General features: G+C 43.9%; 8 protein-coding genes and 1 long non-coding RNA gene across 13 annotated transcripts; 5 read left to right on the forward strand and 4 right to left on the reverse strand.

The window, feature by feature from the left end:
• The first annotated feature begins 446 nt into the window (after positions 1-446).
• Positions 447-13984, forward strand: LOC121655406 (tight junction-associated protein 1-like). The gene is given in 9 exon segments (XM_042010016.1): positions 447-726; positions 1288-1361; positions 5065-5085; positions 5087-5140; positions 5142-5174; positions 7215-7298; positions 8154-8828; positions 9141-10267; positions 10708-13984. Coding segments are annotated over 8 exon segments (1878 nt in total). The 3' UTR covers positions 9798-10267; positions 10708-13984.
• Positions 13985-16242: 2258 nt separating this feature from the next.
• Positions 16243-17921, reverse strand: LOC121655543 (2'-deoxynucleoside 5'-phosphate N-hydrolase 1-like). Its single transcript, XM_042010275.1, has 4 exons — positions 17346-17921; positions 16835-16906; positions 16645-16755; positions 16243-16521 (listed from the first exon to the last, which is right to left on the reverse strand). The coding sequence occupies exons 1-4, from the start codon at positions 17479-17481 to the stop codon at positions 16403-16405; spliced, it is 438 nt and encodes a 145-aa protein (XP_041866209.1). The 5' UTR covers positions 17482-17921; the 3' UTR covers positions 16243-16402.
• Positions 17922-18593: 672 nt separating this feature from the next.
• Positions 18594-21533, reverse strand: yipf3 (Yip1 domain family, member 3). The gene is made up of 9 exons (XM_042010274.1): positions 21261-21533; positions 20521-20730; positions 20333-20439; positions 20214-20259; positions 19764-19856; positions 19536-19667; positions 19338-19451; positions 19139-19262; positions 18594-18896 (listed from the first exon to the last, which is right to left on the reverse strand). The coding sequence occupies exons 1-9, from the start codon at positions 21330-21332 to the stop codon at positions 18775-18777; spliced, it is 1020 nt and encodes a 339-aa protein (XP_041866208.1). The 5' UTR covers positions 21333-21533; the 3' UTR covers positions 18594-18774.
• Positions 21534-22967: 1434 nt separating this feature from the next.
• Positions 22968-34986, forward strand: ncoa4 (nuclear receptor coactivator 4). Of its 2 annotated transcripts, none has more exons than XM_042010272.1 (11): positions 22968-23124; positions 27460-27592; positions 31791-31931; positions 32077-32168; positions 32267-32375; positions 32464-32529; positions 32627-32749; positions 32850-33545; positions 33623-33889; positions 33971-34063; positions 34142-34986. In XM_042010272.1, exons 1-11 carry the CDS (start codon positions 23087-23089, stop codon positions 34145-34147), a joined length of 1764 nt encoding a protein of 587 aa, XP_041866206.1. In that variant the 5' UTR covers positions 22968-23086; the 3' UTR covers positions 34148-34986. The 2 variants fall into 2 exon arrangements, with proteins under 2 accessions (XP_041866206.1, XP_041866207.1); XM_042010273.1 differs by lacking the exon at positions 22968-23124 and adding an exon at positions 24219-24389.
• Positions 34987-46943: 11957 nt separating this feature from the next.
• On the forward strand, positions 46944-60064 carry LOC121655876 (zinc finger protein 135). 3 transcript variants are annotated; one of them, XM_042010770.1, is made up of 3 exons: positions 46944-47048; positions 49946-50588; positions 57765-60064. In XM_042010770.1, exons 2-3 carry the CDS (start codon positions 50014-50016, stop codon positions 58612-58614), a joined length of 1425 nt encoding a protein of 474 aa, XP_041866704.1. In that variant the 5' UTR covers positions 46944-47048; positions 49946-50013; the 3' UTR covers positions 58615-60064. The 3 variants fall into 3 exon arrangements, with proteins under 3 accessions (XP_041866704.1, XP_041866703.1, XP_041866705.1); XM_042010769.1 differs by lacking the exon at positions 46944-47048 and adding an exon at positions 48628-48772; XM_042010771.1 differs by lacking the exon at positions 46944-47048 and adding an exon at positions 48812-49140.
• Positions 60065-68672: 8608 nt separating this feature from the next.
• Positions 68673-83030, reverse strand: LOC121656014. The gene is made up of 3 exons (XR_006013361.1): positions 83020-83030; positions 79199-79201; positions 68673-70326 (listed from the first exon to the last, which is right to left on the reverse strand). It is a non-coding gene; the product is annotated as an uncharacterized LOC121656014 (long non-coding RNA).
• LOC121656013 (protein quaking-B-like) lies at positions 70319-78824 on the reverse strand. 2 transcript variants are annotated; one of them, XM_042010969.1, is made up of 6 exons: positions 78479-78824; positions 75870-76006; positions 74642-74758; positions 72433-72576; positions 71830-71917; positions 70319-71611 (listed from the first exon to the last, which is right to left on the reverse strand). In XM_042010969.1, the coding sequence occupies exons 1-6, from the start codon at positions 78618-78620 to the stop codon at positions 71238-71240; spliced, it is 1002 nt and encodes a 333-aa protein (XP_041866903.1). In that variant the 5' UTR covers positions 78621-78824; the 3' UTR covers positions 70319-71237. The 2 variants fall into 2 exon arrangements, with proteins under 2 accessions (XP_041866903.1, XP_041866902.1); XM_042010968.1 differs by having other exon boundaries at positions 70319-71635; positions 78479-78796.
• A 2993-nt stretch (positions 83031-86023) lies between the features above and the next one.
• On the forward strand, positions 86024-101618 carry prkn (parkin RBR E3 ubiquitin protein ligase). The gene is made up of 11 exons (XM_042010717.1): positions 86024-86125; positions 86648-86811; positions 86880-87111; positions 87479-87594; positions 88024-88107; positions 88371-88486; positions 88566-88702; positions 94204-94265; positions 94352-94582; positions 100976-101093; positions 101170-101618. Exons 1-11 carry the CDS (start codon positions 86119-86121, stop codon positions 101271-101273), a joined length of 1371 nt encoding a protein of 456 aa, XP_041866651.1. The 5' UTR covers positions 86024-86118; the 3' UTR covers positions 101274-101618.
• An 87-nt stretch (positions 101619-101705) lies between these two features.
• LOC121655848 (transient receptor potential channel pyrexia) lies at positions 101706-116478 on the forward strand. The gene is made up of 19 exons (XM_042010716.1): positions 101706-102052; positions 102953-103067; positions 103145-103290; positions 103552-103638; positions 105153-105303; positions 105401-105562; positions 105674-105783; positions 105875-105983; positions 106091-106113; positions 107062-107153; positions 107235-107349; positions 107506-107676; positions 110323-110393; positions 111771-111938; positions 114877-114995; positions 115076-115280; positions 115644-115848; positions 115923-115981; positions 116050-116478. Exons 1-19 carry the CDS (start codon positions 101966-101968, stop codon positions 116192-116194), a joined length of 2340 nt encoding a protein of 779 aa, XP_041866650.1. The 5' UTR covers positions 101706-101965; the 3' UTR covers positions 116195-116478.
• The last annotated feature ends 2894 nt before the right edge of the window (positions 116479-119372 follow it).

Genomic DNA, 119372 nt, shown 5'->3' on the forward strand with positions numbered 1-119372 from the left:
TACTGCGTTTTCTTTTTATAGCTGTAGGCCTTCTTTTAAAGGAAAGAGACATTTTGCGCGTAACATTGCGATTATTCTCATGACATGATTAGAGCTAAGGAAAGGAGCTTCGATGCTTCCTTTATCTTATTTTAGGAAACGCCGATGCATCATTTTTGACAGGAGATAATTCCCAGAATTCCTTGTGGCTGGTGATGCTGGATAAGGTGGACTAAGTTGCTGTGGGTCTTTGGACAGTTTGGTAAAAAATATTGAATTTTATTTTCTTTTTTTTTTTTTTTAAGAAAACCAGACTTTCTGTTTGAACTGATATGATCAGGTCTGTTTGTTGCAGAATTATTGATAGTTTTGTAGTTTTAGAACGTCACAGCTGAGAGTCGGCTGCGTTCTGGTTTCTCCTGGTTAGGATTTTCCAGCATCTTCCAGGACAAAGCTCTGGATCCACGATGGTTTTGTGTTTCCCTGAGTCTCTACAGTACAACATGAACATGACCCCAACAGACACATACCAAGGTCCTGGAACAGTGACTTCTGCTCCTAAACCCATCCTGTTCTGTTACCCCAGAATCCTCCAACAGCAGAATGAGGACCTCCGGCGCCGGCTCTCTCTCTCCACACACAAGATGGAAGCCATGGAGGCGGAGTTTGACACCAGCCGTCACTACATGGAGGCAGAGCTCACCCGGACCCGGGATGACCTGGACAAGATGAGAGACAAGTCCGCAGGTGAGGGACGGGCCCACTCGGACCTGGTTATGACTCAGCTGTGTTTTACTTTTTAGTTCAGCTGTGATTCAGCACTGACGGTTCGGTTCTGACCAGGTTCAGCTGCATCTTGGCTGCGACTTGATTCTGACTAAACGCTGATTTGGCTGTCGTGACTCGTCCTGACTCAGCTGCGTCTCAGCTGTTGCTCTGTTCTGACTCAGGACTCAGCTATGATTTGATACTGGTTCTCTGTCCTCTGCTGGGTCTAGGTCCTGACTAATCTTGGCTCTGACTTGGTTATGTCTGGGCTGTGAATTGGTTCTGACTCAGCTGTGTCTTAACTGCAACTTGAGTCTGACTCAGCACTGACTCAGCTCTGATATGGCTCTGACTCTGCTGTGTCTTGGTTGGGACTCCGAGTCTTAGCAGAGTCAGTGCTAAGTCCTCATCTAGTCCACTGTGATGTATTATTTCCTGTTTAAAGACTGGAGGACAGGAAGTAGAAACTCACCATGTAGATTGTAATAGTTTTGTGCTTTGAGGGCGAGCGAGCATACCTAATCACACCTCTCTCCACAGACTCAGAACAGCTACACCGGCATCCTCAGAGAGCCAATCAGGACCTGGAGGAGAAGCTCCATACGCTCTGTAAAGTCCCCCCTACTTCACCTGTTGTAGCTGATTGGCTTTTTAAACCATTGATGACGTGCAGTAAGCAATCAATGACCATGTGTGATTAAGTTTTGTTGTGCTGTGACATAGATGCCTCTGGTGGAACTGATCAATTACTTTTATCAGTTGCCTCAATGGAGACCTCACCCTGACATTTCTGTTACGAAGCTGATTGGTCGTTTGTGTGTGACCTCATTCATAATGAATGGGTCCTGTGTGTGTTCATTGATCTCACTCAGCCAATTGCTGATCGATGTCTAAATGAAAACACACTCCGGGCGCTGTGTATCGATTAACTGTGGAAAAGTTCTGATTGACAGCAGGATGGTCGCCATGGACAACGGCATGAAGTCAGTCACAGGGCAGGAAGCTTATAATGAAAAAATAAAGGAGATGCGGACACTGTTGTCCTGGAAACAGGCATTACTTTGATTAATGTTGTCATGGTGATGCCACTGTGAGTTAACATGGAAGGTGTGACGCAGTGACAAATTCTTGTTGTAGGAAAACCTGAGACAAAACTTTATCTTCCAGCCTCTGAAGTAACACAACTTAAAACTTTAATGAACATCAGTCAAGGAAAATGTACAGACTTGATGGTTTTTTTGTGTATAAAATGGTGACATGATGGAACTGATGAATTAACACTGATGGTGTTTATTTAACCTGATATTGATGAAGCATCAATGGAATCTGGATGTTTGCAGTTGGTGTGTGTGTGTGTTGTGTGTGTGTGTGGTGTGTGTTGGTCAGAAACACCTGAGGAGTCTGAGATTATCCAGCTCACCCTGGTCTCTGACCGTTTACACCAGAAATGTCAGGCATTTTAGTTCAGGGGCCACATACAATGTAATCTGATCTCCAGGGGTCTGGACTAGTAAAATGAAAGCATAGTTACCTATAAATGAAGAAAGGAACTTTTTTCCCTTTATTGTAGTACACAAAAGTACATTACTAGGTTGTTTACGTTTGAACTATCCTTTGTAGAAAATATTATGAACACCTTCAGATTCCTACGGAAAAATAAACAATTTTGCCTGAAAAAATGAGCTCTGCTCTTTATTTTCACGTATTTAACGTTCACTTAGTCCTTATTACTGCATTTTTCAGCAGGTCTTCAAATATTAGTGGATACGATCGAAAAGGCCGACGTTTGCTAGTAAAACTGGCGAGGAAAGGGTTAACATGGCCGACCAGGTGTTTCTGGATGACCTCAGGTGTCTCAGGTGGGATGAGTGTGAGAAGAGCTGATGAAGGTTTCTGTTTCTCTGATTGTCCTTCTTCTTCATCTCTCCTTTCTTTTCTCACGCTGCTCTGATGGACTCATCTTCATCATCACCTTCATCAGGCTGACCGTCAGTCAAACATGGGTTCATGCAGTTGCGTTTCATTCATCTTCCACCCCTTCATCCCTTCATCCCTCCATCCTCTGCCTCAGTTTTCTTCTTCTGTTGTCTGAATGTTTGAACACCAGGTCGTCTCAGTTCCTTCAGCTGCTGCTCGTCTGGAAACACAAAAATCCACAAATCCACAAATTTAAAAGAAGAAACACTTTAAATAAAGTTTCAATCCTGATGCTGATTTCAGTGGCAATTTCTGACACATTTTTTTCAGATATTTTTTTGTGTTTTAGCTGCGTTTTTAAACATTCAGACCTCATGACAAAGCTGTTTGGACCTGGTGTCCAAACGTCTCTATGATCCCAGCTGAAGACCGCGGTTTCACTTCTGCTCCTGCATGGTGAAACTGAGAATGAAAAGTTAAGAAATAACTGCAGCTCGTCGGACAGATCTGGACGCTGTTAATAACGTGAACAAAAACTAGACTGAAGGGAGTCAGGAGGGACAGCAGCCACGGTCCAAACACAGAACCATCCAGAAGAAAACGTCATGATGAATCGGATTCTTCAAGATGTTTTAGGGAAAATATATAAAAGAAAGAAAGAATGTCTCTGTCCTTAGACACTGATGGGTCATCAGTTCAGGAGGTGTTGGGACCTTTGGCCCCTCAGTAGTGTCTGCAGGCTTCTACCGAGCTGCTCAGATCAGCATGCAGGACACAAAGTTTAAAGTTCCCATGAACAAGTTGTTTTTATTAAAGTGTGAGGAGTGATAATCTTCAGGCTTTTGGAGAAACCACACACTAGGCAGTTTTCCACAGACATTTCCAGGATTTAATGGATTAATTAGAACTTTTCTCTGAAAACATATTCTAAATAAACCTTAGTCTGAACAGTCATGTTGCTTTTCATCGGACTTCTATGTCGCTGAGCCCGTATACATGACCATCAAAATCCGATAACTGGCAGTAATTAGATAATTGTAATAACTGGATCTAACAGATGTATGAACACATAAATTATGCAGACATGCATAATTAAAAAAACCCAGTCTGTATTTCTTTCATAGGACACATTGAGATGTTATACTTAAATGTCCTGCTATTTTTTTAAACATCTGGTCCTTGTTGAACTCGGTCTTAGCATTAGCTGCTAATGTGGTAGCTTATACGCTGCAAAATAGACGACATGTAAATGCTTAACTTTGTTATACTCCAGCTTCCTGCTGCTGCACGCCTTTGTGTCTTTCCTTTGTCTTCTGTTCAAGTAATGACAGCATTGTTTCCATCTTTTATCAAAAGGCATTGAAAAGATGGAAACTACAGTTTTTTGCACACGGGCAGATGTAAAAAAACTAGATATACGAGTTTATGTGCACAAAGAAATTGGGGTATTGGGGAGAAATCTAGGTGTGAATATGCTGTTTACATGATCATTTCAGTTATCTGGTAACTCCAGAAAACCAATAATGATCCAACCTTTTTTATGTGGATATAAATGGCAATTTTGTGTCTGAGGAAGCGGGACGTGGCAGATTGTACCATAACTTTGTCAGCTCCCATTACACATTATCAAAAGTTGCTAACGTGTAGCATCCATGTTTAACTCTTAAAACACAGCAGTCTGCATTTCCAGGTCTCCTCAGGGCTTTACAACGGTTCATGTTGGAGTCTGATAGCGGCCTTTAAGTTATAATGTGAACTACGTGAAAAAATCAGCTTTAAAAAAAAAAATAAAAATCAGAATTGAGCATGAAGACCTGCAGTGTGAACGTAGCTGCCGTCAATCGGCTTGGTTCTCGCTGAGCATCACCAGACGTGTTGGGACAGGTTAAAAAGTTTCATGGGGACTTTAAAAGAAACCGGACCTGCCTGGTGGACTCTGTTGACGTGTTGTCGGACGGCAACAGAGCGTCCTGATCTGATGAGGAGCAGCGATGATGAAGAACACCTGCTAGTGCTAGCTTTGTCCACAGCCGCTTTGGCAGAAACTCGATTATTGATCAGATTTTAGCTTTGACGCTTTGATCAAGATCTCATCGATCTAAATGATCTTGTTTGCAGCTTGCTCTCACTGCATCCCATAATGCATCTCTGCAGCGCTGCTGACGAGTGTAGCATTCAAATGATCTGGAAAACTGTAGACTGACTGATTACTGCAGCAGGAGGAGTAAAGTTGGGATAACTGATGTGAATGATGGAGTTTAACCGGTTTGTGTTGCTGAATGAATGTAGATCTGTTCCCACATGATCTGAATGTGACCTGAAGCCCGCCTTTTGTAAGCTCAGGCTCCTGATTGGCTGCCTCATCATTGCTCTAATGTTGTGTTTATGCCCCGCCCACAGCTACGTAAGGTGGAGAGGGACAAAAAAAACAATGGACCAGGAAATCGTGGAGCTCACCAACAAACTGCTGGATGCTAAAAAACACCATCGACCGTCTGGAGGAGCTCAACGTAAGAACCAGCACACCTCCGGATCAGCTGACCAGGTCCCGTCATCAGAACTCCAGACGTCAGCAACAGAACCAGAACAAATCTTTAATGGTTTAATTGGACCAAACTAGACCAGTCAAAACCAAACCAGAATCATGTAATCTGAACGGAAAACATGTAGACCTGACCCCGACTGCAGAACCAGCTCAGACCTGAACCCGACCGCAGAACCAGCTCAGACCTGAACCCGACCGCAGAACCAGCTCAGACCTGACCCCGACCGCAGAACCAGCTCAGACCTGACCCCGACCGCAGAACCAGCTCAGACCTGAACCCGACCGCAGAACCAGCTCAGACCTGACCCCGACCCCAGAACCAGCTCAGACCTGACCCCGACCGCAGAAACCAGCTCAGACCTGACCCCGACCGCAGAACCAGCTCAGACCTGACCCCGACCGCAGAACCAGCTCAGACCTGAACCCGACCGCAGAACCAGCTCAGACCTGACCCCGACCGCAGAACCAGCTCAGACCTGACCCCGACCCCAGAACCAGCTCAGACCTGACCCCGACCGCAGAACCAGCTCAGACCTGACCCCGACCCCAGAACCAGCTCAGACCTGACCCCGACCGCAGAACCAGCTCAGACCTGACCCCGACCGCAGAACCAGCTCAAACCTGACCCCGACCGCAGAACCAGCTCAGACCTGACCCCGACCGCAGAACCAGCTCAGACCTGAACCCGACCGCAGAACCAGACTCAGACCTGACCCCGACCGCAGAACCAGCTCAGACCTGACCCCGACCCCAGAACCAGCTCAGACCTGACCCCGACCGCAGAACCAGCTCAGACCTGACCCCGACCGCAGAACCAGCTCAAACCTGACCCCGACCGCAGAACCAGCTCAGACCTGAACCCGACCGCAGAACCAGCTCAGACCTCATCATATTTCTGAATTCCTGATCTTTTATTCAGAAAATCTGAATACGTAAATCCTGTCCCTAGAAGTGATTCAGGGATTTTAAATCCTGGTTTCTGATTAACTACGTTGGAATTAATTTGGCCTCTTTGCACCGTCTACACTGCCCAGCTCCTCACCAACCCCCATTAACATGACCACATCCTGACTGTCCTGTACTCTCTACTCCTGCTGCCAGTTCACTTTGTTTGTTTTTTGTTCCATCCTTGGCCTTTCACCTCTTTATCTACCTGACGTGCTGACCAACCACCAGCCCAGTAGAGCCCTGCGCTTCTCTGAACACCTGCTGGTAGTCCAACGTCCAGGTGCAAACGGGGCGATCGTGCCTTTACAATAGCAGGGGCGAAACTTTGGAATTCCCTCGCCCTGGAGTTGGGCTCCATCACGGACCCGCCCCTGTTTAAGGCCAGACTGAAAACCTGTTTTTTCAGATCAGCCTTTGACACAATAGTGGTCAGGTAGTCCAGCACTTTGATCAACTAGGGTTGCTGTAAAGTGCTTTATAAATAAAATTTGATTGATTGAATGATTGAACCTGATCTGGTTCCTGATGAGCAGGAGAGTCTCTCCTGGAAAACACTGGAATAGTCCTGAAAATCAGCGCGGCATTCCCAGCAACAGTTAGAGCTGGAAGATGCTTCCCCAGAGCCGTTTTATCCTGGGAACTTTTACTTTGTTGACCTCACAGAAACCATATCTAAATATGGATTAGGAGCAATTGTTGCCCTGAGAAGCGTCTGTCAGGCAGCAATCTGTTTGGCTCTGGCCTTAACTCACCTGTGTTTGATTATAACAGAGACTGAGAATCCTCCACTGATCCGAGACCAGCTGAATTATCCTCTGGTGATGTTTCTCAGAGTCTGGAGGTAATTTCCAGGCTGACTGGTCTCTGTGGTAAACGTATCTCCATCCTGCTGCTGCCTCCTTCCAAGTACGGCAGCTGGTTGGGGAAAACAAGATAGTCCAACTGATGGGCTATCAGGATCATGTGACTCATGCCAGGGCACAGTCCTGCTTTCCGACTGGCTCAGATGTTAAAGCAGGTAGAGGCAGGTGATTGACAGGTGTGCTTCTCTCCACAGGAGCGTTACAGACAGGACTGTAACTTGGCTGTACAGCTGCTCAAATGCAACAAGTCACATTTCAGGAACCACAAGTTTGCTGACGTAAGTACCGTCTGTCTGCGTGTGTGATGTTGTCTTACTCGCTGGAGCTCAGCTCCAAGGAGTGATATAGTGGTTACCGTGGCAACATACTGGCTGCAGATTTGACTTCAGCGTTTACACTAGTTTTAACTGGAGAGGTCATCAACAGGAAGCTATGCGTTTAATGGAGGAAACGGCTGATCCACTAATGGCACCAGGAGTGTGTGTGTGTGTGTGTGTGTGTGATTGATCCTGAGTGTTGATGACTGCATTAAATCCATTAGACTTTGTAGAGACTCAGCATCGCATTCCTGGAAACACTTTTAACACTGTGTGTGAATGTGCTTGTTCTTATATCATTGTGAGGACCACTGTAAGTTTTCAACAATTGAAGTGAGGACACTTTTGCAAAGTGATGACATATTGGCCAGTCATACCTTTTTTTCCTTTTGTAATGACCTCCAGAGGTTATTTATAGGCTTTCCTCAAAGTTTCAGACAGGTTTTAGAAGGGTGATAGAATGAAGGGAAAATGCTGGGTATCTAAGTAGCATATGTACATGTATACTACTACTAATCTCCTTGTTAGAGAACAGCATGTTGAACATGTGTGTTCAGATATTTAGATGACCGGTATTACTTATTAAAAAAAAAAGAAAAAGCTGACTTCTACACCAATATATTCCACTCCACCATAGTGGAGTCTTACTACTTAACTATCAACTTTCAGGACTAAATTTCCAAGCTATGTTTACTTCCTTAAAGTCCTCCCACTTTGGTTAACAGGTGTGAACGCGGGCCGCTTTGTAAGTGTAGCAGGAATGGTGGTTTTCATTCCATAAGTGAATTGACCCAGTCTTGTGTGTGTGTGTTGCAGCTTCCCTCGGAGCTTCAAGACATGCTGAACAAACACATGAAGAGCAGCCTCCCGGAGCGAGGCCCCGCTCCTGGCTCTCAGGACCCAGACACGCTAAGTTTGACACCCGCTGACGTCGTGCCGACCTCCGTCATCGCCCGCGTGCTGGAGAAACCGGAGCCACTGGTTCTAAACTCGGCCCAGTCCAGCAGCTGTGGCCGGCCGGTTGCAGAGGATGTCTTTGTGCACGTGGACATGACGGGCCCCACCGGCGCTGAGGCCCGGGAGAATGGTAGCGGTCAGGAGGCGTCACAGCAGAATGGCTCCTGTCGTAGTCAGAGCAGCCTGGATGAGGAGGCAGGCGGAGCTCCGTCCTTTGAGAAGCTGAACCCCTACCCGGCGCCGCTGCCGCCCCACCCACTGTACCCTGGGCGCAAAGTTATCGAGTTCTCATCTGATGACAAAGTCAAGATCCCTAAAAACTCCCCCCTGCCCAACTGCACCTATGCCACCAGGCAGGCCATCTCTCTGAGCCTTGTTCAGAACGATGACGAGAGACTGGCCCCTGGAAGCCCCGCCCCTTCCTCCTCCTCTGGTGGGGGGAGCGGTGCCAACCAGAGAACGCCCCCATCACAGCGGGACGTCATCAGTGAGCCGCTGTCCAGCCAGTCCAGCCCATTCAGCAGCCCACCACAGGTATAGTGAAGCCCCGCCCACTAACACAACACCTGATCACATAGCCAATCAGAGCAGAGTCAGGTTTTCATCTGTTCTGTGGTTCCTGAAAAATGTTCTTGTATTTCAGTTTAAATAGCATTTTCTCCACATTAACCAAAAGTTCTGGTTCCAATCAGTGGAACCAGGACCTGGTTCGGTTCCTGTTGTGGAAAGGCAGCTTCAGACTGAATGTGTCGTAGTTGCGGTTCTGTTTCTAATCAGAGATCCTGTGTATAAAATCTGTGATGTCATGTGATGTAACGGGTTGTTGCTCCGCCCCCTTTCTTTCAGGCACCCAGCGTCCTGACGAGCTCTGGCAGCTCAGAAGAGGACCTGCTGGCCAACTGGCAGCGGATGTTTGTGGAGAAGATGGCGCCATCTTGTGACGGCTCTGTGGTTCATCGGACCTCCTTCAGCAGCCAGACGGCCCAAGAGCTACAGAGGAGGAGACAGGCGGTGGGGGGCGGGGCCTCCTCTTCTTCAGACCACCACAGGGCAGCATATTCGGACGGTGAAGAAGGCTCATCAGCACGGAGCTGGACGCCGAGCCGCGGCTCCAGTTTGGATACCGACACGGACACAGAGCCACGGTCCAGCAGAAGAGGACAGTATGGCGGCGGGGACGGCTCTGTGGAGGAGGGAGAGAGGCTGCTGATGAACCTGGAGGACGACTGTGGCAGCGCTGACACGGCGGTTACCGTGGCAACCAGCCCCATGGAGGCCAGCAGGAAGGAGGACGACGAGGATGAGGAGAGCTCGGCTGAAGAGCGAGACATTCTTCCTCATGACCTGCCCGTCATCTCACCACGCCTCCTGGACTTTGACCCCACCCTCAACGCTACCGCATCGCAGCGGCCTCAGAAGAGCCCGAAGAGGATGGGTGTGCATCACCTGCACCGCAAAGACAGCCTGACCCGAGCCCAAGAGCAAGGCACGCTGCTGGACTGACAGCCTGCTGTCACCACGGGAACTGGCCTGTCCGTCATCCAGGAAACAGGCCACACCCATCCAGGATATAGCCATACTTTACCGTATGCTGCCGAGTTAACCGCCTGACCTGTGTGTGTGTGTGTGTGTGTGTGTGTGTGTGTTTGTGTGTGTATGTATGCATGGGTATGGGGACCGATCAGTTCTGACAATCAATCACAGTAAATCAGTCAGTTGTTACAGTTACTATTGAACCACAGAAGAAGAAGCAGGGAGGTGACTTAGTTTAAAAAACACTGGCCACAAAGTAAATTTACATGTATAAAACTTGAGTGTAGTTGGGTAAACAGAAGAGGAACCGACAGATGATCATTTGTACCTGTGACAGGTGTAAAAATGTTCTGATCTCACTGGTGGTGAAGCCCTTAGTTTTTGCCATCAAGTGGTCAAGTTGGAAATGGCAACCAGGTGCCACTTCAGATGATTGACAGGTCACAGGGAAAGAGCAAACATCTTTTTCAGACATGCATGGATCACCAGTATCACTACACTAGTTTGAATTAAATTTTAAAGTCGTTTCCTAATTTGCAACCTTTTAAAATATTGACATGTAGGAGAGATTTTGTCCCTGTGCAAATACAACTACTTTGTGTGAGGCTATTAACCTAATGTTAGCACGAAGCTATGTAGCAATGCTAATCTAGTTTTATGCTAGCACTAGATTGGTTTCAAGATGTTGTGGAAGAAAACATGTCATATTTATTTTTCCATGAGTGTATTTAGGGACTACACATCAATTTAGTCAATCATGATTTTCACATTGGAGCTGAAAATAAAGTATAAAGATGCTCAAAGAGAACTTTGGTATCCACAATACTTGGCACTGACGAAGCTAGCTACATGATCTAGTTTCATTTAAACAGTAGGCTAGCAAGGCTGCTAGCTGGGTTTAAAGTAGCTACAGCATGAAAATATGGATAAATTAATTCTGTAACCAGTCTTGTTTGTAAAGGAAGATACAGAGGACACAGATCAGGCCAAGCGAGCTAGCCACACAAGTCACTGTGGTTTGACACAAGGATCCAGTCTACCACCACCATCAGTAGACCAGAACTGATCCCCCTGCTACCACATCAACTCCACATACTGCACCCAAACCAATCAACTTTCCTTCTGTGGGCCATTCTGAACTTAACGTAGTCACCCAGATTGTTAATGTCAAGATGTTTTATTTCTCGTCTCTCTAATGTGACCACAGTCATCACAGCAATGGATGCGAGTGTGCGTTACAGAGACGAACACAATCTTACTAAATGACCCCCCTGATAAATTCTTGGTCACCCCCATGTATAAAAGTCTAATTCCACTACTGATACAGATGCACTGTACAAAACGTATGTCCCTCTTCCAGCTTCACAGGACTCAACTCTGCAATCTGTTTTGACACGAACTAGTAAATTAACTGATGGACAATCAGAACCAGGATCAATGTCAGAAACCCAGTATCGGTCCGGTGTGTGTGTGTGTTGTCAGAGTTTTAGAAACAGAAAGTAAAGACTTTTGATACGTTTTGAAGGTAACAGATGAGACGCCTGGAATAAAATACACGCACACACTCAGACTCTCAGTGCCTCTCACATCCTGTCTGAGGTTGTGAGTACGACGCCGGGCCTGCAGAAGGTCAGTCTTGTCTATTGATGTCCCTGCTAATCATTTCCTGTCATGTGACATTATTTAGTCAGCTGATTGGTCACTTGTGGAATCACCTGAGTGTGACCTTTGACTCGGACTCACCCCTCCCCCACTGGTGACTGTACTTCAGGGGCGGGGCTGGGGGTGGAGCTTCTCCACACCTCACACCTGGAATGTAACCATCAACCTTTGTTGTTGTTTAGTTGTATTTTCACCTTTTTGTTAAATCCCGAGTTTTGATCTGGAGAGTTTAGCTGGATTTTGATTTGTTGTTTGTGTTTTTTTGTTTGCTGTACGGAAGCCTGTTGGTGCCAGAAACAGAACCATTATTGATCCATTGTAATAAATTGGAGGGGTGGATCCACTGAGTCTGCCCTCCTGCAGCGCCCCCTGGTGGAGTGGAGGAACTGCAGCTTTGTTTTTGGCACTTCAGAGCTCCCGTACCACGCCGCTCACTCCGTTCTTCTTTGATGTCGCAGATCGAATGTTGACTTGCTGCCTCCTCACAGCTCCGATTGTGGCTCACCGATCACCCATGATTGATCCTCTATTGATCGATCTGACACTTGCTCTGGTTCTGCTCCTGAGACTTTGTCACTTTGTGCTTCTCAGTCGTGTTTTCACAGAAATTCGTGGAGTCCGGATCAGTGGCCAAGTATTGATCATTGGGCCAAGTCCTGTTCAGCCGTGAACTCCATGATCTAGCTGAAAGTATTGATTAATCATCACTGAATGTTTAGATTAAAGCTGCAATGAATGATTTCATTATTGATTGTTTTGTTTTTGGACTAATTGAGCATTGATCCCTTGTTCAGTCATCTCAGTTTTGTCCAGAAACCAATGTTTCATTTTGGTCAACTCAAAAACTAATGAAAGTATTTCACATTCGTTTTATATGGAATTATTGACTAATTAATTAACAAGATGGTTGGAGCTCATCCATCAAAAACTTTAATCAGCTGAGTCATTTAATTTTTTTAAAGCTGAGACAAGATTATATGATTTATACTCTTGTCTTCTTAACTTCAGATTACTGAAGCTTCATCCAGAACAGACCCAGTCCACCCTGCAGGTTCTGTCAGTCAGAGCTGGAAATGGATTTTGAAACAGCTGCTTGTGAATCCGTCTGAGCTTTTTCAGCTTTTGTGAACAGAGGACAGCTAACAGTGCATGGTGGGGCACAGGAAACAAGCTTTTCACGGTAAAATAAACCAGCTGGAATGTTTCATCAGATCAGTCTTCTTCAGTCGGGCTTAACGGTCTGTTCAGGTGCACTTTTACTGCAGGTAAAACCACAGAATGACCGTTTTAACTGCTTAAACGTCTCAATTTCTCAACAGCTTAGCCCCACACAGACTCTGACACTTAAACGCACCACTCCTCCCCCACCTTCCTCCTCCTCCTCATCAGATGTTAAATTATTCACCTTTTTCCGTCTCACTGATACTGTAGCGTCTGTGAGAGTTTGTTTGATTTTGTTTGTGTTTTTGGAGACCAGTATTTGTCTACCATATAAGGACATGTATGGACATTGTGTCCAGTCCTTACTGAGCTGGCTGTTAGAACCAGATCCTGGTTCAGACTCTGAAAGACTCCTCACAAAAAGACAAAGACCAGAACATTTAATATTTCATTTGAGTCATCAGATGTTCGGAAAGTGTGTGTGTGTGAGAGAGAGAGAGAGAGGAAGAGAGACAGAGAGAGACACACACAAAGAGACGTGCAGCTGGTATAAATAGACTTTACATCCGGACTCGTGCATCTTTAATGGTTCTTCTTGAGTTTAATCTGAGACGCCAAGGTCACCTCCCCCTCCCTCTATTCTTCATGCCGTTTCCTTTTCTCTTCTATATCATTTGTATTCTGCCTCCTCATCATCCTCCTCTTCATCTGAGCTAACACACTGATTGTCATTAACGGGTTCAGTTCAGATGTTCAGCTATTAAAACTTATAAATATAAACAGGACATAGAAGAACATGAGGTCCAGCGTTTGTGTCCCAACATGCATCGCTGCTGTTTCCGGTCTGATCCGGTCTCAATCTGCAGGTGGCGCTGTGACAAGCTGGTGAAGCTTCAGAAAAGGTCCCCCACCTCCATCTTAAAGCTTCTTGTATGTGTATTAATGCTGTTATGTGATCACTGTCGTCATGGAAACCTACAGTCATTACAGTGTTCAGGTTTCTGTCTGACGACGTGAAGTGTTGATGGACGCTCCATGCACACCTGAAGACTAGACCTCACCGGGGAAATGTTTTTCATCCAGCTGGATGTTTCCATGTGACATCCAGGTGATTGTAGCCCCACCCCCTCCTTCACACTTCACCCGCAGGTGCTGTCTCTGAGACCTCTCACCTGGGCCCAGGTGTTTCAGGACTGAACTTTCCTCGTGGCGGCGGGTATTTTTCTTTCACTTCCTGTTGGGGAGAAATCTCTGACTGTTAGAACTCTGATGACTTTATTTTCTCAGTTTGTAAACAATGTATATTTTAAAACAAATAAAATATTTTAACTGTAGCACCGCTTCGCCTTTTATTGCCCTCAGGAAGTCCCCTGTCCCAGTGCATGATGGGATACGCTCCTGCACCTGACCCGGTAACGTGTTCTGCAGGTTGTTTGGCTCGGTTAAACACATGACTGAGTCCTTCAGGTTCTGTCCATCACCCGTTATTCCTCCTGCACATCTCCGTCAACCCTCTATTACATGTGTTATTATACATACATGAGGGAAAAGTCTTTTTTTTCTTCTTTTTATCATTTATTTCATAAACATGTAAAATAACATATAATAAAAGCAAAATAAATATATGTAAAATAAAAAAAGACTGGAATAAAATGAATTTCAATGAAATATATCTGCTCTCTGCTGCCACCTGCTGGAGGTCTGAGGACCTGATCTGAACCTGGACCAGGATCATCCAGGAACCATGAATACAGAGAAACTGGATTAATAATGAGGCTCTCTGATCAGAGCTGTGAAATGAAGCCACTGCTGCGTTCAAGTGCTGCAGGAGATTTTGAATATATGCATGTAGCACCTATGTTGCTGTTAGAGAAATATCTACCAAAACTTAGTTATTTAAGTCGGCAATTTTTAGTGAACACATACACACAAAATAAATACACATAAGACATAAACGTTCACACTGTGCTGAGGTCGGCACCTGTAACACCTTGTTTTACGTGCGGTAAGATCAACCTGCTTTGTTGATCAAATTGTTTTAATGCCAAATGAATCTTTAAGATCGGTCTTTCAATTGAGGTTGGGCTATAACTGAATTTAGACTCAATTTGTTCAGCTTAAATTTTGCTCAAGAGAATTTCTGTTATCTCTCTCTCTCTCTATATATATATATATATATGTGTGTGTGTGTGTGAATAGGCGGAGGGATACTTTAACTATTCGGTTTTAGTTATCAAAAAACTTTCTGTATTCTAAACAGTTTTAAAAGAAAACGATAAACTCTATGAACTGTTGGACTATTCATATTTACCTGTTAATTGTCATAAACTGTTTTTATTATAGGTTAATCTATATGAGGGTCTATGACGTGGGTTACAAGGGCTTCAGGTTTGTTTTTTGTTTTTTTACTTCAGTTTGACATTTAACACAATCTTTTATCCGTCCAAACTCTGGTGTCAGCGTGGAGTTCTGGTTCCACACAGACCCGGTCCAGAAGTCCAGAGTCAATCTAAGAGTTCTCTAAAGAGACGAGTCTTCGGGTTTCTGATACTGTGATGAAGGACTGATGATGATGGTGCAATTCTGTCAGATACCGAAGTCTGAACACATGACTGAGGGTGCCGTGGCAGCCTCTCCAGCCAACACCGAACACACACATTCTTACACCAGTGATGCCAACTCTGGAGGCAAAGAGGGTGAAATGTTTTGTCAAAGGGGGAGCGGAATTTGAACCACCGAAATCCGGTTCATCGGACAACCTGCTCCATTTGAGTCAATGCTGCCCGAATCATCATCAAAAGAATAAGAGTTTTGGAGGAATCTCTGTGTGCATGGGACAAGGCTGAAGGTCAAGCTGGATGCTGGTGATCTTCTGCATTAAAAGCAGACATGATTCTCTACTGGAAACCACTGCATGGACTCAGGAAGACTTCCAGAAACCACTGTCTGTGAACACAGTTCACCCTGAAAACCACAAATGCAGGTTAAAGCTCCATCATGCCGAGAAGAAGCCAGATGTGAACAGGATCCAGAACAAGCTTCTTCTGTCTTCTCTGGACCAAAGCTCATTTAAAATGGTCTGAGGCAAAGTGGAAACCTGGATGAAGATGTGAACTAGTTTGTGGAAAGCATGGACGGCGTGTCCTGCAGACTAAAGAGGAGAGGGAGCATCCAGCTTGTTATCAGTGGACAGGTGAAATATAAATAAATAAAAATATAAAAACAGTAACCAAGTGCTTCCCTGTTTAGCTCCACCAGCTAATGTTACAACAATAAAAACAAATGAAAAGATAAAATAAATAAAAAGACACGGAGGACCACACAACTCACGCGGTGTTAAAAGCCAGAGAATAAAAATGGGTCTTTAGATGAGACTTAAAGCCTCCACGGTGGGAGCAGATCAGACATGGAGGGGCAGGTCCAGAGTCTGGGGCCGACTAGAGAAGGCCCCATCCCCTCCAGCTTTAAGTCTGGGACCGGCCCTCGGACCTCAGAGAGCGCTGGACTGCAAATCTGGAGGCAGTCGGAAAATTTCGGCTTGATGATTTATAAATCCATGAATTCTGTTTTTATTTACATTTTAAGCAACATCCAAACTTTAAAAAAAAGTTTATTTCCTTACAACCCAAACAAAAGACATAAGATTGAAAGAAAGCTCCACCAACATCATGACGTTTCCACGTGGGAGCTTTCCATCTGGGTGATCATCTTCATCACTCAGAGGAAGAGCAGGTGCAGCACTCTGAGATGTCTCAGCTTTGCTTCAGGCTGATGAAGAAATCCTCCAAAACCTTCTCCACCTCGTCCTCAGTGTAGTCTGTCACCACGAACTGCTCGCCATCTGCGGCTCCTCGGATCATGGCGGACAGCGCTGCAGGCAGAAACTGGAAGTTAATGAGTCGATCAACCAATCAGATCAGTAAACTGACCTGATTGTGTGATGAAGCGATAGTACTTCCTGTTTCACCAGGAAGTAAGCAGGAAGTGTCCTCACTGCGTCCTGACGACGGTCTGAACAGACACAGGATCTTCTTCTTCATGTCTACGGCTCGGCCGAGCTCGTAGCCGACGCCCAGAGACGGTTGCGTCACCTCGGCAACGACCACTGACACACACAGGTCAGAGGTTAGAGCTGCAGACAAAGCTATCAGTGATCAATAATCAATCAGTCGGTCAGTTCTCACCATCAGACTGTCGCAGCCAGTCCACGTCCCGGTCATGGATGCCTTTGTCTCCCGCCACTGCACCATTTTCTCCTGTTCAATCACAGCACAGCAGGTCAGTGACATCACACAGGCACCTGACCAATCAGCACCTCCCACTTCACCTGATAACTAATCAATGTCTGATTATTGATAACAAGCAGAATGATTCTGACTTCTTCACTGGAAAATCTTCTTTTAATCACAACCTGCCCTGAACTCTGCTGGAACTGGAACCGGAACTAGAACGGGGATCGGAACCGGGACGGAACCGGTTCTGGTTGCTCAGCACCAACTGACCAATCAGAACCAGAATCTGGAGCCGAATAAAAACCTGATCCAAAGTGAGACCTGAATGTTTCTGATCTGGGGCTCATTAACAATCTGATTACCACACAGTGACGTCAGTGAAACACCGATCTGATGACGTATGATCGCAGCAGGTTCATAGTAAAAGTTTCTCTGTGTGCGCGCGTGTGTTTCTGTGTAAGACCTCTGTCGTTCAACTCCGCGCTGCTCACGTGCTCGGTCAGCACGCTCCCGTAGCTCTGCAGCTTGTGCACGATCCTCTGATACACGTGCACGTCCTGTCTGCCGCCGCGGATGCTGCCGCAGAAGTAAACCTTCATCCTGGTTCTACTGACGGTCCTACTGACCCAGCTCACCTCTGCGTGCCGCTTCCCGCGCTGTCTGCTGCCACGTGACGCCTACGTCACACTTTCGCTGACCTGAGCGAGGACTCGCAGGTGAAAATGTTCCGTCCAGCTTTCTCGCTGGTTCTGGTGGCTGTTCTAATGGAAAATGTTTCAGTGGTTCTGGGGTCGTTTGGGTTTGGGCTCAGGCCCGGTTCTGCTGTGGCCCTTTAGCAGTTGGAATCAGCAGTATTTGAGTCCAGGTCCTGCAGAATCCTCTAAGGTTCTGGGTGGCTAGTTGAAGTAGAAACTGCAGGCCGGACTCTGACTTTGACCTGAAAATGATGAAGATCCGGTATCAGGATGAAGATGTGTTTCTTGGTTTTGGAATCTTCTATTTAGTGCATTTTTCCATTTCTGGGAACTAAGATGGGAAAGTTGTGTCCAGCTGGACTTGAGTTCTGTGGACAACCTCGTGAAGGTCTTCCAGTGTTCTGGGACAGTTCTGATGGTGAGACAGGACATTCCTGCCTACATATTCTGTTGGTTCCAGTTTTCCAACATCCAGCTGTAGTTGCGCTGTGGAACATTTTAATGTTCTCACGTGTTCTGTTTGAGATCTTTTTTAAGACCAGAAGCTTTTCTACAAACGGGTCTGACTGTGAGATTCCGGCTGTTCGCCCTCACATCCTGTTTGTTGTGAGCCAAGCGTTGGGTTCTCATCATGTTCTGGTTCTGAAGTTTTCAGAAAAACGATGTGAACAGAGGTCATGTGCAACAGGATGTTACATGGTCAGAACATAATCTGACCATGTTCTGGTTTTGATGTGTACCACAGTTCTACTCTTCCAGAACCTGTTCCCAGCAGGCAGAGTCTCACCTGGAAGACAATGCTCGGGGCAGTAGACAGTCAAAGGGGGGAAATTTTAAGTAAAGTTTTATTGGGAGGGAAAAAATCTAACTTCCTTTTTATCATTTCAAAATAAAGTGTTAAACTTTGGTTCCATTGATACGAACTGCACCATCAATAACTGATCACACAACCTAACATGCACATGCCCTGAGCACCGTCTGTCAGGTTCTAGCTGACTGCACTGAGGAAGACGAAGTGAAGATTAAGATGTTTATTGTCTCTGTACATAATTAATACATCAAATCAATAAAACTGTACAAACAGACGAATGTATAAACAAACAACAGTCCTGTTTCTGTGATGGTGCTCTCATGGTTCTGACAGCTGGGTTCAAAGTTGGACCTTTGATTTGAAGAGAATGAAGAGAAGGTCGGCCCTCAGCGGGCCCTCAGCAGAATTCCCGGACTCTTTGCTGTATTGTTAAGGATCAGTTCTGGAACATCACGGGCGACCCGTTGCATGGGAACCATGTTGGGTCCTTCAAGAGAGTCCAGCAGCCCTGAAACCACAAAACAACTGCTGTCAGGCAGGTTCTGGTTCTGACCTGGATTATTTTCTGGCTCTGTTTCTGTTCAGTGGTTTTGGTTCTGTTCCCTTTGTCCTGGTTTGGGTTATTTAGTCATTTTGGCTCTATTCTGGTTCTGTTTCTTGTCCTGACACCAACTTGGTTCTGATTCTGTTCTATGGTGAGATTCAATAATCTCGTCCGGTTCTGTTTGACCTTGAGGTTCTGGTTCTGACCTTCCAGGATCTGGTGGTAGCTGAAGTGCAGGTACAGCAGGAAGCTCATGTGCAGCAGAGTCAGCGTTCCGCAGAGCAGCAGCCGAGGCGTCTGACCCACGGTGCGGGAAAGGAGAGCCGCCACCTGTCAGATACGGTACTAGGTGAGCCCAAACAGAAAGTACACCCACAGAGGGGATGATGGGAAATGTGGTCCTACCATACGCAGCGTGGACAGTCCTCCAACCAGCAGCCACAGGCCGTAGAACAGGAAGTGGAAGTGGATGTTGTAAGTGACGAGGAGAACGATGCAATGACCGAACAGGCCGTAACCCTAGCAACAGGACACAAGGAAGTAATATCACGCATCACGGTAGGGGTAGGTGAAGTGTGAAAGGGGTGTAGTACCAGAACTGACCAGCAGGGAGAGCATCTGCAGCATAGTGATCTGAGCGTTGACCAGGTACGCCAGGAAGTAGATGAAGGAGGAAACACCGAGCCAGTAGCCAAAACATGTTCCGATGGCGGTGCCCATCAGAGTGCCCTCCCTCTGCAGCGTGCACATGGAAAGACACACACAAGCACTATGCTTAGTTTACCCTGACGCTACATTCACTGAAGCTGGGATTTAGTCGTGTGTTCTTACAATGACTGTTCCTGACGTCTTCATGCCGTGCAGCAGGATCGCCACCAGAGTGAAGACGAGCATCAGAGGTCCGTACAACTCCCCTGCAATCTTCTACACAGGAAGTACATCCCATCAAAGTAATAAACAGGAAGTACACCCCATCAAAGTAATAAACAGGAAGTACACCCCATCAAAGTAATAAACAGGAAGTACACCCCATCAAAGTAATAAACAGGAAGTACACCTCATCAAAGTAATAAACAGGAAGTACACCTCATCAAAGTAATAAACAGGAAGTACACCCCATCAAAGTAATAAACAGGAAGTACACCTCATCAAAGTAATAAACAGGAAGTACACCCCATCAAAGTAATAAACAGGAAGTACACACCATCCATGCAACAAACAGAAATACACAGAAACATATCCTCTTCAATCTGTTTCTGTGTGCAGGTGAGCCATACGTACCTGAGGAAAGTTAATCATGCGGACAGGTATCAGGGACTCGATCAACCTGAGGACAGATGGCGCAATTAGCAGCAGGAAGTAGGAAGCAGCCAACTGCAAACAGGAAGCAGATGTCTTACCTGCTGCGAACCTGGACCGGCTCTACGTCGAAGTACGGCCTCAGGATGTCGATGTTGGCATATAGGTTGAAGGCTTTGGAGGCCTGCCGTTTCCCCGCCTGCCAAACCTGAATGCATCATACAGGAGAGATAGGTAAGGGTGCAGCCTCTGATTGGTCAGTGTGAACGCAGGGACCGTCAGCACTCACCTCGTCTGCCACCTGTCGACCCAGTTGACCTTTTATGCCCTTCATCCCCAGAAACTCTCCATCATCGCCGACCTCGTCTTCTGTGGCTGCTGCCTCGGCGGTCACCTCCTCCTCCTCCTTCATCCTCTGGTGCATCTCTCCAACATCCTCAAAGCTGGAGCCTGACGTGTCATCCATGTTCTCCATGTCGATGACGGCTGAGCCGCCACCCTGAAAGCAACAAGAAACACAAGAACCAATCAATCAATTATTAATCAATACATAAGTGACTGGGACCACCATGATTCTAATGTCTGACTGACTGATGTTCTAATCCAAATGATGACCAACTGATTGCCTCAGTTCTCAGATTAATCAATAAGTGAATTGATATCTACAAATACACTAAAAACAGTTTAACAGACACCAAAAAATTCAACCCGTCCACTTCAGAACTCTGGATATTTCAGTCAGAACCAACAGGTTCGGTTTCAGCTGCTGGAACGTGCAGCTCAACAGACGCACAGCAGCCTGAGTTAGGTTCCGGTTCCGGTCGGCTGTTCTGGTTAACTGGTAGTTAGCAGGTTAGCACCATGTTAGCATCATGATCTATCAGCTGTTCGTGTGTTTGTTCCAATAAACGGGTCTGATAAACGCAGAGTGACAGCAGGTTGTTTAAACTGTTAACCTGCTAACTAGCAGGTTAGCCAATGTAGTTAGGTATCAGATTAGCACTGTGGTTAGTTATCAGGTTAGCTTACCTGGATGATGTTGTCGTCGAAGCTTCCCCACGGTTCCGTGTTCGTGTTTCTGCTCCCGGAACTCGCAGACATTTTCCCCGCGGTGGCAGCAGCCTTACGCCGGGTTGTGGGTCAAACGGTCTGGTCCTGCTGGTCCCTGGAGGTTCGCTTCGATCACCGACAGGCTTTATATTCCAAACGAACCTCTAACGCTCGATGTTTTGGTGTCTAAAAGCGACATTACAGACAGCTGACTCCGCCTACGTCAAAACTGACGTTATGACCAAGCTAACGTAGTTCCTGAATTATCGCGAGATTTCCGTAGAATTGCTCTCAGTTGTGCAAATCATCACATTGTAGTGTCAGACAAAAGGGTTAAGAGAACTGTGAACATAAACAGAATAAATAATAACAACACAAAGTAAACAACAATATAAACACCAAAACTAAAGAAATAACAAAAACTTGAAAGTTTTCAGGTCTGAAGGAGATACAGGACGAAAAGATCCACCACAAAATAACTTTCTAGTTTCCTCTGTTGGAGAATAGAATGGAAAAACCCTGGAGTCCAGTGTTGATCAGAATATTTTCCCTGTCCTGCGAACTAATCCCAGAACTGTTCTCAGTCCTTGATCTTCTTAGTCCAAGGACTAATTTGGCCAATCTACATTTATCTTCCTGTTTTTAGGATGATGGGAATTCTGTCAGATTTCCAAGACCTTCTGTTGTAGGAGCTGCAGAGGAACTTTGTGGACCAGGAGAAGCTTCGGTGGACAGGTGTGTTTTCAGATCTTTCATTAAATAACATGCATCTGAAACTCCCTGTCCTGTTTCACCTCAGACTTGGATGGTTTTTATACCTGGAGAAACATTCAGGGCTCTAACAGTTTTCTTAACTGACAGAACTTCATGTGTTAAAGTGGCCCATTGTTCTTCCCATTGTTGGGCTCATACCTGACAGATAATGACACGAAGCTGGCCAGCAGGGGTGTGTTAAGTGCATTTTGTGTTTTATCAATAAAGACATGCACAAGAATTAGAACTGTAGGAAACAAACGTTCCAAAGTAAAAACATACAACTTTGATGCAAAGTTATGCACAGGAGAATTGGTCCTGATGGAGGAGTGAGGAAAAGTTTTGTCTGACTCTGATATTTCTGAGTAATCTGCAGACAAATCGTCCTAGTTCGTTATGTGTAAATTTAATCCAAAGATAACAGAACTGGAGTCAATAAAGAACCATGATGTCCACAATAGGTGAAGTTCTCTGATTTTGTTAAATCAAAACCTGCTCTGAAATTATCCAAAAGTGACTGAAACGTGAGCTGAGTTCATTTACTTCACTTACTTCACTTTGTGACCAAAGTTAAAAGTTGAACGAGATATTAATAATTTTAAATATTAGAAAAATTTTACAGAATGAACATGAATATATGTTCTTTTACATATTTTAAATTTCCATATGAATGTGTGAATCCTGTAAAACTCAATAGACAAAAATTAGTCTATTAATCCTTTTCGTGTTCTCATTATTAGTTATTTTTTCTTACTTTAACTAGTTTCTCTATTTTGTCTTACATGTTCAATTTCTCTGATGGAACCTCCCAAACGTATTGATGAAGTTGTCTGAAATAAACGTTCTCTTTGTGGCACCAGGGGGCAGCGTCACTCCGTCACACCCCAACGAGATGTTGCTTCAAGTTCTCGCGAGTTTTCTGTCGGCCATTTGCGTATTCTTTTTCCCTGACGTGACGCGTTCGTGACATTGGGTTAGCAGCTGGTGTGAAACACCGGCATTGAACGGACAGTTTTTAGTCTGACCGCTCACGGAATCAACTCAGGCCATTTATGACATCTAAGTCGAGGTTCCGCAGTAAAGGCACACGGTGAGTTAAGCCACACGTGGCTACTTAACGTTTTTTTAATTCGACATGTTAGCTAACGAGTTAGCACCGTTAGCTCAGTTGACCTGCCGACACAGGCTGACAGCCGTTAACCGAGCTCAGCCGTATGGGCATCGGTATCCTTGGCTCCTTCAGGGAACTTTTCTTCATTTATCTATGTATCTGTTTATATTTATATAAATATACCATTGTATGTCTGTTTAAATATTTTATTGTTTATTTTTTTATTCATAGAGATTTAGCTTTCCTGTTGTTAGATTACAATAATGTTCTTCCTGTGTGTATTTGAGTATTGTGATGAACAAAGTGAGCTACCACACACTGCAACACCTGGTCAATAAAAAGAAAGAACTAAAATAAGTACAGTTCGAGATTATAATTGCGTTTATTTAACTATCAAAAATTTGGACTCAACCTCAAGATTTTTTATGAACAACACAAGCACCTCTTACTGTTAGTACGCAGAGCCGAATCTCCGTAAATATGTTAAAGTTTTAACTTCATCGTCTCATCTACCAGGTTTTATTCTTTGTCTATGTAGTTTTTCGTTGTAGTCTATTGTTTTAGATGCCATTCAGTTAATCGGCGTGCTCCAAACAAGCCGACCAAAAGTCACAAATAAACAAAATGTCAGCATTTAAACTGCTTTGTTCTTTCGGGTTGCCCTTAAATTAATGGCTGTTGTGGCAGAGAGATCAGTGCTCTGCTGACACAAGTTGACAGTTTAACTGATCACAATGCTGCTGGGTGCATTCTCTGCATGCCAAGTGAAGGTAGAGACCTTTGGCATTTGGAGAAAGGGAGAATTTATTGTTTTAAGTGAGCAGCCTGTTGGCTAAACTGTCCGCAAACAAACATGCGACGTTTTCCTACAGCGTAACATTAAGACGGCTGCGTGTCACATTTATTTCTGGGTAATAAATGGCATACATCAGCTCTAAAAGTTTTGTATGATTGACAAGCAATCGATGTGATGTATGTGTTATGTCTGAATGGAGGAAGAATCTTCTCGGTACTCTCCAGGCCCCAGAACATCGCCCATCCCCTCCTGGCCTGCTCCCTCCCCCTTGGTGCGTACGTGCGGGCCTGCAGGCTGTCATGGCGGACGCACAGAGCAGAGTTTCCTCATTCCTCTGAGTTCCGTCCGCACGGGATGAAACAGTAGAAAAGCGCAGTTTGTGTTCGTGTATATGCGGCAGAACCCGGAGCTGTTTGCAGTGTTTTTCGTCCCTGAACAGCAACATGAGGTATGACCACCGTTTACCGTTTCTTCAACATGTGGGCTGCCGGCGAGTCTCCACATGGATGAAACTGTTTGATGCAGAAATATTTCCGCTAAACCCGCAGTTGCAGCGTTGTTAATCCCCAGATTATTTTCAGTGAATAATGTCTTTGTTTGCTCCATAAAATATAGTTTAAAAAATTCAATGCACACTAAATAAAGTCAGCAGAACTTTGTGAAAACCAACAGCTGAATTAATCCTGAGTCAGACTGGGTTGATGCCCCCACCCCCCAAACCAAAAGTTTTTCTCATTAATTTGACTTGAAAATGTTAATCAGATTTTCATTTAGAGTAAAATGTCTCTATTCTAACACAAACAGAGTTCTATTGTTCAGATGTGGAGCTCTGTGAGGAGTCTTATTATTATTATTATTTTTATTATTATTAAGTAAACCAGAACCTGTGGTAATTTCTTCATTAGATCAATAATGTCTCGTCATGTCTTCTGAGATCAGATAATTTAGTGCGATTGGTTCCTCTGATATACCAGACAATTAATCCTCTGATCTGAAACAGGATTATTTTTCCTTGTCTAAAACAGCGTGCTCATACTCCAGCTGTCTTCACACCGTTGTCATCATTCGTTAACTAAATAATTCAGTGTTCCAGCTGATTAGAGTTGGACCAGGTCCATCACTGCTTGTGTGCCAACACAAAGGCTGCCGTCCGGAGATCAATAATCCACGTTTCAGTTATAAAAATGTGCCATTGCTGTTTTCATTTGGAATATCGTGCAGCTGATCATCACAGTAACAGCTGTGTGGGATCAGAGATATAGCTCAAAAACTTTATCAGGTTTGCTGAGTCGTCAGCTGATCGGCTGTTTCCAGCTGATATGGAGCTGCAGCCGCTCCCTGAGGCCACGCCCACTCTGCATACTCGGAGGACTTCACTCTGCAGGCGTGTGGGTTACAGCTATATTTGACAACCATGTTTTTATTTTTATATCATTGTGTGTGACTGGTTTAATCCCAGTGGTCAGCGGTAACCCGTCGACTCTAACCAATCCCACAGCACATTGCAGTGGTGTGCACATACAGTGTGCATGTGCACTGAGTCAGCTCAGCAGCTGCTTTGAATCAGCTTTATTGTCATTGTTCCAGACAACAGAGTCAAACCAGACAGTCCAACATCAGGATTTTCAGCTCTGTTTCTGATCCAGATCAAGTGGTCATCCTCAGTCTGACTCACAGAAGCTGCATCCACAGTTCGTCTAGGAGCTCAGTGTCAAGTTAGAGCTTTGTTTTTTTTCTACTTTGAAGTACGGCTGCAACTAATGACTATTCTGGTGGTCGATTAGTCACCGACTATTAAAACGACTAGTCGACCAATCGGATTATGTATCTCATGATTATTATAAATGGATCTTATTTCACTTTGAAATCTTGCATGAGGTTGTTAAGTAAGTCCGACGTGCCTCCTCTTTAAATGTTCGAGCATTGCAGACGTACTTCCGTGGTACACAAGGTCCGCTTTACAAATCTCACATGTATTTAATTTATTTTGTAAGTTTAACGTGAAGTTATCCCAGACTTTTAACGTTCTCCGCCGCCGTTTTCTTCCCTAGTCCGCCACCACATTTTTCCCCTGGCGAACTTCACTGTGCATGTGCAACTCTCAGCAGAGATTAAAGAAGAAGACGATGTCTCACTCTGTAGTTTTTTTCTTTTTTTTTGCCGACAATAGTCAACGGCTAAATTCGTTGTCGACTATTTTTATTGTCGACAACGTCGACTAATCGTTGCAGCCCTACTTTGAAGATAACAAGAGCTTACACACTCTCACTAATGACAATAAAGTTCTATTCTAAGAGACATCTGTCTGTCTTTATCTATGTAGCTCCTTTTCAAGCGAAATGCAAATCAAGGTTCTCAACAGAGCAAATAAAAACACAGGAGGAAATAAAAAGAAGTGGAATATTTAAAATCGTTAATAACTTAAACAAACCCATGAGGATCAGTTTTAATATATCTTGCGATTAGAAAGCTGCCCGATGGAAAAACATCCGAGACACCATCCTGTTTGATATCGCTGAAGATGTAGTCCCCGTTTACACCTGACCATATTCACAACTTTATTTTTACCCTCCATGAGGAACATTTAGACTTAAACCATGTTTATATAATGAAACTACAGTATTTTGGGAAATTACTCAAAAAGGGCAATTTTTAATTCATTTTCTGTTTGAAGTCACACAGTGAAAAATGAAGCTAAGATAAAGGTTCCCAAACCTTTTAAGCAACAAACTCAACAAGTACATACGCTGGTGTTTGCAACCCAAAACTTATTCCTCCTGGATTCTGGATTAAACAGCTGAGGGACCCGATGCTTTTTCATCTTTGTGTTGAGGAAAGATCCGCTTTGGATCGGTCGTCTATTTCCTTGTTTTGGTGCCACATCACGGGTCTGTTGGAAAAACTGAAGTGGAGGTTTTTTTTTCTTCTGGATACAAATCCAGAACAAACCGGATATGACCGAAACGTGGAGTGATTGTATTTTGTGATTGAACTGAAAGTTTTCTTTTTGTTTTCAGAATGCCTGGAAGGAGCTGAACTGAATTAAGTTGTACGTCAGGCATTTTTTCTTTTTGTAAACAAACTTATTACAATATTTGGGGCTGACTTTTGAGTTGAGATTGACCCAAACGGTTTCGTTTGTTTGTTTGCTTTGGGTTTGTTTTTTTTTTTTTTGTTTTTTTTTTTTTTATATGTTTCCACATAAAATTGGTGTTGGGTTTACTTTTGATCTGCTGTCAGGGTGTTTTGAGTGTTCTGCTGAAAATAAATAACATCTTTTTTGTCCCCAAGTTGAAAATAAAACACCTGAAACACCTGAATTAAACCGTCACATAAAAAAGTGTCACCCAGATGGGATCAAAGCTTGTGTTTAGTGTCACTTTTAACTGAAATAAATAGATTTTTTTCTGTAAATTATTCTTAAGAAATAAACTACTACTTCACCCTTCAAACGGATGGATGGACATTTCTGCATGTTTTATTTTGACAGTGCAATTTCTGCTTCCTGTTTTCTCCAGGATGCCACTGATGGAGGCGGAGGTGGTGCCAGCCAGCGGGCTGAACCAGTGCCAGCAGGCCCAGGATCAGCTGGAGAACGCCATCAACGGCGTTATGAAGGCCGAGCAGCAGCTCAGAGAGAATGCCAGAGAGGTCAGAGCCTTCATCCTCCTCCTCTTCCTCCATGTCTGTCTGGTTCTGCCTTATAACTGACACACACACACACACACGGTCAGAAACCTAAGAAAAAACCCAACCGGAACAGTCCAGCAACGCAGCTCAGCTGTGATCTGAAAGTCAGACCAACAGAATTGTGAGTTTCCTGCTTCCCGTGAACTGCTGAGCGTGCACATAGGAGCATGCACGTCTGCTGATAAGAAACTGAGACACAGCAGCTTCAAGAAGGTTCAGTTTATTCCTGTTCTGTGAATCATCAGCCTGAAAGAAGAACTGCAGCGGTCCGACCCGCTGATCCATGATCAGCTGCAGAGCATTCGTCTTTTCTCTGACCAGAGATGAGCAGCTTCATCCATACACACCACATCATCATCATCACCACCACAGTCCTGATTCATCAGTCCTGACTCACAAAAACACCTGAACCACTTGCCTTTGTTGGCTCAGTAGTTTCTATGGAAAAACCTGCTCAGTCCTGCAGGTGTGTGTTTGTAACGTAACGTGACCTGATAGGGAGCTGGGCGAGTCAGCATATAAAAGACTGGAGAGAGCGAGAGAACAGAAGGCGTGGTGAAGTGGTAGCATAAGAGCGTGGAGGAGAGAGGACAGAGACAGTTACAGCTGTTGGACTCGCCTGGACCTGCAGACGTGTTTTCTGTTGTCTTCAGATCAGCTGCAGGTAAAGTTCAGTTTGTTTAAGATCGGCTGCTGCTGACGAAGCAGATGTTTGTTTACAGGCTGTTGTCAGCATTTCAGGCGATTGACTCGTTGATCTTTCCAGATATGTTTCTGAGTTGGTTGCAGGATTTTGTTGTTTCCAGGTCATTGTTTACAGCTTTTTTTTCCAGAGGGGTATTACACGAAACCAAGATAAGGGATTAAGCCGGGATATGTTGGTTATCCTGGCTGAATTTAGCCCTAAGTCGGTTGCATGAAAGCAGCTCAAACTAAACCCGGCCAAGTTACTGTGGTGATTTATCCGCTGCAGCTAGCCTGCTCCAGACCAGGCTAACTGCTCAGGCTAAGATTAATCCTAGCGAGTCACCTGCATGTCCAACGTCAATTCTGTGAGGAATTAATGTGTTTTACAGCATGTCCATGGTCTTCCTAAGTATGGCGCGTCATTTTAATCATACAGTATTAAAATATTACATATACAGTCACTGTACATTTAATCCAAATCTGTTCGTAATCGCAACAGCCTTTTTATATGGATTCGAGTTGTAGTATTATTATTCTATTCTATTCTACAGTCATTTAGCAGACGCTTTTATCCAAAGCGACTTACATTTGAGAGTAAGAACAACACAAGCATGAATTCAAACAAGATGGGACGTCATAATTAAGTGTTAGTCAGACCGCTTTTGAGTCCAGTTGGACCCAGGTGCTGTCGTGTAGTGCTAGTGCAGTGCATATAATTATTTTTTTTTTAGTCATTTTATTTAAATACAGGATCACGATTTCATCACACAATATCAACTTGGTCATAAGTGCATGATTTCATCAGGCCAAGTGTTATATTGCTATGCTAATGAAGACTGCTCGTCAAATTGCTGTCAGAGGTTTTATAAATATGTGTTTTATTGCATTAATTGAGATTACAAAACACAGCGGATGAGGTTACAAAGGTGTATTCAAAGAAATCCGTGACGAAGACAATGTAGAATATTCAGGTTCAACTCCCCTTCACCTGTTCCCTCTTCATAATGGCTTGCCCTTTTTCGGAGGATGTGCTGGACGAGGAAGCCCGCATCCTCAGAAGAGCATTCAGACGTGAACGAGTCTTCAGGGACAGCTCACATCCCCTGGCCTTTGGAGATGACTATGTCATTGAGAGATACAGATTTTCGGTTACTGGATTTCCAGGTCCAGTTTTCTGAGTGTCCGGCGTTTAATCTCAAGATCCAGCTCCATTCCTTGGAGCTTGCTCTTTTTGAGTCAGCTTTTAACATCTGCCAGCTCTCTCTCTCTCTCCAGGTGCCCTGAATAAAGCGTTCTGACAGTTTGTGAAGTCTGTAAAGGAAACGTCAGTTAGCACAGCAGGATTTGTGCATAACGTAGATTTACTTTAGCCAATACTCACAATGTTACCAGGCCGCTTAGGAGACTGTGCAGCATCCGGGTCCTGCTACACATTTTCTATTAGCACCACATCACTGACTTCATATCCTTCATGGAATAAATAAGCAGGCCAATCCCATAAAACTGACATGCCTCAAGCCTTCTGGACTCCACCGACACAGTCTCCTCATCTGCAGACGTGCATTCTGCAGCTGCAGATGTGCCTTCCCCCTGCTGTATACATGCAGCGAGAGGACTCGGATTAAGATTTCACAGAACATACTAAGCCTGTGATTTGGAGACACTGTACTAACCGGATCATCTTCTGGTGGCTCCAAAAGTGTAATTGTGTTCCCAGACACTGCAAGGTTATCCAAAGTCAGACACTATATTATATTTGATTGTGTTCCATGTGCAGTAGAATTGCAGTACTTTGTGTACCTTGTATGAAGCGGACAGTTTCTGTGGCTGGGACAGAGTCAGTTATTGTCCCTCCCTGGATCCCCTCCATCACTGGCCTCCCTTTATTTAAATGGAGGCCAGTTCCTCTGCTGGAGTCACATCCTGGCTTGGTGGGCCGCCCCCTGTGCCAGTTTATAGGCCTTTTTTTAACTGCTACAATCATACAGACATTGAACATGTCAGCAGACACCTCATCTATTCACCTCATTTGTTCACGGTTATCTACTTTGGAGTCACTTACCAGCCTGCAAAATGTTCTTATATTTAATTTTTACTTGCTGCCAGGTCCTTTTATGGCCAGACAGGTTTGTCCTTTATGAAGGACAGAAAGATAAAATAGATAAAAACGTTACATGAGGAAAATAGATTAAATGACACATTGTGGATAATTGTTTGCACCTAATCATACTCTACATTTCCTGAGTAACATGCACCTGCTTGTCACTCTTAAAGTATACAACAGTTAGTGGATTTGAAAAGTAATCCTTTAATTGTAGCCTAATTATGACAGTTCCAGTGGAGCACTGTTTATTAATTGTACAGTTTTTGACTACTTACGCATTGAGCCGGTCGGCTATTGTCTGCCAGGCTCTCTCGCGTTCTTTACTTATGGCATTGGTTTTGCCTTTTTTCCTTATAATATCCTTAACTTCGTCAGAGAACTCCGTCAGGAGCTGTTGTTCAGCAGCCGTGACGTAGGACGCGCGACTTTTATCCATTTCCCCATCGGTGATTCTGTGAGCGATCGCGAGGTCTGCTTCAGTATGCCGTGCACACGCACTTATCCCAACTATCTTCACCTGGCTTAACCTAGCCGCACCTTCTCATCCTGGCTCAGCAAACGTGCAACCAATTAAGCCAGGATAGGTCGCGCAAGCTAGGTCAAGCTGGGCTTGTTTATTTATCCTGGATTTCTTTATTCTGGTTTCGTGCAATACCCCTCTGGTAATAAGTTATTGTTTACAGGTTTTGACAGGTATTTACAGGTGATTGTTTTTTACAGGTTTTTGTGTGTATTTACAGATGTTTGTTTATAAGTGTTTTATTTAGACTTCTGTAGGCGTTTTCAGGTGATTGTTTACAGATGTTTCTTTATAGGTTTTCCAGGTGTTCGTAGGTTACTTGTTGGAGATATTGAGGAAATTATGCAGGAAATGTTTTGACAGCAGAAAAGATTTGTTTCTCTGGTCCTGGTTTAAATTGGTCCTGGGACCAGGTTGGAGTTCTGCTGTTTAAACACATGTAAAGCAGAGTTTACACAGAGCTGCAGACTCGTTGGTTTGTTCAAGGCCAGATAAGTCTGTCCCTGCAGGGAATTGTGGGTAACAGCGAGGATACAGGATGTCCAGCTGAGGCAGATCAGGCATGAGTGTCTCAGAAGTTGCAGCTGCTGTAGCTCGGACTTGGATGAGAAAGTCCTGTGTTAGTCCAGCAGCTCCACCCTCTAATAGCTCACTAGCCTTCTGCACATGTTGCCATAGTAACAGCACAGTTTGTTGCTTTAAAGTTCTGCAGAATAAAACATAGAAAAGTTTCACCAGTAGACTCTTTACATTACATCTGAATAATTTTTATTATTTATTTTTTTAAATGGAGTTGAAACAAATCAACTAATAAGCATCAACCTTCTCACCTGTCTCTTTGCTCTCAGGTGCGCTCGGAGCTGCAGAGCTGCGTGAGCCGCCAGCAGGAGGCGCTGCGCTGCAGGGAGGTGTGGCTGCTCGGACAGATTGAGCTGCTGGAACAAGTTAAGACGGAAACTTTGCAACAGCAGCTGCACCAGCTTCACCGGGTAACTGGACCCAGTTCATCACCAGCCCCAAATATGACGATGTAGATTTAAATAACCTGGTTCAAAAGGTTTTATTGATCCAGGGAGGAAGTGATTGATTAATAACTTCCTGCTTGTTTACCGGCTGTTTGTGCTTGTTTTCCAGCTCAGAGGTCAGTTTGACGTCATCTCCCATCAGCTGCAGAGCTCTAACAGCAGCAACGACCTGAACAACCAGCTGACCAGTTGCATGGAGAAGTAAGTCCAGCCACACTGATGTCATCTCACCTGAACACACCTGAGAGGATGGCGATATAACTTCAGGGTGCGTTTGTTTTCTCCACCTGTCCGTTCAGGTTGTCCTCTCTGAACCTGACACCCGAAGAAACACCTGAGATGAGTTTCCATGCCGACACTCGCTCTCTGAGGCAGGCCATCACCTCGTTCGGCAGCATCACTGCGCAGGTAACACACCTGAGTTTTAACTCGAAACACTCTGGACATCCTGGCTCAGGTGTCCTGGTTCTAAACCGGTATCTGTCCTTTTTTGTAGCTAGTGGAGGGCGTGTCCTGTCAGAGCCCCACCTTTCAGAGTTGTCCCATCGCAGACAACAAGCAGGTGAGTTGAAGGCGGAGCTTGGACCCTCTGATCTGTTTCTGAGTTCATGTTTTGGTCCATGGTACTGATTCTGGTGTTGGTTCTGTGTCTGTTGAAGAATGAGATGGCGGTTCTGGGCGACTGGCTGCTGGGAACCCGTCCAACAAGCAGCAGCACTCCTATTAGTTACCAGTCTAGCAAGAACCCTCAGGATTGGCTGCTGTCTCACAAGGAGAGCAAGGTGAGTACCCAGGTGTTGGACCAGATCAATAGAACTGAGTCTGATGAATGTGATCCTGTTAGTCCAGGACCTGATTTGACTTCCTCTGTGTGTCTGTCAGACTTCCTGTCCCGTCCTGGCCTCGATGGACTTCTTGCAGGCCTGGGGCCAGCTCAGAGACCTAGAGGCTTGGCTCCTTCAGGACCAGAACCAGAACCCTGTCATCAGGGAGAGGACCAACAGCAGCAGCAGCAGCTCCTCCATCTCCATCGAGAAGATTGACGAATCAGAATTCATCATTCCGTTTGAGGAAGAGGAGGAAGAGCTAAGTGACTGGCTCATTACCCCGCCCACTGTTGCCGTGGAGACCAGGTCAGATGCAGAGCGGTGGCGGCGCGTGCTGAAGCCCTTCGAGGACGGCTGGTCATCCAGCGAGTGGCTGGTGGAGCCGCCCCGGCAGGAGTGCTCCTCCTGCTGTCAGACCAGCAGCGCCATTGAGATTGAGAACCTGGGCCAGCTCAAGTGCCTGAAGACCCCTCCCATATCAACCCCCACCTCTCCTACCACCGCCCCCGCTGCCTCCCTGGAGGCGTGGCTGCAGACAGTGGTGCCGGTGAAGCAGAACTGCAGAGCCAATGAGCCGTGCTCTACCTACGGCGACTGCGTCTGCGAGGAAAACTGCGGGAAGGAGGCGCTGAGCCGCTGGCTGCTGCAGCAAGAGGGGCGGGACAAGAACGGAGTCCCTGTGGCCAAGAATGCCCCGCCCACTGCCAAGAACATCCCGCCCACCATGTTCCACAGAGAGCAGGAGCAAAAGGTAACAACCAATCAGAGACTCGTTTCTAGTCAGGGCTGTAATTGGTCAGTTTGAGGTAAACTCCAACTTCTCTGCAGGTTCAGGCCATCCTGGAGGCCTGGCTCCACCCCAGCACCACCTCCTCCTGTAGAACCTCCCCTCCTACCGCCTGGGTGACTCCTGAGGAGAACACCAAGATGGTCCACAGCTCCCAGTTCCAGCCTTCCTCCTCTTCTCCGTTCCAGCATCCTCTGGATCCGAACCTCTGGGTGCTGCCAGGGAAAACTTCTGCTCCGGAATCAGGAGGTCCGGCCTGTCCAGCTGAGGAGGACAAGTGGCTGCTGAAGAAGAGGAGTCAGGCTCAGGTAACCCAATCGTGGTCCGCTTCAGACCACCTCGGACTTGTAGAGTCCACTTCCTGTACTTACCTTCTGTTTCCTGTTCAGGAGCGCTTGGTTCTGCCCACAGTCTGTGACCTGTTCTCCTGCATGAAGGTGGGCGGAGACAAAGACAAATGGCTGCACAGGGGTCCCGTACAGGTGAGTTACCTGCTGAACGCACAGACTCACGTGCAAACACAAATACGGTTTCCTGTCTGAACTGTGTGTCGCCTCCAGATGTGACGACGACGATGATGAGGATTTGGATTTTTCTACTTCTTGGAGTCACTTTATTGCTGATAATCGCACACGCATCAGTCTAACGCCATCGCCTTCTTCTTCTTCTTCCTCCTCCTGTGACACAACCACCCTGATCTGCCAACCACCAGTCCAGGATCCAGAACAGCTGATCAATAGACTGTGTAATGAAGATGAACCGATTTATTTTTATCTTCAGTTCAACCTAAATGTGGTGGAAAATGAGTCGTCCTCAATATTAATCAGTGATCAATAACCTGCTTCTAATCAGGAAGTGATCTGAACGTTTTAGCCCAAAGGTTCTTCTTCTTTGGAAGGGTTTTAAGACCAGAGGAGCTAGGGTCTGGGAGTAAAGCGTGCAAACATGGGGTTATATACAAGTGGGCGGGGTTATGTACAAGTGGGCGGGGTTAGTTTTTAGATAAACAGGAGTTTTTATCTGAATGATGCCGTTTGAGAGAAACTGATCTGAGTGCAGTTTGAATGGAAGTTTCCTTCTTTCGTTTTTCTCTGCTGACATCAGAAACTCTTGTCCTTTCCGGACTGCAGCCTCACACCTGTTCTCTGCTCTGAGCCGTCAGCTCACCTGGCAGACGCAGCTCAGGGCAGAAGACAACGCTGGTCTGAGAGGATTTACCATTTCCCAGAATGCCTTGAGAGCAGGCAGCCAGTGTGGTCACATGCCTGTGGTCAGCAGACATTGGTGCTTTTAATGATGCTGTGCTCTGGTTTTTGTTGGGGGTGGAGCTTAAACATGTAAAGCTGTGATGTCATCAGTTATCTTCTGCTGTGATTCTCTACAGTAATAAAATATTCTGACATCATCACTGTGACGTTGTCTCTTGTCTGTGAGATCATAAAATTATCTTTCAAGAAATCTGACACCCACACACTTCCTACACACCTCTGCATCCACAGGTGTCCCAGATCCAGTTGGGTGGGCGTACTCTGGGCCTGATGAAGCCCCGCCCACTCTCTTCCCCCATGTCTGCCAACAGCGAGCTGCAAATTTACTTTTCTCCACGTGTCAGCAGTTTGTTAAATGTGGCTGAGTTGGAAAAAATTATCTATGTTTGATGTTGCACCACGAAGAGTTTCAGATCTCTCCGCATCGACCCGAACCAAGAGATGACACGACCTTACCAGCCTCAGATTATTCCAATTCTTTTCCCAATAACAAACTTTATTAACCAGGTGGGTCGCGATTACTTACACAATGAAAATGCCATAATGAATTAATCCTAAATATCTTGACTTTCTAGAAAAGATGATGTCTGAGCCGTGACGGCAGATCAGTGCTCGCAGTGCAAACTTAAACAGCTGCATGTTCAGCTTGTCCTGCTTTGTTTTCGTTCCATGTTGGAGCGAACATACAGCAGAGGAGGAGCCACTCCCTCTGAACAGCCATCTTTATTCAACATTGTTCACCTGTGGAATAAACCAAAGAGGCCAGTTTCCCAGAATCTGATCTGAAGTGAGCCGGACCAATAAAATACCAGCATAACAATAAATGATGAAAACTCCACGTTTGTTGATATTTTATGAGGAAATAAATTTATAGACAAAGGTTTATAATTTATTGAAAAATAAATTTAAAATACATTTTAACTATATTTTAAATTGATCTTTTAATATATATATATATATATATATATATATATATATATATATATATATATATATATATATATATATATATATATACACTCCCTCCCTCTCTTTAAATGTCTTCTAAAAACTCACCTGGTCAAACTCGCCTACAACCTTTAACCTTTTTTCTGTTCATCTAGCTGCGTATTTCTACTGCGTTTTAACTGCTATTCTACTCTTTCGGTTTTATTGCACTTGGACTGATTTGCTGGGTTCTTGAAAGATTGCTTTAACCTCCTGAGACCCGGGAGAAAAAAAGTTTTTCTTTTTTAATCTTTTTATGACAATTCAACTATTGTGGTCACAAGAAACATGTTGCAACATTTTTTTTTTCAAAAACAATGTTTATTATGTCTTGCTTAATACACATTGTAATGGTGCAGTTATAATAGTGTATTATTATTTGTATGGATTTTTAAAAACATCCTTTCATTTAATGACCACTTAACAAGATTAAGACAGTAAACGAAGAAACATGAAAAACGTGAAAATTGAAATTCCCTCCATTTTGAAAAGACACTGCATGTGCTGTGTTGGCCACACCCCCACAACAGGGGCATCAGAAGAGAGTTCAAGATGTTTTCTTAAAGGAAAAGTATTAATCACATACATACTATAAACAATGCTTGACTTAGAGGTCTGAAACTCATGTCCTTCACAGAGGACAAAAATGAATTGTCGGGTCTCAGGAGGTTAAATAAAATATTTATATTTTATAGTTTTATATAAATTTATTTTTTGAGTTTTCATTTAATTTATTTTATATATTTACTCATTTGCACATTTATTACAACTCAGAGATCATAAAGGATCTACTAAATCCCAAAATACTGAACCCCAGGTATCTGGAGCTGAAATGTTTATTGTTTATTTATTGTTTATTGTTGAGATGAGCTGGAGCTCGGAAAGAAAAGAACCCGCAGCCTTTTCTCTGGACGGTTTACACAGAATCAGACTGTTGCAAGGAGGTGAAGTGTTCAGAGACTCACCCATCACAGTAAAAAAATCCTTTCAGTGCTGCAGCGCAGCTGCTCAGGGGATGATTCATCCCTCTGTTGTTTCAGAGGACAGCGGCGCAGTGTGGACCATCTAAAGGTCTCCTTTCTGATCCGATCTGAAGGCATGGGGGGATGGAGACTCTTCAGGGTGCTGGATGCAGCTCTGGCCGAGCATCAAGATGCATGTTTTGCTGTTGGAGATGAGCTGGTTCTCAGGGCTGCGACTGCACCTGAATCCATCACCATCGTCGTATGGAAGGAAACGGGAGCATTGTGACAGAATGAAGACCTGGAGTTATGGGAGGATTTTGGTTCCTTTGAAGGCCACACAGACCTGAACAGTGCTGACACTCAAAAACACAACGAATGTTGACCAGTGTACACAGTAGAGATCAACAACAGAATGCATGACGTTGGATTTATTGCTGGGGAGATGGCGGTGGTACCTCAGCCTGAGGTGAAACCTCTGGCACGCAGCCCAGACTGTTGTATAAAGGTCTGTGAAGGAGTCTCTGAAAGGCCTGAACTAGTCTCCTATTTCTGGAAGATGGGAGACAGAGAGTGGGCATAGTCAGAAATGAACATCACCATCACCAATGACCCACCAACACCAGGTTTCCAGATGTTTTCCTGCAAAATGAAGAACCCAGTCGGCGAGAAAGAAAGCAAACCCGAAGAGCCATCCCACCACCAAGCAAGCTGCCGTCCCGCCACCAAGCAAGCTGCCGTCCCGCCACCAAGCAAGCTGCCGTCCCGCCACCAAGCAAGCTGCCGTCCCGCCACCAAGCAAGCTGCCGTTCCACCGTCCCACCACCAAGCAAGCTGCCGTCCCGCCACCAAGCAAGCTGGTGAGTTGCTGGGATGGTAGTAGTTTTATATATGACATACAGAACAAGAAGGCAAGATGCAGGAGCATCATCTTAAAGAGAGAATGAAAACTCTCCAGGAGACACAGGATGGAGCCCAGAAGTTCGAGGAGACCAGTTAAACCAGGGGTGTCCAAGTTCAGTCCTCGAGATCTACCATCCTGCAACTTTCAGATGCAACCCTTCTCCAACACGCTTGAATCAGATGTCATCTGCATGTCATTCAGCTCTGCAGAGGCCTGGTAACCAGCCAGTCATTTGATTCAGGTGTGTTGGAGAAGGGTTGCATCTAAAGGTTGCAGGACGGTAGATCTCGAGGACCGGACTCGGGCACCCCTGAGTTAAACAGTGGATCTGGTCATCCTCCATACATGTCCGATTGTTACTGGTTTGTTGGCTTCCAGCTGCACGTCTTCATTAACCATCTTATTCTGTGGAGAAGAGCATCAAAGGGTGACTCGAGGTCAGATTATTTTTCACTACATGCACCCGAGAGACCAGAGCCTTTTAAATCAGTTTTCCTTAATAAAGACTCATTACTGAACAGGAACTGCTGTGGAGTGAGACGAGGTTAAACCAGCTGCTTGTTGCTCCTGGCTTGCTGTGTGTAGAAGAAGAAGCCTTCATTCGATCTGAAACGTGGGACATTATGAAAGATACTGTCCGTCTCTCAGTTTAATTTCTAATAACAGAAACCATCTAATAGTTTCCCCTCGTGTCTGAAAAAGTTTCAGCTTGTTAAAGTCCAACCAGGTGGAGGCAAAAATGTGGAAATATTTTTCCTGCCTCCGTGAAATCTGAACATCCGTGTTGATGAGGTGCTTGTGTTTACTGTTGCTGTTTCTAACCTTGATTCTGCTTTGTGACTAATAAAACTTTAAAGCACGTTAAGCAGAGACGGCTCCACGTCTAATGTTTGCTGTTTTTCATGGATATGGGAACAAATGATGTGTTTGTGACAGGCTGCTAGTAAAAAGAGCCTATAGATCCAGTTTAAACTGGTTCTTTGCTGTTATGTGTCCACATGATGTTGTTCCCTTCAGTTAGGAGCCTCTTTTCTGCCTGAATGATTCATAAGTCAGTTATAGAAAAGTTTCTTAAATGGGGGCACGTGTACTCCTTGGAGTACTTGGAGACACTCCAGGGGTTAAACAATGAAATAATAAAAGGGAGATAACTTCTATTTTCCATCTTTCTGACTTATTAGACCTGACTTCAGTTTGTATAATGAGGTGAGTCAGTCCAGGTGGCCAGGATTACTACACACATTACTCCGATCATCATGTGATAGCCTGGATCTTTCAGTCCCAGATACCTGGAATTAAATGTTTGTGATTTTAAAGATTCAGAGTGATCCGGAAGTTGCAATGAATGTGTAAATGAGTAAATGTGTTAATATGTAAAAAAGAATAAGATTAGAATAAAGAAAATAATACATATAAAAATGTAGCATAGAAATATAAAATACATTTAATATAAAGTTAATACATTTTTCAAGGGATCTTGCCCAACCAGGTATCTGTTATCAGAAACGATTGGACGACGTTGCGGCGTGAGCGTCACACGTTATCCCGCTTATACCGCAGTCACTTACAAAAGAAATGAATATTAAATCAATTATTAATATGTTAATGATGTTTTTACTGTTTAAATCGTACATTTTTCACAAGAAGCAGCTGAGTGGACTGTTTAATACCTGACGCGTTGCCAAGGTAACCGGCTCTGACAAGGCAAATTTAATTGTATAGCACATTTCATGTACCACACAATTCAAAGTTCTTTACATAAAACATTACAGCAGAGTGCAGAAAACAATATAAGTGCATTAAAAAAAAACAAAAATTAAAAGAAATAAAATTAATTAACAAAAACAGAAAGAAAAGGCTAAAATAAAAGAAAGACAATATTAAAACAAGATCAGGTTTAAAACTTCAAGCTTAAAAGAACCAGATGCAGATCTGGACTCTAAATAAAAACTATTGAAATGCAGCTCGTTCGGCAGCAGCTGTTGTATTAGAGCTGATCAGTGGAGGGAAGGGAGATGACGGCTTAACATCGTCACGTGACACAAAGATCATTTCAGAGGGCGGGAGCAGCTCTTACAGCTTGTGTGTGTCCAGAGGATGATGCCACATTTTGTTTCAGTTAAAGTCCACAGATCGTTTCCTACATCGTTTTTATTACGAGAAATATTATCCACCATTCACTCTGATCATTAAATGTGTATCAAGCAAGCAATTAAGTAAGCTTCTGTTGCCACGGTTACCACGGTAACAATTTACATCAATAAGGCTATTTGACCGGAACTTTATAGGTGTCCTAAAAAAAAAGAATAAAAAACATTTATATATATATATATATATATATATATATTTATATATATATATATATATATATAGTAAGAACTCTTCCTCATCTGTCTTTCTTTATGTTTCTGTTCATGTAGAAGAACATTTTCCAGCTGTGCTCTCTGATTGGATAGTTGGTTTGATTACATCATCAGAAGCGTGTGTGTTCAGCTTTGAGTTGTTGACAGCTGTTCACATTTTGCTGCCAGTGTTTACAGTTTTGCAACAGGAGTGTATCAAACGTGTTCAGTGACTGAGAATGTGTTCAAGGTTTCGCATAAAGAGCAGTTTTTCAAATTGTGTCCAAGAACCTGAACAGGGTTAAAGATTTAACCAATTTAGCTTCTGCTTTTAGGCCACTGAGAATTTGGTTCAGATAATTGGGTTTAGTGTTTCAGCAAGTTAGCAAAACTGTATTTTAGAAGCAAGTTAAATGATTTTATCTCTTGTATTCTTGTAGAGCTTTCTCAGCCAAGAGCAGAAGGGCCAAAGCAGCACAACTTGAGGTTTTCCCTGGGACTTTTCAGGGAGACAGAAGATGAAGTTTTAACCATTATTTGTTTTCTTTAAAATGGTCTGAATATTCTCAAGCCAAAGACTCCGCCCACTGCGTTGTGTGAGGGCACTTTTAATCAAGGCTTGCATGAGAAACGCCATCAGCAATGAGCACCTCGGCTACTTGGGTGTCAAGAATATTTACTCAAAATGAGCAAAAGTGTCAATATTGATATTTTTGTGGATGTTTTTGCTACAAAGCACAGCAACAGGAAACAATAAATACTGAAATAATTGTTGAAACAGTTTGAAATGTGTCTTTTTTCTGAGATGTTTGTGTTTCTCAAACTCGAGTTAAATGTGCTGAACTCTACCGGAGCGACTGGCATCATCTGGCCACCCGTATGAACATCTTCTGGGACGCCACTGCACAGGGAGACAGAGTTAAAAAGACTTTGGACACCACAGATCTAGACCAGTTTTTAAATTTCTTCTTCGGATGTTTTGAAGCAGGCACATATCAGCTGGTGACTAGAATCTAACAGGAAGTTGTTTCTGTGGGAGGAAGTGAAGCAGGACGGATTTTACCGTGGAATTCCCTGCAGAGTTTTCTACAACCAGGTGAACCAGCTGAGCAGCAGCTGACGGACCAGAGCCACCACCACATGTCAAAAATGTCTGTTCGCTCTGAATTCACAGAAACTTTATCAGTGAACCACACACACGCCGATAACTGTCCTGTTAATGAGGCCACATCTGATAAGCGTGACATCACTGTGACATCACTGCGGCAGCTTCTGAGAACTTAACCTTTAGTCCTGTAACTCTGTGACGGGGTCTCCCAGGCTCAGCAGCAGGGCCTGATATTTGTGCTGTCAGCTGATTTTGAATCGGGTCTCAGGTCTCTGATCAGGACTGGTAAACATGTTGATGTGAGTTTGGAGCTGATCCATCATTGCGACCTCTGACCTCTCAGGGTCGATGGACGGCTCTGAAGTGACCTCTGACCTTCAGTTTGTCAGCTGAGTCAGCACAGCTGTGTGTCCTTCGGGCTCATCAGGAAAACACAGCGCCGAGAGCAGCTGTGTTTGAACAGGGAGATACTTCTTATCTCAGTCTGATTGTACATCCCTTTCTCCTCTTCCTCCCACCTGCACTGAGGATGGAAGGATGAATCAGAAGGGGAGGAATCAAGGGAAGTCCCCTCAGATTTCCACTTCCTGTCTGTAGTTTGGGAGTTTTTGTGGAGCTGCAGGTGTTTCCTGAGTAAAAGTTTCAGGGTTTTATTTTCAGCTTCACATCTGTTTGTTTTTTTTAGGTTTGCGGTCTCTGTTTTAGATATCTGATCAGCTGATCAGTCAGCTGATGGATGATGTAACAGCAGAGTGAATGATGGATGAAGACTTGATGAAGTCTTTTTTCCTGAAGAACCAGCTAATCAGAGCTCACTGAGCACCCCCTGCTGGATGACCTCACTCACTGCAGCGCTGCAGAAGTCAGTCCTGGCGTCACCTCCCAGCTGATTCTTCTCAGATACCAGCAAGTCTAACCATCAGTGTCCTCCGTGAAGACTGTCTGATCTCTGGAACTCTCCAGTTTGGCCTCAACTCTTCCAGCTCTCTATTCACACTCATTCAGACACCCTCCAGGCCTCAAGGGCTGCATTCCTGCAGGCTTTAGATGTCTCCCTGATCCAAACGGCTCTCCTCAACAGCTTGTTGTCAAGTTCTGCCAAAACATGTTGACCCATCAATCTGATTCAGGTGCTGCAGCAGGAAACATCTAAAACCTGCAGGACAGCAGCCCTCAAGGACCGACTTTGGACACTCCTGCATTATTAGGACCACTTCTGATCCACCAATTCTTGCTGTGGCCCATGTCCAGACCAACAACTGACATCTGGATCATATGTGGCCCACAGGAGATTTGCCATAATCCAAGTCAGGCTGCCAACTAACATCTGGTCCACATCTGGCCCACACAACACTTGCCAGTGCCTTAACTGAGCCATAAGTGCCAAAAGTAGCCCGGATTTAGTCTAAACATGTCTGTTGTCTGGGTACACACTTGTAGATTTGGTTTGTTCCTGTACTTTACAGTTTCAAATATGGAAATAGAGGTTACTCAACGAATGTAGAAATAGCCATTTAAACATTGTGTCTAAGCTCAGGTTGAAATTTTGCTTCTATTTCAGAAACAGAGGCTGTTTCAGTGTGTGAGGATGTATCTACCACCTTTCTGCTTCTTCTTCATCATGGTGATGTGCTTGACATGAGGGCTTCAAACAAACACCTGCACTCTTTAATGTGTATCACTGTGCTTTGAGGTTCATAAACGGTTGCAATTTCCTAACTCACCACTGTGATTTGTAGCAAGAGCTGGTGGCCATCTTTAAATTACTGCAGGGAAACACACTGGCTGACTTTGGCTTACAAAGCTCTTTTTGGACTGGTTCCTTCATACATAGGAAAATATCTTTAAAGGACTGGAAGCTGCTATGTCTCTTGTTATTTTTATAATTTGACTGACCTTGTGTGTGCACAGAGCTGGGAAATAGGCTGTGAGTTTTGCCACTCCATCAGCATGGAACAGACTACAAAAAATGACTTAAAGGAGTCCAAAGTTATTTTTCTTAAAGCTTTCTGCTTGATCTTAAATGACAAACAATGTGTGGGCATTAGGCAGTGCTTGTGTTTTAACTTCTTTTCTTTTTTTTTTTACTTGTTTTGTCTGCTGGTTGTTAATGTCTGGGCATCAAACAGAAATTTTGCGTTACGATTTTGTTTTGATGTGTGTCTGACCTCTTGGCCATGTCACCCTTGTGAAAGAGATCGGCTTCAGGAAAAACACTATTACAAAGATATGACCCGGCTGGTGTTACACCAAAATCTGTGACCCATAGAATCAGTGACCACAGGGGGGCAATAGCTACATTTCTTTGCATGTACGTCTTAGAAAACGAACAAATTCTTGAAAACACTTTTACTGAAGTCTGAGTTTATTATAATGCAGGTACAGTAAATTCACACATTCTGATGGCTATCAGAAATGGTGACATCTGTGATCCTGGCTATGTGAGAGGTGACCAATATCACCCCTTTAGTCTGGACTCTTCTAACATAATGTGACCCTCACATAGCCAGGATCACAGACGTCACCATTTCTGAGAATTTGTGAATTTACTGTACCTGCATTATAAAAAACTCAGACTTCAATACAAGTGTTTTTGAGACTTTGCTTTCAAGACTTTTTGAAGAACTTGATTTTTTTTAAATAAAAGAATAATAAAATAAAATCCTATATTTTGACTGACAGATGAGATGGTGTATTTATATTCAATCTTTTATCCAGAACATAACCTGCTCTAAAGCATGTTCTCCATTCAGTGTACATTACCACGGTGATTTACCCTAAGAAGTGAACCAATGCTGTAGTACAGAAAACTCCGTGTTAACCCTGAAGTCACTTCAATAAGAGAAATATTATATATATTTATATTTATTTATATTTATATATTTATACTGCATCCTCGCTGATGGTTTTATTTATTATATTTTATTATTCATCCATCAATCCATCCATCTTCTGCCGTTTATCCGGAGTCGGGTCGCGGGGGCAGCTGCCCAAGCAGGGAAACACAGACTCCCCTCTCCCCGGCCACATTCACCAGCTCATCTGGAGGGATCCCGAGGCGTTCCCAGGCCAGCCGAGAGATGTAGTCCGTTCAGTGTGTCCTGGGTCTTCCCCAGGGCCTCTTTCCGGTGGGATGTGCCCGGACCACCTCACCAGCTCATCTGGAGGGATCCCGAGGCGTTCCCAGGCCAGCCGAGAGATGTAGTCCGTTCAGTGTGTCCTGGGTCTTCCCCAGGGCCTCTTTCCGGTGGGATGTGCCCGGACCACCTCACCAGGGAGGCGTCCAGGAGGCATCCTAACCAGATGCCCGACCCACCTCATCTGGCTCCTCTCAATGTGGAGGAGCAGCAGCTTTACTCTGAGCCCCTCCCGGACCACCAAGCTTCTCACCCTATCTCTAAGGGAGAGCCCGGACACCCTGCGGAGAAAACTCATTTCGGCCGCTTGTGTTCGCCATCTTCACTACCCGCAGCTTGTGACCATAGGTGAGGGTAGGAACGTAGATCGACCGGTAAATCGAGAGCTTTGCCTTTTGGCTCAGCTCCTTCTTTACTATGACAGACCGATGCAGAGTCTGCATCACTGCAGACGCCGCACCGATCCGCCTGTTGATCTCCCGCTCCATCCTTTCCTCACTCGTGAACACGACCCCGAGATACGTGAACTCCTCCACTTGGGGCAGGATCCTATTGTAGACCCAAAAAAAGCATTTCACCCCATTTCCAGCTAAGGACCATGGTCTCGCATTTGGAGGTGCTGATTCTCATCCCAGCCGCTTCACACTCGGCTGTGAATTGCTCCAGTGAGAGCTGAAGATCACGGCCCGATGAAGCCAACAGAACCACATCATCCACAAAGAGCAGAGACCCAATCCTGAGGCCACCGAACCGGATCCCCTCAACACCTCGGCTGCACCTAGAAATTCTGTCCATAAAAGTCATGAACAGAATTGGTGACAAAGGGCAGCCTTGGCGGAGTCCAACCCTCACTGGAAACGATTCTGATTTACTGCCGGCAATGCGGACCAAGCTCTGACACCGGTCGTACAGGGACCGGACAGCTCGTACAAGCGGGTCCAGCACTCCATACTCCCGGAGTAAACCCCACAGGAGTCCCCGGGGAACACGGTCAAATGCCTTCTTCAAGTCCACAAAGCACATGTAAATGGGTTGGGCAAACTCCCATGCCCCCTCAAAGACCCCAAAGAGGGTATAGAGCTGGTCCACTGTTCCACGACGGGGACGAAAACCACACTGCTCCTCCTCAATCCGAGGTTTGACTATCCAACGGACCCTCCTCTCAAGCAGCCCTGAATAGACCTTACCAGGGGACTATTCTTTAGTTTTTATTCTTAGTGCTTATCTAAACTGTTTGTTGTGGCCAAAATGAATAGTAATCTTGTTCTTCAATGCATCTATGATGTTATGTTGAATGACAATAAAGGAATCTATCTATCTATCTATCTAAAATCCAGCTTTGTAGTACAGGCCTCAGGTAGTTCAGGAGGACAAAACTTGGTCTACATCATTAATTATAATCTGACGTTTTAACCTGACCTTCACATAATATTGTACAGACCAAACAAAAACATTTTGTTTGGTACAGATCCCTGCAACAGTTGATCATAATAGTTTTAATATGTTTTCCAGTTAAAATGGAAAAACTCCAGAAAAACTCTCTTTTGACAGGAAGAAAAACCATCAGAACCAGAAAGGAGAAGCTAGAGAAGTACAAGTTAATGAAATGATAAATGGTCTGTACGTATATAGCACTTTTACCCAAAGCTCTTTACATGTACATCACATTCACACATTCACACACACATTGACGCACTGGTGGCGGAAGCTGCCATGTGCTCAACGACCCATCAGGAGCAATTAGGGTTTCGCTGTCGTGTTAAGGGACAACTCGACATGAACTCGACGGGCCAGGATCAATCCGGAAACCCTTGGACTACAGGACGACCACTCTGCCCACTGAGCCACGCCACACCTGACAACAATAATAATGATAACATTGGTTAATACATGGAGAATAATGATGAAGAAGTTATCCCCTGCAGTCATCATCCTCTCTGACACATCCAGCTTCATCTTTGTGATGAAGAGGAAGGAATGTCCCATGAGTCCCAGTAAAATAATAAAACAACACTAGCAGTATCATTGTGACTTCTGATATGCAACCATAACATGACACAGACGATGGCAGGGTTTCACACATCATTTTATTGCCTAAAACTCTCAGAAGTGAAAACAAATAGCGCTTTGTATGAACACAGTATCTCCGTATTTTAAAAAAAAGTATCAATTCTGGCAGATATAGAAGTATCAGCTCCAGAGTATCGATTTATCCATCCCAGTTAGAAGTAACAGTAAACCAGAACATGTACTAACCAAAAAATGCTTATTTCATAAAGTAGTTAATCTAACCCGACAAAATGCTGGTTTAATTATTGATTCTTTATTGAAAACTCGCAACTGATCAATATTAATAATACAAACAAAACCTAACTTCAAAATAGTTTTAAAATCGTTAAATTAATCAATAACAATTTCAGCAGGTCGTCACTGGCGGGAAGGTTTCACGACACTTCGCGACAGTTGGAGGCAGAGTTTCAGCTTTCAGTTCTCGGGCCAATCAGACAGAGGCTGCGCAGGACCTTGACCAATCACGGAGAGGAGAGGGATCGTGCGGTCGGCCGCTTGCCGCCTCTGTGCCGCATCGGCTCATTCACACAAGCTGGAGACGTGCCGCTTCGTATCGCTCCTTACCGCAGCCGCGTCGTTAGCTGCTGCCGCTCTCCGGCTTGGATGTGACAGAGGTGCGGCAAAGACCATTGACACAAAACGTCGTCCAGGACCGAACCGAGAGAAGAAGGATTGTACTGGGTTGAATCGTAAGTGTCTATCTACAACATGAGCCCCGTGATATGACGGTAATGAACGGATAAAGAAGCGTGTGGGTGACGGCGCGGTGGGGCGTTCGGATGCGTCGTACATTGTGTGTGTTGATGTCCGGATGAAAGAACAGACATCCAGCTGGAGCCTCAGCGGGACTTTCGAGAGCTCCATCCGGCTGGAAATGAACTAAAACACAGTTTGATACTAGCTGAGAGTTCGGTACCGAGAGCAGCGGCGACGCCGCTGCAGCGGCAGAACACACTGCAGGCCTGGATATTTACCGCTCAGCGTCTCCTCTTTCACCACCACCTCCTCATTATCCTCTCTTCTTCCTGCTCTTCCGCCTCTCTTCACCCCTCTTCTTCCTCTCATTCTGTCATCCTCCTTCTCTTCGTCTTTTCTTTTTCAATATTTTCTCTTTCATTCAGTCATTCTCCCCTCTTCCACCCATTCATCGTCTTTTTAATCCTCTCGTCATTCTGTCTTCCTCATCCTCTCATCTTTTCTTCATCCTCTCTTCTACCTTCGCTTAGTCTTTCTTCCTCGTCTTCCTCTTCTGATCATTTTCCTCATCCTCATATCTTTTTTTCTCCTCTTCTTCCTCATCATCTGTAGTCAGACATGAAATGAGACAAACATGATGATGATGGTGATGATGGTGCTTCTAGGTGAAGTTCGGGGACAGGATGTCAAATATTCTGATGCACATGAGATGTGACAGGTGTATCACGTGGCAACAGCTTTATCACGATATCCTGACGATTTGATTGGTTGTCACAGAACAGGTAACGACAAGAACAAAGTGCAGCCTGAAAAGTCAGATAAACGTCAATTGAGTTTTGTTTCTGAATGAGTTTTACAGGAAGTTTGTTTTTAGATTGGATTACATTCAGAGATATTAGATTCAACAAATAGCGTTCAAATTGAATTATGATAAGAGTTAATGTTATTGAAGACATTATTTTAATCCCCCTGAGAATGAAAGACAGAAACCTGTATAGCTTATTAAATTTAAAATGGAAGATGAATCGTTTAGTATCATAAAATTCTTTGCTTTAGTTTTAATTTTATTAGAGTATCATATATATATATATATATATATATATATATATATATATATATATATATATATATATTCATTCTCTGTACCGCTTTGTCTATCATGGGTCTCGAGTAAGCACCCTGGACAGGTAACCAGTCCATTGCAGATATATATAATTTGCCTTTTGTTCAGAATTTTGGTAAAGTTCATGTCACCATATATATTTTAATATGTTGATTTATATCATTGAAGACATCCTCTTATTTTTAGTTAAAATGTTGCATCTGGTGAGCTTATTGGATTTTATCTTTTGGTAATTTTGTTCTTTTCATACAGATTTCTGGTTAATTTATGATTTAATTGCTTATTTGTTGAATATAATTTGTATGTATTTTTTTCTGTAATTTATGTTCAACTTCACTTTATGTTCCTTTAAAAAATATTATTATTATATTATTATTATTAATATTAATATTAATAATAATAATCATAATAATAACATTATTTTAGCGTATGCTCTTATTTTGAAGGACAATCCGCTACTTTTCCGGTCCTCGCGACCGTTTAATCCTTTTTTCCCACAATGCTTTGTGTTCACGTCGGCTGCTTCCTGTTTATTGTGATCGCGTCCACCGGTGAATTTGACGGTAAACGCCGCTGTGCCGCTTCAGAATCTCGGTGAGTAACCGAATCCCGAGTGCTCCGGAGATCCGGCCTTGTCCGGTTAGCGCCTTTTCAGTTCACTGGCCGCTCTTCACTGGTGACAGTTACCCTTCAGGGAAGAGAACTCCCCCTGCTTCCTCATCACTGACAGCCAGCCCGGCCGAGCCCCGGAATCCCACTAAGAAAAACACCGTTTTACACCTTCACGTTTCACGACAAAGAGAAAAACATTTGCCGACAGTTTAAGACATTTTTCTAAATATATTGATCTTACGATCCCTTCGGCTTTCAGATATCGTTGGTTTGAGCAGGTAATGACGGTGAATATCATCTTTACTAACGGATGGCCAGCTTGCAGCCTCCTCCCGCGGGCTGTTTTAGTGGTAAATAACCGCTCAGATAATAAGGAAAACTTGATAATAATGTTGTTGTTTACTGTAAAATTAAAGCATATTGTTATATTTGATGAAGAATAGATGTTCTGGCTGGTTTAAGTAAAATCAGTCCGTCCGCTGCGCCTGTACGGGTCCGGACTTGCTGCCAGACGTTAAATCGACACATTTGTGAACCGAGCTCTGCACGGAGGTGTGGTTGTGATAAAGCGGAGAAGGTGACAGGTTTTATGTTTTTAATTTAAAATGACAGAGATAACGTGACAAGATGAAGCACAAAGCCCGATAAGAGGTCATAGGTTATCAGTATCTGTCCATTGCAGTGACGTCACTGAGCGATGTCCTTATATGGGCGTGTGTCGTCAGGCTTTTTACCCGCAGACCTGCTCTTTGTGGAGAAATAAATAAATGAGTGCAGTTACACAGTAAGCAGAGCTGCCATGGCAAGACCCCGCCATACTCTTGAGGAGCTCTAAAGGGACCCGACCTAATCGCTTAGGGTCTAATTGATAAATTCTTTATAAACAATTTTTTTTCAATATAAACCAGTCAAACTGGATCAGGACCTGGACTCCTGATTTGATTAAATGAACTGATCAATAATCTGCAGCTGTTTATGGCATGATTATTGGTAATCTGTTAATCAGACATGGATCTGTTCCAGAATCAGTGTCCAGCTTCGTGTCAGACTGAACAGAATCTCATCACTTTGATTGATGTTTTGGAGCAGCAGCTGAGGTGAACAGTTTTTTATGTCATAGTAATGATCATGTTATCGATCTGTGTGTTTCCTCAGGTCTGTAGGTGCTCCTCTGACGCTCTTCCTCGCCTCTTCCTGAGTTCTGCTGACTACGGCGGTTCAGGATGGAGGACTCGGAGACAGAGCTGGCGGTCTCGGAATCGGACGCACTGGGTGCAGACTTCATCACTGTGGAGCTCGACACGCAGCCCATTGAGTACGTGGTGAAGTGGGCCGAGGTCGGCTCCAAGTTCACCATCTCCTGCGTGAAGAAGGACTCGGACGACCCCTCAGACCTGACGGCCGACCAGCTGAAGATCGAGACAGACGAGGCGTTCTTTGCTCCATACGAGGAGGTGTATCCCTGCGAGGTGACGGAGCAGAGTGTGGAGATAAAGACAGACTTTGACGAGGAAGAAGAGGACGGTGAGGAGGACCACGAGGTTCTGGTGGAGGCGGGGAGCAGCCATCTGGATGGCGAGGCCGATTTGGACCCTGCTGACTACGAGCCTGACGGGCGTCAGTTTCGCTGCAGCTACTGTGGGAAGTGCTACAGCCACGCCTCCAGCCTGTACCGCCACCAGCAGACCCACACGGGGAAGACCGGGGCGGTGCCGCCTATCAAGAGGGCACTGGAGCCCACCCACCAGGATGCACGCTACTCCTGCCCCCACTGCGGCATGAGCTTCAAAGGCAGCAGGTGTGTAAACTGTGTGTGTGTCAGCTGACTTAGTGTGGATGTGGGTGGAGTCTGCACATCACTTAACCCTTAATTTTTACAGTTCTTCTTCTTTTTAGTAAATTTTTTGTAAATCCAGTGTCTTATGTTTTGGTGGCCCCTGGTGGTCCCACAGCTCCATTGAGAATGCGCATGTGTCATCACCGGGACTTTGTCTACCATATTGGGGGAACTTGACTACTATTTCCATCATTACTTTCAAGTTTCTCACTTGTAAACTTTGTTAATGTTTCTAAAAACACGTTAGAGAAGCATTCGCCCCACCATCAGCTGACAGGAGGAGCGAACTCAGTGAGGTTCAGGTTTCCACCTGTTTCTGTCGCAGACGTCGGTGTTTACCTGGTGTTTGGTGGAAGTTCCCACACCTGTCCTGAATTTACAAACTATTGATCATTAAATGTTCATGCAGCCATTTTACAAATGGATAAATGAAAACTTGCGAGTCTACAATCGGCTGCAACTTCACTATGATACGGATTATTTAATGTTAAATAAATATTTATTCTAATTTTTTAAATTAAATCCAGTTTCTCTTTATCCGTGTTGATTAATTTCTGATAAGTGAATATATTCTGGGATTTATGGAAGGAAAAAGCAGATGTCTAAATATACAGGCTATGGATGGATGGATATCTAAGTACTTTATTACTCCTGAGAGGACATTTTTCTGTTACAGCAGCAGCCATTAGATTAAAATACATAAAGAACAGCTATATAAGAAAAAATGTACACATATAGAAAATAGAAAATAAACTAAACATACACAATATATACAGCGGAAGCCTGAAAAAACACAAGTAAATAAAATAGCTCTACACACTGACTGTCGAACTATGATGATGGGTTGGTGGGTGTGTTTGGGTAAATGCTGAGATGATGATCACCTCTCACACATGGAGGAGTTATTGATCAGATTGATTGTGAAAGGAAGGAATGATTTCCTGAACCTCTTCATGAAGCGGAGCTGCAGCATCTGTTAGAGACAGAGCTCCGCTGTTCCTCCAGTTTACTGTGTGGTGGATGTGAGGAATTCTCCATGATGGGGGCCAGTTACTTCAGAGACCTCCTGTCTCTGACTGTTTCCAGGTTGTGTCCAATGATCTTACCAGCCTCATGGATCAGTTTATTGATCCTGCTGCGTCGCTGGAGCTGATGCTGCTCCCCCAGCACACCACAGCATACACGGTGGCACTGGCCACCACAGACTGGAAGAACATCTCCAGCAGTTCGCTGCAGACATTAAAGGATCTGAGCTCCCTCAGGAAGAAGAGTCTGCTCATCCGCTTCCTGTACATAGCATCCAGTCTGCTGTCCAAGTGCAGACTCAAGCATTTATAGCTGCCCACAACCTCCACCGCCTCACCAGGATCCTGATGGGTTGGTGTGCAGGTTTCCTCCTCCTAAAATCAAAACCCATCTCCTTCGTCGTCTTCACATTCAGAAGGAGCTGGTTCCTGCTGCTCCAGCCCACAAAGTTGTTCACCAACTCCCTGTATCCCTCCTCCTGTCCATCTCTGATGCATCCAACCACCGCAGTCATCAGTGTTTCTGCAGGCGGTACGAGTCAGAGATGTATTTAAAGTCAGGTGTACAGGGTGAAGAGGAGTGGTGACAGGACCGTCCCGAGGTGCTCCCGGGTCACCGACCACCACATCAGACAGGAAGTCCCCAGCCGGACAAACTGAGGCCTGTCTGTCAGAGTCGGTCGTCCAGGAGACGGTGGACGTGGTAACGCCCCGTTGCAGCAGCTTCCCACTCAGTGAGATGGTTGGATGGTACTGAAGGAAGTGGAAAAATCCAGAATATGATTCTCACACCGCCTGCAGTACCATCCAGATGTGAGTGAGCACGCTGCAGCCGGTAGGCGACAGCATCCTCCACACCGACATGGGGCTGATACGCAAACTGAAGAGGGTCCTGCATGGAGTCCAGCTGTGGTCTCAGCTGGACCAGGACCAGTCTAAATCATTCATTTCAGGAGCAGTAAAAAACAAAAGCATGCAAAAATATGAGGAAGATTTTTTTATTTATCACAAGGAAAATAAAATATACCAAAATGCTTTACTGAATCTGATGTCGGTTCCGGTCTGAAACCAGAGAAACCAGGAAAGAATCCTGAATGTTGTAACTAAATGTTTGACAGAACAACACCGGGACTCAGTAGTACACTGCTGACACTCATTTCATTGCATTTTTTGTTGGAATGACAATAAAGTTCTGTTCTAATCTGGTGCTGAACTGTAAGAACATTTAGAGTAGGGTTGTCACAATACTAAAATTTCAAATACCGAAACTAAGAATGGTGCTGATACTATAGAGGGGAAAAATGTATTATTCTTTAAATTAAAGTCAGAACACCACAAAAACAACAATACAATCCAAACAATACTACAAAAATATATTAATGATAAGAAAAGTCATTAACACTTTAAAATAAATGCAATTTTTTTAAGCTATATTAGTTTGTGCAGAAATATCTTCATATTGTCTCTGACAGCGTTTTCAGACTTTACTTTCCCCATGTTAAAAAGACCAACTTCACAGCAGAAATAAACATGTTTAAAGCCTGGTACAAAAATCCATTTTAGGATTAAAAGGTCAAGTTTACCTTCATGACAACTGTGAGGGGGATTTTTTTCTAACTCATCCATTTGGATGCTATTTAATCTTGAAATTTGGCATAATTAGGGGCGTGTTCTTTTGATTGATAGGTATCCAATTTCCGCAGCAAGAAGGGAGAGTGCAGCACGAACGTGGATTTTAGCCGGCTAACAGCGCTCCTTAGCTTTAGCCCACCTACCTCCGTTAGCTGGTTAGCTACCGTTAGCGCCAAGTTAGCTTGGTTAGCGCTTAGCAGTTTGGAGTTTGATGGGTGTCAATCATCCACCCCCAACTCCACAGCCCCCCTCTCAGCTCCACCTCTTTACCCATTTTTGGATTTTCCGGGAATCACAACACGCGTGACGCTGCCAAGATGGCGATGGTGGGAACGCCCAACGAGCTGCAGTTCTGCTCAGAAACCTATGGGTGACATCACGGAGGCTCCGCCCATCTTTTATATAGAGTCTGTGGCCAGGGCGTGACCAGCCAGCAGCTGGACTCTAGCCAATCAGAGCGTGAGCTGACTGGGGAACAGGAAGAACATAAAGTCGTGTTCACGCCGTCTCCAGTCTGTTATTTTTTTTTTCAGTTCTGGATTTTTCTGTTAATAATAGTCGCAGGACCACCATAATTTCTTCATCATGTCCTCTTCCACGATGGGTGTCGTGTTTTCCCGTTGTTGGCATAGTTTTTTTTCTTCGTTGTTCCGGTTGTTGCTGTGTTTCTTCTTCTTTGTTTTTGTTAGATCATGTCTGAACACACATGATTTCTGGCTCGGAGGAAAAGATTGTGGATCGGTGTTGTTCTGTGCTGAGATTATCTACCACACAGTACGATCAGAACTCTTAAATGCCTGATTTTTTATCTTCATGTGTTGGGTCTCTAACAGAAAAAAATCTCTTCAGATTTAGAAAATCCTTATGTGTGTACCAGTCTTAAGTTGGCAACACTGCAAACAATGGGTCCTCCAGGAAGCTGCTGTAGGCACGGGGCTGCCCGGTGCAGTGCCTACTAAAAACCGGTAGAGGCGGTGTTACACCAAAATCTGTGACCCATCAGAATCTGTGACCACAGGGGTACTACAGTGTACATTTCTCTGCATGTACATCTTAAAAGACGAGCTATGTCTTGAAAACACTTTGAGTTCATTATAATACAGGTACAGTAAAGTCACACATTCTGATGGCTATCAGAAATGGTGACCTCTGGCATCCTGGCTGTGTGAGGGGTGATGTAGGTCACCATTTCCCATCAATAGTCAAAGCCAACACTGCATAAAGTTATTATACTGTACCTATTACACAGTGGTAACCGTTGAACCTTTAAACCATGTAACTCTGGAATCTGATGTCCCAAAGCAAACACACATTTACACACTGCTGTCAGAGGGCGGAGCTTACTCACCATTAGAGGGTGTAGCTTACACACATCAGAGGGTGGAGCTTAGTCACCGCCAGAGGGTGGAGCTTAGTCACTGTCAGAGGGTGGAGCTTAGTCACCGTCAGAGGATGGAGCTTAGTCACCGCCAGAGGGTGGAGCTTAGTCACTGTCAGAGGGTGGAGCTTAGTCACAGTCAAAGGGTGGAGCTTAGTCACCGTCAGAGGGTGGAGCTTAGTCACCGTCAGAGGGTGGAGCTTAGTCACCGTCAGAGGGTGGAGCTTACTCACCAGTTGAACACCCATTATGTTGTTCTGGTTAATTTATTATAATTGAAAACTGCATTTTCTTTTGGTTCATTAAAAATAATAACGTCACACATTGTGATGCTATCAGAATGTGTACCTGCATTAAAATAAATTTAGATTTAAATACAAGTTTTCAAGACTTCACTGACACGTACATTCAGAGAAATGCACGCTATCGCCCCCCTCTGGTCAGATTCTGATGGGTCACAGATTTTGGTGTAACAGCTGCTGTTTTTTTCTTCTGTGAACCAGGAGACGCCAAGTGGCATTTAAGTATCGACACCCCTGCTAAATAATATCTAACTAGGTACTAAATTTGTAGAATCAATTAGTATCTGAGGATTGCTTTTTTTTTTTTTTTTTTTTCTTGACAACTCTAATTTAGGGAGACGCCACTCAATGAAATCAATTTATCAGGACATTTAAAAAGTTTTTTTTTTTTTTTTTTTTTTTTTTTATTAAATCAACGCCTTTCAGTCTTTTATGGTCCATGATGATGTTTGTAAATGTGACTTGACTTTACAGCTGATAGCTGTCAAATTATGTTTAAACAAGGCTATGTGTTGATAATTATCTTACCTCAACTGGTTTTATCAAAGGAATTGCTTGGCTAGAATAATTTATGGTGAGAAGCCACTAATGAAAACATAAAACCAAGCATTGTTTCAACACTGGGTGGGCGGGGGTCCACAGCTGTTTGGTATTTGTATGAAGGGGGTCTTCAGAAAAATAGGTTAGGAACTGTTGCTCTTGCTGACACCTTGTAAATGAAGCCATCTTTACTTCTGCTCACATAAATCCCAAACTGACCTTTATATCCACCCACAGTGGGACAGAGTAGTTTCTGCAGCAGTCTGCTGTTCTTTGGGATGTGCTGCCTCCAAGATGGAAATGGAGGATGGAAATTTGTGGATTTATTCAGTTTTTCTATGCTGATCACAATCTGCTGCTGCGGTCGAGTGCATAACTTGGTTCAAAGCTAAAATGATTAAATATTGATCAGAAATTCTGAATAAGATAAAGATTAAAAAGATGACGCCACTGCTGAAAACCAGGGCCTCGAGGGCTGCTGTCCTGCAGATTTTTCCATGTTCCAACACACCGACTCAAATTAAATGGATCCAACAGCTTTTAAAGTTCTGCTGCACAATGATTCATTAGTTTGAGTCAGGTGCGTTGGAGTAGGGAAACATTGAAAAGCTGCAGTATTGAGGCCCTTGAGGGCCGAAGCTGGAAACCCCCATTTATAAATAGAACACTGGTTCCCCAACATGGAGGACCAGTCCCACATTTCTGTGTGTTGGCGACGTTGGTGCACATTCTCCATTTCCTGCATCTGCCTAAAACGGGAAAACAGTCGAATCTGGTGGAATCCAGTAAACATCTTCAAAATGAAATCTGACAACAAAAAATGAATCGTGACTGTGAGATTAAACTATTTATTTTCAATGGAAGTCAATTGAGCATTCTTGGCCACAAAGGTCAGCAGAGGGAGTTTCTGGCACAACATAAAAATAATAATACAGTAAAAAGGATTTTGATGCTAATCTTTGACGTATCCAAGACTCTAATTACCATCAAAGACCTTTCCTCCAGATATTTATTATATAGAAGCAAATTCATATATATATATATATATATCTATATATATATATTATAAATCATTATTTCAATACCTAACCAACATTTATCGGGTTAAAAGACTTAAATAAATGTTTGGTAGTTTTAAGCAGGTCTGAATTTGTTCAACTGATTTATGAAAATAAAAGCTGAAAAAATATTGACGGATGATTTTCTCGTAGTTTGTTTCCTAAATTTGAAGAGGCACAAAGGTTAAACATCAGGTGGTGTCTTCCCTCCTGGATCACAAACAGGCTCAAATAGCAGCCGAAAGCAAAGTGTTAACTGGACCAGAGAGGAAATGACAGGTTGAAGCTTAACCCCTTACAGCAGGAATGTCAAACTCCTTTTAGTTCAGGGGCCACATTCAGCGCAATTTGATCTCAAGTGGGCAGGACCAGTAAAATGGAGCGACAGCGTTGTTGTGGTGACTCGTGTCATATGTCACTTCCTCGCTTTGGTTCCCTATATAGTCTGTTAGCTTTCCCTGTGCCAGTGCACCGGACCAGAGTGGACCAAGACGCCCGTTTTCAAGCAGACCAGAGATCACTTCTTTGGTCCACATGCGCGTTCACACTGCTCTGAATGGACTGGACTGTCCATGGAAGCGGATCAGGTTCGCTTAAAGCAGACCAACCTGTGTGAATGTGCCCAAAAGCCACTTTTCCACCCACGTTTCCACATGCGAAAACTGGGAGGGTACTCTTAATATCCTACCCATGTTATTTTTTCGGGACCCTTCTGTTGGGGTACCAATCTAATTGGTGCCCCCCTCCCCACCCTCCAGGACATGTAAAACACACGTCAGGCCCTCAAAACACTCCATATGGCTGGCGACTCCCCAAACCTTTACATCAGTCTCCTGCCATCTAGGAGGAGAATGAGGAGACTTCAGGGGAGGACTAGAAGTTTGAAGAAAAGCTCCACTCAGGATGCTGAACTCTAGGCCTATTTTCTGTTACCAGCCACTAGAAACCAACCTGAGGTCATCATTTGATTGACACAAGTGTGTAACCATGACAACATGAATGTGTGATTTGTTCCTGCAGCGCTCATTGGACCAAAATCTTTCAAGTGAGAAACTGATGTGTGATGTCATAAATACATCAGTCTAAAATATAAACAGGAAATGAAGCTGATTTTCTTTGTTCTTTAGCTAAACTTTTTTTTTTGACTGATCTGTGAGTGTTTCTGATGTTTAATCTGTTTGTTTTATTTGTTTGCCTGTCAGGATGCTGGGGAGTCACCTGCGGCTGCATGGGAAGCGGCGAATCCATCCCTGCAACATCTGTGGGAAGGAGTTCAACCACAGCTCCAGCCTGTCGCGCCACCGCCTCATCCACAAGAAAGGAAAAGGGATTCCCAAAGACGTTGCCCTCGGCCCCAACATGGCCGCCCTGCGCCACTCGTTGAAGCTGGGTGGCAAAAACAAGAAGAACAAGAGGCAGCAGCAGCACGTGGCGACCGCCATCATCCAGAGTCAGGGCGCTGACAAGTTTTACGCCTGCCCGCAGTGCGACATGAGCTTTAGGACGTCCACGCAGCTGTCCAAACATCAGGTGACCCACGTCAAGGAGCTGCTGGACAGCTACACACCCGGTAAGGAGAACCTGGGCGAAAGCTCGTCTGACCTCAAGATCCGCCTCAAGCTTTGCTCTCGTGACAAGCCCAACTTTTACACCCTCTGCAAGAAGAACCGGCGCCGCCGGGGAGGCCGGGCCGGCAAACGGGGCCCCGCTGCCTCTGAGGAGGACGAAGAGAGCAGAGGAGGACGCCACGGCTGCAGCCACTGTGGGAAGCGTTTCAGCCGCGCCTCCAGTCTGGTACGGCACCAGCAGACCCACCAGATGGGAGACGGCGGTGGGCGGGGTAAGCTGCAGCAGAACCAGAAAACTGGACTCCCCACCAAGACCAAGACCTACACATGTGCAGCCTGCAACAAGACCTTCATGCACTCGTCCAGCTTCTCGCGCCACAAGAAGGCCCACATGGAGGAGGAGCAGCGGGTCCACGCCTCCGGCAAGCACCAGAAGAGACCCGTGCTGGACGAGACTGCTCCGCTTGAGTCCGACTCAGAGTGATGCCGCCTGGCTGTGGACTGGGGTTGTACTGGTTCTGGACCTGTTCTGGGTTGGTTCTGAATCGGTGCTGACTAGTTCTGGACTGGTTTGGGACCAGTTCTACAAAAAAATTGAATTCAGAAATTATCTGGACCAGTTGTGGACTCTGGTTGTCCGGATTTCAGAAACTGGTTGATTCTTCTCTGGTGTAGATAGCAGCAGGACATCCATATATGGCCGTATGGTGGGGTGGGGGTCTCCACCTGCGGGCATATCCATATATGGTCAGAAGTGACGTTAGCTATTTGCTCTAAAGAATGGGATTTGATTTAAATAGCCCCACCTCCTGCACCTGTCTGAGGTGCCTCGTAATCACACTCATCCCTCCTCCACCTTCCCTCAACTGCTCAGCACCAGGACCCAAAAGCATCATGGGAAACTTGAGTCCCAACATCAGGCTGCTGATCAGCTCTGATGTCCCACTTTTTACAAACAAACTCAGCTTGTCAGCAGCTGATTAATCATCAATTCCTTGTTTTGATTATTTTAGCTAAAACATTTTCCAGTCAGTCTGATTAAAGAGTAATCCAAAATAAATCAGTTGCCGATCAATAACTAATTAGAACCTTCCATTATTATTTAAACTTCATCCCTTGTTTCGTGGTTACATTGTCGGTAAACTGATCTCAATGGCCCCGCCTTCTTGCTTTTCTTACCTCTTCCCATTCCACAGCACTGCCTTCGTTCCTTTGAGCGATTTCATTGGCTGAAGGTGTGATTATGAAAGCATTCTGATGAGTCGGCTGTGTTGTAGCCTTGACATAAAAAAAGTGAAATCAGAGCTGGTCCGTCAAGCTTACGGCTGGGTGGCCATGTTTGTAGTTTTCTGGTGACCAGCAGCAGGTTGGTTGCCGTGGAAATCGCACTTCTTACGAAGTGCGTTGTATTATATGAATATAAATGATATTTAAATGTCACAAAAAGAAGAAAAAGAAAAAAAATACATGGGGAGAAGCTGCTCCGCTCTCCTGGGCAGCCGTACCATAGCAACTCCATCACCACGTTCATCACCTGACAGCGTACAGGAAGAGATGCCCAGTTTTCAAAGTAAAAGAAAAGAGGCTCACTTCACCACCAGCTGATTCAAGCAGGTCAGTCACATGACTCACAACAAACGAACTGTTTAATTAACGAAGTTGGCATCACAGAACGTGATCTAAACCAACGGACGTCCATCTAAGGAACCACGGGATCGGATCTTTGTCTCTGCGAAGGTTTGGCTCTGATGGACACGGAGACAGATGAGTTCGGATTGGTTGGACGTCTCGGTCCGATAATGGACCAGAGAAATTAAAAGTTTTGGACGGAATAAAGTTCTGTAAACGCTGACAAACCTGGATGCCCCCCCACCTCATCTCACCCCCCCATATACACTTTTTGTTTCCTGCTTGTCGACACTTTGAGTTTGTGGGAAAAACTTTTTCTGTGTGAATTGGATCGGAGTTAATTTAATGGTGACCTATTTATAAATGTGAGACGTCTGAGCGTCTACGACCCCCCCCCCCCCCCATGTAGAAGACAAAAAGCTTTCGGTGACGCCCCCCCGACTCCTCTTTCATTTGTTCTGGTTTCTGTTTCTGTTCCTGTTCTTGTTCCTCCACTGCAGTTTAGATCCATGATGTGTTGGTTTGTTTTGGTTTTGTCGGTGGCCTGGCGAAGCTTCACGCTGCAGGTAGAAGGTTGTCATTGTATCGTGTTTGCCAATAGAATAAACCCAGTTCTGACATGTCTTGCCTTTTGTAATAAACATTGAAAGAAACTGGTGTGTCCCAGTGTTTTTCCTCTGTGCTGATCTCCACACGTCCACCAGAGGGCACCAAACAGCAGCCGGCTCACACTGATGAGTTTCAGCTGAGCAGCTACGGCCAACATTCATCAGAACTCCTGCTGGAGCTGCTCCGGCAGAGGAAGATGAGGATGAAGAGGATTTTTAGAGGTTAGTGACACTGTTGGGCCAAGTTTCCTTCCAGTAATTAATCAGTCTTAAAACACGTTCTGTTCCAGCTGCTTTCGAGCATGTTAAGCATGTTGTCCTGATCCAACCAGCATTTTTAACTTTCAGCACATATCAAAACTCATTTTATCCCAGGGTCTAGAGTACGGGTGTCAAACATATGGCCCAGGTGCCAAATCTGGCCCGTTGAATTTATTTGGTAAATGAAAACAGAAAGCATGAACTGTAATTTTTTTTAATAGAAACAACTAATTCCCAATTTTTCTGCAGCATGTTTTACTTTTTATGTTTAAATCTAATAGATTTACAAGGCAGGGCAAAAACATCTTATACAGACCTGACTTCAGTTTGTATGAAGACATGAGTCGTGGTCAGGATTACTGCACAATGTTGAAATGTATGTACATTTATTTTGACAAGTTAACGCAATGTTTGAGTTATCACACAGTTTCCCCCCAGTTCCAGGCACCTGTGGTTAAATGTTTTATGATTTTGTAAATGTATTGTGATCTTTAATTCATAGTTAACAAAATGAGGCAAAATATAGTTGAAGTTGCGCTTATTCTGGTTATTTGCACTGAATGTGGAAACTGAAAGGGAAAATTTTGCGGTTTTTATTATTTATAGGTTTTCATCATTTTATTTTACTGGTCTGACCCACAAGATCAAATTGTGTCGTATGCGGCACCTGAACTAAATTTAGTTTAACACCCCTGTTCTAAAGTAAATAGTCTTCCTGCAAGTCCACTTTTCTTTCAGATGAAAATAGGATTTGAGACCTTTAAGTCTGGTTTTAAACCTTACTATAGCACAGAAACAGTGCTTTTACAATTTATAAATGATTTGTTGTTACACATTAATTCTGTTACTGCTGCCATTTAATAACATTTAGATCCGAGTCTCTCCTTTGAAACTGTGAACCACAATATTTGACTTTCTCAGAGAAACTGGGTGTTTTAGGGACTGTTGTTGACTGTCTTGTTTGACAAGTAAAACTTTTTTAGTCAGCTAATGTGGCTAATGGTGCTTGCTGGCTAATGTTTTTCTGCCACATCTCCTGTGTCGTGGGATTTCTCAAGAGGCCATTCTCGGTCCATGTTACGTCCCGTATCAAGGGGTATGTTTGGGCGTAACAAAAGATAAAAACGTTGAGGACAGGTGGTAAAGGAAGCACAATTTTATTGACATCCCATGAGACAACGAATAAAACCTGTAAGGAAAATACACAATAAAACAAGTGTTGGGGTTCGAGGACCTGCTGAAAGAAATATATAAAACAAAAGAATGACCGTACAGAACTCGGTGAAACAAAAAAGACAAAAGGGCAGCAGATCCATAAACTAAAGTGACCGTAGTCACAACAAAACCAAACACTAATCTAGCCCAACACCAAACTAAACACAAAACTCCCACTATGACAGAACAAAATAAAGGTGTAGCAAAGCTTAAACGAAACTGAGTGTAGAACGGTGAATCCAAACTAAAACAGAACCATAACCGAGTCCCCATACCGGACTCCACAAAATGGTCTGCAACTAAACGGATCACCCACACAAAGCACAGTGAACACTCAGTAAGCCCTACTACCAAAACTCCTGTCAAAATCAGGATGAGACCACCTGCGCCAACCAGTCCCACCCTGATGCCACACACACACACACACACACACACACAGTGCACAACATGAGGGGAAAGCGGCCTGAGCCATTCCGGCTTCCCCCTCCTGACTGGCTGCTGCAGCCACCTTTTCCAATCATGGCTTCTAGTAAGCTGCAGCCTGGTTGGTCTGACAATTAGCCAGTCAGAAGGGAGGAGACTGAGGTGTGTTAAATCCAGCCACTCCAGAAAGAGAGCCTCCAAACCAGGTAATCAACGGCAGGAATGAGCTGCAGCTGCCAGCAATAGGCAGTGGCCGTAACAGTCCACTTTTGTTCTTTTAATACAAGTTACTTTTGATAAATGTTTTTAACAGATATATTTTCTACAATTTTTAAGGCGATGATACCTAAATCTACCTTCCAAAGAATTTTGGTCACTAGGGGCCACTGTTCATTCACGTTGCTTGGCATTTGAATTCATTGCTATGCCCATCTCTACCACTAGATATCAGTAATTCTTATCAAATAAAACACACAAGCTAAAAGGACATGGAGTCCAACCCCTCACCTCTGCTGTGACCCTACTCTAAAATAAACGGTCTCCAACTAAAAAATAACAGTATAAACAAACATTTGTTTTGGCACCAGGTGAGGAAATGATATCCTAGGGGTCCATCCACACCAAGAGCCAAACTAATCCGCGACCACAAAGGCCGTCACCAAGGGAATGATCCAGATCAGGGCAGACCGGGCCCGCACCATAGCCATAAGGCAGCAGTGCAGGGCCCTGACTACCCAATCTAAAGGTAAATAGGTAAATAAATAAAATACAAAGTGTAATAACAAAGTAAAAGGTAAAGACAGATTAATTTAAAAATATATAAATGAAGGAAAACTGGCTATAAGCTAAGCTAAAAAGGTAGGTCTTGAGCCTCTTTTTAAAACTTCAATAGTCTCTGCAGCCCTGAGGCCCTCAGACAGGCTGTACCATAGACAAGGACCGTAGAGGTGGAACGAGGCCTCGCCGTTAGTTTTTAGCACTTACTTTAGGAACAATTAACAGGCCAATACCAGAGGACCTTAGGGTCTGCAAGGGTTTATAATTTAAAAACAGGCCCAAGACCATTAAACATTTATAAAGAACTAAAAGAATCTTAAAATCGTTCCTGAAACGCTTGGGAAGCCAACACAGCGATTTAAAACTGGTGTAATATGTTCCTGCCCTCTGGTCCTCCTCAGAACACATGCAGCTCTGGAGTAACCACTCTTGTTAGGAAGACCAGAGAGCAGGGCTTTGCAATAATCTATTCTACTAGAAATAAAGGCATGCATCAGCACCTCTGTGTTGACATGGGAGAGAAATAGACTGACTCAGTTTTTAAGATGATAAAATCCTGTTTTTGTTACATTTTTAATGTATGGAATAAAATCCATCTTAGAGTTAAAAAGGACACCCACTGAGAAGGTTTAAAATTCTGCAGTTTGGATGAAATGATCTCTTGTCTTCAGGAAGGATCATTAAAACTTCAGTTTTGTCCTGGTTGAACTGTAAGAAATTTTAAGAGGACATTAACTGGCTCCAGGTCATCAGGAGATTGTGATGTAAAGCCGCATATCATCAGCATGGCTGTGAAAATCAACGTTGTGTCTCCTGATGACATCCCCAAGTGGCAACATGTACAGATTAAAGTACTGAGCCTAAAATTGATCCTTGGGGAACCCCACATTTTATATAATGGATTCTTGAGAAGCAGGTATCCATACTTACTAGGGTTGTCAAAAATACTGATACTTCAAAAAGTATTGATACTCAAACGCCATATCTGGATACAAAACTAATTTACAGTTCAGTGCGGCAGGCCGGCCAGGCAGACAGACAGCGTCCGACCGGCTGGCAGAGAGCCCTCGCTACAACCCGGCTTGTTGCTGTACATGCACTTTTTATTTCTACTTTTACAATATGGCCAGTGCGGCTGCAGGAAGGCCAGACCAGCCAGACCTGATCAAAAATGATAAAGGCAAAAGCCTGTGTGGCAGTATGAGGTAAGTGCTTACAGTATCAACCAATCAGCGGCAGGGGGCGACGTATTTAAGCAGGCGAGGGGCCAGCTTTGGGCTATGTTCGTCTGGTTGACAGGTCGCCTGACTTCCGGCTGTCGTGGAGATTGTTATTGCTGCGTGTGGTACTGGCTCTCACACCAAGACTGCTGTGGGAAACCCGTGCGTTGTGCTGCCTCTCGCACCAGAACGACTTCTTTGTGTGACGAACCCCTGTCATCCGGGGGGATTTATTCGACGGTATTTTTAACGATGCAACAGCGATTGCGGTGGCGTGTGGTGCTGGAGGAACTACAGCCATCCCCACGCCTACAGAACACTGTTCCGCTTTGCTGCTGTTGCTTTGCTTTTACAAAATCAGAACTTTCAAGAGAAAGGGAGCTAAAAACATACCCCCCCCCAAAAAAACAATAAAAAAAATAATGAACGCTTGTCTCAGCCTACACAAAGTAAATCCTGCCAACAACGCCAAGTTTGTGCCAAGCTCGGGGGAGTCAGGGAATAAAATAGGTAGACTTACGGGCTACAAGCCAGTAAATAATATTGTTAAGTTGCAGACAACGCCACCCTGGGACTTTCGCCGCAGGGAATAACAACAGAAACTCCAGCAAGGCAACCAGGTCCGTTATACTAAGGAGGCGTGAGACCAGCGTCCAATGAATTAAACACTCTTTATTATTGAAAATAAACAAAACAAAACAAGACCAAAACCCACGGTTCAACAATAAAAGATGGCTGAAGCTTACCAGGAGGGAGGTGGGCGAAACAAGGTGAGGGGATCCGAACCAAAGCCACCCCAAACACATGTGTAAAACAAACACACTTCACACCGCACTTCAGTTCCACAGCACAGGCAAACGTGATCAGCATGCAGATGAGGGGAGGATCCAACTAGGAAGGGGACCCACACCGCAGAAGCACCACCAGCTCCAAGCTTTCAGGCCACTAAAAGAATAAAAGAAAATACAGTTATAAAAAAACCCGTGAGGTTAGTCACAATAAAAAAACAGGAACATACATATTTACTCAGCTCAATGGCAAGAACAAGATCTGGGTAGTTAACAGCTAAACCCTGCCAGTGATCAGATACCCTGCTGGGATAATAAGCTGGCCAAAGGAGGAAGTTCAGACCACAGATGTTAAAACCTGGAAGTTGTTCACCAACCATGTGAGTGCGATTTGTTGGAATATTAATTCTCCACCATGGTGACATGAGTTGTGTGCTCCTTAAATTCGTAGTTCTGTAGTTCTGCCATGTTTGAGCATTTTTATTAACCTTATTATTATATAAAAGGTTAAATTATTATTTCAGATACAAAGTGGAGCTAAACGGACTTGGGAACAAGTCCAGAACAAGTATAAAAACATTCTTCAAAGCAGTCTGTGATGAGGCTTTATTTCTTCATCAAAAAGATGCATCTATCCCAAAAACTCTCTCTTAAACGCTCCTCTCACAATCAGCGCACCAAATCTTCTAAGAAAGACGTTTTCCAAGACAAATGGTTGGTCAGGAAGTGGTGCTTTTAAACTTGTTGATCTCTAATCAAGAAAATACTTGCTCTGGAGCAGGTTAGCTGTTCAGTTACCATGATGCTTGACCCCAGTAAGAAGTGGACCAGCTTTGTCAGGGTTAACCCTGAAGGTACCTGGATAAGAGAAAATCTAGCTTCGTCGTGCAGGCGAGGTGAGCTCATAAATCCATGGTAGAACGGGTCAAAAAACCCAGAGCAGCATCACCAGGTCGTTCTGCTTTCATCAGCTGTAGTCATTTTTTAATGACAGACCTTTGTTTTCCTATGTGTATCCAGTCACGTTGATGTTAGGTGTGTGTGTTATGTTGACTAATGCTGAGAGGGACGGATGCAGACTAGAAACACCTAAAACAACTGAGCAAGACGCTTTAATAGGCGGTGCTCGCTCTTGGATCATCCCTTTTTTGTAAGTTAACACAAAACTATTGTGTGCTAACGCAAAAGAAAGAAATAATCCGTGTCCCCTGGGGGGCTTCACAGGTTTTCATTAGTTTCCATGTAAAAGCTGATTTTAATAGTGGCTGGACCTTTCTAAAGTTAGGACTGTCCCCTGTTCAAGATATTTTTGGGCAGCTATCTTTCTGCAGAGGATGCTACTGCACTTACAGACAGTAACTGGTCAGAAATTAAGATTTTATACTATTAGCTGTGTGGTGTGATGTGTTTGGAGCCTCTTACTTTAAAGTCTTCACCACAGATGAATGCAGCCATCACGCCTCAAAGATGAAGACAATGAGGAAGTTTTTAGAGTGTAATACAAGTAATGACCACCAGGGGCTGCTGCAGGACATCTCTGCTTCCAACAGACTTCTGCCAAAAAAACATGTCTACTTTTCTCATGAAAAACCTCTTCAGCACACAAGGACATTAGGAGAGAGGAGGCAAGGATGGATACTAGGGGAGGGGAGGCAAGGATGGATACTAGGAGAGAGGAGGCAAGGATGGATACTAGGGGAGGGGAGGCAAGGATGGATACTAGAAGAGAGGAGGAAAGGATGGATACTAGGGGAGGGGAGGTAAGGATGGATACTAGGAGAGAGGAGGCAAGGATGGATACTAGGGGAGGGGAGGCAAGGATGGATACCAGGGGAGGGGAGGCAAGGATGGATACTAGGAGAGAGGAGGCAAGGATGGATACTAGGGGAGGGGAGGCAAGGATGGATACTAGGAGAGAGGAGGCAAGGATGGCTACTAGGGGAGGGGAGGCAAGGATGGATACTAGAAGAGAGGAGGAAAGGATGGATACTAGGGGAGGGGAGGTAAGGATGGATACTAGGAGAGAGGAGGCAAGGATGGATACTAGGGGAGGGGAGGCAAGGATGGATACCAGGGGAGGGGAGGCAAGGATGGATACTAGGAGAGAGGAGGCAAGGATGGATACTAGGGGAGGGGAGGCAAGGATGGATACTAGGAGAGAGGAGGCAAGGATGGATACTAGGGGAGGGGAGGCAAGGATGGATACTAGGAGAGAGGAGGCAAGGATGGATACTAGGGGAGGGGAGGCAAGGATGGATACTAGGGGAGGGGAGGCAAGGATGGACACTAGGGGAGGGGAGGCAAGGATGGATACCAGGGGAGGGGAGGCAAGGATGGATACTAGGAGAGAGGAGGCAAGGATGGATACTAGGGGAGGGGAGGCAAGGATGGATACTAGGAGAGAGGAGGCAAGGATGGATACTAGGGGAGGGGAGGCAAGGATGGATACTAGAAGAGAGGAGGAAAGGATGGATACTAGGGGAGGGGAGGTAAGGATGGATACTAGGAGAGGGGAGGCAAGGATGGATACTAGGGGAGGGGAGGCAAGGATGGACACTAGGGGAGGGGAGGCAAGGATGGATACTAGGAGAGAGGAGGCAAGGATGGATACTAGGAGAGAGGAGGCAAGGATGGATACTAGGGGAGGGGAGGCAAGGATGGATACTAGGAGAGAGGAGGCAAGGATGGATACTAGGGGAGGGGAGGCAAGGATGGATACTAGGGGAGGGGAGGCAAGGATGGACACTAGGGGAGGGGAGGCAAGGATGGATACTAGGAGAGAGGAGGCAAGGATGGATACTAGGAGAGAGGAGACTGGGAGGGTTACTAGGAGAGAGAAGGTGACAGTGGACGAGGATGGTCATTAGAAAAGAAGAGGGGAGAATGGACACTAGGAGAGAGGAGGTGAGGATGGACACTAGGAGAGAGGAGGTGAGGATGGACACTAGGAGAGTGGAGACTGGGAGGGTTAAGGTGACAGTGGACGAGGATGGACACTAGGAGAGGAAAGTACTGTAGCTCTGGATCAGGAGGTGAAACCATTCTGTAGGTTCATAGTTTGATTCCTGGCTTCTCTTATCCACATGTTGGAGGGTTTTTGAGCAGGCCAGATGATGTTTAGTGTTGACGTTCTTTGCGGACTTTCCACCAGGTCTCCTTTGTATTTGACCACATCATTGTTTCATCTCTGCTCCTGTTGGTCTCTATGTTTTTTAATTTTTATGTTTTATTGAGTTCCTGCAGCTGATTAGAAGTAACCAAGAGGATAAAAAACACCAGACCACACAGTCCTTAATAATAGCTTTTATTGTCTTCAGACACATTTCTATTTACAACAAACATGAAAATCTATTGTGATGCTACCGTTTCCTTCAGGAATTCCAGTCCTTAAGACACTAATCTTCACAGCAACTGAGACCAAAGCCAGCAATATGAATTCTGGAGCACATTCAGAGCACCTAAATCTTTCAGCCATCCATTTTCCACACACACTTAATCCAATCTGTAGAAAAAGTATCCCATCAAGTGAAAGGCAGGTGCACCTATACCAAACCACCCACAATAATTCCTCAGTTTAGAACCAGTTAACCTAACATGCCTGGACTGTGGGAGGAGAACCTGGAGAGAATCCACACATGCAAACTCCTTCCTTGGAGAAGACGGAGCTGAGCATCACACCATCCTGGACCAGTTTGATTTGAACTTGTTTACACGCAGAAGGATGGACAATGTCTGTTTATTCTGCCATCAGTGGCTTCATGATAATTGTTCTTGGGTTTATTTATTACTTTTACTGAGATGAATTTTTATATTTTTTAACCAGATGGAGTCTTTCTGAGAGATTGGAAAGTTTGTTTTTTCTCAGTCTGCGTCTCCTCTTTTCACTGTTCAGTTAATTTAAAAAAATCTATTACTTGATGAAGAAAAACAAATGCCTTCTTTAGCACACTGATAAATATTAAAAATGTTATAAAAGTTTAAAACTTTGTTTGCCTCTCCAGATACACGTCATCATAGTCAGCTTCACTCCCTAAATCATTTAAACTTTATTTACAAGAGTTAAAATTGGCTGAAACATAAAAAAAGAAAAGAAAAAAAAACAGGAAACTTTTTCAGATTTAGCTTAGCTTAGCATTGACGTGAGGGTAACATTTCTTTTGCTGGATCACTATTGGAGCTGGTACACTGACTTATAGTTCAGTTTTATACATAAACTGAAATATTAATCTGTGTTAATAAAGAAAAAATACTTGTTTTCTCCAATGACAATAAAGATTTGACTGAAGAGCCATAGCATCAGCTAGCCAGAGATCGTAACTTATTCAGGAGCTAATGTCCACAGGAAAATCTAGAATGAGCGTCCTGCTAAGCTAGGCTAAATACTGAAGGACAGGAGGATTCATTTATCTGGAGTGTTACACTCTTTATTGACAAGGAACTTATTAAAAACTAGCTTGTAAATACAATTTATCTTAAATATTCCTGCTGTCCTTTTTTTTTCATCTATTCTAATAAAAACACGATAGTGTGACGTTTTCTGCAATAAGTGGCTTTACTCTGTTTAGGTTTGTTTGTTTTACTAAAATGAACATTGACCTCTTTTAACCAGATGAAGCCTTATCTGTCTTGGGGATGAAAATTTTTCTTTTAAGTCTATGTTTCCTTGATTTACTGACCAGTATGGAAAAAGAAAATCCTTTTAATAGAGAAGAAAACCACGTTTTCCTTTTAGCACACACATAAATGTTGTAAAAAACTGAAAAATGTCATAACATAGTCAGCTTCACTCACTCAACCATTTAAACTTTATTTACTGAACAAGAGTTAAAATAAAACCTCAAAAACAGGATTAATTAGCTTAACTTCGTTTAGCTTAGCCTAGCTTAGCATTGACAGTAGAGGTGGCATTTTATTTGTTGGATCGCTATTGAAGCTGCTGAACTGACTTGCAATTCAGTTAATTTATAAATAAACTGAAATCTTGATCCAACTTTTCAACAGTATCAATGCAAATTGACCTGAAGAAGCTTAGCCTCACCTAGCCAGAGAAAATCATTTATTCAGCAGCTACTCCCCACCTGAAAGGCCAAACAGAGGAGCTTTACACTAAGCTAGGCTAAACACTGAAGGATAAGAGGAGGATTAATTTATCTGGAGTGGTAAACTCTTTATCAACATCTAACTGATAAAAACTAGCTTGTAAATATTATAAATCTTAAATATTTCTGCTTTAATTTATTTATTTGTTTAATGAAAACATGCTGACATTTTCTGTCTCTTTTACTAATGTTTACATTTTAACCAGATGAAGATCTGTCTGTGGGGAAACGCTTTCAGGATTAGCTAGCTTAGCTTACCTTTCTTTAGCTTAGCCTAGCTGACCATTGAGACTGGAGATTGAACTGAAGAGGCGTAGCCTGTGCTAGCCAGAGAAATTCATTTATTTAGCAGCTAATGTCTATGAGGAAGTCCAGACCTAGGAGCTTTGCGCTAAGCTAGGCTAAACCCTGAAAGAGACCACGGGGTTAATTTACCTGAAGTGTTAAGTTTATTTTGCTGATAAAATCTAATTTCTTTAAGCAGAGTCAAATATTCTTGGATCCTTAAAGTCTTCAAAATAACACAGCAGGTAACTAACGCTTAAAGGTTACTCATCAGGACTGCGTTTCGCAGAAGCCACTTGCTCGGTCACCTCACCTCCAGTAAAAATCAAAGTTTTCGGACTCAAACGTCACTAACTTAGACAGCAGGGTGAATCAGATAGCTGTGATGTGAAGTCTGAGTATCTGGACTTCAGCAGCTGTACCAAAATCATCACGGAAGATGGGGAGACACCTGTTAAGCATCATACAGCAAGTATGCACAGGTAGGCTACGTTATGACATCACAGTCATTCAAAGAAAATCATTAGAAACATGTTAAGGCACGAACTGGGTCAATTTCCGGTTCCAGGTGAGTTCTGAGAAGCTTTCAAGAGAACAACAAAGAAATCCGAGCTGTGACGTCACCATGGCAAGCTTTGTTAACAGCAGTATGATTGGCTGCAGCCACTCAGATCACAGGGTGGAGTCGGACCTTGTTCATAGCTGACATCAGAATGATGTTGCAGCGCTTCCCTGTGGACAGGTTGGAAATGACTAAATGTGAAGGCCGCAGTTTGTTTGTAAAGGAGCGCTTGTTCTCGTCTCAGGAAGCATGTCTGAGCAGCAACGTGGGGGTTGGGCTCCACTGGCCGTGGGGGTGGTGGTGGGGAGTGGGGGAGCAGTCACAGGAGCAGGGTGGGGCTGGTTTACTTAACGCCCCTCCGGAATCTAGTGGGTATTCCAAGATGGACGCTGGCGCTGTCAGGGCGTACTGGTAATCATACGGTGTTGTGTAGATGAAACCTGTCTCTGGCCCCACTCCCGGCATCAAAGCCGGCGTTCCATTGGGCAACACTGTCTGCACTTGACGAATCAGAGGAACAAAGGCAGGGCCTGTAGGCGCAGGTGTTCGCAGGACAGTGGGAGGGGCCATGACGGGGGCAGAGCCAGAGAGAACACGAGGAGTCTGATTGGACGCTGCAAGAGAGAAAGAAAGGGAGTCTGGGGGAGGAGATACAAAAACTCAGTATGATTGATCAATGTCTGACTAGTATTAGCTTGATCACAATCTGATCAGTGTTTGATAGATCAGTTTGTGACTGATTGTTTTATCAGTGTTGTTGAATTGATCAATATGTGACTGATCAGTATCTGATTAATCAGCATCTGATCGGTGTGATTGATTGGTCTCTTACAGGGTTTGATGTTGGCGTCTCTGTAGGTCCCGTTCAGGATGGCTAACTCCATCAGCTGGATCTTCTTCAGACTGTCCTCTCCCTCCGCCTGGAAGACAAAACAACTATCGACATGTCCATCGATGGTTCCAACCTCTTCACTCTTCTGCCCCTATAAATTTGTTTCTGTCTTATGCCGCTTCACTCTGTGAAGGATGTGATCTCACAGCCGATCAAGCACCGAACTGCTGTGGCAGCAGCTCCGATCCTGTTTTACATTTTGCACTAAGAGATTTTTCTCTCTTCGTGTTTCTGACAATTTTTAAAAGTTGTTTCAACTAGAATTGTTTAAAAATGAGAGCAGGCAAACACAGGTAAACTCAGGTAGACTCAGGTTAACTCATATTTACACAGGTACGCTCCGGTAGACTCACGTAGACTCAGGTTAACTCATATTTACACAGGTACGCTCCGGTAGACTCACGTAGACTCAGGTTAACTCATATTTACACAGGTACGCTCAGGTAGACTCAGGTAGACTCATGTAAGCACAGGTAAACTCAAGTAAACGCAAATAAACTCAGGTAGTCTCCGGTAAACACAGGTAAATTCAGGTAAACTCACGGCAGGAACCAGCAGCTTGGTGACTTCGTCCACCGCTCGTTTGAGTTTGATGTCGGCGCGGTTCTGAGTGTCCTCCACCGTGATGAGGACATGAAGCTCCTCACCAAGGTGCTCCCAGTTCGGCTTCCCCCGGTTCTGTTCCTCCTGTTCAAATGAGTAAAGACAGATGGGTGGAGATAAATGAGTGGAATCAGGTGGAGGCAGAAAGATGGAGACAGGTGGGTGGAGACAGACAGATGGAGACAAACAAGGAAGACACGTGTGGGGATAGATAGGTGGAAAAAGACGAGTGGAGACAAACAAATGAGACAAAAGGAGACAGACAAGTAGAGACACAAATAGATGAAGACAGACGGATGGAGGCAGGTAAGTGGAGACACATGGGTGGAGATAAAAGAGGGCGACAGAGGAGTGGAGACAGACGGGTGGAGATTAACAGGGAGATAGCAGGTGGAGACAGACAAGTTGAGACAGATGGAGACAAACAGGTAAAGGTGAACAGGTAGAGACAAATCGGGAGGACATACAGGTGGAGACAAATACACATTGGTTATGGACCAGACTGAAAGCTACCAGGAGGTCAAACATGCTACCAGGTGGTGTCTCTTAGGGGTTCCATAGTCTACATGGTCTGGATCTGGAGGACATGGTTTCCAGCGTGGTGGGGGAACCACTCTGATGCAGTTTTTAAGTCTCCGAAACCAAACAGCCGCGTTAGCAGGTTAGTAGGTGTGAATACCTGTTTTGACTAAAGTGGTTCCAGTTCTGGTCCATTTAGGCCCAGTCTTACCTGGATAGTTTCATAGATACCAGGACTTGTCTCAGTCCAGTTTATTTGGTTATATTTACCAAATACTAATTCATAAGATCTTCACTTCAACCCACCATCCTGAGGCAGCGGGCCACAGTTCCAGTTCCTAGAACCAGTTCTCTGTGTTTCAAGACTAATAACTGTCTCCAGATCAGCACTGATGTGGTCTACATCTAGAACCATAGACTCATGGTCTACATCTAGAACCTCTTTCATTACAATCTGGGGGAGGAGTTCAGGTGACCGCCATGTTAAAAGCCAGAACAAGACGTGAAGTCTGAGCTGCAACACAGAGATGATCTGTGATAATAAATCACTGGTGCTCCAGCAGGACGTCAGCACAGAAACAACAAACCCCAGCAGAACCTCCTCTTCTTCCATCTGGGTCGTGTTGGTCTCCTGCTGCTCCTTCTGTCTCATGTGTCTCTGTTAGCGTAGCAGGTGGCTAACCTCGTTAGCATGGCCCTCAGAAACGAAAACATTCAGTTGTTTTTGCAGCAGTTTGACCTGAAATGTCTGACATTCTTCCTCCTCTTCAGCATTTTCCCTGGTTTCGTTTTCACACATAACAACAGCAGAGAGTCCGTGGATCCAACCTTTCTACTGGATCGTCATTCTGTCCGATGTTAATCCCATGTTTCAAGGATGATTTGAGCTACTAAAGAAAAATGATCATATTTATTTAGGTTCATTTAGCAGCACATAGCTTTTCTTCCTGAAAGTTTCTGGACCTGGACAGAAATGTTATGCAGAAAGGTTAGATGCAACCTTCAGCGAATGTTGACAGAACATTTAGAAAATAATGCTTAGCGTCACAGCTAACGTTGCTACAGCGAACATTGGCATAATGTTCGGGGAATGTTTCCTGAGGGTTAGGTGTAATCTTTCCCAGTTGACATAGAGGCAATGCTTGCAGAGCGTCGCAGCCATGTTTCAGGAACCATCGAAGGAATCTTCTCTGAAAGCAAGGTGTGACCTTCATCGAATGTTCACAGAATGTTTAAAAAAACCTTTAAATGTCAACACTTGAGCATCACAGCTGATGTTGCATAGACCCTCAACCAACAATCAGGGAACATCCTGGAACATTCCTTTGTTTGGTGGGAACTGCAGAAGCTTGGTTACAGGTCCATCGTTGTTTCAATAAAACTTTATTTGTTCTTTCTGTCAGTTTATTCTGTAAACAACAGTTTCTGACCATTATTGCTTCCAAATCTGGCTACTTAAGGTATTTTTGGATGTTAATGATCATCAACGAGGGTGGAATGTGGAATTTATCATCAGCTGAGTTCAGAAGTCTTTCTATGAACAGCTGATAATGAGAGTCTGTGATATGATGTGACCTAACAGCAGCTCAGATAGGCTTTCTGGTTCTGTGTGGTTCTGTGTGTGCGTTACCTTCTTCCTGTCTCTCATGGAGCCCCGCCCCCTCACCATGATCTTACATCCAGTTTCAGCCTCCAGCTGCTTCGCCGTCAGACCGCGAGGGCCCAGAATCCTCCCCACAAAGTTAAACTGACACACAGAGAGAAATCTGTTACCATGACAACCAGCCACACAGTCGGTTGTACAAGTTAACGTTTGAAAACGCCGGAATGTGGAGAAAGAGGAGGAGTCTCCTGCAGCGTCTCTGATCCGTCAGCGAGGTGTTGATTGGGTTTTAGGATTTTACAGTTTTCTGCTGTGACTTAATGATTGCAGTGACATCACTACACCTAAACAACAAGACACACACTTCTTTTCCTTATGGCGTCCGTCGTGTCCGTGATGACAATCCTGCCTCTATTTGGGAGTCTTGCTCTGCCTGTAAAGTCCAATCTGTGATCCACACTGAGAACAGGTGAATTCACAGACTGGGGCTGTGGTACTCGCTTCAAGACACACACACACACACACACACAGTACAGACTGGGCCATAAATCAGTTCCACACAGCCGGGTAGTCTTCTACTTATAAAAACATGTCCAGCTCATTTTGAAATGCTACATAAAAAGCATGGTTTCTATGGTAACATGGTGCTCATCCTCTGTTGTTTTACTACAACTCAAAGCTTCTTCAGTAGAACAACGAGGGTTCGACAGATGTTTATGTGATGAATCAGGATCAGTTCAACTCTGAGTTCTGTTGCGAACATCTGATTTAAAGTTCAGATTATAATTCGCATTGGATTAAATATTGTAGATGAGTTTAACGTCAGTTACCGTGGCAATGAATTCAGCATTAGTTACCATGGTGTCAAGTTCATTGTCAGCTGCTATGGTGATGATGTCAGTGTGAGTTTCCCTGGTGATAAGTTCATCAACAGTTACTATGGTAATGAGTTCATCAACAGTTACCGTGGTGACGAGTTCAGCACCAGTTACTAAGGTGACGAGTTTATCAGTAGTTACCATGGTAATTATTTCAACACTACTCACCATGGTAACGGGTTCATCAACAGTTACTGTGGTGACGAGTTCAGCACCAGTTACCATGGTAATCTAACAGGTTAAATCAGACACCTTTTATCGTAGGTGTATCTCTGCAGAACTGCAGGTGTTCTTACACTGGTGGTCGCTCTCTCTCTGAGGTGTGTGATTCTATCTTTGTGAGGACCCCAACAGTAACAACACACACTGAGACGTACGTCAGGATGTTCCTTCACGGGAACGAAGAGTTTCTCCTGCAGCTGGACGGCCGGACCAACAGCATCCGGAAGCTCGCTGCTCCTCTCTGAGCCACTCAGTGTGTCAAAGTACATGTCCTTCCTCACCCGGCTGATCTCTGAAACACACACACAGGTTAATGAGGAAGACCATCATGATGTGAGAGTTTCTGAACAGCACCAGCTCCATCATCAGTACCAGTGATGTTTTAACCAGCTGCTCTGGTTAAGCTCGCAGCAATAAATCCCACCAGTGATCTGTTCCAAACTGAAACGTTTTACATCTCTCAAAGTCACAACAGATCCAACATGACCCAAATAAAACATATTACCAACAGAACTTCAGACAGAACCCCAACTCAGTGTTGCATTAGTGCCACAGCTCAGTTAAATCCACAGTAAGGTCACAGCAGAACCTCAGTCCAAAGTGAACAGAAGCAGAACTCTATTCAAAGATGGTTCTTCCAGTTAAAATCGTCCCTAAAACCATCCATCTGCTCTTTCAGAACATCTCAGCTTGTGTTTGGGTGTTTTGTCCTTTGGGTGAAGGAGCTCCTGTGTGATTTCCCACTGAGTGATTTCCCACTGGGCGTGTGAACGCCCAGTTTGGATTTCCACAGGTTTAAATTGTTTTCTTGTGCTTGTGTTCCTTAAGTTTTCCCTTCAGTCTCTTAATTTTCAGACCAATGTCAACGAGGTGGTTGGATGATGTGTTTTGCACCAAAATGGTGAGATGGACGTTGGGATGTCCTGATCATGGATTGTTGGCTTTGTGTATACGGACCTGAACTGTTCAGTCAGAAAGGAGAGTTTGTACACTGCTCAAAAAACAAAGAAAGAAAGAAAAAATAATAAATAAATAAATAAAGGGAACTCATAATCATTACCATGTAAGGTCAGTCCCACTTCTGGGATATCTGTCTGTCCAGTTAGGAAGTAATGCTGATTGTGAATCAATTTAAGCTGCTGTTGTACAACTGGAACAAACAACAGGTGGAAATGAGGCAGTTAGCCCTATGAAGGAGTGTTCCTGCAGGAGGCCACAGACCATTTCCCTGTCTTCATCCTTTCTGGCAGATTTTTGGTCACATTTCCATTTTACCAGCGTCCTCACCATTAGAGGTAACATGAAGCTGTGCCTGAAACTGCGCTGTGGCAAGAAGGTTTGCTGTGTCTCCCAGCACAGTGTAGCGAGCATAGAGGAGATACCAGGAGACAGGCCCATATACCAAGAGATACGGAGGGGGCCGTAGGATGGCACGGAGGCCGGTGGACTGCAACCCAGCAGCAAGACCGCTATCTGCTCCTATGTGCAAGAGCTCTGTCAGAGCCCTACAAACTGACCTCCAGCAGCCACTATTGTGCATGTTTCTGCACAAACTGTCAGAGACAGACTCCATGAGGGTGTCATGAGGGCCCCACATCCACCAGCGGGGCCTGTGCTCACAGCCCAACACCATGCAGCCTGATTGGCATTTTCCAGAGAACACCAGGATTGGCTGATTGGTTGATTGGTCATAGGCTCCCTATGCTCTTCATGAAAGCAGGTTCACAGTGTGTACATGTGACAGACGTGAGACAGTCTGGAGATGCTGTGGAGAACATTCTGCTGCCTGCAACATCCTCCAACGTGAGCAGGTTGGCAGTGGATCAGTGATGGTCTGGAGAGGCAGATCCTTGGAGGGCCACACAGACCTCCATGTGCTAGCCAGAGGTACCCTGACTGCCATTAGGTACCGGGATGAGATCCCCAGACCCAATGTAAGACCAGATGCAGTGGGACCTGGTTGCTTCTGATGCAGGACAATGCTCGGCCTCATGTGACTGGAATGAGTCAGCGGTTCCTGCATGACGAAGGTATCGATGCTGTGGACTGGCCTACCCATTCATCAGACCTGAATCCAGTCTTGTTCATCCACCGGCACCATGTTGCACCACAGACCGTCCAGGCATTGAGTCCAGGTATTGTAGGGAGTGTATACAAGCACGTGGATAGTGAACACATTTCACTATGCAATGAATGAAGATTTTCAGTGCTTCTGTTCGTGTTTTCTGCTTGTGTGTGCAGACAGACACTGGTAGGCGTAGTGCATGGTGCACGAGCAGCAGCTCTGTTTCAGATTTCAGATCTTTTCAGCTAAATCAACACAAACACGTTTTGTTTAAAATATGAAACAAACTTTCTGGAGGCTTTTTTTTTCATTTATTTTTTACTGAGTTGACACCTCCTCTCAGATTTAAACGGCTCCACAGGTGTTTCCAGAACCACATCATCACAACAACCAAGAACCACATGTTCTGGTTCTGAACAGATATCTTCCTCCTCCTCTCCCTCCTCCTCCTCCTCCTCCTCTACAGATTCTGAATCTCCTTCAGTGATTTAATGATCAGATGCTGAAACTGAGATGAAGTTAAAATTAATTGTTCATTAAATGTAATGAATATTTTTACTTTGATGAAAGTGCAGTCCATCCGGACCGGATCCAGAACTTTCCTTCTTTAAATTATGTATTTCTTTTAATGTTATTTATTTGTTTATTTATTTCCTAATAGGACACAGAAGTGGACCGACAGGCGGTCCGGTGTCTCACCCTCGTCCAGAAGTCTCTCCAGATGCTGGAAGATGCCGCAGAAGTTCGGCAGGCTGCTCATCAGCTTCTTGTCGTTAATGAGCTGCAACAGATAATCCGGACCGGGTCTGGGTTTCTCCTTCCCCTCCATCTCCTCCACCATGATCCGCCAAACACAACGAACTGCAGCGGCAAAGTGGACCTGAACGCAGATCCAGACCCGGTCCTGGGGCTGCTTGCAGTGATCCGAATCAGAGGAACAAGGGGGCTCTGTTCCACAACTCCCCGGCGCTCAGTGGCTCTCTGTCGGCCAACAGCGGCTCCGTCTCTCCGCACGCACGCACGCGCGCAGATAAAGGCACGGACTTTAAGAACAAAAGCACCAGAGTCTTTCCAGAACCAGAGCACAGCTTCCGGTCTCAGTCTGCAAGATGACGTCCTGTTGGGGTGATGGAAGAGGAAAACAGAGACATTACCTCCACAGGTCACCTGTTAGATACGCGCACGCGCGCACACACACTCAGCTTGGATGGTTTTTACAGTTTGCTGCTGCTCTGTGTGTAATGAGCAGGACATCAAACTCCAAATAACTGCAGCAGTCATGTTTGATGAGTCAGCAAACCAGACTGAAGAAAGGCAGCAGAGTCCACATACAGTCCGAATATGGTCCAAATATGGTCCAATAAGTCCAAAAACGGTCTACATAGAGCAAAAACAGGCCAAATACAGTCCAAAGAGAACAAACTCAGTCCAGATAGTCCTCGTGTTGTCCAAAATCTGTCCAAATAAAGTCAACAGTCCAAAGTGTTCAAGTTCACTCCAGAGTCCACATGTAGTCCAAAAAGTCAGAATAGTCCGAATACAGTCCAAGAAACACAAGTCCAGTCCAGCTGGGCTCAGCTAAAGAGCAAAAAACCGGAAACAGGCAGGACCTCAACCCATCTGTCAGTCTGTCCATCATTTTTCATCATATTGTTTCATTACTCCATCTACTCCATCATTCATTAATCCATCAATCATCCCACCACCTCAAAGTCCCCTGCCCTCATGTGAAGTTTAAACTATTAACGTTTCATTTTTATTGCTGTCATCTCACTGCTCCGTTACTCCTGGTCCACATGAAGGACACAGCCAAGACCCAGAGTCCAGAACCTGCTGGCTCTGCTGGTGGTTTCTGAACAAGCTCAAATCAAAGACAACCCTGCAACAGGCGCAGTGGACAGGTGTGTTCCACCTGCCAGACAAGACTGAGGACAAATTAACACAACTCCTGTCAGCTGACAGGGTCACGTGACCAGAGACCAGCCTGATTGTTACCAGTAAAACAATGACCTCTCTGATACAACACAAGTGTGTGTGTGTGTGTGTGTGTGTGTGTGTGTGTGTGTGTGTGTGTGTGTGTGTGTGTGTGTGTGTGTGATTAGAACAGAGTTCAGTTGTTTCTCTGACAACTGACATGACTTTCATCTCCTGAGCTTCATCAGTTTGGATCTGATCAAACAATCAATCTCTAACTGATCAATCAATATAAACACGTCCTCACATCTGCAGCTAGACGGAGAACACGAGTTAAACCTTCAGGTCGTCCACCAGGACCAGCAAGGTCTGAGGAGCATTCCAGAAGAACCCTAGGTGGTCCAGAGGAGTCCTGAAGGTCAGTTTGTGTTCATGGAGGAATTTGTGGAACTATTAAAATCTGTGGATCTCTCTTCCCACTCCGTGTTCTGATTGGTGGGAACAAAGGACAGAACTGTTCCCTGAGTCATGTGACCTTCTCTCAGAAGGTCACATTAACATTGAGCAGCAGCTGATCTCAGATCAGGTCCTCAGAGGTTTCAGACTGAGCTCCTCCTCAGTTTGTTTAACTGGGTTTGTTTATTTGTTTGTTTTCATGTTTACATGATAATTTTTTGTTTGTTTGGTCTTTCTTGGAAAATTGGAATCTCTGAGATCTTTTAAATCTAATGGAGTGTGGCAACTATTAGGCTTATATGTTAGGGGAATAATTTTAAAATCTGTTCTGGTTTTGACAGGGAGTCAAATGAGAGAAGGGAAAACTGGAGAAATATCAGAACCTTCGCTGCAGCATTTTGGATCAGATGGAGAATTTTCAGAACATTTCTGGGACAGAACAATAATCAGGAATTACAGTCGTCCAATCTGGAAGAAACACATCCATGGGCTAGTTTTCAGCATCATTCTGAGACAGGATGCTCCTCATTTTAGGAATATTATGTAGGTGGAAGAAGGTGCTCCGAGAAACCTGCTTGATATGTGAGTCAGAGGACAGATCCTGGCCCAGAAAAATTCTAAGGTTTTTCACTGTAGCTGCCAAGTTTATTCCATCCAGAGTAATTACGTAGCTAGACAATTTTGCCCTGAGTTTTTCTGGTCCAGACAACAATCTCAGCATTATCTGAATGTAAAAGAAGTAAATTCAGAGTCATCCAGGTCTTTTTGTCTTTAAATCTGATCAACTGATTGGTTTCGCTCAGTCTCATCTGCATAGCAATGAAAGTTTTTACCATCATGCTGTCTAATGATATTACCTAGGGGAAGCATGTATAATGTGAAAAGTATGGATTCAAGTACAGAACCCTGAAGAACTCCATGACTTACTCTGGTGTGTGAGGAAGACTCATCATTTACATGAACAAAAAGAATCTATCAGATAAATAAACCAGCCTGATTCCAAGTAAAATCAAAGGTCAAAAATATTATGTATCGTTAAAAACTGTCTTTTTATTGGAATAATTTCTTCCCTAAAATACGTTTTTATTTTCTTAGAATGAGCCATTTATATCTGCCTGCTGTGGGTCTACATACATGGCAACTGCCATATTTGTGCCACCATTTTTACTACGGTATCTCTGAATGGACAAACAACTGAATGTGAAGCTTTAAAACTGCAGCACCAGTTTAGTTTGATAGGAGTTTGATTGGGATAAGTTGCGCCTCAAAAGGACCATAGAAGAAGACAGCACACATGGAGACAATGTTGAAGTAAGGCAAGGTAAGGGAAAGGCAGTTTATTTGTATAGCACATTTCATGTACAGGACAATTCAAAGTGCTTTACATAAAACAAAGATATTACAGATATTTAGAAATAGTAAAAGGCATCAACACATAATCACAATAAAATAATAAATTACATTAAAATGATTAAAAGCAAGATAAGTTAAAAAAGTTACCGTGCAGATTTCATGCATAGGCACATGAGAAAAGAAATGTTTTTAACCTGGATTTAAAAATGTCTACATTTGGTGAAAGTTTAATCTCCACTGGCAGTTTGTTCCATTTGTTTGCAGCATAACAGCTAAATGCTGCTTCTCCATGTTTAGTCTGGACTCAGGTCTGGACTAGTTGAACAGAGTCTTTGGATCTAAGAGCTCTGCTAGGTTTATATTCTCTGAACATATCACAGATGTATTCTGGGCCTAAACCATTCTGGGATTTGTAAACAAGCAGAAGGGTTTTAAAATCTATTCTGTGACTGACTGGAAACCAGTGTAAAGATGTTAAACTGGTGTGATGTGTTCAGATCTCTTAGTCCTGGTTAAAACTCTAGCAGCAGCGTTCTGGATGAGCTGCAGATGTTTAATGCTCTTTTTAGGAAGTCCTTTTAAAAGACCATTACAGTAATCCAAGTAAAAGTAAAAGTAGTCACCTGTGGTGCAGTCATCGCTCCACCTGAGGCCACTGGATCCACTCACACATGAAAACATGGTTATGTCTGGAAGAGAGCACAATGACTCGATAATTTGAGTCAGGTGTGTTGGAGCAGGGAAGCATTGAAAACCTGCAGGACTGCAGCCTTTGTGGGACTGAATTGAGTAGCATTGTTATATCACTAGGTGCGTTTCCATTACCCCTAGAATTGCACAAAACCTAAATATCGCAATAAAAAACCAGCAATGGAAACGCCTACATTTCGCAAAACCTCTCAAATGTCGTTAAAAAGTTTTTACACTCTCATGAGGTGGTTTTTCAGATGTGTCGATATAAAAGTGTATTGCAGAAGTGCAACAGAAAGACTTTTGTCACATTTACACGTCCCAAAACATGACGTAAGGGGTCACATGACCAGTTCATTTTTAAATGAAGATGGCGTAGTATGAGTAGCCGCAGGATGAGATGGAAGTCTTCTTACAAACAAAGAAAAAATAAAACTGATAGCAAACAACAACAAAATGCTGAGTTTTACATAAAATTTGAAATCTCCTTCCTCCTCAAAGTGAAGTCGCGCGGGATGAGATTTTACGAGAATAACGGCTAATGCGCTGAACTCCATTCAATGGAAACACCTACAAATCGCAATTGCATTATGTCGTAATTTTAGAAATATCGCTTTTATTTTGCAAAATACTGTAATGGAAACACAGCTACTCTAATTCCCAAGAATCTTAGCTTTCCAATAGTGTATAACACGTGTATAACACGTGTATAACATGTGTATAACACGTGTATAAGATGTGTATAACACGTGTATAACACGTGTTATACATGTGTTGTATAACATGTGTATAACACGTGTATAACATGTGTATAACACGTGTATAACATGTGTATAACACGTGTATAAGATGTGTATAACACGTGTAGGTACTTGGAAGGGAGACAGAGTAAAACATTTATTTACCATGTCCCACCCGCGGGATGTCTGGTACCAACGGGTTAAACTAGGAAGCCTCTTCTGACTGATTACAACATTGTTTAGTGTTGCTCACAATGAAGCCGTTGCTCCGTCAACAAGATGACCAACCTGTGTGAGTAAAGCTCAGGTAGCTGCTCTCTACGGCAGAAAACAGAGATTAAATTTTATAAATCTGGTTAAAGATGCATTTCGTGACTTCCTGGCCGTAGCTACTCATGTAGTATGAACTGACCAGACAAAAGCTAAAATCTTCTGTACATCAGAACAAGATCAAGAGGACTCTGATGGACGGAGTTATCCCTGGAAACGGTGCAACCTCGGAGTTTGTCTCAATGTGGTCTGACATGGTTTGGTCTACAGAACCAGTTTTTATTAGAAGACTATTCCACCCAAAGTGTCCACTGATCTCGGGTCCGTTTGAAGGAAGATGGGTCGTCCTGAATCAGTTCTTTCTGCTGCAGTTTTCTCCCGTTTCAAACTTTCTCCCACAGTCCCGTCTTTCAGGGGTTCTGGATCAGCTCTGGGTGTTTTGGGTCGAGTCCAGACCTCCATGTTGTGTAAAAGAGGAGGTCAGGCTGCTCCCCCGCCTCCTCTCGGTGTCTTTGTCTCTGTGCTCAGCAGCCTCGGAGTCCTCGGAGCGTCTTTCAGGAGGAAGAATGGGAGATTGTCTTCATTAAGGAGGACAGCTTGTTTCAGGAAGTCCAGGTGGGGGGGTTGGGGGTGAAGCAGACTGTCAAAGTGAGAGAGGCTTTTGTGTCGGGTGTTTTCCGCCCGGCAGCAGCTGATTCATATTCTAATGGAGCCTCTGAATGGTCACACACACTGAAACCAAAAGTTAACTCTCACCTTGCCATTTAAATGAGCAGGTTATGAGGTTCTGACATCATATTTCACACGACTGACAACATGTTACCTGCACACCGCGTTCAGTTCTGATCAGATTTAGTGACAAGTGTTTTCCTTCTGACTTCCAGACAGAACCGGATTCCTCCCTGTGAGCATCGTCTGTACCTCGACCCAGCTGGATCAGCTTGGTGAGCCTCTTCACACCAGAATGACCAACACAACCAGCTGGTTGACCTTCAGCAACTCCTGGATGAGGACTGAGATGATATCCCACTGCTAAATGTGACCAGACTGGTCACCAGCATGGGGAGGAGGTACCAGTGGTTGCGTATGGGAACGGATCTCCTCTTACTTCTTACTGTGGGAGAATTAAATCACACTCAAGGAACTCAAAAGTAAACATCAACAAGAGAACATTTCAGAGGATTTTAGAATAATTTATGTGGAACCACCTACATGTTTAAGTGTGTTGCTCATTCCACAGAAGCTTTTGCTAAAACAGACTGGAAAAAATAGAAAAAAAGAAGCTTTAAATCTGATATGAGCAACCCCACCCTGTGACACAGCCACGCCAGGACCGGATCTGATCCACAATCAAATGTGAACCTGCACCACACATCAAAGTGATGAAATTGAAAATATGTCATTCGTCCGAAGTTTTTCTCAGATCAAAATCAGTGTCCACACAGCCAGAAATAAAAGAGCGGGCTGTGTAGCCTCTGAACAATCAACAAGAAAACAATTTTTTACTGATGTTTGGTTAAAAAAAACCGCTGAATCCAGGACTCGTGGTTAAATCTGACGAGTCCCCCAGGTGCCACCCCAAGTATAGACGGTCAGATTTTAACAAATATCCAGTGTTAACTGACTTTGCTTGGGTAAAACTTGGATGTCCAAGTACAAGTGAATGCAGCATGTATTATACTTCGGTGTCGCTCTACATCAATACTACCATGTTTTGTTTTATCATAATGCAGCATTTATCCAGTATCATTTCACCAACTGCCTGCATGGTGATGTTTGTCTGTTCAGACTGTTTACATTTTATAAAGAGGACTTAAAAGCCATAAAACCACCAGATGTGTCGACTGTGCAAGGTTAAAGGGCCAATAATGCTGACAAAACATTGAATCATTTATTTATTTGGTTCAAAAGAAGTTTTTCTCATTGTCAATGGCTTGTAAGTGGGTGCAGCAGCGATTAAAGCCTGACAATGCAGGATCATCCGAACTAAACAACTGATGGAAAAAAAGTATTAGCCATTTGCTTTTAAAAGTTTTGGTTTTAAATTATGACCACTTTGGTGTAATATTCAATTAAAATTTTCCTAGAAATTTATACTTTTTTCTTTTAATTTGTCATTTGCATGTGCAACCCTTTCCCTGGTCTGTGCCCCCCATTACATATGTTTTAGACCTGCCTCTGCACATAAGGAATCCCCACCCCCACCTGATACTCACCAAAATGAACCTGAAAATAAATAACAACTTGTTTAATTTGTGTATTCTTTTATTTTATTGGTCCTTTTCTTCCTCACAGCAGCGTCAAGCCAGATATTTTCATTTTAATATGACTTTCATACTTACATTCAGTTCAGAGACAGTTATTAGTGATGGGAGCTCATGTTTATACAGAATTTGGTATGGGTGGGTGGAGGGAGTGTACGTCCACTTTGTTTGTATGTGTGTGAGTTTGTGTGTGATTGTGTGTGTACTACTATGGGGTGTGCCTTTTTATTTTCTGTTATATTCTTTGATGTGTGAAGGCTTTTAAATTTTGTTTTTAATATGATTAATTTGTTTTTATTATGTACAACTCTTTGTGTTGCTTTGTGCATGAAAAGTGCTCCATAAATAACATTTTTTTTATTTAAATCCTATTTATTTGTTTATTTATTTGTTATGGTTGTTACTGTTTCCTTTTGTGTCCTGTGTTAGTGTTCTGTTTTTTCCATTTGGAGTTCGAGCTGGGGACAAAAAAACGGAGGAAGCCGGAAACTGGCCGGCTTCACCTTTACTTCCGGGATTGGTCTGTGACATCATCACGCTCCGTAGTTCGGCTGGCCAACGACTGAAACGTACCAAACACGCAGCGGGACTACAGCTCCCAGAGTGCATCGCGGTAACAGCTTGTAAACACACATGAAGGACGAGGAGACAGATGATCGGTGAGTTCTGGATCGATTCTGATGTTAAAGTAACGTCCGGTCCAAACTGTGAGCTGATAGAGAATCCACAATATGATCAATCAGTCTGTGATTAGCCATTCTGATCATTTCAGCCCTGTTCGGTAACGTTGGGTCAGTTTACTCCGGTTCAAAACAAACTCATTTCTCTTTTCAAATCCATAGTTCAAGTTCAAGTTGTCCGGAGGCTACAAGCGTAGTTTTTTCTTCTTAACCAACCGAAATCCGTGCCGGAAGTCCAGTTGGTTTGTTTTAAGGTTTTATTTTATTGCGTTTCAGAGTTCTGCTTTTTGTTTTCATTTGTCTTCTGCTGTAACTCCACATTTTGGTCAGTTGTGATAAAAACAAACCAATAAAACTGCTGCTGCAACAACCTAAAACTCAAACACAATCAATCAATCAATCAATCAATCAATCAATCAATCAATCAATCAGTTTATTGAATACAATTGGCTGAAAAGTCTGAGCAGCTCAACACGGTGGCCCTCTCATGTGTGTCCTCAGTGTTTGTGCGGTACAACCTGGGCCCTGGTGTAGCCGTGGAGCTGCAGGAGGAGGCGAGTGTGGCTGAGCTGAAGGAGGTGGTGGGGAGTCAGCAGGGAGTCCGTCCAGAGCAGCTCCGGGTTCTGTTTGCTGGGCGGGAGCTGCAGAACTCCTCCTCTCTGCAGGTGAGCTCCTCACTGGTAAATCTTACCTGATGTCTATATCCTCCTCTCACTCCTCCTCCTCCTCTCAGGGCTGTGACCTCCCGGAGCAGAGCACCGTCCATGTGGTCCTCCCTCCTTCAGGGTCCTCCTCCTCCCAGCTCCTTCTCCTGCAGGAGCGTCTGGCTCGAGGCACAGAGGAGCGGGACAGTCTGACCAGGCTGGACCTCAGCTCCTCCCGTCTCCTCACCACCTCCTCTGGACTTGCCGTGATCCTGGATGAAGGAGGAAGAGGAGTAGAGGAGGCGGCAGCAGCTCAGAATGGTCATTGTTTCACCTCAGTCCTTTATTTATTTTTTCTTTAAACTGGTTCTTTACTAAATTATGTGCTGACGCAACTCTGGCTCATCCCTTGAGTTAGGAGCCTTTTTTCTGCTTGAAAGATTCATTGGTCAGAGTTAAGCTCCTCTGAAAATGGTCCAGTATCAGGACTAGACTGGAACTGGTCCGGTACTATAAAAAATGTCCAAATAAAACACCTTCAGAAAGATGGAGAACTGTTGATCAAGATTTTAAAAGATTATAACCAGGTCAGAGACGAAGACATGAGGACTGGTCTGGATCAGGACGTTAAACTGAGTGTACCTGCTGTATGTCAGTACTGTGTATATTTTGTGCTTTGTGTGTACAGGTGTGCGTACCCGCAGTACTTTCTTTGTGTACTGTAAGAGATGCAGGTCGATACAATCTGGAAAACTACGAGTTCGTTGTCGAAGCTGCAAACAGACGACGCTGACGCTCAGCAGGGTGAGAGCAGTACTTTATGTTTAATTTATGCCAAATTTATATTTAAAATTTGTACTTTGTACTTCATGTGCACTTCCTGATATTTCATATGTACTCCATGTGTACTTAATATGTAGTTCATTTGTACTTTTTATTTACTTCTTGTGTATATTGTTTCCTTCATGTTTACTTCATGTGTGCTTTGTTTTAACTTTGCTTACTTTATGTGTGCTTAATTTTACTTTGTGTTTACTACATGTTATTATCAGTAAACATAAATACATAAAGTACACTTCATGTTTACCTCACGTGTACTTTACATTTACTTTCTGTGTACTTTAAGTGTACTTAAGTGTTGGAGTATGTAGCAGCGGTGGTGCTGTAATGACTGTGTGCTGCCAGCGGTGGCGCTGTTCATCATGGTGGACTGAAGTCTTCTGTATCTCTCAGGGGCCGTCCTGCTGGGACGATGTCCTTCAGCCTGGACGTATCCATGGTATCTGTCAATCTGATGGTTGTCATGGCAAAGAAGCGGTAAGTGGACGGACTATAATGTTTAGTAACCAATCAGAGGAAAGAGTCACACTTGACATCACTGCGTACTCCAGGAACTTCATATTATTTTTGGTCTTTCTGTTGGAAAATTAGTGATCAGGTCATTTCACCAATAATTAGCAAAATAATTATTGATTACTAGAACAATCTTTGTAAGTTTTGATGTCAGAGAAACCTGTGCATGTGACGCACATACCTGTGTTTATCAGAGAAACCTGATGTGTGTGTGTGTGTTTGTGGAGGAGTTCTACATGAAGTGTGCGTCTCATCCGACATCAGACGACGACGTCTCCGTGGCTCTCGACCTCATTATGACCAACAGCAGAGACGTGCCCTGCATCGCCTGCACCGACATCATGTAACACACACACATGCAGATGAAGAAGATGATGACATCACACTCAGGTGTACTGAGGTGTCTTCTCCCCCATTTTCAGGGACATGATCCTGGTCTTCCAGTGTTCAGAGCGTCATGTGATCTGTCTGGACTGTTTCCATCGTTACTGCCAGACACGCCTGAATGAGCGACAGTTTGTTCATCACCCCGTGGTCGGGTACTCGCTGCCGTGTGCAGGTGAGAGGACAGAGACAGGTGTCCCTCAGCAGCCCAGACGGTCACACGCTGAAACACATTTACTTACAGACTCACTTTCATTTCCTTGATGATGTCATCATGTTTGGCATTTGATGATGTTATCACGATGTTTTGTCATGTTTTTGATTGATTGGTTTATTCCAGACATGTCCACATCATCGTACCAAACATAATACATACATAGATTTTGAAACTATGTGTACATATATACTTATGGTAAATGGTAAATGGTCCGTATTTATATAGCGCTTTACTGTACCTGGGATGATACCCAAAGCGCTTTACATTATACATCACATTCACCCACTGATGGCGGAAGCTGCCATGCAAGGCGCTCGACCACGACCCATCAGGAGCAATTAGGGATTCGGTGTCTTGCCCAAGGACACCTCGACATGAACCTGACTTGGCCGAGGATCGAACCGGCAACCCTGGGGTTACGAGACGACCGCTCTACCTTTCTGAGCCACGCCGCCCCTTTTTATGCACAAAATGAATTTATAGTCTATGAATAAATCTCTACTCACCATGCATACACCCATCATACATGCACGTCTACACAGATGAACCATTCTGATGGCTGTTTTCTGAAGTGTGCACAGTGGCCACAGTGATCCTTGGCTGCAAAAGCTAGCTCTAGGGACATGGAATGTCACATCTCTGACAGGGAAGGAGCCTGAGCTGGTGCGCGAGGCTGAGCGGTTCCGGCTAGATATAGTTGGACTCACTCCTTCCGGGGACTCCCTTGTTCTGCTGGCGGACTTTAATGCTCACGTGGGCAATGACAGCGAGACTTGGAGGGGTGTGATTGGGAGGAACGGCCCTGATCTGAATCCAAGTGGTGTTTTGTTGCTGGACTTCTGTGCTCGTCATGGATTGTCCACAACGAACACCTTGTTCAGGCATAGGAGTGTCCACATGTGCGCTTGGCACCAGGACACTCTAGGCTGAAGTTCGATGATCGACTTTGTAGTCATATTGTCGGACTTGTGGCTGCATGTTCTGGACACTCGGGTGAAGAGAGGGGCGGAGCTATCAACTGATCACCACCTGGTGGTGGGTTGGCTCAGATGGTGGGGGAGGATGCCAGTCAGGCCTGGCAGGCCCAAGCGTGTTGTGAGGGTCTGCTGGGAATGTCTGGCAGAGTCCCCTGTCAGAAAGAGTTTCAACTCCCATCTCCGGCAGAGCTTCAACCATGTGCCAGGTGAGGCGGGGGACATTGAGTCCGAGTGGGCTGTGTTTCGTGCCTCTATTGTCGAGGCGGCCAGCCGCAGCTGTGGCCATGAGGTTGTTGGTGCCTGTTGTGGCGGTAACCCCCGAACTTGTTGATGGACACCGGCAGTAAGAGATGCCGTCAAGCTGAAGAAGGAGTCCTATCGGGCCTTTTTGGCCTGTGGGACTCCAGAGGCAGCTGATGGGTATCGGCGAGCTAGGCGGAGCGCAGCTTCGGCGGTCGCTAAGGCAAAAACTCGGGCATGGGAGGAGTGTGGAGAGGCCATGGAGAATGACTTCCGGACGACTTCAAGGAGATTCTGGTCCACCATCTGGCAGCTCAGGAGGGGAAAGCAGTGCTCCATCAACACTGTGTACAGTGGGGATGGGGGGCTGCTGACTCGGGACGTTGTGAGGTGGTGGAGGGCATACTTCAAAGACCTTCTCAATCTCACCAACATGCCTTTTGATGAGGAAGCAGAGTCTGGGGAGCTGGTGCTGGCTCTCCCATCTCTGGGGCTGAGGTCGTTAAAAAGCTCCTTGGTGGCAAGGCCCCGGGGGTGGTGAGGTCCGCCCAGAGTACCTTAAGGCTCTGGATGCTGTAGGGCTGTCTTGGCTGACACGCCTCTGCAGCATCACGTGGACATCGAGGACAATTCCCCAGGACTGGCAGACTGGGGTGGTGGTCCCCCTCCTGGGGTACTCCGGGAGTATGGAGTACCGGACCCGCTTGTATGAACTCCCAAAAAGGGTGGAGTACTCTTTCCGGGTCTGCAATAGGGTCCTGCCCCAAGTGGAGGAGTTCACGTATCTTGGGGTCTTGTTCATGAGTGGGGGAAGGATGGAGCGGGAGATCAACAGGCGGATCGGTGCGGCGTCTGCAGTGATGCGGACTCTGCATCGGTCTGTCATGGTGAAGAAGGAGCGGAGCCAAAAGGCAAAGCTCTCGATTTACAAGTTGATCTACGTTTCCACCCTCACCTATGGTCACGAGTAGTGACCGAAAGAACAAGATCGCGAATACAAGCGGCGGAAATGGGTTTTCTCAGCAGGTTGGCCGGGCTCTCCCTTAGAGATAGGGTGAGTAGCTTGGTGATCCACGAGGGGCTCAGAGTAGAGTCGCTGCTCCTCCGCATCGAGAGGAGCCAGATAAGGTGGCTCGAGCATCTGGTTAGGATGCCTCCTGGACACCTCCCTGGTGAGGTGGTCCGGGCACGTCCCACCGGAAAGAGGCCCCAGGGGAGACCCAGGATACGCTGGAAGGAGTACATCTCTCGGCTGGCCTGGAAACACCTCGGGATCCCTCCGGATGAGCTGGTGAATGTGGCCAGGGAGAGGGAAGTCTGGATTTCCCTTCTTAGGCAGCTGCCCCCACGACCCGACTTCGGATAAGCCGCAGAAAATGGATGGATGGCATATCGAATGTGCAGTTTCCAGCAGATCAGTTAGTCAATCATCTCTCCCAGAAACTTAATTTCTTTAAATCTCTCCACCTTTACACCCTCTATCACCCCTTTTATTTTATTGTTCCTCTTACGATTCTCAAACAACAGAAACTTTGTTTTGTCCAAATTTAATGTGGCTTTATTCATATCAAACCACCTTTTTAATGGATTAAATTCTGAGGTGATTTCTTCCATGAGCTGTTGAAAGTTCTCACCTGCACAGAAAATATTGGTGTCATCAGCAAACAAAACAACCTGTAGTAAATTTCATAATCTAAACATCACATTACGTCACAATGGTCGAACATCACAAACTTCACGTGCTGATGTCACAATGTTTTTTAGTGTTTAATGTTTGAACCTTACAATGTTTGAACTTCACAATGTTTGAATTTTACGATGCTTAAACTTTACGATGTTTGAACTTCAGGCATTAACATCAAAGTGTTTGAGCATCAAAATATTTGTCATAATGTTAGAACATAACGATGTTTCAACATAACAACGTTGAAATAAGACGTTAGAAAATAACGACGTTGGAATAACACGTTATAACATAATGACGTTGGAATAAGATGTTAGAACATAACGACGTTGGAATAAAGACGTTAGAACATAACGACTTTGGAACGTAATGACGTTGGAATAACAACCGTGGAACATAACAACGCTGGTATAACGACGTTGGAACATAACGACGTTGGAATAACGACGGTGGAACATAACGTTGGAACATAACGACTTTGGAATAACGACGTTAGAACATAACGACGTTGGAACGTAATGACGTTGGAATAACAACCGTGGAACATAACAACGCTGGTATAACGACGTTGGAACATAACGACGTTGGAATAACGACGTTGGAACATAACGTTGGAACATAACGACTTTGGAATAACGACGGTGGAACATAACGATGCTGGAATAATGACATTGGAACATAATAATGTTGGAATAATGACGTTGGAACATAACAACGGTGGAACATAACGACGGTGGAACATAACGACGGTGGAACATAACGATGGTGGAATAATAATGTTGGAATAATGACGTTGGAACGTAACAATGGTGGAACATAACGACGGTGGAACATAACAATGGTGGAACATAACGACGGTGGAACATAACGATGGTGGAACATAATGATGGTGGAACATAACGTTGGAATATAACGCCGTTGGAATAGCAACTTTGAAACATAACGACGGTGGAACATAACGACGATGGAACATAACGACGGTGGAACATAACGATGGTGGAACATAACGACGGTGGAACATAACGACGGTGGAACATAACGATGGTGGAACATAACGACGGTGGAACATAACGATGGTGGAACATAACAACGTTGGAATATAACGCCGTTGGAATAGCAACTTTGAAACATAACGATGGTGGAACATAACGACGGTGGAACATAACGACGGTGGAACATAACGATGGTGGAACATAACGACGGTGGAACATAACGACGGTGGAACATAACGATGGTGGAATATAACGACGGTGGAACATAACGATGGTGGAACATAACGATGTTGGAATAATAATGTTGGAATAATGACGTTGGAACGTAACGACGGTGGAACATAACGACGGTGGAACATAACGACGGTGGAACATAACGACGGTGGAACATAACGATGGTGGAACATAACAACGTTGGAATATAACGCCGTTGGAATAGCAACTTTGAAACATAACGATGGTGGAACATAACAACGGTGGAACATAACGACGGTGGAACATAACGATGGTGGAACATAACGACGGTGGAACATAACGACGGTGGAACATAACGTTGGAATATAACGCCGTTGGAATAGCAACTTTGAAACATAACGATGGTGGAACATAACGACGGTGGAACATAACGACGGTGGAACATAACGATGGTGGAACATAACGACGGTGGAACATAACGATGGTGGAACATAACAACGTTGGAATATAACGCCGTTGGAATAGCAACTTTGAAACATAACGATGGTGGAACATAACAACGTTGGAACATAACGATGGCGGAACATAACAACGGTGGAATAACAATGTTGGAACATAACGACGAACACTAGACGTTTCAACATAATGTTGAAATAAAACGACGTTGGAACATAACGACGACATTGGAATAACGATGTTGGAACATAACCCCACCTGTACCTCTATGTTGCATCCAACGCCAGCACAGGATCCTCCTCTGATGGGCTGAACATGAATTAGAAAGCAGATTATTTAATTATTTTAAGGTATATGACCCTCCTACATGCTGCCTCCTATTGTCTACCTCAGTTGATAACAGAAAAGCACCATCAGCACAAACGTTCACGTGTCTTTGCATTTCTCCCCCATACCTATTGGTATGAAGTGCAATTTAAAACACTAGTAAAACGGGTTTTAAATATGCAAATATATCTTCACTGAATTAGTATCATAAAAGCACTTTACATCATATACAGCTGTTCTCATTGGTATTTACACTGATACAGTTCATATTTGCCAACAGGAAACTGATTATACTTTGATATCATGGTTTAAAGCATGAAATGCAGTAAGGAAGAGGCTAAAACACAGGGATACAGAAAACATTTTATTAAACTATTCCTCTCTTGCCACCTCCTCTTCTCCACAGCATCCTAGCTCCAGGCGGTACTTTCACTGCACTGCATTTTTTGCTGAAATTTCAGTGTCAGCGCACTCTGCACTTAAACATAGTGTTTGAAGTATAGAAGTGCACAGATTGAGACACACCCACTGAGTGTGTTAATGTAATCATGAATGTATAATAATGTGTGTGTGTGTGTGTGTCTGCAGTCGGCTGTGACGACTCTCTGATCAAAGAGTTGCATCACTTCAGGATTCTGGGAGAAGATCAGGTGATTTCAGTTCAGTTTTCATCCATTTGTTCAGGACCACACAGATTACCCATAATCCCCCCCTCTTCCCCGTCTCCCTGTCTTAGTATGGGCGGTACCAACAGTATGGGGCAGAAGAGTGTCTGATGGCCATTGGAGGACTGATGTGTCCATCACCTGGCTGTGGGGCGGGGCTTGTCCCACCAGATGGCAGCAGGAAGGTGGAGTGTGACCGACAGCTGGGCTGTGGCTTCGTTTTCTGCAGGGACTGCAGGAGCGTCTTCCACGAGGGTGCATGTGAGGCAGTGCTGACTCCACCCTCAGAAGACGCCTCTCAGGTGGGTGACGGCGTCGGACAGCGGCGGTCTGTGAGCAGGGTTTTATGACACGTTCTTTAATCATTGTTCTACGTGCCTCATCAGGTTTATTTTTTACATCTGTGGAACATGGTCAGCAGTAATGACTCTCCTAAACCTGGCCATCTTCTCTCTTCTTCTGATGTTTTTATCACTAATCATCCAGACATCACCTGCCTGAGTTTCCAGACTTTAAAGTGATGGCTTCCAGGAGCTTTTTTGTCTTGACAGAGACCCCACAGTGACCGGTAAATCAGTTGGTGGGGTTTCATGGCTGTAAAAGAGCCATTGAGCTCCTGTTTGAATCTCTGAAATTTAGTTTAGTAGTATCAGTTTTTTTTTTTTTCATTCACTTCTTTATTGAGTTTTCAAAAAGCAAAAAAAAATAAAAAAAAATAAAAATAAAATAAAATAAAAAAATAAAAAGACAAAAATAATACATAACAATACTCTGGTACACTTGTGTTACACAGACTGTGGGCTATTACAACCAGCACCCAGATACCTAATGTTTTAAAATTTTGACCGTTCATATTCGGTAGTAATGAAAGTTTAGGTACCAAGAATATTAAAAGACAGTTTAAACTTATAATCAATAAACATTTATAACAATGTAGCTTAGAACAAGGGTGTCTAACCTCCGTCATACTTTCCATTAGGGATACATATGCGATCGGAAATAAGACTAGGATTTCACATATACACCATCCATCTCCACAAATGATACCACATGATCTGGGGGTAAGTAATACTATTCCTATCCCAAATCCCCTCTTAGTTGTTTCACATATTGTAGCCATCCTTCCCAAACGGCATTGAGTTTGTCCAGTTCCAATCTAAGAGAAAAAGTTAGTTTCTCCATTTGGTAAATGTTCATCATTATTTCAACCCAGTCATCTCCCCTAGGTGCTACCCCACTTCGCCACCTCCTGGTGATTGTCTTTTTACTGGCCACCAACATGATCCTCAACAATTTGTAATCTTCAGGTTTCTTTAGGTTAAGCTTGTTCGTCCTTCCTAAAAACATATCTTCAAAGGTGAGAGGGATATTTGTTTTCAGCACCTTATCAACACTTTTTTTAATCTCACCCCAATATTGACCTATTACTGGACATCCCCAAAAGATGTGATAGTGATCCGCTCTGGCTTCTCCACATAGTCTCCAACACGATGCATCTACATATTTTCTTTGTGCGGGTGTCACAAAAAACCTTATTATGTTCTTCCATCCATGCTCCCTCCAAAGTGTGGAGCTGGTGGTCTTCCATTGTATTTCGTTTATTTCTTCCCAGTCTTCCCTTGGTATCTCAATATTTGCTTCCCTCTCCCACTTTCCTTTTATATAATCTGTGGTGTCAGTTTTCAATTCCTCTAGAGCCATGTACAGTTTGGAGACAATTTTTTGAACCAACTTTGATTTACATGCTTCAACCATTATTTTGATTATCGTTGGTTGGGAGACATCTAGATCCTCTTTTTTTATTTCCTGCCCTACATAGTGTCGCAACTGGAGATATCTGTGGAAATCTTGATTGTTTAGAACATATCGATCCTTTAGTTCCTGGAAACTCATCATTACCTTATCTTTAATAACTTCCCAATACATCTTTGGCCCCCTTTCCCATTTTTTAAATGTATTATCTAACTTATTGGGTATGAAATCCGTATCATACGCAATCCATCTCAGTGATCTACACTTACCCATCAAATTGTATTTAGTCACAATGACAGTCCATATCCTAAGAGGTACCTCAAGCCATGGGTTTGTTCCTTCTTTTAGATAGGATCTTAGTTTACTGTCACATATAGTCGCCTGTACTGGAACTTTTTCTATTAAATTTTCATCTATGTCCTTCCATTTTGCAAGATAATCGGGGTCACATAGGTGCAACAACACTTTGAGCTGTGCGGCATAGTAATAGCTCTTCAGACACGGCAATGCCAGTCCTCCCTTTCCCTTTGATAACTGCATTGTTCTATATTTGATTCTTGGCCTCATGCCTTGCCAGACATATCTGGAAATCATTTTATCCCATTCTTTAAATTCTGTCTCCGTCACTTCAACTGGAAGAGTCTGAAATACATATAGCAGCCGGGGAAGAACATTCATTTTAATTATCTCTACTCTTGATGTTAGACTTAAAAAAGGGATTAAGCTCCATTTTCCCAAATCGGCTTTTATTTTCGATATTAACTGAGTATAATTAGATGATTTCAACTGTCCCAAATCTTGTGTTAGGTTTATACCTAAATACTTCATTGATTTCTGTCCCCACTTAATTTTATAATTCTGTTCAATAGCCTGATTTGGTTCGTAATTAAAGGTGATGACTTGAGTTTTTTGTATGTTAATTTTATACCCAGATAGCCTCCCAAATTCCGCAAAGACGGTCATAAGTGTAGGTAACGATGCGTTGGGTTTTTCAAGATAAATGAAGATGTCGTCCGCAAACAAGGCTATTTTATGCTCTTGTCCCGCAATAACTATACCTTTTATAACCTCATGCTGTTTTATCCACTGGCTCAAGGGTTCCAGGAAGATGGCAAAAAGTAATGGGCTAACCGAACACCCTTGTCGGCAGCCTCGTTCTAGTGTGATTGCGTTGGACAAACTTCCATTGACTTTAATCCTTGCTGTAGGATTTGCATATAAGGCCTGCAATAACTTAATACTAGTTTCATGGAAATTAAACTTCTTCATAACCCTATATAAGAATTCCCACCTAACTGAGTCAAAAGCTTTTTCTGCATCAATCCCCATTATCAGTGCTTCTAACTTATTATTTGATATATACTGCATTATATGTAAGGTCCGGCGGATATTATCATGTGTCTGGCGACGTTTGATAAAGCCTGTTTGATCCAAACTTATGATATCTGGCAAAATTTTCTCTATTCGCCTTGCTAAGATTGCTGTGAAGAGTCTATAGTCTATGTTGAGTACACTTATAGGTCTATAGTTGGAACAATTGGTTTCATCCTTTCCTTCCTTCGCAATTACAGAAATAATTCCCTCTTTCCATGAATTAGGAATCCCTCCTCCTTGTAGTATCCAATTAAAAGTCCTATGTAGTAATGGTAATAGTTTGTGTCTGTAGATCTTATACCATTCCGAGATGTATCCATCAGCTCCAGGGCTCTTATTATTCTTGAGTTTAGAAATTGCCGTATTTATTTCTTCCATAGTTATCTCCGATATTAGAGCAGCATTTTGTTCTTCTGTTACCTGTGGTAAATTTAGCCTTTCCAAAAAACTATCTATCTGTAATTCATTATCATGGTTCATTTTAGCATACAATTGTCTATAATAGAGTTCAAAACATTTATGAATTTCTCCTGTTTTATACACCAATTTCTTCGTTTGTGGGTCTCTCATTTTGTAAACGTTTCTCGTTGCTTGTTGTTTTTTAAGCCTATATGCTAACAGTTTCGCAGATTTACTTCCGGCCTCATAATTTCTTTGTTTGGAGAAGATCAGTTTATTCTGAATTTCTTGTGTTAAGATGTCATTTATCTCTGCCCTTTTCTTTTTAATCTCGGTACATTTTTCCTTATCTAATGTATTTTTATGTTCCCTTTCAATCTTTTCTAAATCAGCCTGCAATGATTTCAACTTTTCCTGTCTTTTCTTTTTCAAGTATGAAGATCTAGCTATTAGTTTCCCTCTCATTACCGCCTTACAAGCATCCCACAGAACGGATGGGCACACCTCCCCATTATCATTGTCATCCACGTACTCCTGAATTTCTTTCTCAATTTCTTCCCTCATGCGACCATTTAATAAGTTTGAGTTAAGTCTCCATAATGTAGTTTTCTTTTCGTTCTCCAGGTGCATTTTTAAATACACCGGACTATGATCGGACAAGTCCCTTACTCCAAACTCGCAACTTACCACCCTGTATCGATCTCTATTATAAATCAAGAAATAATCAATTCTTGAGTACAGAACATGGGGCGCAGAAAAATATGTGTAGTCTTTTCCAGTAGGATTAAGTTCTCTCCATATATCTAAAATTCCAAGCTCAGACATCATTTTACAGATTTTTTTCCCCGTGACACTTTTTTGCACATTTTTCCCAGAAGAGTCTAATTGTGGATTAAGTCTTTGGTTGAGGTCTCCTCCCCCAATGAAAATACCCTCTACCTCTGTTGCCATTAAGTTAAACAATTGCTTAAAGAAATCCCAGTCTGATCCCGGAGGCGCATAAACGTTAAGTAGTGTGACTAGTTCTCCTTCCAATCGACCCGTCACTAGAATGTATCTACCTTCTTTGTCTTTTACCACTCTCAGTCTCTCAAAACAGAGTTTATTTGATATCAATATAGCCACCCCTCTTCTATGTCCAGATTTATATGAGGCTGAAAACTCCTGGTTATAACCATTCCTTTTTAATTTGTCATGCTCTTTGTCAGTTAAATGGGTCTCCTGTAAAAAGAGCACTTCTACCTTCTCCTTCTTCATTTTACTAATTATCTTGCTCCTTTTTATCGGGTTGAGTACTCCGTTGACATTATATGAGGCAATTTTAATAGTAGTCATTTTCTATATTTTAACTTATCTATTCCCTCCTACTTGTCCTTCCACCCCATTTGCTACAACACTTAAACATTAAGAACGAGAACAATGAAATAAACAATCGAACCTTATCAATAACAACTTCCAAACAAGAGGTCCAAAACTTGACCTTTTCTGAGCCAACTCCTAGCTCTAAGGGATAGACCCTGGACCATGAAGGCCAGGGGCCCTTTTGGCCTACTTTGGCCCTGTTCATTTGTCCAATATTTTCAAGAAAATTAACATAAAAGAAAAACAGTCCCGACATGACCATTACTTAAAAGGAAGGGAACTCTCAGTTATTTATCAAAAGTGCTAGCTGGGCGCATCAGGTTACCTTGATCGCCCTATATGCCACCTTTCACCTGGCTTTATGCATTGTTCTTCACTGTTCCTTCTCACTGTTTCTTCGGAAAACCTGCAGTTTTTGTTTGTATCCCATTGATGTCGTCCCGTCCGGTTTATCCGCTGCTTCAGCTCGACGCCACATCTGTCTCCGTATCCTCTCCATCGGGTCGTCTGCTGGTTTGATGACTCTCACCTGAAATCCTCTCTCTACCATGTCCTTGGTTGCCTCCGTCGCCGTGTTATAAGTCCGTGTGTCACCCTCATAGAAGACACGGAGCTTCGCCGGAAATGGAGTCTGAAAACGAATCTTTTTCTCTTTCAGGATCTTCTTTGCCTCGATATATTCCTTACGCCTCTTCATAATCTCGGGAGCATAATCATGATCCACAATAACCCGCCGCCCTTCGTACAAAAACCCTTTCTTTTCCCAAGCCAGCTTGATGATTTCTTCTTTGCATCTGTAACTCAGCAGTTTAACAACAATCGACCGCGGAGGGGCATCACTTGGAGGGCGTGCTGACAGCGCTCTGTGAGCCCTCTCGATATTGAGTGCGAATGACTGTGGCAATTCTAGTTGTTCCCTCAGCAGGTTTTTTACAAAGTCAGCCATTGACTCCGTGTTGTCCTCAGCCCCCTCTTTAACCCCGTGCAGTCTTATATTTTCTCTCCTGGCACGCCCTTCTTGGTCTATCAGCTTCTCCTCAAATCTCTTTTGAAGTTTAAGCAGCTCCAGTGTAGCTTCCTCCACGCTCTGAACACGGTCTTCCGCTTCGACTATGCGCCTTTCTGCCTCGTCAAGTCTGCCATTCGTTTTCGTGATTTCTTCTCTTATGTCTTTAAGACTAGCTGCATTTTCCCGGCGAAACTCTCTTATCTCCCGCAACACCGTATCTAAGTCCGCCATGCTTTCAGCCACTTGCCCCGGTGTCTCCCGATGCGCCTCCGCCAGCACGGGGATAGCTTCAGCTGCTAAGTTTGCTAGCTCCGATGTTAGCTTATCGTGTTTGCTGTCGTCTTTCGCGTTCTTCCCCGCTTCGTATGTCGTCTTTTTTGGTCTTCCTTTAGTCATAATCCCTGCCCCCGGTAATTTATTCACTCGTTGTCCTTGAAACACTCACATTTAAACCGTACGGGGCATTATTACTGCATAATGTCGGGGAGCTGTGTTCCTATGCTGTCGCCATGTTCATGGTTCCGACCGGAAGCCCAGAAAGCAGTAGTATCAGTTTTATCTGAAGAATAAACAATGAGTCTTATCATCTGTTAATTAGACAATACAGAGAGATCAGAAACAAGTTAAACAGAGCTTTGGAGGGCTGAACTCTGCTAAAGGAACAGAGGTCAGACCGTGTAAAATTCTGGTAACTGTTTTTCCCAAATGAGAGGGTCTTAAATCAGCTGCAGTCAGAGGGATTTTTACTGTAACTGCTTGATTTGATGATGAACAGGTCCACTGTTACCCTCCTCCTCAGGGTTTTGTCGTGGAGGAGGAGGCATCTCTGCGGGGGAGGTGGGATCAGGCGTCCCGGCTGTTCATCCAGGAGTCAACCAAACGCTGCCCTCAGTGTTCAGTTCCAGTGGAGAGAAACGGTGAGCATCACACACACACTCACACACACACACACGCATAATGAGATTTAAACTGTGCTGCTGTCTCCCCCTGCAGGCGGATGTATGCACATGCAGTGTTCCCTGTGCAAAGCCGAGTGGTGTTGGCTCTGCAGGGTCCCCTGGAACAGAGAGTGTATGGGAGACCACTGGTTCGGATAAACAGGCCTGGAAGACACGATCACATGGGCAACCACTCGCAGAAGTAATCACATGACCAGACATGTTGATTACAAAATGTAATCCAAACCTTTGATGAAAACTATGTATTTGCACATGTAAATATAATTTATGAGGAAAGCATGTAAAATCTGAACCTGACGGCTGTTTGAAGTTCCTGGACATGAGGTCAGAGAAGCAGAAGCAACGACTGATATTTGATTAATTTGTCTGATGATACATGAAGTCTGATGTATGTGGAATGTGAGATTTACGGTTTCTGATGCTTCCTGCTCTCTGTGACAAACAGAAACTGAGTCCTGTTAATAAATGAGGTGTTTATTCAGATTCCTCCTGTTTAGTTCTTTCTGTCATAAACTAGCGCCAGACCCTGGACCTGGACCATCCCATCTCCACCCACTGATAAGACACATCGTAAACCTTTGAGCAGTCAGCAGGCAGATAAATGTCAGCTGATTTTACTGGTTTGTTTTTACTGAATCACTAATGCAGCACAGATCTAGATCAGCTCAGTCCTTTTAAACCACGAGGTTCTGACTGAGACAGGTCCTACTCAGGCTGTTATTACTTAGTCCTCCAGGTTAGACTGTAGTCAGGGAATCCAGGTCCTGAAGGTTCAAAAGTGTGAAGCTGTGGAACTCTGTCCTCGTGGACGGAGGCTTGATAGAACCAGGATGAAAAAGGGGATTCAGGTCAACCAGGTAGGTTTCCTGAACCCTGGACTGGAGTTGGAGATGACGGAAAGAAGCAGCATGGCACAGGTGAGTCTGACAGTTTTGTCCTGGGAGACGAAGGAGAACTGACTCCATCATGAAGTCATCTCAGTATAAAAACCAGTTCTAGGAGCGTCATTTCGGACAAGGAGTTCTTTTCATGAATTGGACTGATTACCTGTCCACCACCGCTGACTGCTAAGAAAGGCCCTGCCCCCTAAAACTCTTAGAACTCTTCATGACATGAGAAGGTGATGAATGGATGGATGGATGGATGGATGGATGGACGGATAGATGGATAGATGGTTGGATTGATGGATGGATGGATGGGTGGATGGATGGATGGATGGAAAATAAATTAAACAAAGTTAACCCAAAAACAGGTTTATAAAGACTGAAGGAGAAAAGCATAATCTGTTTTCTGAACTAAAAACACAAAAAAACTAATCAGGAGACCTAAAAAACACTTGTTGACTTCTTTTCATTTGTTACTTAGGTGTCCTCAGGTCTCTGTGTGTTTTCAGGTCTCTGTGTGTCTTCAGGTCTCTCTGTGTGTCCTCAGGTCTCTGTGTGTTTTCAGGTCTCTGTGTGTCTTCAGGTCTCTCTGTGTGTCCTCAGGTCTCTGTGTGTTTTCAGGTCTCTGTGTGTCTTCAGGTCTCTCTGTGTGTCCTCAGGTCTCTGTGTGTTTTCAGGTCTCTGTGTGTCTTCAGGTCTCTCTGTGTGTCCTCAGGTCTCTGTGTGTTTTCAGGTCTCTGTGTGTTTTCAGGTCTCTGTGGGTCTTCAGGTCTCTATGTGTCTTCAGGTCTCTGTGTGTCTTCAGGTCTCTGTGTGTCTTCAGGTCTCTCTGTGTGTCCTCAGGTCTCTGTGTGTTTTCAGGTCTCTTTGTGTCTTCAGGCCTCTGTGTGTCCTCAGGTCTCTGTGTGTCTTCAGGTCTCTGTGTGTCTTCAGGTGTTGGAGAGTCCTACAAAGTCCAGGTCATCTGTGACTGCAGCTGTAAAGACTGCAGCTCGGTGGGCGTCGTACTCCAGAGGCCGCTGGAAGCAGAGAAGAAGAAAACTGGCTGGTGTGTTCAGGTGGTTTTTGACAGTCCATCCTAAAGATCTGATTAGTTTGTCCTTTAAGTCATTTACACGTTTTCAGGGGTTCAGCCGGAGCTGAAGTACAAAGGTCTTGCTGAGGATGATGTAGGTGATGAAACCGACACCATAAACAAAAACCAGAATCTGAATAAAAAACTTCTGGACCATTTCAGACAGCTGGCTGCAACCAACGAGGACACAGACCAGGTAAGATAGACCAGGATGCAGACCGGGTCTCTTATGAACCATGGCCACATGTCATACAGCCATTTCCATGCTGATAAAGAAAAGAAAGAAACAGAAAACTTTAATAGATGAAACTGAGGCAGTTTAACAACACCTGAACTCAGTTTAAATCATTTAAGATTAAACTGATCAGGATCTGGTGCACATCTGGATGTTTAAAGGTATACATGCTTTTCAGGGTTTGTCCTGTATCTGTTGGTTTGAACATGTGTGTGTGTTCAGGTGGACCTTCAGTTCCTGGACGAGGTGATCTCAGATGGAGCCGATCCAAACAGCTCAGACAGATATGGACAAACCGTCCTGCACGAGGTCACATGATTTCATTTGTGTTCAGCTGGTATTCACTGCAATGATTTATACTTCAGTGTATGTTCTAATAGGTCACATGGACACAATTCCCATGATTCTAACAAGTCACATGACTCAAACAGGTCATGTGACTAAAGGTCCATTCCTGCTTCTTTACCTCATAGGTACATCTGTTTTAAACGTTATCATGTGTCACATGAATTGCTTCATTTGATCCACAAGGCCCCCGAAAACGGACAAAATTATGCACACAAACAACGCAGCAGATGGACGAAAGTGTCCATCCATCTGCTAACCATCTTCTGCATTGAGCATAAATGTGCCTTAACAGGTAACATGACTCTAACTAGCTGGTCACACGATTCTAACAAGTCACATGACTATAACAGGCAACAAGACTAATGGTTCACATGATTCTAACAAGTATGTGATTTGACTCTACAGATCCCGTTACTCTAACAGGTCAAATGATCCTTTTTTTCCAACTTTGTTTATTGAATATTTTTAAACATTTATGAATATCGACATACAGCGACCAAAATATACAAAGATGACATAATTGAAGAGTAAAGGACTGTATGCAACACCCCAAAACAGCCATCCAACCTCCCTTTAAACCAGCCGTCTGCAACACACTCACACATACATACCTGCACATTCTCAACCCACCTCCCTCCCCTTAGATAAAGTAAATAAAAAACAAAGAAAAAACACAGAAGGGAAAGCATAACTAAATTAAACAAGTAGTAAAAAAAAAAAAAAAATTTTAGGACAGGATTCTCTCTACTCAACCTCTAATCTGTGGGTGTAATCAAGAACCTCTGCATGCTGTGTAAAGGGATCCCAGGTGGCATAACACAATTTCACAGAGCCCTAAACAGGAACCTGAGGTCTCAAGTTTCAGATTGTACATAACTCCTTTGACGCAGCAGGTATGTGAAGGAGGACGAGCAAGTTTCCAGGTAAGCAAATTCAACATGCAAAAGAGTCGTAAACAAGACAACATGCTTCAGCACCTTGGGAAGGTCCATATTGGCCGTGCTTAAGGTAGCAAAGCCATCAGACCAGAATGACATCAGTTTAGAACATGACCAAAACATGTACATGATCGGCCGGAGATGGGTGACATCTGCCACAGGCCCCACCAATGGAAGGGTACATTTTTACTAATCTAGCATTCGTGAAGTGGATCCTACAAAAAACTTTGCTCTGGATCAGTCTGTGATGGGTGCATATAGAAGACAAATGAAGCAGGGATAACGCGGAGGTCACACAATTTTAAAAGGTCACATGGCTCTGAAAGGTCCCATGACTCTAACAGGTTCACGATTTGACTATAACAGGTCAAAAACTGGACAAAAACACTGCATGTTTGTGAACTCTGGCAGAAACAGTTGTTTATTTGTATGTGTTTGTGTGTGTGTGTGTGTGTGTGTGTGTGTGTGTGTGTGTGTGTGTGTGTGTGTGTGTGTGTGTGTGTGTGTGTGTGTGTACGTGTATGTTTGTGTGTGCAGATATCCCGGGCATGGAGTGTGGATGTGATGCGGTTCTTTCTGGACCGGGGCTCGGACCTCCTGCGCTCAGATGATTTTGGAGTCACTGCGCTGCATGTGGCCTCAGCACTGGACTACCAGGACATGGTCCAGTTCCTGCTGGACTGTGATGGTGTGTATGTTTGAACACACTGCTGCTGGTGGGCAGTGTATTGGACGTGTGATGTCAAAAGGAAGGTTTCAGGCTCAGGTGTTCTTGTATCTGTCAGCGGATCCAGGTGCTTGCACTCATCAGGACCAGCAGACCCCGCTTCACTATGCTGCCAAGAACGATGCTGTGGGCTCCATCAGGCTGCTGCTGCAGGCTGGAGCCTCCATCAGCTGCACCGATTACAAACAGCGGACACCACTGCAGCTCGCTGCAAACATGGGTACTGCTGACATCATCACCAGTTAGACCAGTGAATGAAGCAGTAAATGAATGCAGCATGTTGCTATAGTCATCATCAGTGACATCATCAGTGACATCACTGTGCTTTCAGAGCGCAGCGAAGCAGCTCGCGTCCTGCTGGAGCACGGGGCCGAGGCAGGACTGAAAGACTCTGACGGACAGCTGTGTATAACTGCACTGATTGGTCGGATGAGTCCTGTGGTAACAAAGCCCCACCCACAGTCAGATAGCAGCGCTGTAACTGGTACAAATATATTATATGCGGTAACATGTGGTTGTGTGTTGTTTTCAGGCCCAGCTAGCGCTGAGTCAGTTTCAAGTGACAGACAGGATGACCAGGCAGCAGTACTTCTACCTGAACCTGCTGGAACCAGATCCACACTCACCTGAAGGCCTCCAAGGTAACTCAGCTCAGGTACAGGTTTACTGCAGACTGCTGCTGAGCTCTGATTGGTCGGCTTGTCAAAGTACCACTCTGCTGTCATCACTGTCTGTCCTTGTGTTATAGGAGCAGTGGAGCCCACATCTCCAGTAAGTTAAAGCTGGTGTTAGAGATTACAGAGGGTAGGCTACAGAGGAAGAGATAACAAATGTAAAGGGCAGATTACAGATAAAATGACAGATTATACAGGGAATATTATACATTACAGATTACACAGGGAAGATTATAAATGAAAGATTTCAGATTACAGATAAAGAAATAGATTACAAAGGGCAGATTACAGATTACAGAAGATTTATTATAGATACTGCAGGTCAGATTAGAGATTACACATGGAGAATTATATATTAAAGACTACAGATTACAAAGCACAGATTACAAATTAAAGAGGAGAGATTATAGATTACACAGGACAGATTACAGAGCACAGATTATAAATTATAGAGAAGAGATTATAGATTACACAGGACAGATTACAGAGCACAGATTACAAATTATACAGGAGAGATTATAGATTACACAGGACAGATTACAGAGTACAGATTACAAATTATACAGGAGAGATTATAGATTACACAGGACAGATTACAGAGTACAGATTACAAATTATAGAGGAGAGATTACAGATTACAGAACACAGATTACAAATTATAGAGGAGAGATTACAGATTACAGAACACAGATTACAAATTATAGAGGAGAGATTACAGATTACAGAACACAGATTACAAATTATAGAGGAGAGATTACAGATTACACAGGACAGATTATAGAGCACAGATTACAAATTATAGAGGAGAGATTACAGATTACAGAACACAGATTACAAATTATAGAGGAGAGATTACAGATTACACAGGACAGATTATAGAACACAGATTACAAATTATAGAGGAGAGATTACAGATTACAGAACACAGATTACAAATTATAGAGGAGAGATTACAGATTACAGAACACAGATTACAAATTATAGAGGAGAGATTACAGATTACAGAGCACAGGTTCTGTTCTGTTCAAATGTTTCTGTTCATCAGCTGCAGGTTGTTGTTCGGGAGGGGAAATTGGACCTCATAATGAATCCAGTGTTTCTCAAACTGATTCAAGTGAAATGGAAACTCTATGGAAGGTAAACTCTCTTTGATTGGTTGGATTTGTTTGACATTATCACTGTTGTACTTTACTGACTGTCCATCTTTGTCTCTGACAGGTTGGGGGCGTGGCTCCTCCTCATTCTCAACTTGCTCTTCAACATTTCCTGGACAACTGTAGCCATCTCTGCTTCTGTCCACCGAGACTCACCTAATCGCTACATCCTTCCTCAGGTGTTTTCTCTGTATCTTTCCTGTATATGTCTTACCTGTCTGTCTCTGGATTTATGTGTGACACCTGTCTAACATGCTGGTATCACAGCTTTCTCTATGTACCGTTGTTTCACCGGTCTGTCTTACCTGTCTCACCTGTCTGTAACTGTGTCGTAGGACTGGTGGCGTGTCCTTTTGGTGGTTCTGGCTCTCCTCATTACACTGGAGGAGGTATTAAGGGAGGTACAGGACATCCTGCATTCGAGGAGAAAGCTCCGCCTCTGGCAGGAGTGGGCTGAGCAACGTCTCCAAGATGACTTGCGCTACTCACATCCCATGTGGCCTCAGGTAGGGAATACGATGACATCATCAAGGTATCTGTTAAACAACACATACAGCGTGAGTACAGCTAGAAGTATCAATGGTAGTATAAGTTCTGATCCACAGACATGTTGGTTTTGAAGATGTTCTGAATCGGCAGATTAGCCGTCATTGGACAATCTTACACACCCCTGGACTGGTTAAAATGATATCTTTCTAGACATACTCACTTATTTACATTCTAACCATTCCCCTTTCTTTCTGGTGTACCCCAAGTTTCCCTGCTGGACATTTCCCGTTCATCATCTACCTCCTCTGTCTTGGCGATATTGTCAAAAATATGACATTCAGTTCCATTGGTATTTGGATGACACCCAGTTTTACCTGTTCACCAACTCTGACAAGTCCAACCATAAACTGCATCTGGTTCAAAACTCTGCTGCCCAAATTATTTCCAGAACCCCCTCCTTCAGCCACATTACACCCCGTTACACAATGGAGTGCAGCAACTCCATTGGCTTCCTATTAAATTCCACATCATTGACAAAATCTTACTTCTCACTTTCAAGGCTGTCAACAACCTCAGCCTTCTGTATTTTATGGCAATTTCTCACTAGTACCCGCTTAGCCCTACCCTAATTCAGCCGACACCACACCACACCACCCCAGTTCCAATTGTTCCCATTACAGAAGAGGCCAACTGAGTTCAGTGTGGGCGGGGTCATCTTAGCAAGGTGGCTAGTAAGTATCATGAAGTAATTTGTTTGCGACACACATGGAACAACAACAACGTGAGCTGCCATTAACTCCGCCAATTGCTGAAAAACCTTCTCATTACGAGTTTTGTTGGCCAACAAGCACAAAAAGATCTTCACCTCTGTGTTGGACCGTGGTGATTCTTTATGAAACGCCAACTCTGCCAATGTTGTTATCCACAGTCATGGCTTCAGGGTTTAAAAGGTGGCAGGGTCGTTGTCATGACTCATTCCATGATGTCAAATTCTGGCCAGTAGTGGCCTCATATCTCGACATGTCAGGATTTTCAGCCCGGCTCCACACCTTCAGAACTCAGACGGCGTAGGTGCTAAAAATGTATCTACTCGCCCTGGGAAACTCCTTGATGGGAACACCTACAAATCAGGAGGGGTGGTGTCGGGCTGGGCTTAGTGGGTACCAGAAAGGGTCATTATTGTTTGTCTTTACACTAAAGTCCTATTTCCACCAACAGGTCTGAGTCAGTACGAGATGGGTAGGTGTGCATTTTTTTAATGTTTCTACAAGCAAACACTGGGATGGCTGCCACAATATCCAACCCGTCCTCCTTTTAGGGACCCTTCTGTTAGGGCACAAATCTTATAGATCTAATCCAAAAGGGGGGAACTTGGCATACAGGAATCAATTGGTTGGTTGAATCAATGAAAGGACTGCAATCTTCATCCATCCATTTCCCTCGGCCACCTCATTCGAGGGGAACCCTGAGGTGTTCCCAGGCCAGCCAAGAGATGTAGTCCCTCCAGTATTTCTTGGGTCTTGCCCAGAACACCTCCACAGGGAGGCATCCAGGAAGCATCCAGACCAGATACCTTAGCCACCTCATCTGGTTCCTCTAAAGGAGCACCGGCTCTACTCTGAGCCCCTCCTGATACCCGAACTTCACTTTCTGTCAGTAATGGAGACAAATGGATACGGATGCTGGATCCCCCGCTTAATTTTTCCCTTACTCATGAGCAAGACCCCAAGATACTTGAACTCCTTTTTCCTGACCCATGCCACCCTTTTCTGACTGAGGACCATGGTCTTGGATTTAGAGGTGCCGATCCTCATACAAGCTGCTTCAACTTTTGTGACTCTTATCCAGTGAGAGATGGAAATCACGACCTGATGAAGCAAATGAAACCACATCATCTGCTAAAAGCAGAAACCCAGCCCAGAGTTTACCAAACCAGACCCCTTAAAACCCGACTTCCCCTTGAAATTCTGTCTGTAAAAGTTATGAACAGAATCTGTCAAAGGGCAGTCCAGCATTTACTGGAATCTGATCTGATTTGCTCCCAGAAAAGTGGACAATCCAATCAGGAGCAGCTTAAAATCAACCAGTGAGCAGAAAGTTCTATGTGTGTGTGAAAAGAAGAAAAATAATGCTCCTCTATGGCTGGAATAAAGCCAAGAAGACGTTTCTGATGCACGGTGGCGCCACAAAGCAGCTGAGCTGGAGTTGGTTTAGTGAGGATAGCAGGTAAATAGTAGCAGGAATAACTGGAAATGAGGAAAAAGTGGAAACATGGAAATAGTTTCTGTTGTGTGTTTGTTTCAATAACAATATTTTTTCTCCTGAAAGCCAAGACTTGAGAGAACGATGAGATGAGAAAAGGTTTGGTCACTGTTGATCTGTGTGTTATTTCTACAAAGTTCTGTTAGTAATAAATTCTGCTTTCTTCTTCTGGTCGACCTTTATGCTGCTACATCTATTCATACATTCATTTTACATTATTTTACCTCCCAATCTGACAGCTGAGGCTGGAAACATCATGTCTGACGCTGACTGGTTTATACTCGGTTTAAAAGCTTCAGTTGCTGCATGAATTTTTACATTTAAAAACCCAGGTGAAAAAATATATGTATCAGAAAATGGCTTGGAGTTTTAAGGGTTAATGTGTTTGTGTTTCTGCGCAGGAGAGGCGTTTCCTTCTGGACCAGATCGCACAGATCCACAGGATAAGGGGAAGCTACAGCCAGGATCTGTGGTACTAACACACCTGAACTGAAGCCAGACTTATAAAATGATGAGATGAACTCCACCAAAATCTTTTACTGTGCAGAAAATGACACACACACACACACACACACACACACACACACACACACACACACACACACACACACACACACACACACACACACACACACACACACAAAACAAAAACCAAAAAAACAGAACAAAGACAAGGAAAAGACAAAAACAAGAACTTTAAACTCTATTTTCACCATCCTGGATCAAACGGCTGTTCTTCAAGCTGATTTGTATTTAAATGTACAGTTTGTTCCTTCTTTTAAACTGGTAGATGTTTTTACTTTGCTTTAATTTATCTGATAAAATTCCATAGTTTTACCCCTGGTACTGAAACGTTTTAAACTGATGCATTTTTATATTTATTTCCCTCTTTAATTGTACCCCCTTTTCATTCTGAAAACAGCAGAGAATTATTTCTTGATCTAAATATTATTTGTGATGTTTTAAACTGAATCAAATCTGGAAATTTCAGAGCTCGGATTCTTAAGAAGAAGAGTTCATTTGTGTGATTATTTTTTGTTACTTGGGCTCTGGAACCACTGTCCTTGAGAGGGGCTGGACCCTCTCCTGTTGCTTCTGGTGAGAGGCGCTGAGCAGGTGTGGGCATGCTCATTGCTTGGCGCCTGTATGTCGGGGTTTTCCTCAGTGGATGAAAGGGTAGCCTCTCTCAGCCTTCAGGTGGGCGGACAGGTCCTGACTGTTGTTTGTGCTTATGTACCAAACGACCACCCTTTTTGGAGTCCTTGGAAGGGGTGTTGGAGAGCACTCCTTTGTATTTACAAAATGCAGTTAAATAAAGTACAAAATGCAGTTAAATAAAGTAAGTGATGTATAGAAGGAAAAAATGTTACTGGTTACAAGAAAAGAAAGGAGGCAGAGGAGGATGTTGCACCAACATGAACCTTGTCTCTGTCTTTACTTGGATGCTTGGAAAGTGCTCCCTCTTGTGGCAGTTATGGCAAACTGCATCTATGAATCTGCAATCAGATTGTCCGTCATTTCTTCCGCATCAGTCTTGATCCAGATGACGGCTGGTCTGCGGCCACCATCTGAACATGGTGACCCGGTGCCTCCATCCTGACTATGCTTCATCCTCAGCTGATGTTTCCATGGTGCTGCTAGCGTTATTGCTCTCATCACCATCAGCTTTTCATGTTTCTAATGATGAATATGTTGAATATAGTTATTACCGTCTTATATGTCTTCTTTTCTGACTTTTGAATGAAGCTGGGGTATCCTCGCCTGTCTGAACAAACACCTGCTTCATAACTTGAAGATAACATCCGGAAGAGAGAGCTTGTGTTTTACTGGTATCTCCGTGTGCTGTCAGGAATGTCTTTGATTGGCTGGCTTACTCTCTGCTGACGGCGTCCTTCAGTGTCCACATGGCCGACGTGTTTCATCCATCCGTCACTCTTCAGACCATCAGTCTGCGATTCTTCTCCATCACCATCATCTTCCTGTGGCTGCGTCTCATGAAACACGTCAGAGCCTTCAGGTACAACATACACACACATATTACACTGTTAAGGTTTTTACTTTATTTCTGATGGCAGCTGAACCCTCTGACCGCTCTATTTGGTATCACTGAGGAGGGGGCGTCCCTGTCTCCAGATAAATGTTGCACCCTGTCCTTCACTTCCCTCTTGGCTGGATGTGTCATTTTACTTAAACAGAGGGATGTTGACCCACCTACTCACAAACACTGGCTAGCAGACATTATATTACCACCAAATCCATATTATTCTGCTTGTTCATGAAGATTCTGAGTTTTCAAGCCTCACATTTAGCACAGCCTTTCTCAAACTGGGGGTCAGTTAATTTCAGAGGGGTCACCAGATCACTGAAAGAAAAAAAGAAGAAAAGAATAGGTATATCCTACATTTCTCAAATAAATTTTGAGATTTTTTCAGGGCTGACAAAATTAACACATTAATGCAAAGAGATTAATCTGAGAAATTAATGCATTAGTGTTTTTGATGACATTAGTGCATAAACAAGCTTATGCCATGTAAAAGAATCTGAACATGGCTTTATGTTGGTGAGAGAAGTTGATTTTGGGCATGTTTGTGAACCAAATTAATCAAAATCTACTTTGTTCTCCTGAAGTTTCTGATGTTTTTCAAGCCTTGAATTTTGTATTTATATCAACAGCTGTCCAGAAAGGCAAGGCAAATTTATTTGTATAGCACATTTCATGTACAAGACCATTCAAAGTGCTTTACACAAAACATAAAAACATTACAGCAAGGTGCAGAAAAAATACAAGTGTATTAGGAAAATGAAGATTAAAAAAAATTAAATTGATTACATGAAAACAGAAAGAAAAAAAAAAGCTCAGATAAAGTAAGAAAGTTAAGATTTCAGCTTAAAAGAACCAGCTGCAGATTTGGACCCTTACAGATATTAAGAAATAGTAAAAGGCAGCAACACATAGCAAGAATCACAATAAAATCATAAATTACATTAAAATGATTAAAAGCAAGATAAGTTAAAAAGTTTCCATGCAGATTTCATGTAGGCGCATGAGAAAAGAAATGTTTTAAACCTGGATTTAAAAGTTTCTACATTTGGTAAAAGTTTAATCTCCACTGGCAGTTTGTTCCACTTGTTTGCAGCATAACATGTTTAGTCTGGACTCTGGTTTGGACTCTGGTTTGGACTCTGGTTTGGACTCTGGTGTGGACTAGTGGACCAGAGTCTTTGGATCTAAGAGCTCTGCTGGGTTTATATTCTCTGAACATATAACAATTAAAATCTATTCTGTGACTGACTGGAAACCGGTATAAACTGGAAACCAGTGTAAAGATGTTAAACTGGTGTGATGTGTTCAGATCTCTTAGTCCTGGTTAAAACTCCAGCAGCAGCGTTTTAGATGAGCTGCAGATGTTTAATGCTCTTTTTAGGAAGTCCTGTTAAAAGACCATTACAGTAATCCAGTCTACTGGAGATGAATGCATGGATGAGTTTCTCTTGGTCTTTCTGGGAGACTAAACTTTTAATTCTGTTGATGTTTCTGAGCTGGTAAAAAGCTTCTTAGTGAAGCTTTGATGTGGCTGCTGAAAGTCAGGTCTGAGTCTATCAACACTCCCAGGTTACGAACTTGGTTGGTGATTTTAAGAGCCCGAGTCTCCAGGTGTTTACCAATGCTGACCCTCTTCTCTTTGCTACCAAACAGAATAATCTCAGTTTTGTCTTCATTTAATTGTAGAAAATTCTCCTTCATCCAGGTGTTTATTTGCTCCAGACACTGACACAGTAAATCTATTGGGCTGCAGTCATCTGGTGACAGAGACACATAAAGTTGTGTATCATCTGCATAACTTTGATAATTAATGCTAAAGTTCTCTAATATTTGACCCAAAGGGAGCATATACAAGTTGAACAGAAGAGGTCCAAGAACTGACCCCTGGGGGACTCCACAAGTCACGGCCACTCGCTCAGATTCATAGCTGAAACACAGTTTTTACAGGCTTACGGGGGTTTTTACCAACGTATGTTGGCGTTCACCGACTGATGTATCTTGGGGGTTGTGGCTCATAAAGTTTGAGAACCACTGATTTGGAGGTCGACCGCAGGATGGCCCATCTGATATATCACATAATGAATCGGTCAGTAGTCACATCTGACATTCAGGTCCACACTCCTTACCAGTGAACTGTAACAGGATTTAGTAGTACTCATATCAGAGTATTTGTCTGTGTACTGGTTTTGAAAAATTGTGGTGTGGTTCCATCCCTACTTACAAAAATTATGCTTGATTAACTTAAACTTCCTTTTTCTTTCTATTTTTTCTTTACATATGACCAAATCATATATATTTTTCAAATCAATAAACATATTTGGGGGGAAAATTTCCTATCTAAGGAAATCAACAGATTGTATCAAATCTTTTTAATTCATTCCTCCATCCTGAGCTGCCCGAGAAGACACTGGAGAGGAAAAACTTTTAGCAGGAAGGAAAACCTCCATCAGGACCAGAACCAGGAAGGAAAACCTCCATCAGGACCAGAACCAGGAAGGAAAACCTCCATTAGGACCAGAACCAGGAAGGAAAACCTCCATCAGGACCAGAACCAGGAAGGAAAACCTCCATCAGGACCAGAACCAGGAAGGAAAACCTCCATTAGGACCAGAACCAGGAAGGAAAACCTCCATCAGGACCAGAACCAGGAAGGAAAATCTCCATCAGAACTGGAACCAGGAAGGACGGTTATGTTCCGGCACTGGTTGTGGATGGAGAGGACAGGAAAGCGGTCAACCAGCAGCAGAATTCCAGGCCTTCCTGCTGAGAAAGAAGAAGAGAAACATGAATGAATGAACAACGTCAGATGTTCCTATGTGGAGAGCAACGAGAACAGAGAGGAGCCTGACAGGCAGCTGATCATCATTCCAGTTGATCAATACAGCTGATCATGTATTGGTTTGTGTTTCAGATTAATGGGACCGTTCATCGTCATGCTGGGCAGCATCATTGGAGATGTGATGCGTTTCCTGTTCCTGTACGCAGAGATCTTCATCCCCTACGCCTGCAGCTTCTGGATCATGTTTGGAGGTCGGAGTGACTGTGTTCGTTGTATTGCTGCCTTTGTGAGGACAGTGACGTTACTGATGATGTCACTTACATCTTCCCAGGATCATCATCAGTTCCCAGCATGCGGTCTGTTTCCAGTCTGCTCTACAGTCTGTACAGGATCACTCTGGTGGACGAGTATGAGTACGCTGCCATGGTAACAGTGGACGAAGTCATGGCGCCTCTGCTGTGTGGGACCTTTCTGGCTGCGTCCTCCATCCTGTGTGTCAACCTGCTGATCGCCCTGCTAACAGACACCTTCCAGAGGTCAGAGGTCAACCCTGGACCCAGACCTAAACCCAGACCTGGACCCAGACCTGGACCTGGACTACCAGCTGGACTCAGATCTGGGGCCCAGACCTGGATCTGGACCCGGACTGATACCTGGATCCAGATCTGGACATAGACCTGAACTACCATGTGGAACCAGATCTGGACTAACACAATAACACATCTTGACTAACCTGTTCATTTATTTTACTGGTCCTGCTTATATTCCCTCTGTGTGTGTGTGTGTGTGTGTGTGTGTGTGTGTGTGTGTGTGTGTGTGTGTGTGTGTGTGTGTGTGTGTGTGTGTGTGTGTGTGTGTGTGTGTTTGTGTGTGCGTGTGTGCGTGTGTGCATGCATTAGGGTGCACGATAACTCACAGGCTAACGCTGTGATGCAGCAGGCAGCCGTCATCCTACAGGTGGAGGAGTCCATGCCCCTGCTTCGTCGTTTCTATGACAACCAGTACCTGTCCAAACACTGCTCTCCTCTCATTGATTCCTGCAATGACATCACACCAGACTCCACCTTCCATCATCAGAGTGGACAAATCACAGTGCAGATCAAAGTGTGTATCATCAGAACATCATGTTTCCCTTTGAAATCTCCTTGATCAGAACACGATGTCGGTTTGTTCTGCAGGAGACCCTGGACCAGTTCCTAGTTCTACAGAGGGACATGGAGACATTCAGAAGTTCCAGGTGAGATCACCATGACATAAAAAACAAGTTTGTTGCTGAGCAGGTCTAACACAGACCCTCTCTACCAGAGTCCAAACAGTACAGGATCTACAGAACCGGGAGCTTCAGGACCAAGATCAGCAGAACCGGGAGCTTCAGGTCATCCGAGCAGAGTTGAAGGAACTTCGGGCCCTGGTCCAGCAGCTGGTTCAGAACAGGACTGACTTTGTCTGACAGGACTAAGATCAGAACCAGGATTTAAACCACTAGGAAGACTCCTTAATAGCACTAAAAGTTTTTAGCTTCCCTCTTAGAACCTTTTCACAAAGCTGCTGAGAGTAACTTTTACTAATGAACTGAGAGAACTCTTAAGCTACAAGAAAGGGGCGGGGCTGACCCCCGTTGCTATGGATGATGTCATGTTTCCTGACGCTGTGATTTGCTGTCTTGGGTCTTTCGATGTTCTAGGTCTCTGTCAGTAAATTCATGTGCTGCTGACTCCAAATAAAGATATGAAATAAAATGTAGGTGTAAGTGTGACAAACATTCAGAACATTTCATTACCAGCTCAGCCATGACTCATCAGTCTTCACAGATTCAAAAAAGAAAACACATCAATAAAGTGCAAAACATGAATCAAAACACCATCTGTGTTAATACTTTTACAGTTGATGATTCTGACGTGTCCCATCGATAGCGCCCACCACACCAGGCAGTCCAGCTATGGCCACAAAGTCTGTTCTGACCCGGAGAGTAGGCGTGCATCGGGTGGAAACCGTAGAAATTGATGATGTGGGTCTGCAGAGGGTGTTTGTTGTTTGATGCTTACCGATGGCTGAGATATGTAGAGTTCATCCGCCCCACATAGCTGTGTTCTCCCTGTAGCCAAATAACATAATGTAGGCACAACTTTGATCTCCGGTGTAAGTGTGTTATTTCTGGTTGTCAGTGCTGTCAGTGCATCCCCGACCAGCTCCTCCACGGTCATGACACCCTCGTGATTGAGACGATACCTTTTTAAAAGCTCAGCATCATTAACGTGTTCCAAAATGTCGATTCGGTTACGTGGATTACCGACAGCAGCCGTTATTGGATTTCGTCTCTGATTTACTCCGAGCATTTTAGGAGTCCTCATGACTACTCCGAGCCATTTCAGAGTTAGGAGCTAGTTTTAGCGCTAAAATGCTTTGTGACATACTCGAACACGAAAAGTTTAGGAGTCCTACATTTAGCACAGACATGCCCACTTTTCCTACAAGTTACTGCTAAATCAGCAGGTTCGGAGCTACATTTAGCCCTAAGATTCTTTATGAACACGGCCCCTGGTATCCAGCATTCATGATGACCTCCTGTGAGCAGCAGCGCCCCCTGCTGTGTGGAGGCTGTTTTCTCCCATGTGAGGCGAGTGAGTCTTTAACCACAGCTAACAGCTGTATCAAATTCCTAAATTATATAAATGATGGCTGAAATGTAACAAAATAAATTAATTACTTATAAACTGAATTATTTTATTGTCTTGTCTGCATCTTTAAAATATCAAACATTTTCATTTTTTTATATCTTTAAAAATGTTTGTTTTGAGGTGTTCAACATTGTTTTGTCTTTGACTGCTTTAGTAGAAGAAGAATATTTTTACTTTGATTGTGTAAAAGACACTGGAGCTGTCACCCAAATAATAATAATAAAAAAGGCACCTTATCATGTTTTAACGTGATAGTTTATTGTAAAAATGTAAAATGGATCTAAAAATGATAACTTTTATTATAAGAACATGAATGAAAGTAGCTACTCTATCAGATTGTTGCAACCTAGAAATAATGGAGCAAAATACATTTTATGGAGATTATTCTTGTCAAGCAGAAACATTTCAGTTCTTTTTGTCAAGGATTAATTATTCTACTCTGATTTATTGTTGTTCGCACAGAAATGTGGGACAGTTGTGAACAACATGGTGCGTCACCTGTGCGCAGTGAGATGGTGTGTGTGCTGCTTTTGGTTAATAACATGTGCCAGTGATTACACCTATGACTGTCTTCTGAAAATAAAAAAGTAAAATTAAAAAGGCTATATGCACCGCTGGGATTGGGAGAATGAAGTTGTTGACACGAAGACGAAGTCCCATCTGCTTTAAGGGTGCAACGTCCTCCAAGCTTCTCCAAATCATTTTCCCCGTACAAAGACGAATACGGTTTATAGTCCATGTTTTCACCACCAAACTCATCAAGTTATAACTTGATATGTTTCACGTTTTTTAACAATAAACTATCACATTATAATGTGATATGATTCATGTTTTGACAATAATAATATCAAGTTATAACGAGATATGGTCCCATCTTATTTAAGTGTCAGCTCTAAGCTTCTGTACACTTAAACTAAAAAAAGAAGGTCGGCTGATGTCAATCTTAAACCTGCAAACAGCCAGCAGGGGGCGACAGCTGTGGCAGCAGGAAAACATCTGGGCCCAGTTGCTCAAAAGATTTAATCTGAATAAAAGCTATCTGGATTCGGGAATCCCATTTTTTTATGATGAAGGCTCAAGTAATCCACCTCACTTTTATCTCGGTTCTTCAAAGCAGCATTGGACTGGATCACCCTGATCCAGAATCATGGTTTGCAAGATTACCGAATCTGGATTAACAGAACTTAAAAAGCTATGTGTAGCACAGCGTTTTAAGGTAAAAGAGGTAAAAAAGCCAGTATGGGGTTACTTTAAGTGTTTTTCATTTTGAGACAACACACACAAATCATAAACATCCATTTCTAATTATAATTCTATGACTTCTCATAGGTAGCTTGTGCCTACTTTATCTACTTTATCACTGTAACGGTTGAACAAGTCAAGAGCAACATATAAATATTAGCATATGCATAGAAAAAAATCCAATCAGATTACGTTTAAACTACTGGCCCCTGCTTATCTGAATAAATCCTGTTTTTCTCTTCATTTGTGACAATACCTTTTCTACCAGAGGTTATGGTGTCCATCAAAAGTTTGACATATTATCTTTTACAGAATCCTGTAATCTGTCGCCATATCTTTAATTTTATTTGTCTCCGTGTCTTTGCAGTGCAGTGGCTCAGGCAGAGGAGGTGGGTCGTGAAATGACCCGCAGGTTGGCGGTTCAATTCCCACTCCCCCAGTCATCTGTCTTTGTGTCCTTGGGCAAGACACTTAACCCTCCTTACCTCCAGTGTTGGCATTGCTGGTGAATGAATGTGGATGAATGGTTGGTGGTAATCAGAGAGGCCGTAGGCATGGATTGGCTGTCACGTTTTTTAATCAGCCTGCCCCAGGGCAGCTGTGGCTACACAAGTAGCTTAGCATCACCAGGTATGAGTGAGGAGGGAATGAATAATGGATACACAATGTAAAGCGCTTTGGGTGCCTTGAAAAGCGCTATGTAAATCT

This window comes from Melanotaenia boesemani, chromosome 16 (assembly GCF_017639745.1).
Source record: "Melanotaenia boesemani isolate fMelBoe1 chromosome 16, fMelBoe1.pri, whole genome shotgun sequence".
NCBI classification, from domain to species: domain Eukaryota; kingdom Metazoa; phylum Chordata; class Actinopteri; order Atheriniformes; family Melanotaeniidae; genus Melanotaenia; species Melanotaenia boesemani.

Coding starts and splice junctions, on each gene's coding strand:
- LOC121655543 (XM_042010275.1), bottom strand. CDS start 17,481: ATGAAGGTTTACTTCTGCGGCAGCATCCGCGGCGGCAGACAGGACGTG. Junction 16,756..16,834: donor CTGGCTGCGACAGTCTGATG/GTGAGAACTGAC, acceptor TGTGTGTGTCAG/TGGTCGTTGCCGAGGTGACG. Junction 16,522..16,644: donor CAGACCGTCGTCAGGACGCA/GTGAGGACACTT, acceptor TTCTGCCTGCAG/CGCTGTCCGCCATGATCCGA.
- yipf3 (XM_042010274.1), bottom strand. CDS start 21,332: ATGTCTGCGAGTTCCGGGAGCAGAAACACGAACACGGAACCGTGGGGA. Junction 20,731..21,260: donor TCGACGACAACATCATCCAG/GTAAGCTAACCT, acceptor TGTTGCTTTCAG/GGTGGCGGCTCAGCCGTCAT. Junction 19,668..19,763: donor AGACGTCAGGAACAGTCATT/GTAAGAACACAC, acceptor TGCACGCTGCAG/AGGGAGGGCACTCTGATGGG.
- ncoa4 (XM_042010272.1), top strand. CDS start 23,087: ATGACATCTAAGTCGAGGTTCCGCAGTAAAGGCACACG. Junction 32,169..32,266: donor CTGACCAGTTGCATGGAGAA/GTAAGTCCAGCC, acceptor CTGTCCGTTCAG/GTTGTCCTCTCTGAACCTGA. Junction 32,376..32,463: donor TCGGCAGCATCACTGCGCAG/GTAACACACCTG, acceptor CCTTTTTTGTAG/CTAGTGGAGGGCGTGTCCTG.
- LOC121655876 (XM_042010770.1), top strand. CDS start 50,014: ATGGAGGACTCGGAGACAGAGCTGGCGGTCTCGGAATCGGACGCACTG. Junction 50,589..57,764: donor ATGAGCTTCAAAGGCAGCAG/GTGTGTAAACTG, acceptor TTTGCCTGTCAG/GATGCTGGGGAGTCACCTGC.
- LOC121656013 (XM_042010968.1), bottom strand. CDS start 78,620: ATGGTGGAGGAGATGGAGGGGAAGGAGAAACCCAGACCCGGTCCGGAT. Junction 72,577..74,641: donor CCATGAGAGACAGGAAGAAG/GTAACGCACACA, acceptor TCATTTGAACAG/GAGGAACAGAACCGGGGGAA. Junction 71,918..72,432: donor CCAAGCTGCTGGTTCCTGCC/GTGAGTTTACCT, acceptor TTTGTCTTCCAG/GCGGAGGGAGAGGACAGTCT.
- prkn (XM_042010717.1), top strand. Junction 88,108..88,370: donor GTTGTCATGGCAAAGAAGCG/GTAAGTGGACGG, acceptor GTGTTTGTGGAG/GAGTTCTACATGAAGTGTGC. Junction 94,266..94,351: donor GGATTCTGGGAGAAGATCAG/GTGATTTCAGTT, acceptor TCCCTGTCTTAG/TATGGGCGGTACCAACAGTA.
- LOC121655848 (XM_042010716.1), top strand. CDS start 101,966: ATGAAAAAGGGGATTCAGGTCAACCAGGTAGGTTTCCTGAACCCTGGA. Junction 105,304..105,400: donor GTTCCTGCTGGACTGTGATG/GTGTGTATGTTT, acceptor TGTATCTGTCAG/CGGATCCAGGTGCTTGCACT. Junction 107,350..107,505: donor ATCGCTACATCCTTCCTCAG/GTGTTTTCTCTG, acceptor ACTGTGTCGTAG/GACTGGTGGCGTGTCCTTTT.